Source organism: Xiphias gladius, chromosome 21 (genome assembly GCF_016859285.1).
Source record: "Xiphias gladius isolate SHS-SW01 ecotype Sanya breed wild chromosome 21, ASM1685928v1, whole genome shotgun sequence".
NCBI lineage: Eukaryota > Metazoa > Chordata > Actinopteri > Istiophoriformes > Xiphiidae > Xiphias > Xiphias gladius.
In genome coordinates, this window is record NC_053420.1 from 2,983,312 (window position 1) to 3,125,601 (window position 142,290).

General features: G+C 44.5%; 8 protein-coding genes and 2 long non-coding RNA genes across 20 annotated transcripts in view; 7 read left to right on the forward strand and 3 right to left on the reverse strand.

Moving 5' to 3' along the window:
• The first annotated feature begins 4,157 nt into the window (after positions 1-4,157).
• tmem74b (transmembrane protein 74B) lies at positions 4,158-8,000 on the forward strand. The gene is made up of 2 exons (XM_040158912.1): positions 4,158-4,385; positions 7,362-8,000. Exons 1-2 carry the CDS (start codon positions 4,158-4,160, stop codon positions 7,998-8,000), a joined length of 867 nt encoding a protein of 288 aa, XP_040014846.1.
• A 15,840-nt stretch (positions 8,001-23,840) lies between these two features.
• Positions 23,841-34,444, reverse strand: psmf1 (proteasome inhibitor subunit 1). The gene is made up of 7 exons (XM_040115984.1): positions 34,292-34,444; positions 33,352-33,504; positions 30,914-30,996; positions 29,206-29,415; positions 26,870-26,926; positions 25,922-26,083; positions 23,841-24,825 (listed from the first exon to the last, which is right to left on the reverse strand). The coding sequence occupies exons 1-7, from the start codon at positions 34,418-34,420 to the stop codon at positions 24,774-24,776; spliced, it is 846 nt and encodes a 281-aa protein (XP_039971918.1). The 5' UTR covers positions 34,421-34,444; the 3' UTR covers positions 23,841-24,773.
• On the forward strand, positions 33,397-35,149 carry LOC120783188. Its single transcript, XR_005706308.1, has 3 exons — positions 33,397-33,510; positions 34,341-34,588; positions 34,678-35,149. It is a non-coding gene; the product is annotated as an uncharacterized LOC120783188 (long non-coding RNA).
• Positions 35,150-35,824: 675 nt separating this feature from the next.
• pigu (phosphatidylinositol glycan anchor biosynthesis, class U) lies at positions 35,825-48,487 on the forward strand. The gene is made up of 12 exons (XM_040116520.1): positions 35,825-35,970; positions 37,855-37,919; positions 39,920-39,979; positions 40,106-40,168; positions 40,559-40,668; positions 41,413-41,513; positions 41,787-41,884; positions 42,087-42,241; positions 43,005-43,148; positions 43,254-43,378; positions 44,136-44,278; positions 46,245-48,487. The coding sequence occupies exons 1-12, from the start codon at positions 35,841-35,843 to the stop codon at positions 46,356-46,358; spliced, it is 1,308 nt and encodes a 435-aa protein (XP_039972454.1). The 5' UTR covers positions 35,825-35,840; the 3' UTR covers positions 46,359-48,487.
• Positions 48,488-51,378: 2,891 nt separating this feature from the next.
• On the reverse strand, positions 51,379-55,377 carry LOC120783220 (tumor necrosis factor ligand superfamily member 6-like). Of its 2 annotated transcripts, none has more exons than XM_040116037.1 (5): positions 55,215-55,377; positions 53,378-53,692; positions 52,716-52,749; positions 52,570-52,623; positions 51,379-52,391 (listed from the first exon to the last, which is right to left on the reverse strand). In XM_040116037.1, the coding sequence occupies exons 2-5, from the start codon at positions 53,537-53,539 to the stop codon at positions 52,021-52,023; spliced, it is 621 nt and encodes a 206-aa protein (XP_039971971.1). In that variant the 5' UTR covers positions 53,540-53,692; positions 55,215-55,377; the 3' UTR covers positions 51,379-52,020. The 2 variants fall into 2 exon arrangements, with proteins under 2 accessions (XP_039971971.1, XP_039971972.1); XM_040116038.1 differs by lacking the exon at positions 55,215-55,377 and adding an exon at positions 55,070-55,128.
• mcm2 (minichromosome maintenance complex component 2) lies at positions 54,452-68,389 on the forward strand. Of its 2 annotated transcripts, none has more exons than XM_040116034.1 (20): positions 54,452-54,554; positions 56,223-56,416; positions 56,507-56,679; positions 57,060-57,187; positions 57,298-57,436; positions 57,572-57,669; positions 58,082-58,203; positions 59,363-59,570; positions 59,839-59,973; positions 60,279-60,470; positions 61,383-61,476; positions 61,566-61,644; positions 62,599-62,770; positions 62,889-63,015; positions 64,525-64,637; positions 65,408-65,572; positions 66,031-66,105; positions 66,388-66,570; positions 67,181-67,336; positions 68,227-68,389. In XM_040116034.1, exons 1-20 carry the CDS (start codon positions 54,549-54,551, stop codon positions 68,335-68,337), a joined length of 2,670 nt encoding a protein of 889 aa, XP_039971968.1. In that variant the 5' UTR covers positions 54,452-54,548; the 3' UTR covers positions 68,338-68,389. The 2 variants fall into 2 exon arrangements, with proteins under 2 accessions (XP_039971968.1, XP_039971969.1); XM_040116035.1 differs by lacking the exon at positions 54,452-54,554 and adding an exon at positions 54,636-55,137.
• A 1,819-nt stretch (positions 68,390-70,208) lies between these two features.
• On the forward strand, positions 70,209-91,946 carry podxl2 (podocalyxin-like 2). The gene is given in 12 exon segments (XM_040159785.1): positions 70,209-70,358; positions 77,514-77,860; positions 80,161-80,506; positions 81,522-81,631; positions 82,435-82,675; positions 83,814-83,996; positions 84,755-85,011; positions 85,119-85,193; positions 85,504-85,676; positions 89,748-89,964; positions 90,328-90,489; positions 91,099-91,946. Coding segments are annotated over 12 exon segments (2,202 nt in total). The 5' UTR covers positions 70,209-70,327; the 3' UTR covers positions 91,159-91,946.
• Positions 91,947-96,151: 4,205 nt separating this feature from the next.
• LOC120807576 (bladder cancer associated protein) lies at positions 96,152-100,910 on the forward strand. 3 transcript variants are annotated; one of them, XM_040159784.1, is made up of 2 exons: positions 96,152-96,241; positions 98,807-100,910. In XM_040159784.1, the coding sequence occupies exon 2, from the start codon at positions 99,009-99,011 to the stop codon at positions 99,270-99,272; it is 264 nt and encodes an 87-aa protein (XP_040015718.1). In that variant the 5' UTR covers positions 96,152-96,241; positions 98,807-99,008; the 3' UTR covers positions 99,273-100,910. The 3 variants fall into 3 exon arrangements, with proteins under 3 accessions (XP_040015718.1, XP_040015716.1, XP_040015717.1); XM_040159782.1 differs by having other exon boundaries at positions 96,225-96,337; XM_040159783.1 differs by lacking the exon at positions 96,152-96,241 and adding an exon at positions 96,369-96,572.
• A 2,793-nt stretch (positions 100,911-103,703) lies between these two features.
• Positions 103,704-107,320, forward strand: LOC120807244. Its single transcript, XR_005709797.1, has 3 exons — positions 103,704-104,391; positions 104,570-104,643; positions 106,924-107,320. It is a non-coding gene; the product is annotated as an uncharacterized LOC120807244 (long non-coding RNA).
• Positions 107,321-107,449: 129 nt separating this feature from the next.
• ripor3 (RIPOR family member 3) overlaps positions 107,450-142,290 on the reverse strand; it is a 60,622-nt gene continuing 25,781 nt past the window's right edge. For 2 of the 7 annotated variants that reach the window (XM_040159011.1, XM_040159013.1), the window contains exons 2-25: positions 133,213-133,308; positions 130,515-130,667; positions 129,424-129,502; positions 129,253-129,276; positions 129,016-129,069; positions 128,530-128,679; positions 125,032-125,095; positions 124,889-124,932; positions 123,653-123,778; positions 122,906-123,051; positions 120,914-121,040; positions 119,930-120,087; positions 119,300-119,536; positions 118,592-118,688; positions 117,578-117,841; positions 117,328-117,473; positions 117,064-117,229; positions 115,292-115,421; positions 114,991-115,155; positions 114,698-114,862; positions 112,469-112,671; positions 110,501-110,584; positions 110,295-110,385; positions 107,450-110,201 (exon numbers count right to left, since the gene is read on the reverse strand). In XM_040159011.1, the coding sequence (XP_040014945.1) occupies positions 110,101-110,201; positions 110,295-110,385; positions 110,501-110,584; positions 112,469-112,671; positions 114,698-114,862; positions 114,991-115,155; positions 115,292-115,421; positions 117,064-117,229; positions 117,328-117,473; positions 117,578-117,841; positions 118,592-118,688; positions 119,300-119,536; positions 119,930-120,087; positions 120,914-121,040; positions 122,906-123,051; positions 123,653-123,778; positions 124,889-124,932; positions 125,032-125,095; positions 128,530-128,679; positions 129,016-129,069; positions 129,253-129,276; positions 129,424-129,502; positions 130,515-130,667; positions 133,213-133,307 (3,069 nt within the window). In that variant the 5' untranslated portion in view covers position 133,308 and the 3' untranslated portion in view covers positions 107,450-110,100. Of the gene's footprint in view, positions 110,202-110,294; positions 110,386-110,500; positions 110,700-112,468; positions 112,672-114,697; positions 114,863-114,990; positions 115,156-115,291; positions 115,422-117,063; positions 117,230-117,327; positions 117,474-117,577; positions 117,842-118,591; positions 118,689-119,299; positions 119,537-119,929; positions 120,088-120,913; positions 121,041-122,905; positions 123,052-123,652; positions 123,779-124,888; positions 124,933-125,031; positions 125,096-128,529; positions 128,680-129,015; positions 129,070-129,252; positions 129,277-129,423; positions 129,774-130,514; positions 130,668-133,212; positions 133,309-137,605; positions 137,751-142,290 lie in introns of those variants that run through there. The other 5 variants (XM_040159012.1, XM_040159014.1, XM_040159016.1 and 2 more) reach the window with 5 other exon arrangements.

Below are 142,290 nucleotides of genomic sequence, written 5' to 3' on the forward strand. Positions count from 1 at the left end.
TGTGTGATGTTCGTCGTGCCCAATTAAACCCAAAAACCGGACGGTCGGACTTTCCTTCTAGCGCCACCACGAAGGGTCAGGCAGCAGGTTGAGACGACGATTATCCTAAACTAACGGCAGTTAGACTGGAGATAATGCACGTAAAATCTGCTAAGTAACAGGTTCTGAAGACAAGACGTTTTGTTTTGTGCTGGGAGTCGTTTGTCGACGTTAGCGGACTCCATTTCTGAGCTAACATTAGCTGGTGTGGCACCCTGTTGGCGCCGTAGGGAAGAGGAGAGGCACTGAGGCAAGGCACTCGGGTACGAGCATAAACATCACATTCCTTGGATTTTCCCGTAAAATTCGTCCTTTACATAGAAATCAGTCCACAGGCTGTTTTAGTGCAACTGAGAGAGACGAGGAAGGTCTAACAATCCGTTCACACATTGACAATAAAAAAGCAATTAATACATGAAAAATACTTCACATTCTTTCGTACTGTATAGTACATTTAAAGATTACTCATGTTTGATCCACCTACATCTATATCTTATATTTTACATGACTTTATTATGAAATAGTTTTCCCACCTCAGATGACAGAGGTACATACATTAACAGTTATTAATAAGTGGAACTACAATGTGCATTTTACAGTAGGACAAAGCACAGACATCAAGGGAAACGCACTACAAACCGAGAAATGTAACAAAGTACAGGTCCAGAAAGGCAACGCTGTCGTTAAACTGTCCAATAAAACATGTACTCATTATGTATACAGCTTCAGCTTCGCACAGAAAAACTGGCAGCAACAAATATGATATTTCAACTCTGAGATCAAACTTTAGCTTCCAAAAGGTTTTCTATATACCAAACACCCTGCGGACAACAGAGCCAGTGGTAAATTACCAAAGGGTCCTTGCATCTCCCAAAACGCCTGAAGAAATATCAGAATTTAATAAAGGCTTTGGTCTGGCTAGGTACAGATGTCAGTGTGTCTGTGTCACGTTGCTGTTTATCAAATCCAGCCCTTAATGTTTTTGCTGTTTCACTCTTGTAGGTGTTTTGTCCTTATAGGGCCCATCACGTTTTCCTCTTTAATTACACAGTAGGTAGCAAAATTCCTAGAATTGGCATTTCTGGGATTTGGGGGCCCTGTGACAAAATCAGGAAGTGTACCTTAAAGTCACGAAGTTGTCATTTTATTATTCCATTTGCACTTTCCACTGTACCAGACAGGTGTAGCCAAATTTGAGTGAAACTTCTGACATATTCATTTCATTATAACTGATTGGTGGTGTGCAGACTTGCACTGTTTCTGGGTTTATTGGTTTTTATGTGTGTATGTACGTATTTATCTACCAGCTCCGCCGTCAGCGGAGAAAACCTCGAGCTGCTTTTGCGCATGGTCAGTTTCAGCGCCTCTCGCATCCTCCAGCGGCATCCACCTCTCCGGATGCGATGTCCACAGTCGTCTGATTCCCGCCCGGTCTCGGCAGCGGCACCAGGTAAGACTCCGCTGTCGTTCCGATCGCTGTTCACCGATCGACCCTCTGCGTCCTCTCGTCGATTTCCCCGCAGAGGATCGATGTTTATTCGGGGACGGCGCGGGGTGGATGCCGCCTCCCCGTCCGCCCGGATACCGAATCCATCCCCGGTGTTTCCCCCCCCCGGAGAAATCTGCACTTAATGTCGCTGGGCTGTAAAATTTGACTCTGAACACGGTCGTCCGTTGACTCCGGCTCTCCCTCCGCTTCCAATCCGTGTTATCGGCCCTCAGATCGGGATGATGAATAACGTGACGGTCGCTGTGGCGCTTATCTGCCGCGGCTCATCCTGATATCGTCTCTCCGGCACACACACACGGACGGACGGAGTGTGGTGGTCCAGGTTTTGGCAGTTTGGCGCATCACAAGGTCACGGTGATGGTGACGGTCGGCGCCGTGAGGTGACACCTTGGCAGCGGGCAGCCAGGCTCCCCGCGGCCCCCGGGGCTTGGTGCGACGATAGGCGGTAACTGTGTCAGTGGGCTACTTTCGCCCGGAGCTCCCCGGAGGTTAACCGGCTGCAGGGGCTGTGAAACGCGACGCTCTTGGAGCGGAGAAAAATGCAAACATTACAGAAGACAGACATTTTTTTATGGGCGAAATTACGCCTCAGGCTTGATGAACCGACCATAAGAAAGGCGAAATGTGTCCGGGGGATAGATCACAGCCTCGGGATGTTAAATAATGTGTTAAAAAAATAACGAAACCAGCTGATGGAGGCCACCTTTGTTTTTTATGCCTCTTGCCCTTTTCACATCCTCATGTAAGGTGCAGTGTGTGTGTGTGTGCGTGCGTGTGCGTGCGCGTGCGCGAGTGTGTGTGCGCATATGTGTGCGCCTGTCATGGATAGGGGTGGGGTTCAGGGCTGGATTAACCTCCTATTGGGGGCCCCGAAGCCAAAAATCTGTTGTTGGGCCCCCACCGACCCCCGCTACACATGGCAGTTTCATTATTTCATTATTTTCCTTAGACACAAGAGAACCACCTAGAGCTGAAATGATTAGTCGATTAATCAATCAGTTGGTCGACAGTAAATTAAATGACAATTTTGATTACTGATCAATCATTTAAGACTTTTTTTTTGTTTAAAGCAAAAGCTCCGGCTTCTCAAATGTGACTATTACAGAATGACAGTAAACAGAGTTTCTTTGGGTTTCGGGCTGTTGGTTGGGGAATTCAAGACTTCTGAAGCTGTCAAATGTTATTCCCTAAATGATGAATCAATTATTAATAAATTGTCAGACTAATAAATAGATAAAGCTCCTGTGCTGGAATATTAAAACTTGGCTCCAGGTTTTCTGTGTGTCAGTTGCTTTAAATAAAACATTTTATTTAAAGATACAGACAAATGAGCAAAATAATAATAATTAATATGACACGCTGCACTTCTATGAGACCAGACCCACAGGGTTCAGTAGAGTCTTAGCTGATATTGCAATTCATAAAACAGTACAACCAGCTGAGACATTGTGAAGCTGGGGGCTTTCGGGGCTCTGCGGGGGTCTCGGGCCCCAGGATCGGTGGTCCAGCTTTGGCGGTGTCACAGACAAGACAGGGATCTGTTTAGGATTCAAGATCTGATTTGAATTCTTCTTTGGCCTCAACAGAAGGAAGTGGCAGCGATAATGGTGACGAGAGGAGAGAAAAATGGAAACAAATAACTACCAAGGTGAGATGTCTGGGGTTCAGGTGATTTGTCAGTGTGTGTGTGTGTGTGTGTGTGTGTGTGTGTGTGTGTGTGTGTGTGTGTGTGTGTGTGTGTGTGATTCAAAGCCTGCTGCTTCTGTCGAGGAAACAGGCTTGTGGGATAAACCCTCTCTGGTGCAGAAAAACTGCTTGATTTTTGGGTTTTATCAATGTTTTTTTGTACTTAACTAAAGTACTGATACCACACTGAAAAAAAACTTTCCATTATTAAAATTATAATCATTTTGTAAAGTATTACAATGCACCTGTATATGCATTGCACATTATGCAAATTGGCCCCTTTCAGACTGGTATATTTATCATATATATCTTTGGAATATTATTACTGATTAACTAACAAGTAAGCAGCATTTTAATGTCAAGAGAGCGCTAATTTTAACATCTGTGTACTACTGTCGGGTAGTTTACTAAAAAAATCTTATTTTATAGGCTGATTATGTGTTTAGAGAACAGAGTCTTTATCTGAAAAGTAACTATAGCAGTGAAATACATGTAGGGGGAGTTTAAAAGTACAATATTTACCAAAAACATTAGATTTAAAACAGGACAAACCGGTGCAGGAAACCCAGCAGAACAGGAACTGCTCAGCTTGAGAGTACAATAAAAACAGCCCTTACCACCAACAGCTCACCACTCTCTCTTTTCTCTACATTTGAACTATTTCTAATTTGTTTTTTAAAACATTTTAGCAGCAAGTAAAACACATATTTATTTATTTTTTGCAAGTCAAACGCTATGTATAAGTTAAGACATTACTATTGATCACTACCCACAGTACTGCATGTGCCCAAAGGGATATTACTTTTTTAAACCGGTACATGTGTCTCTTCCCTTCACTCATTGTTTTTTTTTTCCCTTTATTAAGTGAGTATATTGCAGATCGGGAGGATGCTGAAGACATGAGCACATTGAACAGGTGTCGATGGAGTCCTCTTTCAACGCCGTAGAGCTCCGGGAGCTGCGGGGCGGGGGGTGCCGGCGGTCCGTGTCCCCGACGCCGGTCTCAGCGCCCTGGACATCGTCCACGGCGGGCTGCGCCGCCCGGGGCTTCGAGAACGCCTCCTACCAGCAGGACGAGGAGCAAAACCACCGGCAGCAGGGGGCGGCTGTGTCGACGGGCTGTCGGCCCTCGACTTCGGGCAACAGCAAGGTCGGTTCGGTTTGGGTAGGTGGTTCCTACTTTTGTTTTATCCCCGACATTTGTTTCACTGAGGTCGCCTGAATCGACAAACAGCGTCCCGAGCCCTCCGCCTGTTAATCCGGGCTCCATCACGCAGTTTACCCTACGCAGACCTTAGGGCAAAAATCGAAACATTTTGTTTGTTTGTTTTTACCTGTTATGCAGCAGTCGGTTGTATCTTCAAAGGTATTTTTGTGATCCAACAGATGTCTTCTGACCGTCCGCCACAACCGAATTTTCTCCCCCGGGCGAAGCCGTCGATTAAACCTACACAAACTTAGCCCACGTTTCGACAAGGACGCGCAGACCGGGGTCGGAGGGGCTAGCGAAGCCGTTAGTGGCTAAATCAGACAACCTCACCGGAAGCGAGTCTGAATAAAATTTGGTGGTTAAGTCGTTATTAATCCAACACGGGTGCATTTTGAAAAGATGTTTTTAGTGAATCACATCTGGGATTTCAAACACTGAGGCATTTTCGTATTTTCGTCAGGATTAAAAGTTGTTTTAGCCTAGCTAGCAGCTAGTTCCGGGGAACATTTCAACCGCCTTCTGTATATATATCAGTGCGCGGTTTTAAACTGCCGGTAACCACAGCAACAGCAGTCCTTCTACGCTAGCTACTAGTTAGCTCTCACTGCTGAACCAAAACATGAATGTGGGTTAAACTGTTGACAAGAAACGAATTATGATTTAATTTGATAGGATGCAGTTTATCCTTTATTTCCCCCGTGATTAAATGGCTGTGGTTGCTCTGGGGACTGTTGCCAGCTTTCACTGTAAAAAGGAGCCCAGTCAGAGCCCGTAGAGTGTATGGAGTCCACATATTATTCGTTTACATTTTTGAAAATTAAGTGTGACGAATTCGATATTAACAGTTCCCGTTTGCTATGTACTTTCGGCTGTACTGGCAGCTATCAATGGTTTACTTTGATACTGAAGAAAACTTAAGATCATGATGATTCTCGGGCAAGTTCTGGAGGATCTTTTCTTCCATGATTTCTGAGTGGATTTACGGTGGTTTGTTTGCATGGGACATCTGAGATAATGATATCGGAAAGTAATAACACTGGATCTATAAATATGCGTATCATTTCCGCGTGTTCAGATTTGACTGCGTTGTGACTCCCAAGTTTCGACACGAAAATTGCCGCCGCACCCGTCGTACGCCTGCATGCGCCGGGCCCTTTCACCTCACACAGTGCCTTTGCCTCACTCTCCCTCTGTGTCTGTCATAGAGTTTAAACTTACGGAATATAACCCAACTTTTTGAAGGTCCAAACCGCCCCGATCATACAAAAAGTAGTGCGAATTGTAACAACCCACCCAAATCTATTTTTACCCACCCAGTTAAAGATAAAAAAGCCCAACTGTGCAGAAACCGCCCAGTCTTGCAAAACTGGTTGTGGGCCCCAAGCGAGCCCCCACATACCGCCCTCTGACTATGTACCTTGCTGCCCCCAAGTTCCCATTAAGTCCAGTGCAACCAGAATTCATGTGCTTGGACATGACACTTAATTTGTGGTCATTCGATTTAGGAGTATGCTCCACGTGAGGACAACAAAAACGAGACAAAGCTAGATTTTTACACAGGGCCCAAAGGACCACAAGACAGGGCCTGACAGTTAACTGATAATGCAGGCTCCCCCCGAGCCGATATTGTACTTCAGTGGTGCAAATAACTGAAACACATTTGTAACCCAATGAAATGACCAAAACCAGCGGAGATTGATGAACTTGGGGCTTTCGGAGCCCCCTTGGGCCTTGGGCCCCCGAACAGTTGCCCACTTTGCCCTGTTGGTAATTCAGCCTTCGGTAGTTATATGCATTCGCAGATGTCCGGATACAGAAAATAGGAAACCCGTTAGACTGCAAAGCCACGACGCTGTTTACCTCCACTGCCCCACACACTGTTCTCCCATATCAGAGTGCTTTATGATGAATTATCATAAACAGTATTATTATTTTGAGCTATAATATCAAATGTTTATGGTTGAGCTATGCAGTAACTTATGCGTGGCCACATCACTCTACAGAACCTTTGGTTTACCTCTATATGCATTAAAATATCCCAAAGCATTTCTGGCAACAGTTACAATAAATCGTTTTTTCTACCCTGCCACATTTTGCACACTAAGAACACTTGGCTGCAAACACAAAACAGGGCTCCTCATGACTTTGCACTGCAAGCATTCCAAAATCCTAAATATCAGCCAGTCCCGAATACCAAGTAAAACAAAGCATGATAGACAGGATAAACAGGACAGAGCCAGATCGTGGAGCTTACATGTGACTGAAAAGCTGTGCCCAAAGCTCTAAAGTCTTTACTCCAACGTAGGGGAGACTTAACACCATAGAGGACCACATAAAAAAAGTCACACAGGATCAGAAATGTACTGTTTAGTGGGAAAAGAGTCCGTTTACACGATCAGAGATTAAGTTCTGGAAAAAAGCAGTGACAAAATTATTCAAAGCCAAATCATTAACAGAAAACATTATATGCTTTGAAAAACATGAAACACATTTAGCCCTTGTCTGAATCTTCAACTCCCGTTATGATTTATTTTTCCTCTAATGGTTATGTGGCACTACACTGATGTTGTCCTTTGTTATAAATGATCAAAATAAGCGCCACTTACACAGAAATGGACCAGACTGTTGGTCTGATGCCACTTCAATCAGATGTTTTCTAACTTGAATTATTTAAAATGTGACTCAGTGTTGACGCTAAAAGATTTAGGCTTTCACATCTCTTCCTCATGTTTTTATTCTTGTTTTTCTTTAACTTTGTCTTCAATTTCTTCACCAATATAGTGTTTATCCTTGGTCATATGCTGCTCTCGTTTATTCTTTGTGTTCTTTCTTTCTTGCTTTCTGACTTATATCATGCTCTGTCTTTCGCTTCTCCTTATGTTGTTCTGTCTTTCTTTCTTTCTTTCCTTCTTTCAGGGGGAGCAGCAGCAGCATCAGGAGCTCTCCCCACGGTCGTATGATGAGGAGGAAGGAGGTGGAGGGCAGGAGGACGGACAGGACTTCACCGAGTTGAACCCCGTCGACGACCACTCTGCGGACTACGGCTTCATCTTCGCCCTGGTGTTCCTGGTGAGCGGGATCGTCCTGGTGGTCATCGCCTACACAATCCCTCGAGAGGCCAAAGTCGACCCGGACTCGGTTTCGGCCCGCCAGATGGAGAAGCTGGAGATGTACTACGCCCAGCTGGGCTCCCATCTGGACAAGTGCATCATCGCGGGCCTGGGTCTGCTGACTCTGGGAGGGATGTTCCTGTCCGTGCTGCTCATGGTGTCCATCTGCCGGGGCGAAATGTACCGACGCAGGGTGGCGTTTGTTCGACCCAAGAGGACTTACGGCTCCATCAACCTGAGGATGAAGCAGCTGGCGACTGGAGAGGCGGGAGGAGGCGAGGGCGGGGACGGCGGCGAGGAGTTTTTGGTGGAACATGCAGAGACACGGAATAGCACACAACCAGGGCCGGGCCGGGACTCCAAATCAGAACCAGGAACAAGCAGGCGTCCTCCTGTTGCTGCTTCTTCTTCTTCCTCTTCAGCTGCTGCACATGGAGTCAACTAGCTGGGCTTTAAGGTTTTGTCTTCCTCTGAGTGAGCGCTCAGTTGCAAAACGGGGATGCAAAACGGTGCAGGTTCCCCCTTTTTGTGCTGACCGGAGAAGCACATCTTGAGCACAAGGCTTTCGGCTGGAGCCATCCAGTCTTAACCCAGCATTTTGGGATGAACAAAAACCGAGTATGTGGGATATTTATTCTAACCAATCATGAGGGATGTATGACTAAACGAAAGAGGGCTCGATCCGTTGGAAGGTGAGAGGTAAGCCTGTGGCAGTACGGAGAACTCCACTGTAAATCCCAGTATGTTAATCAGAAACGGAGTTTTACAGTAAAAAGCACATTGTGTTCGACAGACCCGGAGGTTGGTCGCCAACGCAGAGAGCAAGATTAATACTTTATCACACGAACAGCAGATGTTCAACATTTAACTCTAGACATATTTTAAATCCTAATCACAAGATCAACCTTAACACAGACACTAAATATTGGACTTGTCACGCTGCTGTGAATATCACGGGAAATCTGGTAGACATTACCGTCATTGCACAGGAAATGGAGTTTGACTACCGGACCGTATAAATAAAGTGTGATGGAAAGTGTGATGCTAGCTCTCGCGCAAATAAACTGAGGCAACACTTTCAAAAGTAATATTTCACTCTGGTGCGACATTCACACTCGCCACCAGCATCCGCGATAAATGGACAATGGCTGGACAACAGCATAGAAGATTAAAGCATCAGATAGTCTTTAAACGAACCCAACAGTATCACCACACACCAGCCACCCTCAGAAACCTGCGGGAAACAAAATAAAGAGCAGAATAAGAAGATATTCAGTTTAAACCTGCATTAAGCATTATCCAGTAATCGTCGTTATCCGCTGATTCAAATAACTGAGAGCCACTGAGTATCAACGTGAAACTCCGCTGCTCTATGCAGCTTTCAGCTCATTGTCTTGGTTCTCCTCTACGGCTGAGCCTCACAGCTGGAATCAGCCACATGGTTTCATTTGGTGGGGTTGATGGGAGCTGGAGAAGTTCCCATGTGGTACTCAATGCAACGTTTCTTCTCAAATTATTAGGACTTTAATCTAGATATTTTTCCCCATAATAGTATGAATTTAATCTCAAAATATTAGGACGTTATTCTCAAAATATTACAGCGTTTTCTCATAATATCACAACTTTATTCTCAAAATATTAAGAGTTTTATCTCAAAACAGTAGGACTTGTAAAGTTATGACTTTATTCTTGGAATATCACAAGTTATTTTCATAAGATTAGTTTGATCTCAAAATATTTATCACTTTATTCTCAAAATAGTAAAACTTCTTGTGACATTACGACTTTTTCTGGTAATATTATGACTTAAATCTTGACATCTCAATTCCCCCCAGCGTTGCCCGTCATATTCATACGTTGTACCGAAACCCAGATACCTGAACATGAACGTATGAACAAATGAGTGACTGGTGACCGTAACACTTAAAGAACCATAAGTTGACCCAGACTGATAAATTGTCAGGAGTAAAATGGTTTTGTTATGTGCTTATGTTAAAAAAAAAAAGGAACACATGGACAGATAATTCATGTTTCTGTCTTCTGCTTCCTTAAACTGTTAAACCAGAAAGTCTCAACCACATTTAGCAATATTCCTCTGCACATTAACTGAGCAATACTGGTGACTCTCCAATAAGTCGCTAGATTTGTTGCTACTCGTCAAAAGAGTCTTAAATTTAGCGAGAAAGTTTCTAAATTGTCACCGTGAGTGGGCCAACGAGGCACTGTAAGGTTATGTTTTTAGAGTTTGTGCCTCTTTGTGGTCAAAAACTACTTGATGCAACTTTAACATTTGACATTTTAAAGTATTTGGCTGATTGTTGTTTTTTTTTTTCGTGCACCAGCAGAATCTGCTTTAATTCACCAACAAGGACAATTTTTTTTAGTCGAGGAAGTGTAGATGCAGAGACAGGTAGGAGGGAATGGTTAGCAAGTGTTAGACTGAGAGCTGCAGAAGTGAAATGACTCACTGTTGAGAGGGTGACACGCAGTACCCAGAAAGTGTTGGCGACATTGGCATCAGCAGCCCAAGAGCTCTTCGACGCGCTCGCCTTATTTGATGTGGTTAGTCAGCAACCATTTTCATCCTCTTCTTCATTTTGTTCTTTGAGCCCTTTGCGTGTATTTTTTCCCCCTCACCAACACGTGGGGTGAAAAAGTCGCCGGTTTCAAATCGATTCGGTTTCATCACATTGAAAAGTAGATGAAGGGGAAAAAATGGACTGCGTTTTCATGCCGGGAATGCCTTCATCAAGATAAACCGATTTTGGAGAAATCTAGTTCGGCTCACGCATGTTTTTGAAGGTGATTCTGAGACAGCTAGAGGAGACGTGTCATTTCTTCAAGTGACAAAAACTAAGAAAGGAAATCTGTGAAGCGAAGGCGTGAAAGTCAGCTCCTCACCAGTCTCTCACTTATTTAACATTTTCACTGCCGGTGGCTGAAGTCCGATACATGAACAATTTTCAAAACATGAAGTGTTGCTCTCAGTGAACCCAACACTGCAGCGAAGTAACAACCACCGAACCCTCCAGAGTATTGAGTCACATATCCAGTGTCTCCTGCTGCATCACCCGAAGCTGTTGCCTCATGTTTACTAATCAACAGTTTCTGCTAGCATCACTTTCCACAGTATCAGAGAGTGGATCTTTGTATCATGCTGCGAGTATATATCCACTAAATGCGGCTCCTTCTCCCAAACTTGAAAATACGAATCGATGGTCATATTTATCTGACACTCAAAGGTCCCCAGTGGAACGTAAAACTAGCCCGTTCTAGGCGCCAGTCGCTGCTGTGGTAGGAAAACTTCACAATTTCGGCGGCGCTGCCTTTCTGGTTTCAATTAATTGAGCGGTTAAGTGAATCTGAAACCAGAAACGCCATAAAATCCACAAAGAAAGTAATGAATAACTGGGCTGTTAACAGAAAGATAGTGATTTCTTCATTTAAAGAAAAGAAAGATCAAGGTGTCCTCTGAGTCCTTTTTCTATCTGACTGCAGCTCTTAATCTGGAGAAGAAGCTGGTTTTCACTGGAAGGAACCTTTAATGACACTGCGCCTACTTATTTGTATTATATGTAAAAAGATGTTATTTATGTCATGTAAGGATACAATATGCCTTAATGAGTTAACACAGACACTGTAAATTGTGTACAAGCAAATACTATTATGCTAATGTGTTAAGGTCTGTATAGTGAGCCAATTAGCCAAGGGTAATGTAGCTATACACACACACACACACACACACACGCACACACACACACACGTCCTCAAAAGTCAGTTTGTGGCTCAGCACTCATGTGGACATCTCGAGTCTAACTTAATACACACACACACACACACACGGACGTGCTGATCTCAAGCTGTTTATTGAAATTATGAAAATAACATTTTAATTTCCCAGTAGAAATATACTGTAAATACTACATGTAGACGTGTCGGATGTAGAGGACCAGCAAAAGCTAACGCTCAGAAACCAAATACGCAACGCAGGCATGCAAAATTTGAAAACCTCGTCACAGCCGGACCAGTTTCTTTCGGTTAGCAGCTTATTAACCTCAGCAGGAACGAAAGCAAACGAAACCCAACTCTGTCAGGGGAAGTTGAACAGTTGAATACCCGTTGAACAATATTCGACATTCAGATTCATTTCATGACAAACAACAGAATTTAATGGTCTATAGATATTAGAGCTGCGCTTCCAATTATTTCCGCAGTCGATTGACCCCGGGCTGCAACTAGTGATTTTTCTCATTGTAGATTCATTCTTTGGGCCATAAAGTGTTAAAAAAAATGTTTTTTAAATCCCAAAGCCCAAGTTGACATACTTATAATAATTTGTTTTGATCATTAGTATTTTTTAGTTTAATAATATGGCAAACAAAGAAAACCAGCAAATAGACCCATTTTGGCAACTGGAACCAGTTCATTTTTCCAGTTTGTTTTTTTTTTTTTTGCTTAAAAATGATAATTCTGAAAGTAGTTGCCGATTCATTTCCTGTAAACCAACTAATTGATTGCCATTGTTATTTGATCATTTAATCGTTTTTTTGTCAGAAAATACCGACAAATACCTGTTATCATTTTTTCAAATTGTTTGTTTTATTTCTTTTAGCAATCAAAACCCAAAAGACATTTAGTTCACTATCCAGTATAACAAAGATAAGCATCACACTTACCCAGATGTTTGGTGTTTTGCTTTAAAGATGACCAAAACAGTAAATTGATTATCAAATTGGTTGTGAAATCAATTTTTTGTCGATCACCTAATCGTTGCAGCTCTAGTACATATACAGCAGATAGAATGCAACCAGTACATTATACGATGATTGATTATTAAAAAGGAAAAGTGGCACAACAAGCGTTCACCAAATTATCCTGCAGTAAATGAAATAATTGGATTTCACCATGAATTCAGTTGTTGGTGATAGTGTTTAAAAACAACTGACAACTTGACAAACTGTCTGTTAAAGATTTAAAAAATATATAATGAGGAACTTAAATGTATTTTATTGGTCAGCATTGTTCTCTAATCTCTGGTGCAGCAGGTTAACGTTGTGATGTTAGTGGACAGTCACAGGCTCGATCCCTGCCACAGTCCGTCTCTGCTGCTGTGTCCTTGAGTAAGGAAAGAGCCGTCTCGGGCATTTGTCCGGACTGGACCATTGGTAAAAAGATCCAGCTGTCGCAGGAAGTTGGAGAAAGTGGTGGGATTTTTTTTATTTTTTTTGACCAACAAGTTGATCCTGTTACACACGAGTGAAGCGGCGAGGCTGAGGCAACTCTTAAAGCTCTGTCAGAGTCGGGCCAGTTGTTGCCCTGGTTAAGAAGTCGCGCCGGGTGCGTCCATCCACCGGAACTGACGTACTCTGCTCTTCATTAGCGGAGTAACAAATCCCAGATTCCATTCACCTCTGTGGCAGTCGGGTGATAATCGACGTGTCGCTGGTGAACCTCTCGAAACCTCTGCACAGAAAACCAACACCTGATGGGTAGATGGATATGTGTCACTGGGGGTGAGCGGAAGAACAATGTGTTTTTGTAATCTGAGTTTGGGGACCTTTCAAAGATGAAACTGTCGTTAGTTGCGCCGACGCTTTTTCAAAAACTACTCACCGATGACCGTATATAAAGATGGACGACGCGCCTCTGCTTCCTCCCAACTGTACAAAAATGAAGCCAAAATGTCCGGATACGGGCGCCGCCATCTTGCGCTGGTGCCAGAGTGTGCGCAGTAGTGATGGGTGGTCGGTCGAACCACGGTACCGAGACTCTCTCGCACTCACACTCACACACACTCACACACACACACACACACACACACACACACAGCTGTCAATCATGACGAAACACCCCCTTTTTATAGCCTCAAATAACTAATTAGAACCAAACTTGTCAGAAAAATGAACACCTGAACGTACATCAGCGTGAGAAGAAATACCTAAAATGACAGAAACCATCGTAGGAAAATTTTACTCGACAATTTCATTTTTTAGTTTGGCCCATGTCCCGTCCGCTAACATGGAGGGGGTGGGGCTTATGACCTATCCTGCAGCCCGGGATAGATAACGTGATGCACTTGCGGTGGCTTCAGGTTAGTCCTCGGATTCGTCGAAAGTCGACCAGCGGCCTCATCTTTGATTGTAATTTTTTTCACCATCTACCGTGTAGAACCAAAAATATTTCCGCATACTGCTCCTCAGATGCTTCTGTCTTCAATCAGCGTGGCTTCGCTCACGTCTTCCTGTCAGAGTGTTTTATTGGTTGGCAAACGACAGAATGGCGCATTACTGCCACCAGTCGGCGCGGGCTGTGGGTCGGTCCCCTAAACTATAAGCTGCTGACACTAATAATAAATAAAATAAAGTAAAAATAACCAAGAGCACAAAAAAAATCCTCGTCTCAGTCAGATGTGATTTGATCTCTCGGCTTCATATCTTTTAATATGAATGGTTACACGTTCTAAAGTCTGTTCTTGTCGGCTTTGCTCACTACGTCATATTGGGTCAAGCTGATGCTGAATTTGAAGCTAAACGAGGGCTGCGTTCGGTGCAACATCATGCGACTTACAGATGTTTCTGGCTCCGGCACCCAGCTGTGGTTGCTCGCTTGCTCCACCTCAGCTCCACCGAAGTTTAATTCACTTTACGCAAATTTGGATTTTCTGACCCAACATATCCAAACTGACCCAATCAAGCTTCAGACTGTCCCTTTAAAAACCTGCGAGCACTACGTCCATGCTTGATGGTTTGAGCACAAAGATCCTGCTGATACATTCAGCAGTTATACACACAGAAAACGTCTGCAACGGAGTGCGTTGCTACGTCTCGTCATTCATATACAGTACATCAAGCTTTAAGCAGCTTAGCACCAAAAGGAACAGCTGCAAAAGTCAAACTGCTCCTGGGGTTTCCAGCATGACTGTGTGGGAGAGATGTGTTGGGAAAAAGAAACAGATTTAGAGGTTAACAGAGGCAGAGGAGGTCTTTGTGAGAAAGGGAAGCAGAGTGAGTGAAGGAGGAAAAAAGACGTGGGAGAGGCGAGAGGACGCAGCGGAGTTGCCGGATGACGTGAGGCGATTCTTGAAGAGCTGGATTTTCAGCTCGCGGGGGAAGACGAGGAGTGACTCTGCATGGAGCGAAATACTTTGAACGACGCACCGAGGTTTCGCCACTCGCCTGCAGGTGGCCGGAATGAAAAGGCCCGAATAAACAGACAGACACGACTCAGCTCAAGGTCTCGACGAGCATGAAAAAAGGCCCCCCAACGCTGGCACCGTCGTCCAGGGGGGAGTCGGTCGGCTCCAACCTGCAGGTCCTCATTAGTGTGGCAAGCGACGCGGCAGCAGAGACACAACGTGATAGAGGGAACGATTGTTGACGCTGGTTCGCCTCACACAGGTCGGACGCACAGAGCTGGAAGAGAAGAGGCTTGAAAGGGTTTTTGGAGTCAGAATAGTTTCATGGATGGATGGAATCAGGTCGAGAGGAAACAGAAAGATTGTAGATTGCTTTTGTGTAAAAACCGCGCTCTTAAAGGGGAACTCTGCCGATTTTACACATCAGAGTGCAGGAGAGTGCCCCTGCACATGTGGAAGAGCAGTATGAAGCCCTTTGTGGCTCCAGATTGGGCTGTGTGAAGTCAGATAAATGTCTTCCACAGATGTCACGTCAGTTGGGGCTGAAGCCCACCGGTTTGAAAAGAAGGAAACTCCGGGGTTGTGGAAGAAGTGACCCTGTCAGACCTCTGTAGCCTGCTCCTCATCTCCGCTGCGGGCGAGAGGCTCCGGGCTGCATTAGCCGCTCCTAGCACAACGCTGCGTTCACGTCGTATCGTTGGAACTGTAAATACGAGCATTTCGGGCGTGAAATGCAGCGTTCCACGCCCAAACTGCCGATGGTTGAGTTGCGTTGTGGGTAATGTAGGCACCAGGTTTTGATAAGGAAGAAGAACCTGTGCAATAAAAAAGACGATATCTCTGGTTGGTCCTTTTTGTCTGTCGTGATGAGTACGATGTCATTTCCGGGTTTAAGCATCACAGAAAATTCTCCGCTAACATTATTTGGTCATGTAGACTCGCTCTTTAATTTCTCACATTCTCATTTTGTTTTGCTACATCATCATCATAGGCCTGGAAAATGTCATCTTAAAAAAACGCCGCTTCAAGGCAAGTCAAGTTTATTCGTACATTATTTAGCTACCTGCTGGAAAAACACCTGCATCTGTTCACCTGCAAAATATGATGTTTTACAAGGCTTTAAAATGTTCCATAGAAATAAAAAGGGCAAAAAAGAAGAGTTTAGAAGGTCGGATTAAAGGGTTGGTTCACACAGAACACATCGACGTTTTTTGACGGGTCCTGTTTAATGATATTCCATTCCCTTTCATTTTATTGTGTAAGAGTCAGAGATCTTGAATATCGCAAAAACCTGGTCAAGTAAAACAAAACTGTCTCTGCACCACTAGTTGTTAGTAAGAAAATACTCTTCTGAAATTCTACGTTTTGTCGATGAAAACTGAACAACCTGATTTTTTCGCCATACCACGGCCTTGTCTGCTACTGATCCCGTCGTGTCATGCGCTTGCATTTATTTCCATCACCAGACAGAAGGTGAACTGTTCGGCTCGTGAATATGTCACCGGAATCAGTAAAGACAGAGAGGGGGTGGGTGAGAGGGAGAGGAGGTAACAAAGAGCAAGTGTTCAGGTCCAAACTTCCACTCCTTAACTCCCACACAAGGTCAGCATGGACGAATAGACAATTAAATACATGGATGGATGTTTGCTAGAAATCCGAACAGAAGAAGCCAGAGGAGGGACATGCGAGTCTGAGGCAAAACCACGTTTCTGTTCCTCTGTGACGCCTTTGAATGTCAAGACCGAACACGGGCACCTTGGCCAGAGACACGGAGAAAATCAATCTTTATTCTGTCGGCGGCGTGACGGCTCAGTTACCATAGAAATAGTCTATTTATACCGAGGGTTGTCGGTAGAGCGGTTCTCGGATGTCATGGAAAGTCCTTGTGAGGACGGGACAGAGGACACAGTCCTTGTGGGAATGAACGAGAGGTTTTGAGTACAACTCGTCTCCAGGTGGAAGTCCTCCAAGAACCAACGCTCTCATCTGCACCAGGCCAAAGGCAAAATTTAGCTGAGTAGTCAGAACGAGGATGAAGCAGCCCAATAGCCCCTCTACGCTCATGCATAAAACCTCAGTTTATGATTTATATTCTCTTATCATTTGGTTGCCACAGTAGGAGACATAGTAGTCAGTTCCCAAAGTTATCTTAGCTACACATCTGATGATGAGCTTTTAAATAACTTAACTTGAGTGGATATGTGTCTGCCACTTTTACCTTAAAATGATTGTCTATAAAATACAGGAGAAGCATCACCTGCATGCGATTCTGGTAAACGCCTCTACGAACCACCGACATTCCTAAAAGTCCCCAAATTAAAAAGCAAAGGCTGCCGCACGATGCTCATTGTTCACACACTTGCCCGCGTGCGCTGTGACGTAGATCCGCTAGCGCTGTGGTTACCAGCCCCTTTATTTCTTGGCTTGTTTTCCTTTAGGGTAAAGGAAAACACGTTTATGAGTTGCAGGTGGTTCAGCTAAACAAGGGGGATTTCTCTTCTCAGATTGAGGCCGAGAGAGTTAAAACTACCCAGTTTTTTTCACAATAAAAAAGCAACAATTTGAGAAAAGTTAGAAAAAAAAAAAACGAATTAGTGTAAAAGGAATTTTTTGTTTTTTCTCATTTTGTATGTTATTAATTATTAATTGCAGCCCCTTGCTTTTGTGCAGAACTTTTTGATTTTGCACGGTGAATGGAAACACAATATGGACCAATGTTAATTTTTTACCGCGATAAAGCCAAACTGCGTCTTGCGGATGTTGAGGGTTAATTTCCGAGGACGCCGACCGCTGTCCAAAAAGGAATGTGCGGGGCCGCACGCGAATGTGTAGTTAAAAACCTACATCAGCGCTCTAACGCGCTCCGCAGGGCAATCTGCGCTCCTGTCTTGCTCATGTAACGAGCGTCCCCCTTCACGGGCGAAAAAACCCTCCTCCTCCTCCCTCCCCACTTCTCCACACCGAGGGGTCGGAGGTCAGAGGTCCGCCGCGGCACAGTGCTCCCGCAGCCGCTCGGGATTCAGCGCTCGACTCAAGGACACTTCGGCAGAGTGCAGGGTGCTGACCCCGAGCGTAAACTCATTAATCACTACACCTCCTGCTGCTTCAGGTTGCCAGAGCAGTGACAACAAGCTCCTGGTGAAAACAAAGCATTAAACAAGCCACAGCAGACAGAAAATGGAGGAAAATAACCAGAAGAACCACTTGACAAATCCTCCTGTTTTGCTCAACTCACACAAAGAGCGGACTAAACACGGCCCGACTGACGGTCTTTCCTCCTCACGGGCTGGAGCCGGACGCTTCCCTTTATTTACAGATACAGTATAATATGCACAAGTGTAACACACAGCAGTAGCATTTTACTCAGAGACTCAATGAATGTACAAATTAATGCCGCGATGCAGGAGGTGGCGCCATCGCAGCGGCGTCACGCAATATCACGACACCTGTCGTTCACATGTGAAACAGTTTGGTGTAAACAGCCACGTGTTTTCGGTGGAAACACTGTTGTATTAACACTCCCGTTCTTTTTTTTTTTTACTCTGTCTTGAACGTACAGAGTTGATAGATGTATATTTAACGAGATAAAGCGATATTTCACACGGGGGGGAGTGGGTTCTTTCAGGGGGGCTAAAGCAGGCATGTTACTAGCAGGCAGCAGGCTTCTTACAGTCCTGAACTTGTTTTAATCTGAAACCTTAATTGACCAAACGTAACAGCACATACAGAACTTTTCCCTCCTCAAGTCTCTGACACAGTTTTCCAGCCACACATCGTGGAACGAAAGCCCCCCCAACTGAAACAGGATCAGGGTTGAAGGATTTCGTGTGATTACCATTTCACCTTTTCCCCGTAATTTCCGGGGATAATTTCCAGGTTATTCTTGCATATTCATTAGATTATGCGGTAATGACGCAATGCCCACCGGTAAATTGAAAAATTTGCACAACAACGGGTGAATGGAAACACACACACAATGAGGTTTGGGAGAAGCCGTGTTTGTTTCAGGTCTACAAACAAACAGAGACACAAGCACACATGCGAAAAATCCTGGGTTCCCACAGGTATTTTTTTCCAGGGGAACAGGATCAGATTTTGGCAAGAATTCCTGGGAAATGCCAGAATCTCAATTCCCGGCGTTCAACCCTAAAACGGATAGCCCACCATTCAGGGCATGCCACCAGTGCTTCTTTTCCTCATCAGTTAACCGAGCAACTATTGTCCGAATCAGTCGCTCGGTCTATAAGATGTTTAAAAATTGTGGAAAAAAAATGCCATCCCCGATTTCTGAGCTCACGGGGGGGTTTCTCCAATTTGCTTGTTTTGTCGGAACAGCCTGAAACCTAAAGACGTTCAGCTTAGTCTCATGCATGACGAAGAAAACCAGCAAACTGTAGCCAGAGAGTAGCTGGTATTTCGGCTTCCTACCATGATTTTTGCCTCTGTCACTTTAGTTCAGTGTCTTTCGACCTCATTCTGAAACATCTGTTGCAAAATTTGAAGAGTTACCTTTCAAAGGAGACCAGGGTTATGACGGTAATCAAAAGCCTTGAGGAACTGCAACAGCGCAGAAATCGGGGGGTTTTCTGGTAACAGGTGAACCAACCAATTGCTGCAGCGCTACTGCGATCTGAGTTGTTTGGGGACACCTTCAGTAATCATCTCAAGCCCGGCACGTCTGATTTAGGCCGGTCGCCACTGTTCAACTCAACCTGTATTATGGTTAGGTTGCTGTATGAAATATTATAAACTGACTTATCGCCCCTTTAATTTGTTAAAAATACCTATTACCATCATTAGCGCCTGCTCCTGTGTCGCGGTGCATAAGTAAACCTACTGTCCCTCCTTTAACGATAAAGACGCGACCCGTTTGAGGTCACGCTGCTCCGTGTCCTTCGTGTGTTCGCAGTAACGTTGCATTTCAGCCTTCAAAATAAAAGCAAGGAAGGGACAGTGACAGAAGCCGCGGGTTAGCCTCCGCTAACAGCTGACTCGTCACGAATTCAAATGTAAAGTGTAAAAAAAACGTGCAGCTATTCTGTCCAGGTGAAATATCGCTGTAAGAAACCAGAATGAAACGGTTCTTATTAAAGTCTGTGAAATGTATGAAAAGAATGAAAAAAAAAATATATATATATATTATGTGGCCTGAGAAAGACGTGTGTCTGTTTGTGAATCAAAGATGTGAATCTTTTTCAATCAATGTATGACAATGAAAGTAACACTTAGCACAGAACAAATGGCATGATGAACATTAAAGGGATATATCACATGATTTTAAAGTGGTTTTCTACATTCGTTATTCTCTTAGCTGGTGGAAATGTTTAATCGACCGCAGAGTTGTTGTAAGGAAATCAGTGTATCTGTAGATATTTGACCTAAACTACAACGACCATCGTAATATTAATGTAGAAAAGTTACACATCCCTTTAACCTGAGTGAAAACCAGGGTCTCTAGACTGTTACAAAGCAGACGGGGGTTTTAATATAATTTGACAAGCAAATGAGCAGCTCTTTTTTTTTTTTTTTGCATTTTTCTCTTGACGGTCTCCCCTGAAATTCAGATGTTTGAGACATGAAATCCGGGCAAAAATCCTTGTAGTACGAGTCTTTTTGCTGAAAGCTTGTAAACAACGAGTCTTTTATTTTCTGTACTCACCCTGTGACCAGATCCGCTGCCAAACTGGACGAGGGAACCTTTTTCGCAGTTGATCTGGTTGATCCGGTTCGGGCGTGTTCGCATTACAGTGGGAAAAAACACGGGTCTCGTGCAGCCCCAGGCCTCCTGGCGATTTGACCTCCCTCTGTTGTTTGGGGGAGCCCTCGGCAGAATCGGAGCAGCGACGCGGATTCTGCTGGGAGGTGCGCACAAAAGCCGTTTTCCTGCCATAATGCGAATACGACTTTTACTCCAGAACAAAAATGTTGAACCCTTTCCCTACAGAATTGGTGCAGAAGATCAAATGGGAATGATCTTTTGTCCAAGCCATGTTTTAAGGATGACTTTACTTGATTTGTACTTTTGGATCTTCTCAAGAGTTTAAATATCTGTCATCATTACAAGGTCAAAGAGTGAAGAGCAACTTCCGTTTTAGTTTTTTTGCATTTCAGCCAATGATGAATATTCTGTTCAAAATGTATTGAACTTGAACTGTTTTTCCTCCTGATTAAAAAAAAACCCCAAAAAAACCCCCCAAAACAATCAAAGTCTAATTGAAACGGCTGCACAGACTCCTGGTTTGCCAGACGGTGAGAAGAGCACAGTTAGTTGTTAAAACGACACCACGTCATCATCTCATCTGTGTCTTCTCTGTTGACAGTTATCCGTTACCTTTTCACGGATCCCTAAGATCTCGCTCAAGAGCCGAGATAAACTTTCCTCTTAAAAACCCCCTCGTCGGAAAAATCAGATGATGACGAAGGCAGGGAGTCTTAAATGTGCAGTAAATGAACGGAAGACACGCTTTCCCACCGTCGATGGCGATCAGACCAATATGAATACGTCCGTGTCAACATTTGTGGAGATGTGGGCCCGTCCCTTGTCTTCGGTCGCCACTCGTCGTTCAAGAAAACGCTGCCTCGTGGAGGAGGCCAGCGAATCTGCATGTTGTTAGTGTGTGTGACGCTGTCAAGGTCTGATGCCTTGTTCCTGTGCGATCTGAGGAGATGTATACTGTATGTAAAATGACTCTGATTTTTACGTATGTTTTTTTGGTTTTTTTTGTCAACGTGACCAATAAAAATTTCTGATCTGCTGTTGTTTTTAATCCAGTGTGCTCTCCGCTCGTTTCCCTCTTAGATTCAGGTGAACCCTAGTCTGCGTTTAAACTGGTTCAGGGGGGAGAAAAACCTCTGTATCCGCAGCTGGTGGTGAGGGTTGGTCTAATCATCCGGTCCGGAGGAGGCTTCAGGGTCAGGTCCTACATCGGTGACGTTTCTGGGGGGGGGCAAGACCTGTACCTGCCCACCGCTTGTAGATCACCCCGATGTTTGGAGAGGAGGCCCATTTAGGAACAAACGACGGTGTCACACTTTGCTGGGTTCATCCAAATAAAAAAAACTCAGAATCCAAAACTGAATTGATTTAAGCTGCAGATTGTAAAATCCGTTTTTCTCATCAACACAGTCTTTAGCCTCCACCCTCAGTTAGCGACGCATGTAAGAGAATTTTAAGCGCTGTGATTGGATGTTTCTTGCCTGAAATGCAGTTGTAGTTGACTTATACTGCGTCTTACCAATGACCTACCAGACGCCTGTGGATCTGAGTAGCTTCTCCCTCAGGTAGGTAAAGCGCATGCGTAAGATCAACTTCACACGTCTGTGATTGTCCCTGCTGTGTTTATTATTTTGATATTTTTAGATCCTGGCTTTTCCCCCCTATTCTTCTTCAGCGTTATAGCCCACAACTTTTTTTTTTTTTTAGTATTTCTGTGTCTCTCCCCTCTGTCTTTCTCTCATTATTATCGTCGTCAGTCCTTTGGCCGATTTGGATTTGAACCAATCGCCTGCATGCTGTCCTTTGTTTTTCCTCCTCCTCCCTCCGGGTTTAATCAACTTCCCTCGTTTTACCTCCCTGTTGCTCATCCTCTCGTTCATTATGTCCCCTCTCTACTGTTTTTCTTTAATAAGCGTGGTTGGCCTTGCGTCAGAGAAATCCAGTCAGGATGACTCATGGGCTGCTGCAGAATATGGTTTCCCGCAAGGCAAAATGGCTCCTCTCTCAACCCAGAGAGGAAAAATTAGTTGCAAGCACTTGCTGAAAGTAAGTAAAGTAACAGACAAGTTTTTTTTTTTTTTCTCCCAGCTCCTACACACACACACACACACACACACGAGGTTAGCATAACTCTGTCAGAACTGCTAATGAAGTGCTGTGTTTGATTTTCAGACCGTCATGTACATCCCCGTCGCTCCCACTCGACTCTTCATCTCACCATCTTCTGCCTCTCAGTTACCTCCCAGAGGAGTGAAACAGATTGTCTGTGGTCATATAGGTGATATATTATAATTTATTACACCATCGGGTCGTAATTACTCGTGTACTAATGCATATCATTTTGCTGTTACTGTTGATTGAGGTAGAGCTAACTGATATTATATTCAATTTTTTTTTTTTTGAAGATTTATTGTATGTGATTTTGATACATGACCTGGTTTTTGCCATATTATTCGTCATTGTCTCCACAAAAGCAAAATAGAAAAAAAAAAGCAGCCCTAACCTCGTCACAAGATACAAGAAAAGGGAGAACAAAGACATAAAATTACCATCAGGAGTCGTCATATTCAACCCGCGAACTCCTATAAAAAGCTTGAGGAGAATTGGAGATGGCTGTTTGTCACCTGCCCGCGGGGAAATGACAGGTTGTGTAATGGTTAAGGGAGAAAGTAACAGAGTCCTTCATGGCTTTTTGTGTGAGTCTGAAGAAGAAAGCAAAAGAAAGGCAAAAAAGAAAAATGAAAGGAATTAGGGTCAACGTCGGGGAGAGAGAAAGAAAGAGTTAAAGAAACTGAAAAATGGAGAGATCAGAAGATGATCAGAAGAACAGGAGGAAGGAGAGAAAAAACAAAAAGTGGCCTGAATTTAGAGGGGAAAAAAAGAAAAAGAGGAGTGAAGACAGAAAGACAACAGGAGGACGAATAACATGAGAAAGAAAAATCAGAGAATAGAAGAGTGAGAAGAGAGATGGAGAAGGTTGGAAGACAAAGACAAAAAAGTGAAAGGGTGTGAAAAGGAGAGAAAAGAGGGAGATGAAAAGAAGGAGCTGGGGTGGAGGAGAAGAGAAAGATGAATAGACAGATGAATGGAAAAGAATTTAATCAAGGTTTGGTGAAAATATGAAATCTAAAGGTTACAACAAAAAGCTTTTTATTCTGTGACTTCAGATAAACCGTTAAACATCCATTTTTCTGAGGTTTCTGGAACTTTTATGTCCTAATTAATTAAGATGCCAACAGCCACAGTGAGTGAACGTCAAAGTCTCGTGTGTGTGTGTCGCTGATTTACCGATACAGAACAAAACCTTTCGGGACCGAGGATCACTGGCGTCAGCTCGTCCGTCCGCAGCCAGTTTGACCCCTGACGGAGTGTTAACGTCCCATTTTCTGCACCGACCGTGTTCCCCGGAAACAGCAACAACGCAGACCAGAATGTAAAGTCTGGGATTTTTATTTGAGCATTTTAGCAGGAGATAATTCATCAGCCGCGCTGTTAAATCAACTACAATCCAAACAAAACGAACAAAAAAAAAAAAAAAAAAACAACCCACAACTGTTAAGAACTACATTTCAAGCTTCTCGAATACGTCCACAAAACACAAGGAGTTAAAGAAAATTCTTTTATGAATAAATTACAAGAAGATGCAGTTTTCTGGGATGATGGGAATCTAAACAGACTACTGATCTCTCTTCTATCGTTCAGGACGCAGAGGAAGGAGGGTTTTACTCTGAAGGTTAAAGGACTTTCCACAGACCCGATGCTGAATCGCTGGTTCGTTTTTAGAGTATACGAGAGTGTGAGCGGCTGCACACACACGTCAGCGGCTTTCCAGTTACATTACCACCCGCGAACAAGGTTGTCCACACGTTACCTCCCTGCATTGACAATGTGTCTTTAAATAGAAAAAAAAAAAAACTCAAGTGATCAGATGTTGGTATGAAACACAAAATTTGAGATTATGACCAGTTTGTATTTTCCAGTGTATGGTTGTCTAAACCTGCCTGACAGTTTTTTGTGTTCAGTTTTCGTCCAATGTCAGTTCAACGTCAAAAACATCTTTCATTTGGAGCTGTGTCCGTCCATCAGTGTGACTTACATTTATTCTTTCCTGATGGATATTTAACACCGATTTGACGTCAAGAGCAGGATTCTTGAACACAGGTTATATACATGACTTTTACATTAGTTACGTGAAATGCACAATTAGAAAAACGAACCCTCCTTCTCAAAAAACTGGAGAAAATAAGGCAAAAAAAAAAAAAAAAGTTATTTTTGGGCCTCTAAACTGGATCAAGCCAGACCCTCGAGGAGGTGAAGATGAGAACTTTCCCCGCTGTTGCCTAGAGAACAGGAGGCTCCGCTGGGTACTACATGAACATGTCGTCATAGCCGGGCGGGGGCATGTGGTCTGGGTCCGGCCTGAAAAAAAAAAAAACACAGAAAAAACCAGACACACCGTGCTGTCAATCCTGTCATAATTTCATTTGCTAACTTTGAAGTATTTCACTGGCTTATTTCTCTCAGTGTTTCCAATGGGAAAGAAGAACCCGTGTGTGAGGCCAAAAACTGCAGTACCGAACCGGGAGTTTCTGAACTGCTTCTAACTTGGTGTCGGGCCGAAAATCAAACGTGTCTGGTTTGTGAGCTCCCTGCAGCCGGTGTCCGAACTCTGCCAAAGACTGTCTACGAAAGTGGGCTGAGAGTTTTGTAGTTCCAACACAGCGACACCTCTTATCTCCAGCTGATCTCGTCGGCGCGGGGTCGGGAATCACGTTCGCCCGGTTCAACTTCCTGTCAGTTTAATATTTCTTATTCCCAAGCCAACGGTATTTGGATGAAGTAGCTTGTGCCGGTGGGCCAAATGTGGTAGCTGCAGCTCTTATTTCAGTACGTCCAATACATGATGAGTCAATATTGGATTTCTTCTGTAAATATACACCGACGAGCCAAAACAGTGAGATCACTCAAGGGTGAAGCGAATAACACTGATTTTCTTGTAGCAATGGCGCATGTCAAGGTCTGTGCTGTAGCAGATGGTACGTGAACAACTGGTTGTAGTAGTCAGCGTGTTGGACGAGGGACAAACGGACGGGTGCGAAGACCTGGGGGACTCCGACATGGGCCAAATCGTTACGGCCAGACGACTGGGATGGAGCATCTCGGGAACGGCAAGGCTTGTGGGGAGCTCCCGGTCATCAGGAGTGAGGACCTACCGACAGTGGTCAGAGGAGGGAACCCCCCCCCTACACAAATCGGCGCGTCATCGATGCGCGCGGGCAACTGAGATCGTCCCAACTGGGCCGAACCGACGGAAAGGCCACCGTGGCACTGGTCACAGAAAGTTTTAACGCTGGTCATAACGTTTTGGCTCCTCAGACTCGACATCAGCAGATACCCAGTGCTAATACACCGGCGTCTGAAGGGATCGCTCTGCGGTCAGCATGGACAGGAGGAACGACGACGAGAGACAGAGGAAGGGCGTGTGTGTGGGTGTGTGTGTGTGTGTGTATCTCACCCTGGTCTGTGGCGTCCGATGGGTCCAAACGGGTCAAAGCGAGCTCCTGGGGGAACGGCTCCGGGGGGCAAAATGTCTGGTATGCCGCTGGATGGGTCAAAACCAGAGCGAGGATACCCCGACCTCAACGGGTCGACTATCATCCCGCCGCTGCCACGAGACCTGGGGGGGGCAGATTGAAAGACGTGTATTTTATCTTTTCTCTGACTCTCTATTTCCTCTTCATTTCAGAACAGGCGGTTTTATTTTAAGTTCTCCTTTCCAGCCGTTTCTGAGGATGTGTAATTACTGATATTTTTTTTTTATTTTGACATAAAAATACATAAACAATACCAGACAAGTTGTTTGTTTGTCGATGTTAATGCACGACGCCGGGGCTAAGCAGCTGCTGTGAAGTGGTGGTTGGGTGGGTATTACCCTACGTACACCATGGCCACTTTCCAAAGACATGCCATACGTAATCAAATTAAAAACATTTGTTTATGAACTCAAATTACAAAGCTACGGTGCTGTTCCTTTCAAATGTAGTTACTGTGAAGAAGTGAAGAAACAGCAGTCTTCACTAAATTGTTAAGTTTTGCAGTTTAAATGAACCTTGACCTTCACGGGTTTAAAAATGTGTGTCGCGCCGGACACTTCAGCGGGGAAGCCCACGTAAGCGGCTCAAGATGAAAATGACTGTGGAGACTAAACACAGATTCCGGCAGCTCGACTGCTTTGGTTTGGCATTTTGGATTTGTGCTTGCAGCTCCACATTTATCTGGCAGCGGGAGCCTTGACAAACGGCAGTAATCCTCTTCTGTCTTTTTGTTACCGTGTGGACTGACTGTTCATCCCCAAATCCCGGATTAGAACAAAACCGGACTGGAGCTTAAATATATATGTGAAAATGATTAAAAAAAGAAAAGGGTCCGCGGGGTTTACTATGAAGGAGCGAGACAGGCTCACCCAAAGGGATCCAGATCTGCTCCTCCAGCTGCGAACGGAGGAAACATGGGGTCGGGCCTGAAAACAAACAAAAACACACACACACACACCTGTAAACTTTAAAATTAAACGTCACTACAGTATACAAACCCACTTCTGTCTATAGCTCAGACAACATTAAAAGCAGTGGATGCTGATGATTGACAGAAACTAACAGACAAGAATTTTGATAGTCAGTCAGTCGTTTAATTTAATCATCAGGCAGCATCAGTGATAAACGTCCTCTACTGAGTTCCATTCTACTGTATTCAAGTTATTGACCTAATTAATGTGCACTTGTTTCATTCCAGCTCAGCGTGAGAGTCGCTACCGTGTTTTGCTGTTATTTGCGGTTGCTTTTCTCTCTCCTGCTTTCTGTTTCACTGTGTGTGTGTGTTTGTCTTAGCTGCACGCACACACAAACACACACACACACACACACACACACACACACACACACACACACACACACACACACACACACACACACACACACACACACACACACACACACACACACACACACACACACACACACACAGGACAAAAGGAGACAGGGGGTAAAATAAAGCTTGACAGCAAGTGACACACACACACACACACACACACACACACACACACACACACACACACACACACACACACACACACAGACAGAGGAGAGAAGAGGAAGGTTGACACAAGTGCAATAAAGTGCAATAAAAAGCTTTCCAGTGGGCCCCAAATGTCTGAAAGTCAGGACAAAATACCAGCGTTTCTTTTTTTTAAAGGCGCACAATCTGGCGAGGACGTGAGCAGCTCTGCTCTGAGGAGGAATAACGATAATTATTAACAAACTGTCCAATTTTCATCTGTACGGAGCAAAAAAATGAAAAAAACAAAAGCGAAAGATGCAAACTGTAGGCAGATGCAAACTGACTGCAGAGATTTGCATCTGAACCGACCCTGACTGATCTGTCCAAACCTCATATGTTCTGGATCGTTCCTGTCCTCTGTCTCTCCGTCCTCCCATCCTCCTCTTCCGTCTCGTCTGCCTGTTTCCCCCTCTCTGCTTCCCTTTGTCCGTGTCTTTCTCTCGCTTCCTCTCAGATTTTGGGTTTACTTTCTCTCCATCTGTCACGGTTTTGATCTCGTCCTTATCCCCCGCTCTCTCTGCGTCTCTCTGGAGCAGGCTGACAGGTGATGGCATGATCCGGGTCTGATAAAGCGCTGACATCACCTCACATCTCATCTGATCGGCCACCTGCTGTAAATATTGAATAGAGGATACTGCAGCGGCACCTCCCACCATCAACACACACAGGCTCACGCCCACACACTTTTGGATGTGCTGAGTTTGTGCCCTGTAGAAGGTCCAGACAGAGGAGCTGTTGGTCAAATACAACAGCAGAGCTTGGGTGTGTGTGTGTGTGTGTGTGTGTGTACACACGTCGTTCTGTTGTTGGGACATTTTGGCTGGTTTCAGTTTTTGATTTTAAATAAATTTGCGAAGATTTCTAAAAACATCTTTTCACTTTGTCATTGTGGGTAATCGAGCTCAGATTAATTGGCAAAAATAGCAACTTTATAAATTTACAATTAAACCTACAGCACATTAACCTGTGCTGAACCTGAGGGGGCCAGACTGTAAGAGAAGAGACTGTAAGTCCTTCATAGGTTTCTAGCGTTTTTGTCCTCTGCGTCACAGGTCGTCACACTGTGTCGCATGACATTTAAAGGGAGAATCCACCTGAAAAACCTAATTTGGCCTCATTGAAACGGTCATAATTTGTTCGATCGAGAACCCCGGACAGCCTCGGAAGAGAGAGAGACAGACAGATAGCGGGAGACGTCATTAAGCTATCGCCGCCTCAATACCAAAAATGAAAAATAAAAGTAAAACTAGGCCCGTTTCTAGTTTCATAACCGAGCTGTTTTAACGCTAGTTCTTCATCGCGTGGAAACAAACACTGGCACCGCTGAACTCGGACGTCTCCCCAGTCTGACACGACTGATGTGCCGCCATCACCTGAGCACGCGAGACGTTTACTTTCGTCACTTAAAGCCACCGATTACTTGCACTTTCTGCACCAACCACACACGTCATTCAGCCCCACCCATACACCGTCAGCTGTCACGCCGCACCTTACACTGCAGTTTTGCTGCTGTGTGAATCTTAAATACAAATGCACCCTTGACGTAACTGCAATCTCACTGTGCTTGCATAATGACAATAAAGTAAATAAAATCTTGTATGTTTTAAGTTTCTGTCGTGCACACAGAGGCAGACAGACTGTTCATTTGAACAGTTTGTGCCCCAGCTTCCTGTCATAACGTACCAGTGGGGGTGTGTTCCCTGGCGGGGATGTCTGCTGGGGATGCGGAGGGGGTCGCTGTCCTCTCTTCTTCTGCTTTGCTCCTCCGCCTCCTCCTCCTCCCTCCGACTCTTCTTCTCTGCCTTTTCTGCTCTCTGTCCCGTCGGTCTGTCCGGGGAGGGCAGCAGCTGAGTCTTCACCTTCTCTGACAAACTGTCTGCATCTTTGAACACACTGTAAGAAAAAAGAAAAAAGAAAACAAGGATCTCACCTCTTAGCTCAGTTTATCAAAATAAACTGACTGAGCATGTTTTTCTGTCTTGAATTGTAAAGTTGAATCTATAATGAAAGGGTCAGAAAGCATCGAGAAACTCTTTCCCTCAACTGTTTCACATCTATATTGAATATTCATAAAATCACGTCTACAATCAAAATGCCAAAAGACAAAGTAACAGAGCGTAACGAGGTCAGAAAGACTGCAGCACGTCTTCTGACCTCGCCTGATAACCACGTCTGGTCTGACGGCGTTTCTACACAGGAGGCGCAGTGAACGCAGCACGTTAGCAGAGCAGCAGCAGCAGCTTCGGTCCTCTGCCTGTCCCCACGTAGGATGCGTTCAGGCACCATATTGAGTGTAGGTCATTAGTGTTTTGGCAACACTCTGAGCCCATTGCACAATCGTAGTGTTAAAAAAAATAAAACTTTGCTTGAAAAAACTAACTACGCTGAAAATGTTTCTGCATTTATAGCACAAGTATAGTGTGAGCTGTCATGGCGCTCGGGAAGTGTTCAATTAAAAAAAGGTGTATCTTTGCATAAAGTCAAAACAACTGAAACACCCAACAAACACCACCCCTGTTAGACAACACTGAGATAAAAATAAAAAAAAAAAAAAGACCTCTGTTGTAAAAAAAAAAAAAAAAAAAACAAACAAACAACAATTCTTTCATAGGAACACAGGGGTAACCTGCAACATGGCTGAAGAAAGAGTCCAAGAGAGTCCAAGAAGAGTGCATTCCCACAAGTTAAAATCTTGAATCTTGAAAAGTTGGCAAACACCACTGAATGTTTTGTAGGGTCTTGCTTTAGCCAGCTTGCCACCACCTTAAGTACAAAGTGACAATAACTCTGCCTTTGGACTGAAGCTTTCTCTGCCGATTTGATTGTGATTTTTGTTTTTTTGTTTGTTTTTTTAAACCTTGTGAAGTCAACGGTTCAGGAAAGAAAAGGTGGGTTGTCACAGGGGAACCATGCATGTCTGAACCAAATGTCAAGGCAATCCATAACACAGTTGTCGAGACACTTCACGAAAAAATATCAATGTCAAACTCACTGTGTTGCTACGTTAAAAAATCAGGGGATCACCGACGTCAGTAGGATCCATCCTCTGGGGAACATGAATGTCTGTATAGAATTTCATGGCAATTTATTAAAACCTGTGTTTTGATATTTCAGTCTGGATTCAAAACAGTGGACAGAGTGAGGGACCAACAATAAAGCCACAACGCAAACTGCTAGCATGGTTAAAGAAAAACCATCAGAATAATTTCATGCAGCCTAGACGGTCTTTGGCAAGGCTTTTTTCCCTAAGAGAGCACAGGCAGCGCAGACCGATCTAATCCCCGGTGATCATCAGGACCTTTCATGGATGATTTCTTCTTTAGTGTTTTTACTGTGGCCGTTGAAACGAGTCCCTGAACCCTCGTGCGAAAACACAGAATCACACACCCACCTGTCAAACGTCTGCAGCTGGTCAGCGTCCACGTGATCGCCGATGTTGACCGTCAAGTCCGACACCTGCTGCGTGCTGGAGTTCTTCAGACACACGCAGTCGGTCGGTTAAGAAGACAGAAACAGACACAGCAAAAGATCAATACGGGTTACACGTGTGTTTATCAAAGTTTAAACATGGAAAACAAAGCCCACTGTACCAGAAATAACTCCTGGAATCCAGCATACCAAACCAATAACAAGCTGAGCAGATGATAACGTTCAAGAGCAGCTCTAGACCTGAACACCTTGTTTTCGCCGACCTCCAGTGGTCACTGCAAGTTCTCAACTTGCTGCAGTGATGCAGAGGTGTGCTCGACCAGAAAAGGTCAAACGTACAGCAAATACAGGATCATACGGGTATAGAGGGAATTCATTTTAATTGCTTTCAGAGTATGTACGGACACACAAACACCTAAGACGTACAGCTCTTCCGAGAGTACCATCTCTGGGGGGGGGGCCCCTCGGTGCAAAGCAGGAGATCTGGACTACATCTGCACTAAATACTTCTCGTGCAGGGGAAGAAAAAAAATAGGCAGCCGGGCGCTAAGCTACTTCTCTGCAGAGTCTCGGGAGTTTTTCCATTGAGCTTCTTTGCTCTTCAAACTAACGCCAGGAGGGCTGAATCAGGAGTATGAAATCAAACATTTTGTTTAGAAAATTCCAATTTAAATGTATCTTGTTGTCACCTCCTCATATCCTCGACCATCACTCAGACGTGTCCGTGTATGTTAAAAGTAAAACAGAGAAAAAAAATTAAAAGGTGACAAATTAAAGGAAAAACCTGAAAAGTCAGCGGAGAAACAGGACGACGTTAATACGTCTGTAGATCCGCCTCTGAAATGACTATATGGGTTTATATCTCCATTTTAAGCTTCTCCTTTTTCTAGATTGGAATCATATTTGAGGCACTGTTTATATTTTGTACTTTCACGCTTTGAGACGATGTGGTTAACCACACCTGTCTTCAGACGGCCTGGGGGTGGTATCCATTTTCAAAGCCCTCGGACCTGACGTAGATCAGACTGGGACCGAAACGTTGCCCTTCTTTGACTAAATTTCGCGGCTTTGAGTCGACGAGCAGGTGTTATTGTTTTCCACTGATGCAACTTTTTCCTGTTTCCGGTTCTTTTCTGCGAGGACACAACAACGTTTCACCCGTAAACGGTCTCCCTCTGGTATTTTTTTAAAATCGTGGTTTTGTGCAGGGAATTCTTACTGAAGGAGAATCTAAGGAACTGACTCTTTATAACGTTTATATTTTCTGGTCTGACATGTTGTGCGATGAGGCATCTACTGAATACTGTCGCCACATCTGTCCACACACTCCGCTTCTCTGCTTGTGGGTCAGTTCAGGGCTCAGTGCAAAAAGAACAGACAAGCTGTAAATCAGCAGAGTCAGCGTAAAGTAAAGAAATCCCCCAAAACAAGCCAACCTCCGCACCAGCACAGGCTCGATAAACACTATCAGAAGCAAATTCATTTTTCACTTTACATAACACAGCAGCTTCTATCACTCACTCTTATCAGCAGCACTTGTCAAACTACAGACGCTCTAAACGGATCACCGTGTTCTTATTCAAACTACTCTAGGGCCAGAATCCTAAACGCACTAAAACCAGATAATAAAACACACAGTTGCTGATGGAAATGTTTTGGCAGCTTCTTAAAACTCCGTTAACTGTCTCTTCAGACCGCAGAGACTGAGGCTGTGTTCACACTGAATCCAGATTGATTTTACACAAATCGGATCGAAAACCACATTTGCCGGTGGCTTTCCAAACCGGATCTCTGCGGCTGCGTCTCAGTCCGGACTCTCCGACCGCTCACATCGGATTTCAAAGGTGTCTTTTGAAATACAAAGACGACTTTGAATCCAGAGTGACGTTTGTTGTTACCGCAGAAACCCGCGCGCGGGGCACGTTGGCGACGCCTGGACGCAAAAAAAATCCGATCCGATCACTTGCAAACCACAGTGCGGACAGTCTGGAGAAACGAAGCGGATTCGCCTGCAGTCTGAACAAAGCCTAAAAGCCCAGCTCCCCTGCCCCGCAACCGTCTCGCGGAGCCAGACAGGCGATTATTGAGACTGAGAGGAATCCAGGAGCCTTCTCCACAGCTGCCCAACACGTGGATATGATTTATGGATGTGCGTGTGCCTCCTGGTAACTGATTATTGGCGTCTCCACTGGTTGCTGCTGTGACTGTACTACTTTCCTGCCGTTTCTGTCACAAAATTCAGCAAATTCGAGGCGGCTCTCTGTCTGCGGCGTGCACGGCGTCAGGCGAACCGGCATCGACCCCCTTCAAGAGCTCGTCCAGACGCTGGCGGAGGTCGCGCTGATTGGCTGACCTTTGACCTAAGAGACCCCCCCCCAACGGTGCGTCGGCTGTGGTTACCATCAGGTTGAAGATCAAGGTGGAGTCGACAGCGATGGCCTTGAGCAACAACTGGGTGCCGCTGTCGCCGGCTTTATACCGCAGACTGTACAGCTCCTTGTTGCCGCTCCAGTCAGCAGGCAGCAGCTCGGACTTCTTGTCGCTGGCGCGGGGCTGCAGGTTTGAACGACAGAGGGGGAGGGAGACAGAAAAAGACAGCGAAACGATTAGATAAACGGGGTGAAGAGAGGGAAGACGGGGGGGGGGCAGCGAGGGCGCATAATGTATGCGACAAAACAAAAAACAAACCCGTGTGGTGTTTTTCTATGACTAGGCTAGCTAGCTAAAGATGACATGACAGTTTTTACAACTCGTCGCAGCATCTCCATTTTAAAACTGCTGCCGGTTGACTCTGCCCCGAACACGGCGGCTCGTTAAAACAAAGCTACAGCGCGTTTGTCAAACTACAAACAGTTCGGTGCGTGGCTCGCACAGGAAGCTAACGATAACCTAACCTAACCTGAGCGGGCGGCAAGTGAGCGTGTACAGAATTCCATTCAAAAAACGGGCGATTTAATTTCTCTCTTAACGGCACAGGTCAATAATCTCTTTCAAAAGGACCAAAATTCTTTGCATGAATGTTTAAAAGCCATTCTTCAATTCGGTTTATAACTATGTCACAAAGCAGCAGGTATTTCGATGAAAATGTAGTTCAGCTTCTCTTAATCCTATCGCCCTCTTCGTATGAAGCCTATCGTACGGCTAGCGGTTGAAACCGAAGTTGTACGAATTGAATCTTGAATCATTTAGTATACAAATTTCATCCAGAAGAAATACAAGCATGTGTTGCTCAATGATCGACGCAGCGTTAAACCGCTGGATTTTTGAACGGAGTTTGGTGTGACGTTGTTACCACAACACATCCCATCAGATGAAGCTAACAGCGTTAGAGTGTTCTCACCACGTCTCCGGACCCGACACACCTGAATCCACTCTTTATCATTTCCCAGTGAACGAAACACACCACGGCGTCCTGCGGGCAGCTGATGCTGCCAGCGACACAGGTGTACAACACCTCTAAGCCCGCCATGTCTCTTATTATCTACCCACTACGGCAACATCAGTTCGGTTTCTAGCGGAGGAGTGAAATCGAAAGTGTCGACAGGTCAACGGCGACAAGCAACAGCAACCACTTCCCGTCTGCGCCTTTCAGTGTAAAAGCCCAGCAAAAAAAAAAAAGCTACCAACTTTCACGAATGTAAGAAATATATGTTTAAAACATGACATGCAGACCTGATGAATCGTTGTAGATTGTACCCTTTACTAATGATTTATTAACATTTACAGGTTGCAGACAAACTTTTGCCGATGGCTTATTAAAAACTGAGAAACCCAAGAGCCCCTATTATCCAACGTGTGTAGCTGCAGACTTGATGGCGTGGAGAGGTCTCGCTGAAGGATTTAAGTGCCATCACACTGCCAGAGTGGAGGAGGATTTTTCCACAAACTGTAATTAATGGCTTATAACAGATCTGCTAAGCATTAATAATAACCAATAGTAAAGCATTTAATTAATGAAAGAAAGTGGTACAAATAAATGTTAAGAATATTGAAGTTAATAAGTGGACCTTGACCCTTAAATTAACATTTAATTTTTTTTCCCCCCATTATTTCAATTTATTTATTTATTTTTTGGTCATACAATAATAGTGTTATTTTATCAAGCCCAGGTCTTGTAGGTTTATGATGACACTGATACGATTTAATTTTTGTAACGGCATATTAAGTTTTAATGAAGTCTGATTTAATCAAAAAAAGTGATTTTCTTTTCATTGTTATTGGGTTTTTTTTAATTATTGTTCTTTATATGGTCATCATCAATTTTTGCAAACCAAATTTTGACGTGAATTTCACAACAAATTTCAGAAAAATATTCTAATAATAAAGTGAAATCAAATCTGATCAAATACTATACTTCTCTAAGCTTCATAAAATATGCCAGTAGTTGAAAATAAGACAAAAACTTATTGTAATAAGAGTGAATGTGGTTTTAATGAAAGAAAATTATCCTTAGCGGAAAAACAGTGTTTACCGTGTCTAACTTTACAGGACCTCGTCTTTTCTGTTTTGATCCAGCACATGAAGAGTCCCGGGGTGAAGACATGCTCAGGTTTTATCCTTCCGCGTCTCCAAAAAGAAAAGTAATAGAAAAAAAGTGATACATTCATTAATTTTTTTTTGTCTACGAGTCATCTGAAACCATTCACTAATAAATACTTATTTTACAGTCTAGATTATTTTAAATACTACTACTACTAGTGCCACTACAACTACTACTAATAACAATAACAATAATAATAATGAAATGACACCTATCCCTAATCATAACTCTATTCATTTGTTTGTATATTTGTTTGTTTTCATGTGATTCCGTTCGGCTTCACTTGTGCAATAAAAGACTACATTTCCCGTCGTCCCTCTGGCAGGGCGGAGAGGGCTTCCCTGTCAAGATGGCGGCTCCTTTAACTTTACTCCTGCTCGTAGCCGTTACGGTCCGTGCCGCTCTTTTCAGATCCAGTTTACCGGACTTAATTGCGGAGAGGGTGGAGGTGGTGTCCCCGTTAACCGCCTGGAAGAGAGGTAAGCGGAGGTTCCGTTGCTTCTTGGCCATTTTTGTCGCTGCAACGCCGGTCCGGGTGCCTCCTCACATCGGCGCCGTTCCCCGGTGGTTGAGTGAAGTCGGTAACGTCAAACCGGTTTAGCTACAAAAATCAGAATCTGTGGTTATAAAACCACACTGAATATTTTTCGAGATTTAAATAAGTATTCCCCCTTGTTATTTCTAATGGATGTTCTTCAATCTGTTGGGATTCTCTGGTTACACGATGCTGGTGCATCAACCGGCGACACCGCAGTCTCTGCCGGGCGGAGATGAGAGGCATGCCCGGTGTTGTGCCCGGTTCCCCCCTTAACCTCAACCTGACCCAAACCTACAGCCAGCCAGTTAACCGCCCAGGAGCCAGCCCCAGGTTTACTCCACATTATCTGGGTCACAACCAGGGGCTCTGCGCACCACTCTGGGCCCCGAACACGGGCGGTCTCAGTGGGCCCCCTTGTCTGCTTAATAACCACTTGCCACACCTGTATAACGACAGGTGCCCAAGCATTTGTAGTGGCTGTCATGGTAATCAGTAATAAAGCGTTAAATGAGGATAAGTTAGTGTGTACGATATAAAACCTCAGCATGCTTCAGCCATTATTTCCATGATAGTGTTTGAGGTCTTCACTAAACCCTGAGCATAAAGCAAAGACAGGTCATCTAACTCTGGCCCCTACGCTCAGAGAGGATTTTAATTTAAAAAATGAATTAATCAAACAATGGTTTCCCAGAAGTGCGGCCCAGTCTGTTGCAACGTAGACGTAGCATCATAAAACCTTAGAAACCCTAAAGACGCAATCCACAGATATATGAAATACGGAGCCTAAAACTGATTATTCTCATCAGCACAACTCATCAAAACACTACAATGAAATATTCATGTTTTCAAAGGTTATGACGTTATGTAATACAATCATCTTAAAATGATATTGATTTAAATAATACAGGACAATACTTATAACGCACAATAAAACAGGCTACTTTACGATAGTGTTGCGAGTCTCCTCCCAGTACAAACTGCTGAAAATGACTCTTAAAATTACTTTTACTCTGCAGCTTATGACCTCTGATCTGGTTTTAGATCCAAGAAATAGTCTGTCGAACTCCTCATCCACCCAACAGTTTACGTATCGTGCTGATAATGTCAACTTTCTGAAATTACAGATAAAAATAATGCTTTTGTGCCAGGCTTTCTGAAGCCCCCCATGCTGGGGCCCTTTTAACTGCGTTCCACTATCCCCCAATGCCCCTGGTCACAACATACAGTATATACAAATGTGCATAAAATAGCTGGTACGGCAGCCTTAGTGTGATATGTGTCGTACTGCAGTTATATTCAGATGATCAAACATAATGCGAATAAAATAGAAAAATGGAGTAAGTAAGAAGGATTAAGATGAATTATTGTACTTTAAATTGTTGAGTTAAACTAGAAACATAAGAAAAATACTTGAACCTCTCAGACCTCCGTCACAAAATTATAAAACACAAACTGGTTCCCGATACAGTTACAGATTCACATCTTCAGGGAAATATTGTTTCATTTCTATACGTAATAACACAATATGAAGATTTTTTTTTTAGCCTGCTCGGCTGAGCTTGCCTCGCTTTAAAGCGGAGTTGTGGCTGTTGGGAACACTGAGGTTTTTGTATAAAGGCATCGACTGTCTCCCACATGAGCTACTTAGAGTGTGAAGACCACAGCCCTTCATGAATTGTTCAATAGGCAGCTGCAGCAGGAAGTTGCATCATTAAAACAGAGGCTGCAGCTGCTTGTGTGAAGAGAAGGGATATGTCATGACGACCAGAGCTGGGCAGTGAAACTGTCTTTCGGTGACACGTTGTTTTGTTTGTTTTGTTTGCAGTGGTTGAGGGTTTGGCTCTGCTTGATTTGGGGGTCTCGCCTTACTCTGGAGATGTTTTCCATGAGGTGAGAGGTCAACGCACGCACACACGCACAAACACGACATGTCCAGTATGATTACGGGGGTCATTTCCACTGTGGCTGGGGGAGGAGGTATGTTTCCCTGACAGGCTACATACAGGCCGCCCTACCTTATTGATGGAGGTTGGTTGAATCCAAATGTCTCAACTACGTTGCACCCATGCGGACTTCCAGCAGGTCTGCATGGGGTGCAGAATACCCACAATCCGTAGCCATATGGATGTGACGATTTAAAGAAAAGAATTAAAATAAATAAGTAATGATAATAATAATATGGACCATATTTATTTTTGAAGACATTTGCTTTTTTCAGTTTTGTTTAAGGTTATTGATGTGGTAAGGCTTAGCACTGCACATATAGAAAATTAATAGGCTGAATAATTTTTTAAAAATTTGTTGTTATCTGCAAAACTAAACTCCATTTACAGTGTGAGGATCTGCAGTTTACGGTGTAATGTTAACATAACAATGGCAGCTCACGTAAAGGGAAAATCTTACTGCACATTCTGACCATATCTTACATGGTTTTACTGTGTAATGCAGCAGACCCGCACATCCTGCATAAGTTGCTGATATCAGTACCGTTAAGAACGGTTCAGAAAATTACTCTGAAATTAATCACGTGGTCAGAAATTTCAGTTGATCTCCACGGAAACACACGAGCTCTTTAAGTCCCGTCTCGTAGCGCATTTCATCCCCTCGAGGACCAGCAGACTCGCAGAATTGGACACAGTCAGATTCAGCCATTGTTGGCACTAGATGGAGCCTGAAGTCAATACCTGCCAGACACTATTCAGGGCAGATGAAGCACCGCAACCTCCTCTGCATGTTTTTTTGGATTAAAAAAAAAAAGAATATATCTTTCTTTTTGTAAAAATCCTGTTTATTGGAGTTTTTTGCACATTATTTAGTATGAAATGCTTAAATACAGTTGCATAAATGAGAACTTAAATATACTTTACGTTGACAGACAGTAAAACAAAACAAAAAAAGGGGTGGATGCCATAGGATGTGTTTGCTGTCTCATCAGATCATGAGGTTACCTGTTTGAAATAGTCTATAAAAGGTTCCCATATCAAAAAAACCTGTTTATGTTCCCTCTCAGTGCGAGGTGGAGGCGTTGCATCACATCTTTTAACGGGGCTAAGTGGGTTGTTGGGCTCTTCTGCTTCCACTTTAATGGAATCAGGGTACGTGCTGACAATGTTATGAAAGAAACCAAATTATGGTTAGGGGCTGGTGTTAGACCACATCGGTCGCAAGTCGGGATTAGTGAGGGGGACATCTTGGAGCGTGTCTGTTTCCACAGATGCAGCCTGTGTAGTATTTTGAGCTCCAGTAACTCACGTCTGACGCACACAGAAGGAGATCGACCGTGTTCTTGTGCCTTTTCCCACTGGTTTTCTGTGATCTTCACTCCCCGGTTTTCCTGCCATGCAAAAGTATATATCATTACATCTGTATTTAGAGTTGCAGTTGAAAGTCCTCCAGAAAGATGCTCAACTCAAAAGTTAGAAGTTGATCAAATAAAGCAGTAAAGCACAGAACTCCTTCTCCTGCCCCTGCGAATACAACATTATTTATAATCTCTATCAATGAAATTAAACGTGATATAAAGACTAGTTAGTGCATTAACAATACAGCAGAGGTTTACATTGCATTATTATTATTTTTGTTATGCCACCATTATGCACAGACAGACACATTTTTGATACATAAACCTACAGCTCAGTGGAAGATCCGTCTGAAAACACTTCAGGTCGTCGTCAAAGCTGCTAGCAGTGATGCTAATTGCTGTTTTGTTGCTCAAGTCAAATGTAGAGGAAGTGACAGTATAAATTGCTTTAGCTACAACACCTGAAAATAGGAATTTGACCTGAGCATGCATTTGTACACAGATACAACACAAACACACCGATGTCTATGTAAACGTGTTTTATTGTCCCAGCTGCTCTGATGCTAAATATCTTTTCCTTTCTCTTCAGACTCCTCTCATCATTTACCTCTTTCACTTTGTGGTGGACTACGCAGAGGTAACATTTATGGTGAGTGTGAAGACTGAAAACACCTGTTTCATGTCTTTATAAGCCAGTAAAGAAGTGACTTTTTTTTAAATTGGAGTTACATTTCGGAGACTCGGTTGCTTAGTTTTTGTCATCGTGTCTTTTCAGTTAGCGGATGTGATCACTGCTGTGGCGCTCTACACGGCAGTGAAGGACTACAACAAACAAGTGGTAAGGAAATAGGAAAATGTGCAGATAAAACAATCAGAACTCAGTGTTATCATGTATTATCTTAGTTGAATCAAGTCCTGATTAAATAATAATTGTTGTGTATGGACAAATATCAATTTTCAACTACATTTCCCAGCACCGCTACTCAGAAATTTTATTACAAATACATTACTTTTTTCACAAATTTGTGACCAATATATGATGGATGAATTATATAATCTGTGGAAATAAAGCACGGGTTTATAATCGGCATTTGGAACCAACTGAGACTCTTCCATTCTGTGTGTTATGTCGTGTTTTGTATTGTAGCTTCGGGTGCGTTGTGTTTCTCTGTCCTTGTAGTAGTAACAGTGTTGCGACACATTTGACCTGCTGTTGATGCTGTTTCAGTTCAGGAAGCAGAAATATGCCTTGGAGGCAGACCGCTACCCGCTCGACTGCCTGGAGCTCATCAGAAGCCCCAAAGAAATGTACTACATCCCTCTGAAAGTAGCCATGTTGTAAGTACCGGGCGCCTCCCCGAGGGTGTTCAGACCCCGCGTGTTTCAGAGCAGCGAGCACCCAGAGACGACACAACATCATGGCCCGTAGAGACAGTCGCTATGTCAGAGCCGCTTATTGTATAGTATTGAACTGTAGTGTGTATTCGGGCTACTGTATGTATGTTGGAGGTAAAGCAGGAAAGAAGCAGCGTTTTTTTTTTTTCTTTTTTTTCCCCTTCATCTTCTCATGTCACTGAGGACGTTTGAAAAAGGGAGCTATCAAGCAACTATTCGCTGCAGTTTACGCTCCAAGGAACAGAGCCTTGTAGCGCGGTAAAACACCTCTCCAGTGAAGCCTTGTTCAGTCGACTGCCAGAAAAGAAAAGACAAGATGCCTTTTTTCTACTCGTCTCATGCCTATGGGGCATTATGAAGCCTAAACAACCACGAAGGAAATATTGTTCAAATAATCTCTCGAAATAAACCACATAGTGAACAGTTTTTAACTAATATTTGCATAAATGTGGTATAAAAAAGTTAATAACTGATCACACTAATATCCAGTACAGATTCTTGAGGGATTGCAGTGAAATGTCCTACATTCATGGTCCCTGGACTGCTCTTGTTTTCATAAGCCCTTGTGTGTTTGTTCTTTTGCTGTGTAAATATGAAACAAAAATTGATTAGTGGAGGCTGATCGTGTTCTCTATAAGCTCGAGGTTTTGTTGTCTTCATCTTTCATTCTCCTCTGCTTCTTCACAGCTATCTGTTGAACCCATTCACCATCCTGTCCTGTGTCGCCAAGTCAACCTGCGGTCTGAACAACGCCGTCCTCGCGCTCTTCTTCCTCTCTACGATAAAGGGTACGAGCCGACTTAACAATAATGCCAGATTTCTGGATCCACGACTCCCCTTTCTACCTGAATGTCACCTTCAGCTGTTTGTGCTTTTCACTTATCACAGTGTTGCCTTCTAGTAACGCCGTTGCTAACTGAGTTGATCTCACTGTCTCAAATGTTAAATTTAGATTTCAGGCATCTTTCCCATTCTCCTCCAGTGCATCTTAAAATATAAAGAAAAGATAGAGGGATTATTTGATTTGATTTGATTTGAGTCATTTTGTGTTTGTGTTGCAGGAAATGTCTTGCTCAGTGCCATATTTCTGTCCTTGGCCACGTACCAGTCCATCTACCCTCTCACTCTCTGCGCTCCAGCACTGCTGTATTTGATGCAGGTACGTCGTGTAAGAACGGAGACGTGCATGTTAAATGAGTGTAAACGAGCAGAGTACTTGTTTTCCCCTTCGTCACCAATTTCTTTTCTTCTCCTCCCTCCCCACTAAAAACCGTTGCTACGCCGTTCCTTTGTCCTTTTTAAAAAATGTGAGGTCATTTGTGTAAAATGTGAGCCACTCTTCCATGTCTCCGTTCCTCCAGCGCCAGTACGTCCCTGTGAACTTTCGGCGGGCCGGCTTCTGGTGGTTCATCGTGCAGTATGCCTTCATGTACCTGGGCAGCCTGTTCGTCATCGTCTGTCTCTCCTTCTTCCTGCTCGGCTCCTGGGACTACCTGCCCTCTGTCTACGGCTTCATGTGAGTGGGGAAAAGAGAGGTCAAAGCTTAAAGGCACCCTGTGGAGTTTTAGACCTCCAACAACGCAGTTAATGGAGCAGGTTTTTTTTTTAGTGAGTGGTTCCCCGTTTTGTTCGCCCTGTGCACGAGGACGCACACGCAGCGATGTTCCAACGAAGGCAAGAAAGAGATAGTTTGCAGGTTTTAAAAAAAGCGGCCTCGTCCTCGTTTTATGATGAAGGAAATGCCCTTAGGACATTTCTTAGATCTCAAGCGCTGTGTATGTGTCTGTGTTGTCCTATATATGTCTGACCAGATGCTCTGAGAAGAATACAAAGCCAGTCTGTCCACTCTGAAATCACCATTTCCACCTGCTCCCTCTGAGATTGTGATGGCTGAAATAAAAAAGCTCTCTACTGAAAAAATCCCCTTCCCCATCCGGCAGAGAAAATAAAGCCCTGCTGCAATTTGGGGATATTTTAATCCAAGAAAAAAGAAATACCATAAGGTCATGTTCAGACTAACGATAGCTCTGAATGAGAAGCACAAATTTACAACCCTGAAAAATGATCACACCAGCAATAAGACCATTATGCTGCATAGAATTAAGTGACAACAAACGCCTGCTCCCGCCTTTGTGTTTGACTTTGAAGCACTTAGTGACACCTGCTAAATAAAGGTGCTATAAATATAAACTTTTCCGACTCTTCTCGCAGCTCCGGTGCTTGACTCCGCTCTGTTTGTCGTCCTTGTGTGACAGTGTCTGTTTTCCGTCTCCCCCCAGTCTCTCGGTACCGGACCTGACCCCGAACATCGGCCTCTTCTGGTATTTCTTCGCCGAGATGTTCGAGCACTTCCGCCTCTTCTTCCTCTGCGTCTTCCAGATCAACGTTTTCTTCTACACCATCCCTCTGTCAATCAAACTCAAGTACGTCCTCGGTCTTACTGTTACACAATCTTTTTTTCTTTTTCTTTTTACTCTTAAACCTAAATCTGCTGCCCTAATGTTTGTGTATGTGCGTCTGTGTTACAGGGAGCATCCGGTGTTTCTGATCTTCATGCAGTTAGCTGTGATCTCCATCTTTAAGTCCTACCCTACGGTGGGAGACATCGCTCTCTACCTGGCCTTCCTTCCTGTCTGGAGTCACCTGCACAGATGTGAGTTTATTAAACACAGAAGATGTTAGCATGTTAGCATGTTGACATTTAGCATGTGCGGTAACTAGAGATGTCCTGATGAAGTTCCGTGGTCCCGATCGAGTCCCTTAATATTGCGTCCGACCCGATACTTCTGTTTGGCTAAATGGCAACTCAAGCAAGAATCTGAAAATAGGATCATATAGAATTTAATTCGTCCAGAAATATATTTTTGTGCCACAGATGCTCATAGTAAAAATAAGTATATATTTATACTGTATGATCGGCTCAGGACATCTGCACATGTAACATGTCAAAGTAAAGCGGAAGTTGACAGAAATTCAGTCATTAGTTTTAAGTGTCAGAAAAAGTTGAAGTTCTAACCTGCTGGTGGTCATGGATGAAACACCAGGGGACCCTTGGAGTCGGGGTTAAATTTGTGCTCAGGGGGCCATGAACGTGTGTACCCGACTTCAGGGAAAATCCATCCAACAGTTGCGAAGATGTTTCACTCAGGCCCAAAGTGTTTGTCTAACAGACCGCGGTGTCGTCCCTAAAAGCTGAAGTTTCAGTTACACGTGGTTCATTATTACCCGAAGCGCAGTGAAAAAGAAAAAAACAAAAGACCAAATAAAACATGAAAGTAAAACATAAAAACGAATCATACAACAACTAGCGATAAAACAAATCTTCGACGAAATACTGAAACAGACCGTGTGACCCACATGATACGTTGTTATGATAAAACCTCGCTCTCCTGGTTTCTCTGCCTGCTCAGTCTTGAGGAACATCTTCCTGGTGTCCTGCGTCCTGTTGGCCTGTTCGGCTCTGTTCCCGGTTCTCTGGCACCTCTGGATCTACGCCGGCAGCGCCAACTCCAACTTCTACTACGCCATAACGCTGCTGTTCAATGTTGCACAGGTAGGACGATCTGGACGGGTGCCGGGGGGGGATTTGTCTTTTTTCCACCGGGGGTCACACTGGGTAAATCACAGGTGTAAATAAGACTGAACTTCATGTAGCCGCCTCAGTTTCAGGGTCCTGGTTTTGTTCATGTTGGCTCACTGTCAGCTGTTGTGTCTAACTGGGCCACTTAAATAGAGCAGAGCCATTAATGTTACTAACACCTGGGATTTTCCTGCTGTGACAAATGAAAAAGGGGTTAAAAGGAAACACGTCCCGCTGTGGAAAAGGACTTTAAGGATTTGGAGACAACTCAGCAGTTTCACCTGAAACTTAGTGGAAAAGTTGGACATTTTTAGGAAATACATGTATTCACTTTCTGCTGGAGGATGACGGTATCCAACAGTAATCAAATCTGCTCACCAGCACCTCTGAAGCTCCCTAATTAACATGTTATATCTCATGTGTTTTAATCTTCACAAAAACTGAAGGTAAAAACAACGAAGTCACCAAGAAATAGTCCGGCACGTTAACCCGCTGTAAAACGGCGAATTGTCATTTTTACACTAAAGTCTTAGTGCAGATTAAATAAAAGAGATATAAGGTGTTAATTAGAGGTGGTGGTAGGTGGATTTTGTAGACGGAGCCAGGCCAACTGCTTCCCCCTGTTTCCAGCCTTTATGCTAAGCTAAGCTAAGAAGCTGCTGGCTGTTACTATTAATGGCCAGTGGCATCAAACGTCACATCGAACTCTCTGCCAGAAATCAAATGAGAGTATTTCCCAAAAAGCTTTTCCTTGATCTTGGAAAGGCGGCCCTCCTTTCAAAACGAAATCTTCCTTTTAGAATCAACAGAATGTAAATTATACTACTCTTTTTTTTTTTTTTTCTTTTCTTTTTTCTTTTTTTTGTTTTCTAAAGGTCAAATGTGTCACAACATACTATTATAAAATGAGCATTGTGTTAAAGGTCAAATGTGTCACAACATAATATTATAAATGAAGCATTGTGGTGTTACAGAGAGATGCCCCACAAAGTCTCAACTACTCTAGATGTAGGAAAGTTTTTTTTTGCTTTTTTTTCCCTGTGATAATCAAATAAAAAAAATTCCCACTAATATTGTCATAATCATATTGCAATCGCAATATGTTTTTCTTCGCATGTGGTTCAGCCCAAACACAGAGTTAACATCAACTGACAGCGCGGGTTAAAAGCTCAGACGCCTCGTCACCCAATTAACATTAAAAACCCAGCGTTGTTATGCTGTTGGTCGTACGTGCTCATTCCGGTTATCATATTTGTAACGTTAGCTCGTATGAAAATCCTGCTCTTCCCTCATAATAAACCAGACACTGGATACAAGCCAGATGTGCTAGATGACGTCAGTGTGAACATGCAGAGCTTCACTCCCGACAAACCGTGTCAATACAGGATTCGATCAGTGTTCTCGATCGGCCGGACATGATCATGAAAAGAGCCTCCGTGCGCCTGTTGAAATATTTTTTCTTCTCTGGAAAATCGACAGCATAACGCGGTGACACATTTTCCATCCAGAGCCATCAGTCTGCTCCTCTGTCAGTTTATTCCCCCAGTTTCCGTGTGCAACCAGCCATCGCCGGAGGAACAGCCAATTGTAGACGCTGAGCTTGAGATAATGAACATTTTCCGCTCATCACTTTTGCGTTTCGTGCAGTTTTAGGCACAAAAACAACTTTTCATGTAGATTTCGTCGTGATTTCTCAGATATTTTGGGTAATTTCTGCCCCGTCTGTATGTGCATCTCACTACTGAATATAAAGCCGTCTATGAGTCATATTAAAAAAAACTACGATTTGGGTTTTTTTTTTGTCTTTCTTTACAGTTTCGTCTTTCTCATATCATTATTCAAATTTTATTATTTATGAGAGTAATTACTCAAACTCCTGTTATTAATCACTCAGTGAGTGAATTCATCTGTGTTCTAATTACATTTATTTTCCCCTCAGATCCTGCTGGTGTCGGATTATTTCTACGCCTTCTTGAGGAGAGAGCACCACCTCACCTATGGACTGTACCTGAAGAGGAAAGATGGCTCCGAGGCTACGCTAGTTCTTAAATAAAACACAGGCGCGCACTCGTAAAAACCTCTACCGGGGAAGGGAGAAACTGCTCGGGGCCTCACCTCTCCTCAAAGCGAACAAACACAAACTGAGGAGGATAAAAGACTTTCAAAGCCAAACTGGTTCTCAGAGGAACAATAGCACACGTGCAGAACGTGTGTCTGGTACAACTTCATATGCAAACAACAGAACTACGTCATACTACAAGACAGACACATGCAGACGTTGCCATGTGAGGCAGCAACTAAAGATCACTCTCCTCTTTTCACATTCTCTTCTGGAGCGCTCTTATTTTGAAACCTCACTCCACCTGGAGCCTACGCCCATGTGGGTTGCTTTTATTTTGAAGCCTCCTCTTTCCTTGCAGCCACTCTAGAAGAGTTTTATTTTGACGCTCCGTTCATCCTGCAGCTCCGTCCTGGACAGCCTTTACTTTGAAGCACCAGCTCTCATGCAGTGTCCCTCCGGACGGCTTTTATTTTAAAGTCAACAAAAATTCCCAGTGTTGTGATCATTCCTGACGACATCCAGCTCTCCCACACACATTTCCTTCGTGTGGTTTCATGCTTACCTGATCACATCTGTGTTAACGCCTGCTCTCGCAGTGGCGGGAAGAGGAAGAGGAAGAGGAAGAGGAAATGGTTTTTGAAGGATTTTTCTGGAAGCCTACAGTTGTCCAACCATCTCTTTGTCTTTTCTCACTGTTTGCCTTCCACCTTTTTTTTTTTTTTTTTTTTTCCACAGTTTGCTCATTAATTAACAAACTCGGCGTGGCATCTCATCTCATGTGGAAACCAGTCAAACCAGTACTAACCTCATTATGGTATATAAAACCTAACACTGCCTGGGGCGGTGACGGCTTCAGCTGCCTACCAACGGAGATGTTTGGCTGAAAAGAAGTTGGGATCCTGATCCCTCAAACCCAGACGGTTTCTGTTTCTGTTTACCAGAGAGCACGTCGGACAAAGACAACGGTGAATGTGTTTTTACAACAACTGAAGTGCTCAAGTTCAGGACCCGTGGAGAGCAGAAACAGAATTTTCCCTTTTTTTTTTTTTTCAGGACCAAGTTAAACAAACTGGTCCTGCAGTGGCCTTGTGTTTACCACCCGTCAAAATCCCAGCTTCGTAATATTTAATCCCCGTAGAAGTTTTCAGAAAGACCAAGGTTCCAGCCAGTAAGTGAAGTTTGGGCTCGTAATGTGAAAACAAACTAATCATTAATGAACAAGGTTTCATCCCTTTTGTATTAGGGACAGGCTTGCATAGGCCTTTATTTAGCATTTTTCCCTGTTTCCCATTTGATATAAACTCAAAACTCTCTCCATGTTCTCCTGTCTTACTAAACGCAGTATAACGTCCTTTTCCACAATACTAATTCCATCAGGACCACAGGAATCCCAGCAGATCACACACACACACACACACATACACACACAGATTTAGATTTAACATTTTAAACGGAATCATTCCCCATACATGTGTTTCCTTGTCAGTGATGTCGGAGTTGAGGCCAATCAGCAGCCTCGAGGTCCTGAGGCCCTAGTTTGACATTTGGGGAAATCCATTCACAGGAACCTGCTGCTGGCTGTAGCCTCGTATTTACATCTAAACAGTATGTAACGCATACTAATCGTCATAGTGTATTGTTTTAGCAGTTATTACACAAAAAAAATCAACATATTTTACTGTTTTATACCAACAGAAACTAGTACAACACTATAACGTCTCACTGCCAGTTAAACTTTAAACCTATTATCTCTGTTTTTGGTCTCTACCAACCCCTGAGGGAAAATATCCGCCGTCGTTTTGTTGCCCGAGGTCTTTCGGGAGCGGCCCCATCACGATCTGCTGTTTTGTTTTCGTTTCTTTTCCCCAACTGGCCCCCAGCAGCTCTGCCATTTCCCTCTGGGAGAATTGTGTCCGTCGACGCGGCGCCCAAAGATCGACCGTACCGCACGCTGAGCTGGTTTTGTCACTTCTCCAGTGTCAACACTACATACTCAAGCCCTGCTTGGAATTAGTGTCTAGTATGGACTTGGGACACGACATCACTCGTGTTTTTTCCCGTCTTTCCGGTTGATCCATGAAAAAAAAAAAAAAGAATTCCATGCCAAAAAAACTCTGCCTGTCTGTTTGAACTGCTGACACAGTACGTCTACTTTAAAATCAACTTTTAAAAAAAGCCTTAAGCAGCCTCAGAAGTGTTGAGATAGCAATGTAAAGATTGATTTTATATATCTATATCTATATAGACATATGTATGTAGATGTATATGTGTATATATATGTATATCATACATACATACATATACATATATATCTATATCGATATAGATATGCATATATGTATATGTATATGTATATAATATAAAATATGTGTGTGTATGTATACGTATATATATGAAATGAATAAAAATGTTAGGTTATCAGTGCCCACTTTAATAGGTAAACCCGGATGATCTTATTCATTCCAATACAACTGTTAAGCTCAGAGGTGTTGTACTGGACTGCTTTATATTGAGAGGTGTCATAGAGGTGAAAAGGCTAATTTTATAATCAACCTCTTTCATCTCTATGACCGTGTCAAAAAAAAAAGAGGAAATTAAGGCCTCATAAAAGTCGACTTTATGGCAGATCAGTTGCATTAGAGTGTACAGGTGTACCTAATAAAGTGGACGCTGAGCGTATACGATGACATGAAGTCCACAGACGAATGTTTTCATTGGGTAATCGGTTTCTTCTGGCCTCCGTGTGACAATGATTTGAGCAACGACAGATTTCACAGAACACTAAATTTACGGTCGTAGGTATCAGCAGATCTGAAAGCATTTCGACATCGGCAGCAAAAAAAAAAAAAAAAGGTTATTGTAGATCGGCTTCCGTGAGAAATCGGTGACTAAGCAGAGAGAAATGGAGTCCTCGTACTGTCCGGTCAAACTCAAGCGTAGATGAGTCTGTTCAGTTGCTTTCTGTGATGCGATCCATGGTTCTTCTCTAAACCGCTCGTCTGGTCCAGCTGAAGGTCGATGTGCCCGTTTTGATACCAATGACTGACATTTATTTATTTGCTGCACTGAAAACTGTGCAAAGAGATTTCCTTTCTTTTTTCCTTTTTATGTCTTTGTTTTTAATTATCTCGGAATAAAAGAGGAGCTCTTCTGTTTTTGATACTGTATTATACTATATTCATGTGTTTTGTTTTGTTACAGACGTTGAAGTGCAGGGTCTGAAAGGGACGAAGCTATATTTGATGAATGAGTGAACATGTCATAAATGATGATTATTAAACCCGAGGTGTTGGTTTAGTCCTGCGATGATTTATTTTCAGTACCACATTGGATTTCAGTCGCGTCCATGCAGCATTTTAAATTTAACTCTGGTAGAAGACCAGCGAGGCTGCACGCGAAAAATAAGATTTCCACATTTTGGATTTTGGAAAAAAACGGGACAATTTAAAACTGAATTACTGATTTCTGAAAAACCACATTTTGGACTTTTAAACCAAAACAATGACAAACAAAATTCCGGTCATTTGATTCATTGTTAATGTAAAAATATTGAATTGTGTCGCTTTAAATGTATCTACATGGAGACAATATTTGCAGCCACATTTACAGAAGTCCTTGACAGTCACATCACAATAGACAAACTGTACTGGGCACACGGACAGTTTGACATCTTACAGCACAGAGATCGTAAGAGAGTCGGGTTGTGCTCAAAGAGAATCAGTTCCTACACCCACATCTGGGACCAGATGTGGGTGTAGTTGTTCCAGACGGCCAAGATGGAAGACGCAGTAGCAGCATCTGGTGGGGGTCAGGGAGGTTGGGCCGAAGGTTGGAGCCCCGTCATAGAGCGGTGACAAGTCAAACATGTCTGCTGTGAATGAGGTGAACAGGCCCCGGTCCAAATATGCAAAACTGCCAACAAACGACCGTGAAAGCATCGCTGTCATTAGAGCAGCCGGAGCACAGAGCGTTTACAGGAATCACGTTTGACTTCGAGAAAGCGTCGCTGCGGTTCCGAGAAAAACACCTGATGTGCGACGTACAGTAACCGTGTGAACCGCAGCCTCACCTGCAGCTGCTGCAGCTGCTGCAGCTGCTGCTGGGCCTCAGTGAAAACTCACGCCCTCAACCGGTCGTACTCACTTTAGTAACGTTGTTTCGGTCCTCAGATGTTAATCAGGTAATTTTTTATGAGTCTGTGTTTTTTCATCCGCTCAGCACCTGTCAACAAGACTTCTTGATGTATTCGAAAACCGTGTGCACAGTAGCAATAGACAGTCGGTAAGTTTCATTATTAGACAAGGAAATGCTTAAAGCTACGGTTCAGCAGTACACTTAGTCTCCTCGCGTTGAAGAGTTAGATGTTCAGACCAGTTCTGCTCTCATCTTAAATATGAAGCAGCTTCTCAGCTTAGCTTAGCACATTCCATCTTTTTCTTGCATGATTCACTGTGTAAAAAAAAAAAAAAAAAATTTGAATAGTTACATCAAAACAGTTTCATGAAAAACCTGCCTTGTGTGTGTGTGTGTGTGTGTGTGTGTGTGTGTGTGTGCGTGCATGTGTGTGCATGGCCTGGCTGCATTGTGCCATGACAACGATCATGTCTCTTTATCGAGGCTCAGACTTCTAGTAGTTAGCAGGATCAGTGTTTCGGTTTCTCAGATGCATGTGGATCTTTATAGTCGGGGGGGCGAGATCCGTATCTCTCTGAAAAGCATTTCTCTAGTGAGAGCCGGCTTCCCCTCTGCACCGTAACAGACCTACGGTGAGGTTGCGTGTGCCGCGTAGACCGGAGGTTTTTTCAAAGTATGAAGGGGGGCGGGCGCGTGCAGGTGCTCTACAGCAACTGGAAGTTAGTCATCGTGGTTTGGCCGCTTATCAGCGTGGTCATCGGTTTGGAGTCGGCTGCGACGCTCAGCTCACGGAGCAGAATAAAGTCAAAACAATGAAGATTTATGTTTCATCACTATTCTTTATGATCTGAACGCACTGACACGAAAAACACACATTTTTAGATTCAGTGGGACTCACACTTTCCGATGCCCATCACAAAAATAAATCTCCATAAACCTGCTTAGAAATCATAGATATAAAAGGTTCTTTACAACTTCGGAACCTGCCTGAGAATCATCAGGTTTTTTAAGTTTCCTTCAGCATCACGTCGATCCGGTGACGGTCGCCCCGGGCATCCACGGGTACGCTCCGAACAGGAACCGATCAGAGCCAATTCGGCGTACTTTGAAAGGTGCCATTTTTTAGCTTGTGAACAAATGTAGGCTACAAAAAAAAAAACACGGGGCGGTAGCCCCACGGCTAACTGAAGCCAAAGCAGCCGACATTATACTCCACATCCCCCAAGCTCAAAAACCTGAGAGCGCGATAATCCCCAAACAGAAGCAAGACAAAGGATAATAAAAGGAGCAAATGCTTAGTAAACAGAGTGAGCCATTTGTTATGTTTGCCATGTTTTTGCTAATTCCAGGTTCCACTTCTAATGTGCAGTTCGGGCTCTTTTAAAATCATGGTTCCATTTTTTCTAAGTCAACGGGAGGGTCCAAGCCAAATGTTACATCCCCCCCCACTACCCCCACCTCAATAATTTCCACTCAGTCCCCAGCTGGTCTCCACCCGGGGGTTCCACCCCTCCAGTCTTTAGACCATGAACGCACCGAAGAAGTTATGGGTACGGCCCTGCAAAATTTCCGAGGTGTTGCTCACTTTCACAAAAATGGCACAGCCTTGGCAGAAGTGGAACACTCCACCCAGGTGACTGTTCGACGGATCCCCTCCGCTTGAACCCGATGACTGCATGAGGGTGATGTCAGCTACGTAATAAGGAGCGGTGAGCACGACACGGTGGTGAAACGCCCCGCTGCTTGCGAAGGAAACTTTGGAATAAACGTAGTAATTTCCCTCGTTCCGGACCTCGAGCCTCCCGTGTCTATAGTCCATGTCACGAAGAAGGGTGTCGTTATTCACGCTCCAGTGCATTATCTGGTTTTCATGAACTGCGTCCGATCCATCTGTGGGGGAAGAAAAAAAAAAAAAAAGTCAAGAGAATAATGACAGTGTAAAGTTTTGATCTGTTAAATATATTTCTGTTATAAATGAACAACAAAATCATGGTTTATTGCGCCTTTAAGAGACTCGTGCTTCACCTTAAATTCTCTGTAACGTTAAAACCACTGAGAGTTGTCTCACCTGTCAGATGTGCCAGGGATCTTGAAGGCGGGACGGGCCTGGGTCCATCGTGTCCTTCGTTGGAAATGAAAATGTTATCTAATCAATTAATGAAAATGATGAAACCGATAACCTGAGCAAAAGGTAATGCGACCTGAGATCTGTACCTGGTGTGTTGTTAGAAGTCGACGCTGAAACCGCCTGAGAGGGAAGTTAAAGAAACACAGCTTCATTCACGCAGTTGCACTAATATCATATCGTATTGTATCGTATCGTATCGTATCGTATCGTATCGTATCGTATCGTATCATATCATATCATATATAAGCATGGAAAAAAAATAAAAAGTCAAAATTATCCAGGAGTGAGAATCAGAGCTGCAACCAACAATTATTTTCATCATAAATTCATCCGCCGACTTCTGCTGCTCTACACATTTCAGAGGGAGATACTTTACATTTCAGCCACTGTGCAGACACAGATTGATTAAATGTGTCGTATCATTGCAGACTGAGACAAGATCAGTAATTATATTCTGAAATGGGACATCCCGCATAATGAGTACTTTCACTGTGGGTACTTTAAGTATATTCTGATGCTAAGACTTACTTCTAACAGAGTATTTCTACACTGCGGCATTGTTACTTTTACTGCAGATCGACAGATGCTGTGGGAAAGTGAAACTCAGGGAGGGTTCGGGGCTAAAATCTATCCAGTTCGATAAAGGGATCAATGTGTTAGAGGGGTCACATGGACCGAGAGTGACGCACAAAGGCTCAAGGTCAAAGTGAAAAGTGCAAAATCTCAAAGATCAAAAAACGCTACTCACTGCCACTCGACGGTAGAGGCGGCCGATGAAATAGGCCTGTACGGCCATGCTGCACAGGACCGAGCCCGCCAGCATGAACAGCAGCTTCTGCGACACTCTGGGACTCGGCCGGACCTGGTCTGGACCCTGGGGGATTTGGGAGTAGGCCACGTGGCTGTCCATCCCCGCAGCGGAAAGATCCAGCGGGAGCCGCCAAAAAGGGGATGCCGAGAAAGGGGTCAGAGCGACGAACAAAGTGACGGAGAAGTGTCGAGGTTGGATGGTTGGTTGTCGCCCAAAAGTCAGAGGAACCCCGAGAGGCTACATCAGAAACACCTGCAGCAAATATCAAAACAACACCTTTTTTTTTTTCAGACAGTCAAACACTTCCTCGCTGTATGAAAAAAAGTCGTGCCTATTCATCGGTGTGAACCAAAACACCCTGTCGCAACAAAACCACATCCTCTTTCAAAACCTTTGATACTGTACAACCTTCAGAAACAGAAGTTGGAAATAAAAAAATATTATAATGCAGAGATGTTTGGGAATAAAAACGCCGACCAAGAAGGCAAACAGGAGGAAATGGGGAAAATTTTGTGCCAGTCCATCCAGCTGATGTCCACTGAGGTGTTTCACAGCTGCTGCCGGTGGCCTTGCCTTGTGAACTTTATACTGACGCGGTGCCTGTGCGTTGTTCTCGAAAAGTTTCTTGGTCAATGTAGTTTTTAAAAAAAAGCGAAGAAAACGCAGGAGGAATCAAACACTTTGAGACGGGCCCAGCCGTGTTCACTCTCAGTAAAGTGAGGATATGAGGGGATTTTGAACGCGGCCCAAGTATTCCCGGGGAAAAAAAATTACGTCACAAACCCTGCCCTCACGCTCAAGAGGAAGGGTGCGTTCGTTTTACCATCGCGGCCCCGCACCGTCCTCATTCACAGGCGTCGCCGTGACATCGGCCGAACGAGCCTCACTGGGGCCGCGCGTGAAAAACCGAACACCCCTTCCTCGAAGTGCCCGCCCCCTTCAAACGGATCCACCAATCGGGAGGCAGAACGCCGCGGCCCTGATTTGAATATTCATGTTTTTTCGCGGGCTTTGGGTATCACGTGGTCGTTTCGCGCGAAAAGCGACCCGCGGCAGGAAGAAGAAGAAGTTTCTTTACGAGAGGCAGAGACAGACAAGACGAGCAGCGATGGCGGTGAGTTAAAACGATAAAAACGATAAAAACCATTAAAAAACACGGAAAAAAAGAGCTCGTTCTCGGTTCGACGTGTCTACCGGAGGAGACAGGAGCTAAATAAAGCTAATTTTTTGTTGGTAGCTCGAGTTCCTGTGGTGAATGAAGTTTGACGTCTGCGGTTTCGTTGCGACAAAACAATGAACGACGGGGTTAGAGTTGGACATTTTCCGGCACAAAACTGAATCAAAATGCTTTAAAAAGCTCAAAATCTGCGCTGAGTCGTAAAACTAGCCTGTCATCAGTCACTGTTGCGCCGAACATTAGCCTGTTGCATCTGTTTTTGGTTTTTGTTTTAAAAAAAAAAAAGAAGGGAGAAGCGGAGTTGCCATGTGGCCCTCGAGCTTTTCCTTTGTCCGTTAAGTCTTCAGATAAAACGTAAGGTGTCGGTTGAGATCGAAGATTTGGCTCCGGAGCAGAAAGAAAAAATATAAGTGAGAGAGAACAACAGACATCGGAGAATAACAGGCTCGAACCAGCAGCAACATGTGTTGAATGTGGAGAAGATCCTCCACCTGCACCGACCATCACTGCTACTCAGCTGGTGACTGATTATAATTCTCCATCCTGTGTTATTTTTTAATCTCTTTTTATCCTGAGATTGTTTTTTTTTCTTCTCACCACATGGCCACCAGCACCAGCTGCCAGTTCCGTCACACCGTCGCTGGCTCTTGCGTCTCCGTCGGTTATCCTGACACGGAGAGGACATATGCGATCCCCGTTACCATGTTAACGAGCGTGAGACAACTCTAAAGACACACGGGAGAGAAAAATCTGTCCCAGAACCGGTGCTGTCGAGAAAATTAACTGTAAACTTAGTCCTCAGCTTTAAATCTGTGTGGGGGGGGGCATCCTCGCTTTGAGTAAAAGTAATAGGTCCGTCTTTTATTGTCCTTTATTACAATAACAATAGATACTGTGTAATAATAAAATAGTAAAAAGGAATTACAGAGTGCAAAATCAGCAAATCAGTTGAAGACAACAGCGCAGTAAGACTGGGACTGACATTTTGGGGACTAGAGAGGGAGCAAGTGAAGTGTTTTTTAATTGCAAGCACTGAAAGTTGATGTTTGGACGTGTAATAGAACCAAACCTACTCTGACAGACAGGACCTAAGAGAATATATTTAGTTAGTTTCCACTACTGATGGCAATGGATTCGTGATCTGAATGAATCGCCTGCATTTAAAAAAAAAAATAATAATAATAATACAGACGTGGTGAATTTTAGTTACTGACACACAAAATAAAAACAGATCGATGATCGTTTTGATCTTTCCAGCACCAAACGAAACCACAATAAACTAAACCACAAATTGAAATGTTCTCTTAATTTCACGTGTAGATACTTTAATAATCCCAAGGGCAATAAAAAGGGGGTTGGTTTTTAAAAACAAACAAAATACAACCAGAAAAACAAAGTGTAAATTGATACAAAATCTGACATTAAAGGCCCCACAAAGCAACTAGAACTGTACGTTTTAACTTTAAAAAACAAATTGAAAACACACAGCACGACGACGGTACACTGTGTATCAGTACCACAGGTGAAGTAGATAATGTCATGTTGTGGTTTCGAACTGAAAATTAAAAAAATAAAAACAAAACGAAACTGTTTTAATTTCGACAGGATTCCTCCGAGTCGTTCCACATGGCCACCAGCCCCAGCCGAGCCTCCAGGAGAGGAGACCTGACGTCCAGCCCCGGACGAGACCTGCCGCCCTTCGAGGATGAGTCAGAGGGGCTGCTGGGCGAGGGACCCCTGCCCGGAGAGGAGGAGGAGGACGGAGACGGGGAGGACCTGATCGGGGACGGGATGGAGGGGTGAGGACGGGGATGGATCTGTTCTGAATTTCAAATGCCAGGTTACGTTTTTGTTGGGCCAGACGACAACGGCTCCCCTCTTCTGTTCAGGGATTACCGTGCCATCCCGGCGCTGGATGAGTACGAGGCAGAGGGCTTGGACCTGGATGGCGAGGATCTGTCGGAGCTGTCGCCCGGAGCCCGGGCCGCCGCCGAAGAGGCCATGAGGAGGCGGGACAGGCAGGAGGGGGTCAGCGGGCGGCTGAGAAGAGGACTGCTCTACGGTGAGGAGTGAATGGGTGGATGTTTGTCCAGGGGGGAACCGACGTCCGTAAATCCACTTGGAAGTTATAGAAAAAAGACGCTACTTATATCTGCAGAACCTGCCTGGGAACCATCACATTTTGGAGTTTTCGTCAGTATCGCAGTGATTCATTGATAGTTGTCTCTACATGCAGGGGTACTTCTGACAGCTAATTCTGCGTAATTTTAATGGCTTTAATTTGCCAAAATGTAAACAAATGTAGGCTAAAAAAAACCCACCGAGTTGTAGCCTGCCGCTAGCTCGCGGCAGACAGATGTTAGGGAGAGGTGTGTGTGTATTCGGGTGAAGGTGGCAAAATGGACGGAGTGAATAACTTTACTTATTTTGCCCCTTGTCCAGACAGCGAAGATGAGGATGACGAGCGCCCGGCGGCTCGGCGAAGGCGACTGGCTGAGCGGGCAGCGGAGGGCGTCGATGGAGAGGAGGAGGAAATGATAGAGAGCATCGAGAACCTGGAGGACATGAAGGTTTGTGATGCTTCCGCCGCAGTAGAGCGACAATGATCCGGCTCCTCGTTTTCAGACTTGTTCTCTCCGGCTGTGGTAGAGAGTCCCAACAATCTTTTCCCGCTCTGCAGGGCCACACTGTGAGGGAGTGGGTGTCCATGGCGGCTCCCAGGCTGGAAATCTACAACCGCTTCAAGAACTTCCTGCGGACCCACGTGGACGAAAACGGCCACAACGTCTTCAAGGAGAAGATCAGCGACATGTGCAAAGGTTAGCTCGGCCTTTCAACGTTTGGAACATTTTGAAACACAAGGATACGTGCATGCTGATAAATGTCTTTGTCATGGACACTTGACTGATTTCCGGTTTTAAATGAGTGAACCTGCGTCCGAACTGTTGTTCCAGAGAATAAAGAGAGTCTGGTTGTAAACTATGAAGACCTGGCAGCCAGAGAGCACGTGTTGGCCTATTTCCTGCCAGAGGCTCCGACCGAGATGTTGAAGGTGAGTTTAGTTTCTGTCGTTTCTCGTCTCGGCGAACTGTACCTGTATTTATTTACTCATATAAGCACGCTGCCCCAGTGGAGAGAGACCTCCTGGCTACAAATCACTGAAGGTGCTTTTAACACCACGTCTGTCCGGTGCATTTCAAACAAAACTCTGGTGCATTTGTCTTTTTGGCCGGGCCACGTAACTAAAGACTCAAGAACACACTAAAGAACCGGACCGAGACCGCCTGGAAGAGCGGGTCTCAGCCCACTTCCACAGCTCCCACCGATCCAGGAGGACAGTCACCAAAACTTTGCAGTCATAAAATCATCCGTTACTCCTGTAAAAAAAGTCTGTGTGAGCGTGAACTGAGTGACCTAAATCCATGGGTTCCAACAAACCCGCATGGGTCTCTGCTTTTCGTCAGGTTTTTGATGAAGCCGCTAAAGAAGTGGTGCTGGCCATGTACCCGAAATACGACCGCATCGCCCACGAGATCCACGTCCGCATCTGCAACCTGCCGCTGGTCGAGGAGATCCGCTCCCTCAGGTAATATTTGACTTCGGCCACCTCTGTCTGCTCCACAGGTACGGCGGCTGGTCCCGTCTGATGCTGCGCTCGCGCCAGGCGGGACGGACGCCGGACATCGGCAAGACGCCCGTGTCAACGACTTGCGAGCGTTCACGTCAAGATGGTTGCGTGATAGTAGAACTGATCCTGTGGGGATTAAAACCTGATGCGCTGACAACATAACGCCATAAAATCCATTAAATTTGAGTTTGATTACGTTGAACGACAACATCTGTATTTCTTTGGGCTTCAGGCACATCTGCATTATTAAATAACTGGCTTGGATGTTGACACCAACGCTATTTCGGTCGGACTGAAGTTGATGTGTTAGTCAGAAACTCATAATTATGTCATATCTCTGATATGAGGTGAATGTGGCATGAGGCGTTTCTTCCTCCTGAGTTTTTCCTTTTCTGATCAGAGGATCTAAGGACAGAGGGTGTCCTGTGTTCCGCAGATTGCGAAGCACTCTGAGGCAAATTTTGGCCCATCGAGATAGAATCGACTTGACCTGACTTATAAACGAACCCCTGTAAAATGTTTTTTCTGCTGGGAGCAGCGCAGGCACCCGGATCAATATGAGCAGATAAAACCCTGGTAAATAATGCATCACTTACACGAATTACGGGAGGCTCAAGCAACGTTGTTCAGAAAGCAGCAAGAGCACGGACGATTGCGTTGAGGGCTTAACCCAGGTTTATCTGCGGGTCTTAAAGTCTGAATTCATTTCCCTCAATAAAGGTATTAAAGTGTCTTTAATTTACACAGGTCTTTCCTTCCGTTGCCAGTCGTACTCACTATAACTGTTTTTGAAAGTAGTTTCAGGCTGTCGGGTTAAAAATAAAGTTATTTATTGTTATTGACTGGTTGATCAGTTTTCTACTGCTTATCTGGGCGCAGGTCATGTTAATGGATTCATTATATTGCAAGGAATTATTGTTAAATACAGCTGGAAGTTCTGACATAAATGGCAGCAAATTCATGTATTTGATAAATGTTTCCGTTTCTCTTAAATATAATTTGAACACTGCAGAAACCTTGTTGAACTCAAATCACCGCAGCGTTGTCACATTCAGAAGCTCCACTGAAGCTGCTCTGCTCTTCACGAACGGCCTCTCTTCTCCTCCTTCTCCTCCAGGCAGCTCCACCTGAACCAGCTGATCCGGACCAGCGGCGTGGTGAGCAGCTGCACCGGCGTCCTCCCTCAGCTCGGCATGGTCAAGTACAACTGTAACAAGTGTAACTTCGTGCTGGGGCCCTTCTTCCAGTCCCAGAACCAGGAGGTGAAGCCGGGCTCCTGTCCCGAGTGTCAGTCCCAGGGGCCCTTCGAGATCAACATGGAGGAGGTGAGAGGGGACCGGGTGGTGGAAAATGTCGGATTGCGGTGAAAGTTGAACCTTTTGCATTTTGTTGACGTGATGACTCTCAGGAGGAGTCCCTCCTGAGGATCCGCAGACACAAAGAAAACGGAGCCTTAACCCCCACGCGAACCTTCACGTGCGGTGTCCATTCGGCCTTTGTTGATAGGCCGGTTGGTTCATTCCCTCCTCCGTGGATCCACCGGCCGCCCGACGTTTTGTCCCAGTGAATTAACCAGTTGTCTTCCTCCTGCAGACGGTCTACCAGAACTACCAGAGAATCACCATCCAGGAAAGCCCTGGCAAGGTGGCCGCCGGCCGCCTCCCGCGCTCTAAGGACGCCATCCTGCTGGCCGACCTGGTGGACAGCTGCAAGCCCGGAGACGAGATCGTGAGTCCGATTTTAAAAAAACACAAATGAAACACCTTTGTCCTCGAACACACGAGTGAAACGTCTGAGACGTCTTACAAAGAGATCAAGGATCCGTTTTGTTAAAATGAAGATCGCCAACACACTTTTAATTGTATTTATCTGTTTGCACATTAAAAAAAAAACAGTTGTTACAGGAATATATTCACAAAGACACACACATACTGAATACTCACACACTTTACCCACATATACTCAGATATACAGATATACATACTTTTGGTTACCAGCTACACTTAGACATGATGATCCCCCTCCCCCCCCAGGAGCTGACAGGCATCTACCACAACAACTACGACGGCTCTCTGAACATGGCTAACGGCTTCCCGGTCTTCGCCACGGTGATCCTGGCCAACCACATCACCCGCCGGGACGAGGGCGTCGCCGTGGCCGAGCTGACGGACGAAGACATCAAGGCCATCGTCGCCCTGTCCAAGGACGAATGCATCGGAGAGAGGGTGAGGGGTCGGACGCAAACGCGTGTAAACGGTAGTTGTTTTAAGGTGGAAATTTCATCTGCGGAGGTTTTTTGCTGTAGATTTGCAGGTCAGCTTCATCAAATATGTTCGTACGCTTTAGTCAGGACAGACGACACACGCTCCGCCGTCAAAGGTCGTTTTATTCCCAAAAACTTAGAAATCAGAAAAGATTTTATAGTCCATAACAAGACAGTCGAAGTTTTATCTTTGCTGTGGCTCACAAGTAAAAAACAGAGTAAAAACATTTTTTTTTAAAGTGACTAATTTTTTAGTTTTACAAGATAAATTGCAATTAAAAAAAAAAAACCCTGTTTCTTGACTCAAATTTGGTCTAAAAGAGAAAATGGAATTTTACAGGTAACTGAATATCTAAATGTGAAACTGAGGCACTACTGAATACTAAACTTAAATAGTTCAGTAGTAGTAGTAATAGTAATTTATAGATAATCTAATATAATTAATATATTTTAATTATTACTATTATAAATTAATAGAGGGTTTTTCTATAAAGTAGGGGGGGTTGATTGTGAGAGTCACATTATTGTGGCTGTTGTGATTATTTGCTGATTTTCCTCTTGAAATTATAGCCAAGTTGCATTTTTTTCCCCCCTCTTTCAGAAATCAAGAAAAATACCGAAACTATGTAGAATCATCCTTTATGACTTTTTTAGATTTATGAGGGACAGACAGATCAACGCGGCTCATTTAACTTCTCTCTTCATCAGCTGTGGCTGATTTTAAACAGATTTACCAGCCAACCTGATTTTTATTAAAATAAATTAAAACAGGATCCTGACAGCTGGATTGTGCTGCCTCCCACCACAATCCTGGTCAGCTACATAAACACTGCTGTGCAGATGTTTTCTGACCCTTTCCCCGTCGTGTCTGCAGATCTTTGCCAGCATGGCTCCGTCCATCTACGGTCACGAGGACATCAAGCGAGCCCTGGCCCTGGCCCTGTTTGGAGGAGAGGCCAAAAATCCAGGTAAAAACGCTCGACCATGAGTCGGAAGGAAAGTAAGGGAACTCCCTGATGTGTCTAACTTGACTGACTACTCTGTCTCTCTCTCCCAGGTGGTAAACATAAGGTGCGTGGAGACATCAATGTGCTTCTGTGTGGAGACCCGGGAACAGCCAAGTCCCAGTTCCTCAAGTACGTATCGTTGATTTAAAAAAAACAAAAAAAACTAAAGCTAGACGCACGGTAAAGATAAAGAGATGTTGGTGTACACACACACACACACACACAGTTTATTAGGTTTAATCAGTCCATCAAGTTGGAGGGGTAGTGTATGTAGTTTTCGGTACAATACCATACAGTATATGAACTGTTTCTGTTATTTAGCCAACCCCCATTGATATGAATGGGATGGACAAACTAATACAGTTGAAGACCAACTGTAGATGCAACTAGGCGGAACAGTAGATGCATTTATAAATAAACTTGTAGATGAAAACCAACAGTGACCAATGAGCAGGTTGTTAACAGATACAGAATTAGTGGAAGTACTGCTGGAATACATGTTGAATGTAATAAGTTACTTGACATACCTACAGTAGGCGGTTATGTGCAGTGATAGTGATAAGATACGTGGTTGTCATAGTGCAGTGTGTATTTAAACTGAAATATTTATCATTTGTAGGTAGAGTGGATGTTTTGGCGCTGCAGGGTTACTGCGTAGGGACCGGTGGTGTTAGCTGGCGTAGCGAATAAACGGGCCGCCGAGCGCGAACGCTTTAAAGTCCTGTGAAGATGTTTCACTACTTCAGAATCTTGTTTTGTACTAGTGACGAGCGACCTAGACCCTAAAGAGTAAGAGGAGAAACACAATTGTTTAATTTTGAAAGGAAGAAGAAAAAAAGATCAAATTTAAAAATGAGTGAAATTTATTTCTGAATTTATCAAGTTGTTAAAAAATCCAAAGGTGATTTTTATTAAAAATGATCACTAGAACTGTTTGTTATTGTCCTTCATCATTTGTCTTTAAAAAAACAGTCCTGCCTGTCATTTTTAAGGCCTGCCACGGTCGGACTGAAGTTGATGTATAATGATAGTAAAAACCCTCCGAGTCCGAAGTCCTGATTAGTTTTTTGTTTTCCTCGGCAGATACGTGGAGAAGGTGGCGAGTCGCGCGGTGTTCACCACAGGTCAGGGGGCCTCTGCCGTCGGTTTGACCGCCTACGTCCAGCGACACCCGGTCAGCCGCGAGTGGACGCTGGAGGCCGGCGCGCTGGTGCTGGCCGACCGCGGGGTCTGTCTGATCGATGAGTTCGATAAGGTGAACGCGACGTGACTGGACTGGAACTAAAACTGCATATAACATTGCTAATACGCTCTTCTGCCGTCGTACTTTTAAATCGCTCTTCGTCTAACCAGACTCCCTCTGTGTGCTCCAGATGAACGATGCAGACAGGACGAGTATCCACGAGGCCATGGAGCAGCAGAGCATCTCCATCTCCAAGGCCGGCATCGTCACCTCGCTGCAGGCCAGGTGCACCGTCATCGCTGCCTCTAACCCCATCGGTACGTAGCGCCAGTACGAAGAGTCTGTAAAGAGCGAAGTCGACGCCGCGTCGCTCGCGTTATTCGTTCGCGCCGGACTGGCGGAAGCTGCAGCTGAAAATGGCCGAAGATGACGAACTTTTAAAGGAGCACGTCAGTCTCTTTATTCGATCTGCCCTCCCCACGTTACCGCCGGTTACTTTCCAGACCATTGCCTGAATTAGCTGGTTTTTGTGGCGGCCAGTGGCCGTCTGTTCCAGGATGCTTTAAAAAAAAAAAGAACTTGCAGAGCTTGAACTGAAAGTTTGGCCAGTGTGGTGCGTTCAGGTGCTGGTTGGAAACTGATGTTGACACAGAGAGAGAGTTGCTGAAATGAGGAGTCGATTAGTGAGCTGAAAGTTATTTAAGTCATTTTAAACAAAATGCCGAGCAGTACCTAGTTTCAGCTTCTCAAATGTGAGGATTTGTGATGCTTTTCTGTTTTATTAATATTAAATTAATATTTTTGGGTTGAAGAGGTTTGGGGTTTTTTGGGTTCAGTGATTTTTTTTTTAAATTAAAAAAATTTTGCATGCTTTGCATCACTTTAGGAAATTATGATGGACATATTAGAATAATTTAGGACATTGCGAATAACAATAAAAAATTATAATATTTATTTCTATAGCAGTTATCAGAATCAGCAATTTCCAGGTAGATAAAAAAAAAAAAAGGGCAGTAAAAACACATGTACATTGCCACAGATGTATCATTTAAAAGCAAATATAAATGAATACAGAGGGACCATAAGAAAACCTTGCAATAAAAGTGTCTCTTCAGAAGCGACTGAAAAGAAAAGATACTGAGTTTGCGAGTCTCTGGTTCTCAGGCAGGTCCTTCGTTATAATTGGCGCCCTGACAGGTAAAAGCTCTGCCCCCTTCACTTCTCAGCCTTTTCATTGGGAGCAGCCAGGAGGTTCCTGCCCCAGGAGCTCGGACTGCAGCAGGTTGATAAGGGGAGAGTAATTCAGAGCTGTAGTCAGGGCCATGCAACGCTTTGAATGAGTAGGATCTTTATCAGTTCTGACACAAACAGGCAGCTGGTGCGAGGACCATGAAATGGACCACATCCCCCTCGGATGTGGTCCATTTCTTTTCTTGCTCTGTGTTTGACGTCTGGCTGCTGCATTTTCTACCGTTTTGAGTCTGCGAATTGTTTTTCTGACTGATCGCAGCGAAGAGGCCGTTGCAGTTGTCTAATGGTGAGGGACATCAAAGCGCCTGAGGTGGATTCAGTTTCTTTTCAAGATGGCAGAACCAGGACCGGGTCGCTTTGGTGACCTGTGTCTCGAAGTTGAGGAGAACATCACACCGAGGTTTCTAACGGAAGGAACATTTATAGACCGGCCGATTAGTCGAGAAAATAATCGGCTGATTAACTGACAACTGTAACGTAATTTTGAACGATGATGTGAATAACGGGCCTGCCGAGCCGGCGTCGGTCTCTGTGATCCTGTTCTTCTGAATAACAGCCGGCGCCGTTTCTTACAGGCGGCAGGTACGACCCCTCCCTGACCTTCGCCGAGAACGTGGACCTGACGGAGCCCATCGTGTCGCGTTTTGACGTGTTGTGCGTCGTCCGAGACACTGTCGACCCCGTGCAGGTACACACCTACACACCTTCGAAGCTTCCTTTTTTTAAAGTTCTTATTTATATTTCCCAGTTCATACGCTGAACATCGACAAACCCAGCAACAAAATATTGCAAGAAAAATACAACAAACAAAACAAGGCAAAACATCCAAGATTTACTGCTCAACTTAAATTAGGTACATGAATTATAAATAAACACATCACACACCAGATGTCTTCAAATACAATTTGCCTCTATTGAGTTCACCTGTTTTTTGTTTGTTTTTTTTCCCCGCCTTATTCTTGTCTTTTATTCTCTGAAAACCAAAGATGAAAAAAAAGGAAAAATCTGCCCCCTCAGATATCTCAACGTAGCCTGTAATATATCGTGGAAAAAACCAAATTGATGGTTCAAAATCAAATTTCAGACCCATTATATCTCATAAACACTGTTCTTTTTGAATTTTGCCGCAGCCGATAAAAGCCAGCATCAGTGAATCTGTAAATCCACGTTCAATACAATGCCCGGATACATTTCTAACTCTGTCTGTTGAACTGTAGATTCTGCGCATTAATTTAAAATCGGATTAAATGCAAATTTTCGTTGACTGTAATATCCACTGTTAACTAGTATCAGTTCCCCCGAAATCTGAAACTAAAAATTAAAGCATCTACAGAATGTGATTTCTGCAGATTTCTATAAACTTTACCTGACAGTTTATTATCTGTTTTCTGAAGCTGAATTTCCTCAAGACTGAATTCAAATATAGAAGTTTGAGCCTTTTTTTCTTTTTCGGGCTAGGATGAGATGTTGGCGCGCTTCGTGGTCGGCTCCCACATCAAGCATCACCCCAGCCACAAGGAAGGGGGCGTGGCCTTGGAGGAGGTGGTCCTTCCCAACTCGTCCGACGTGCCGCCGATTCCCCAGGAGCTCCTGAGGAAGTACGTCATCTACTCCAAGGAGCGGGTACGGACACGCTCTCGACGCCCTCGCGTAGCCTCAGACCGTCACCCACTGTATGATTAAGAGTTTTCATGTTTGTCATTTGTGCTGCTGTGCACACATGATCACAGCAGGACTTAAAAAATCGGAAACCTGCTATTTGAGACCATAAATATGACACTTTCTTGTATTGAAAATGAGCCGATGCGTATTTTAACTGACCAACATTAATACTTTTTAAACAAGGAATTAAAGTCCAGACTACATCTGTTTTGATATTAGAACAAAATAAGTTTATTTATTTATTTTTTGAGCCTCTTAAAGCTGATTTTTGTCGGCCTCCTAAAGTTTAGAGGTAACGGTTAAATTTACAGAAATCGAATGTAAAGTTTTGTGTGGCGAAAGATGAGGCCAAAGCAAAGTTTTACTACTGTTTTGCCATAAATATATATATATTTTTTGATCTCTTCTCGCGTCTGCAGGTTCATCCCAAACTGAACCAGATGGACCAGGACAAGGTGGCTCGCATCTACAGTGACCTCCGCAAAGAGTCAATGGTGAGTCCTCTGAACTTTTCCGCCTTTCAGTGACGCTCAAACGTGTTTAGAAATCTCCAGAAAACGTCACTGGCAAATAATTCTACAACGAAAAACCTCTACAAAAATCAAATGTGAGTGAAGAGCGTATGTAACGGAACTTCTGGTCATGAAATATTAAAACAACTGTAGTTACTATGTTTGACCCCGCAAAACGTAGTTCGCTGCTGCTGCTGCTGCTCTTGAATGGCAGTTTGGCTTTAATAACAACTCATTAATGCTGGTTTGGTCTCACTGACGCAGGCCACAGGAAGCATCCCCATCACAGTTCGTCACATCGAGTCCATGATCCGCATGGCCGAGGCCCACGCCAAGATGCACCTGAGGGACTACGTGCTGGAGGACGACGTCAACATGGCCATCAGGGTCATGCTGGAGAGCTTCATCGACACGCAGAAGTTCAGCGTCATGAGGAGCATGCGGAAGGTTCGTGGCTTCCTCTGCGTGTTTCTCTGCCGTCACAAAATCAAACTCATAACTCTGTCAAGTCTGAACGCACAGACGTGAGACACATTTTTAGATTTTGCCATTGCCTCTGATTTCCACTGTGAATAAACGTCCAAAAATCACAGACGAAAGACGTTCCTTATGCCTCCAGAGTTTGCCTGAGAATCGTCATGTTTTTAAGTTTTCTTCAGCGTCTCAGTCATTCACTCATGGGGGTCTGCACACCCATGGCTAGACTGTGAACAGGAGATGCTAAGAGCTAATTCGGCGTACATTTACTGGTGCCTGTTTGCCGAAATGGAGACAGGCATAGGCTAAAAATTACACAGATATTTACCGTGTCATGACATACAGACAGAAAAAAGGTATATAGTGCGACTCGTGTAAATTGATGGTATTTCTAAGTAGCCCAACCTCTTATTAAATAAGAATAAACGGCATGGCAGTCTAAAACATGTAGTGACTCTGCTAAGAGCCTCTAAATAATGAGAGGAAAGAACAAGAAAAACAGATGAAATTCCCTGATCGTCCCTGGTTCTTCCTCATTTTATGTCCATTAAGTCAGTGTCGTCTCTGTGTTTCTGTCCAGACGTTCGCCCGTTACCTCGCCTTCCGCAGAGACAACAACGAGCTGCTGCTCTTCATCCTCAAACAGCTGGTGGCCGAGCAGGTCACCTACCAGAGGAACCGATACGGAGTCCAGAACGACACCATCGAGATACCGGAGAAAGACCTGCAGGATAAGGTACCGGGAGAGGGAGGACGAAGAGATGCTGTGAAATCAGCATCTCTTCGTCACATAGGGCTGGACAGCTACTTTCCTCAGTGTGCTTAAGTGCGTTCTCATACCTGAAACGTGTACACCACGTAGATGGATGTGAAAATGACACTAACGCAACCGTACACCCGTCAGTGGTGACACACAGTGATGATTTCCAGGGGGGACTAACCCCAACGTCCTCATGCTAACGTGTCAAACGTTGCAGGCTGAACACCGACATGTTGACATCTAATGGCTGTTACAAAATACATGCTAACTCGCCCACGTGCTGTTGGCATGTTCGCAGCGCAGGGTTGAATCAAGCAACCCGATTGGTTGATCCATCTCCTGTCCGGCGGGTTTGAAGTGGGGAAACACAAAAACTTCGATGGGGGGTGCGCTGCAGGGGGCGCTGTTGCGCGGCTCTGACTCTGTGCGGGTGGTTGTTACTGTCAATGTTTGCTCAGCCTTTTAAAGCGGGTGAAAGGAGGCGAAGTGCCTGAAAATGTTCACCTGCTGCATGTTTTTGTTCGGGTCACAGCCTCCGATGACCCGCGTCAGAAAACCGAATCGTCAGTCGTCACAAAATACAGAGTAGCCGCCACGACACTATGATAGTAATCATCAATCGGCGGCGTCTTCAAAACGACGGGCAGGATGAAGTGTAAACGCTGTACGTGTGTTGCCTGGACGCGTTTTACATCCGCACACGCTCATCTGTTAATTATTGTTATTGCTGAGTCGAGGGGAAAAATGCCTCCGAATATAGAAAGAGGATGTTTCTGGGTGAAGGTCTTTACTGGCCGCACTAAGAGATGATTACCAGATCTGATCACCTCCTTCTGCCCTCTCCTCCTCCCCCTCCCTCCCCCCAGGCGAGACAGATCAACATCCACAGCCTGACGGCCTTCTACGACAGCGACGCTTTCCGCTCCAACAAGTTCAGCCACGACGGCAAGAAGAAGCTGATCCTGCAGCAGTTCTAAGGGGCCTCCCCAGGCCTCACCACCCATTATTCTTCCTCCTCCTCCTCCTCCTCCTCCCCCCCTGCTTCATGAACTCTATTACTGGGCCCAAAATGAGTCATTGGGGAAAAAGGTGCTTGGGTTTTCATCATGTTGGACTCTGGGGTGAGATGTGATTGGAAATGTCTGAAGAGGAAAGAGGCTTTTTTTTTTTTTCCCTTCTTCCCCCCAACATGTGTGAAATTGTTCCGCTGGAGGAAGGAGGCAATTTTCACCCCACGGAAGATGGTCAGAGTGCAGGCACCAGACAGCGTCGGCGTCCACACAAACATCCATTTTTGTTGGAGCCTTAAAAGCTGAGCTGATCTAACATGAAAGAACTGAATCGTAAAGTAGCAGCAGAGGAAGGATGCGGCTGTGCCCTCGCTAAATGGTGAGCCGGTCGGCGACGGTTTCCGGCGGTTTATTTCTGTGTCTGTCATGACCGGAAATAAAAGGCTTTACAGGGTGGACGTACGTTCAGAAAGTCAAATCACCAATTCACGTTTATACCGGATGTTAGGCCGTGTCAATCCAGCTCCTCAGACCGCTTGGAAACAATCAGCTGATCTTCCTCCTGTTGTTTTCCGTCTGTGTCTGCCCTCAGGTGGGGCTGATTGTAAATAAATGTACATGTTTATGTCCGTGTTGTCGAAGAAACGGCGGCTTTATTGTTTCACTCCCTCCATCAGTAGCCGGGCGTCAAGGACGGAGGACGTTTTACGGACTCGCCGACTCTGGAGTTTTGTATTTCGAACCTTTCTTCGTCGCTGTGGTTTTGCGTCTGTGTGTTGACACGTGAGCTCACACGTGACAAAAGTGCAGATTTGAACATGTTAGATAGTTTGGAAAAAAAAGAAAACAAAACATGTAAAGTACTTAAAAGAGGTTATAAACCAACCCACGGTTGATGTTTCTACTGTTGAGTTCACTTGGCTTTGGATTGTTGCTCTGTTTTAATATTAAACTTGTGTTTGTTACACATCTGTCGGTTGTCTACTTGTTCTCCACAGGGGGTTTCTAGATCTCAGGCGGGCTCATTAATGAACACTGATTTAATTGTACTCTCTGCAGTGTCGCAGCTCTTTTAACTAAACTGCTGCTTCTCTCTGCCGTAAACTTACAGACTGTTCTTGTCTCCCTCCTCTTGCGTTGACCGTAAACGGAAAACGCTGATGCAGGACTTTGCCCAAATTCACGACCTGGAAGCAGGAAATGCCAGGAAATATATATTTTTTTAGATAAATTGTTAAAAAAACATTATGAAATTTAACTTCTGTTAATGTCGAACGTCCAACAAGGCGACTCATTTCTTATAAGTTCAAATTTATATCAAAAGATCAAAGAGAAAAATTAAAATAAAGAGTAAACCGATGTCAAAGTATCTTTTCCATTAATTGTTCGCCTTTAATAATTAAATTTATTAAAATTTGACAACTTTTAAATAAATTCTTGTTAATCCCATGTTAAATCCTTTTTGCCAACAGAACACGGCCGTGTGTTGTGCCTGGTTTCTTTGCTTTAGTCACTTTGTTGTTGTTGTGTGAGTAGCTTTTGTGGGTTTTTTTTATTTTATTTTATTTTTTTAACGAGGGGCACCTGAACGCACCCGCGGGTCAGTCGGCGGCTGCGACATCTAGCGGCCTGAACAGCGAACAACAACAAGCGGCCGGGAGACGGGTTATTTCCAGCGCCGGTGGATCAGCAGCAGCAGCAGCGGAGCGGAGCGGAGCAGATCCTGGTCTGACCGCGGCTGTGTCTCCCTGTGTCTGTCTGTCTCTGCACGGAACGCCCCCCCCGCACACACACACACACTCAGAGGACAGGAGAGGACGGGCGGCCACGAGCACGGCGTTTTCCCGAAGACCTCCACTCTCACCCAGAGACCGTCCGCAGCCGACATCTGTGAGACCTGGTTCCGTGCAGAGCCGAGGAGGAGGTGGTGCCGGTGGAGGACGACACTGCAGCAGACATGCCGGGCCTGCTCCACATCACACTGATCGGTGAGTCTGTTTAAACCCCCCGGCTTTATTTCTTCCACTCAACCATTCAACCCGAGCACAGCTGCTGCGAGCCGGCGTCTTTTCCTGCGGTAGGAAACTCACCTTCCGCGACGAAGGCAAACCCCTGGAAAATAGCGATGCAGGGAACCGGGGGAGACTTTGGGAGACTCGGCGTAAAGTCACCGCAGACGTGTTTCACGTCCCTATAGGAGGCTTTCTGCGCTCTCTCTCTCTCTCTCTCTCTCTCTCTCTCTCTGCTGCAGTGTTGCGGCATTAAAAACGGCGTTTGTGAGCGGCGGCGGCGGCGGCGTCGTGAGTCGGGGTGTTACCGGGCAGCCTGCGGGGACGCGGCTCGTTTTAACGAGGCGTTCGCCTTAAATTTCGGCGGAGTGGGTGCGAGGGCCGGCGACGTGCGGGAGGCGCGCAGCGCCCCCAGATCAGCAGACGCACACCGCAGTGTCTGAGGCGCGCGCACGGACGCCAGGGCACGCTGCCGGGCATCAGACGACGGCACGAGGATTAATAATAATCATCTTCATCACCAGCGCACGAGTTAGATTTTAATCGCGGCGATCGATTGTTCATCGGCAGTTTTGCACCGTCACGGATGTGAATGAATGAAAGATTTATTATTTATTATTAAAACTAATGCAGCTAATGTGTATTTTCATTGGTGATTCATTTGTTGACTGTTTTTGTCAATAATCAATGAATGATTTAGAAAAAATCTGTGGAAACGGCACAAGTTGAAGTGAATCAAATTCCTTGTTTTTCTCAGTCCAAAATTGCAAAGAGATTCGATGTGCGGTGATTTAAAACAGAGAAAAACACCAAATCCTCACATTAGAGAAGCTGCAACCATTGATTTTACAGGAACAATGACTTAAATAATTAGACCGTTATCAACATTGGGGCTTCAGCTGATGACTATTTTCAATATCTGGGAATTTCCACATTGTTTTCTCAGTTAATTGATTAATTGTTTTGTCCATAAAATGTCAGAAAATAATAATAATAATAATAATGATGATGAAAAAATTCCTGTTAAAATTACGTAAATCTCGAGGTGATGTTTTCCATTTTAGCTTGTTTTCTCTGTCCGGTCCGTTTACCATCATATGTGACAAAGAAAAGCATGAAATCCTCACATTGGAAAAGCTGGAACCTGCGAATGTTTGGGATTTCTTTGCTTGGAAAAAATGAACAAAACCATTGATCAATCATCAAAGTAGCTTCATTTTTCTGTCGATTGACTAATGGATGTATTGATTCAGCCCTCTTAATGATAATTACAGATGATCGTCATCCTCATCCTCATCACAATCCTCAGTTTTAATAATGGTTTTTATTGGAATGTATTTCATGCAGCAGCACATTCGACGTTCTAGTGGCGTCTTTTTTTGTTTTTGTTTTTGTGAGTCCTTTTTTTTTTTTTCTGAGCTACAACGCGGATTCCAGCTCTTCCTGTTGAGATAATGAGGAATCGGATCTGTGTCCGCGAGGCCACACCGGTGCGCAACCTGCAGTTTTCATGCCACAGTTTGGTTTTTAGGTGTAAACTCAACATTATTGCTGATGAAAGTAGAAAAACAACAAAACAAAACAACAACAGTTATCCTCTTTTTCATCCTCTTGATAAAACGGTTTAGGAGGAATCTTCCCGCTTCAGGCTGCTTCTCCAATATGGAGGTCTGATTAGGAAAGATGGGAGACCACAGGGGTGAGGATCAGTCAGGGGGAAGGGGGTGTGGGGGAAGGGTCCCAGTAAGCTGATCTGAGGGGTGTTAAAGCGCGGAGAGAGGGGCTTTAGGGCGATTTATTTTTTTTAATTAGCTATATCCACATCCACAGACCCAGCCCCCGATACGAGGCTCATGTTCTCTTCATAAGGCAGCACAACGAACGATGTCTTCAGATGGAAGTTTTAGGCGAAGTTCGGCTTTGTTTTGTCCCAAGGCAACAGCCTTGTCCGAATATTCGCCACAAAACAATGACAAACGAAAAACAAGCACAAAGACACAGATTCAACCCAGCATCAAACGTGGACGTGCAGACACACAAAAAGACCAAAGGAAACCAAATAAAGCAAAACCACAAACTGCAAAAAAACAAAAACAAATGTAGGAGGCCTACAAGTGGTTCAAGTCGTACGAAGACAGTCGCGGTTACGAAGACAGGAGGGACGCGTGCGATTAGTCGACTAAACGATTAAACGTTGCTTCCCTACGCTAGTCGGCACCAGAAATTGTAGTTGGTTAAACTATTTATTAACATTTTATTAACGTTCAACACCGGTTAACTGCTGTGACTCAAGATGTCACGCGGCCGCCTGCCACTAGGTGGGGCTGCAAGCGCTGGCAGGCGGCAGCCGCCCCCTCTCCCCCCACACTATCGCCCTGGACGTTGCAAACCGGCGCGGTTTCGCCAGTATTTTGATGTGGACGATGAAAATAAGGTTGTGCGTGGGCTGGGCTCAGAATAAACTGGCATATAACCACTCGACTGGAGCAGCGCGTAAACACGTTCGGCGCAGGAATGTGGACGTTAACCTCCGAGTGAAGGCCCGGTGCAATCGCAGAGGAACAGAATGTTGTTGCGTTCCACTAAAGTTAAACCCCACAGATGTCCTCTTTACTTGATATGGACTTATCCCATCCTGCATGAAAGCAGCCTATGTCAAGGTCAACCATGATTTTTAGGGGAAAAAATAAGAAGCATAGCTGTTTTTTTTTTTTTTAAAACTCTGAACAAATCAATCACCCGGCAAAGTAGAGGTCAGTAAGAAGGGCTCAGACTAATGCTGCCAGGGTTCGAGGTTTGCGTCCCTGTTGGTTCAGCGGGCCGAGCGTTTCACCACCACCGCATTAGTTTTACTGCACGATCTTCCAAAAAACATTCCTCTTGGGTAACTGGCACAATGCGGCTGCGTCCGGAAACGTGCTTTGAAGAGCGAGACTAAGGTGAAAACTGCATCAGCGCACACGGGGCAAATTTTGGACACTGCAAGTCCTAACGTTGTCTTCTCCCTGCTTTTCAGCCAAACAGTCAAAGATCACATACCGTATGACTGCAAACACATCCGGACGTGAAACAAGAGCTCTCACCACTCCCCTCTCTCTCCTTGGAGCTGCCCACTGGGCCAGTCGTCCACGGAGAGCAGGACATTTTATAGGCTGCTGGTTTTTCCAACCAAGCGCCTTCTAACGGTGAACTGAAAGTCCTACTTATTTTTTACGCAGATATCCAATGTTGGGATTTAATCCAGCAGCCCATTTCGTAACCTGATATTTTGGATAAGGCCGCCGACGTTCTGTATTTTTCTTCGTGTCAACAAATCCCACGAAAAGACCAAAAACCAACAGTGAATCGATCCTGTTGACTAGTACTGTCTGTGCAGTCCGTGCCTTACGTAGCTTATTTCTCTGTACCATAGAGCTCCACTATTTAAAAACTATTAACAAGCAGCGTTGGCAGCCCTGTTAATGGTAATTGGTAAATGGACGGCACTTACATAGCGCTTTTCTAGTCTTATTGACCACTCAAAGCACTTTACACCACCATCACACACACATTGATACAGGGCTTTCTCTCTACATACACACTCTCGCGCACCGACGATACGTTGGGGGCAATTTCGGGATCCAGTATCTTGCCCGGGGACACTCCTTGTTGCAGCTCCAGTTAGCACGCTGGGGTCTGCTAAGTAGCGCTAAACACAAAGTGCAGATGGGGCTGATGGGAGTGACATTAGTTTTTCGGTTACTGGATCAGGAACCAAACATATTGAAATTTTGAACCGCTGGTGGCGCTGGTTGAAAAGTCAGAGGATCAGCGAGGTCAATAGGATTTATTATCTGGGCAATGCACGTACGGCATTTCATGACCAGCGATCCCATAGTGTCCGAGACATTTCAGTCCGGGGGGGCTGGCTGGCTGGCTGGCTACTGGACTTGTGATAGACTATTCTTCTTCTTCTATTCTACATCGTGCCCCTGTTTCTTCTGCGACCCAGAGTCTGCTCACCACTCTAAACAGCGATGACAGAACCGATGGAAAGCATGTTTGAATCGAGGCGGTCCTCCATGGCAGCAGTGGTTATTTCACATACGGAGGCTCTCAAGAGAAACATGAAGCAGACAGTTTTTATGGTCCCGTATCATTAGGGTGCGGTTCATTTTTTTGTTTTGTTTTGTTTTTTGGGAGAGGTGTGTGAAATCTGTGGAAGCCACTGCGGGGCTGCAGAGGGATGTGTGGTGTTGCTACACTAGTGACACAGTGACGTTCTCGTCTTGTTCCAAAAAATCAGGAAGGAACGGCTGCCCAGCTCCACGGAAGCTGAGGTGGCGGACACGGTGAGCGTTGAAAGCCCGCCAAACGTCAGCATTTTGTCATTACGGCCAAACGCTCTGCCCGGGTACGGCCTCACGGAGCTGCTAGCACGGCTGCAGGCTCTCGCCCCTTAAGTAATACCTGTAAAAATCTTTGGAGGTTTTTTTGACTCGAGTGTTTTAAGCTGCACCTCAGATATGAAGAAAAACCCTCCCTCCCGCTCTTTTGGAAATCCTTCAGTCAGCAGGAGGGAAGCGGCTGATCTGCGGCACCCCAGACTGTGGGGGCTGGCAGGGGGGGGGGTTGTGTGATGACGGGCCCGGAGAGCTTAACATGCCGCAGACGTGTTTGAGACATGTTGGCTACGATATCGTAATCTGCTCAGTCGGCCCCTGAGGTCACACAGCCATCTGTGGTCCCAGACAGAGAGCACCGCGGGAGGAAACCCAGCAACCTCTGCGCCCGTCCAGTCCTCTCCTGCTGTTACAGACACGTCTGAGCCGGACGCGACCCTTGGGCTCGCTCCTGGACTCGCCTCTCGCGTCGAGCAGGGACGTTTAGCCGCCTGCAGACACGTAGGGGCTTGTGGGAAATGGTGTCCGTTAAAGGCCACAAAAAAAACCAAAACATACATTTTGAATAAACAACAACGTCAGATCGTTTTTCAAAAACAGCCGTTCTGATCTAAACAAAGGAAATGAGACACACAACATACTGTTGAGAGAGACCTTTAGTTATTAAGCCTAGTTACCAATGTCAGTGGGATTTTTGAATGAGATTTTCTTCATTCTGGAGCAGAAATCAAAAGTACTAATGATTTCTTAACACTAATAACTGACTTTTGCTAATGGCTCTTTAGAAATCGAGAAACCCGGGCCCCTGTATCGACGTCACACTAAGGCTTACGGGTACAGACCCGATGACTGAAACCCTGAGGACTCACTAATGGTTTAACAACATTCATAACGGCATCGTCACCGAATAGACACACGCAGCCACGTTATTACCGAAACATTAGATTTAAACAGGGCCCACTGATGCAAGACAGTCTCTGTTCAAACGACACAATGGGGACGTAATTACCTATAACTGATGTTTAAGGCAGCGAATGATTCATTAACCATAAGTTTATAAACCCTTTATAAATGGCGCCGTATTCCAGTAAATGAAAGCACTGACCAATACCCTAATGAGCAGCAGGAACAAATGTGGATAAAGCCACAGATAAATCGGTGAACGCATGATTGAGTAAATTAATGAGTAAACGAGTAAACGAATGAACGAACGAACGAACGAATGAATGAACGAACGAATGATGAATGAATGAATGAATGAACGAACGAATGATGAATGAATGAATGAATGAATGAACGAACGAATGAATGAATGAATGAATGGCACGTAGATGGGATGGTGGGAGAAATCTAAGTAAATAAAAGCAGAGGAGCCGCAGTGACGTTCGTAGCGCAGCCGTGGAGACGAGAGCACGTTGATCTCAGGGTTTGAACCGTAAATTAAATCACTGTAATGTACCAGGCAGACGACAGAGCGCTTTCCCTGGGCTGCTGTTCCTTCTTCAAAGCGTGTTGAGTGACAGAACAAAAACCAAATGAAGTCAGTACGGGGAATTAGTTCAAATGATTTGATCTGCCGACTCACTCTGGTCTGTTTGACCTCTCGCTCTGTTTTTGCTTTTCATTTGATTTAGATTTTTTTACGAGCCGCTCCGGGGTTATGTTTTTTTCTCGTCGTGCGCTGACGGAGCCCGAATTGAGTTTCTTCCGTTTTTCAGCCTCCATCGTGTAGGTTGTTTTAAAGTGACCAAAAGGTAAAACTAAATCTTCCATCAGCCTCCTTTGATCCCGCTCCATTTTAGCTTTTATGAGCACCATATTATCAATTAATAAATGGTTTATAACTGAATATAATGTACCTGGAAGCAGGTATAAGGACATTTTAAGTGTTTATCATTGTACAGTGATTTTCAGTCATTTTAATTTCTCCCGTGAAGACGTTTTATATTATTACAACTGTATTTTAACATATTCTGATTCATTAACTTGTTCTACAGCATCCTCCATTTCTGGTTGCCCACAGGAGGAGTTATAGTACAAATAAATCAATAAGCGCTTAGATCTGTTTATAACTGCATTTTATACCTTTTGATAAATGTGTACATTCTTATAAATGATGAATCGGGGGGTTAAAGTGCACTGTTACCCAACGCTTTCATGTTTGCTGCCGTCATTCACGTTGTCTTCTGAGATTTTCTCTTAATGATTGCAATCAGAGAAAACAAGCCTGGTAACAAACTGACTATAGAGCGCTGAATAAGAAAAAATGTGTTTTGCGAAACGACTGGAGGAATTAATAAGATAAAGCTTGAACCCAAATCTGTTGGTTTGAAATCAAATTTACAGCTTTTTGTCTTTTTTTTAACTAAAGAGAGAAATCAAGGGTCAAACATTGTCTCTGATCTCTAATATATCCCGCTCACCAGTTTACCCACAAGTTAAAATTGTCGGTAGCATCTTTCATCTTATTGTTTCTTTTTCTTTATTTTCACACACTTTTCATTCCCAGCACACAGTGTATTTCCTATTTTAGATCATATTTGATTCGCGCTTTCTGCGTCTACTCTGCTTTCTTCACTCGGCCGAATCTTAAAACCTCTGCTGATATGTGACAATCTAATTTCCGTGGGAGGATCAATAAAATGTCATGTCGTCAAACTAAAGAATTACATGACGGATTTGTTTTTAAATGTAATAACACGCAGTGGTGCACAGAAAAATCATCTCTGAAGCGTTTATCCTCTCTGTCCAGCAGCTCTTCTGGCCAGCTGTGATGCCTTCAGACTGGGTTCGTCCCAGCGCGTCACACCCCTCAGTCCCCCGGTGGCCCGTCTGCCCCAGGATGAGAGCCAAGCCCCGCCCCTCTTCATCCAGGAATTGGCCAGAACCAAGCGCCACTCGGCCCGTGAGTTAGTGCGAGCCCAGCCTCATTTGGTTCACGACATGGGCTGGCCAGAGATCCATGAAATCTCCCGGTCCCAGGCCCAGACGGACCCGGCGAACTCCTCTCAGTTAAGCCCACCATCCTCCGCCAGCCCGGGTGTAGCCAGGACCCCGGCCGCTGTGGACGAAAACCTGGATGTGGAAGACGAGATGGAGGTGAGGATGAGTCTCAGGCGATGTGTAATAAACTGTACAGTAGTAGTGGGGAAATAGTGGCCCGTGGGCCAAATCCGGCCCCTCCGACGAAAGTATTTGGCCCCTGATGAAAGCTGAAGTTTTTCCGTTCCCAGTTTGCATCAAAACTTTTGTATAATTCGTCACAAATATAATCAGTGATGTGAATCTCAGACACAAATGGTGTAGGACGCAGTCTAGCGGATATGGAAGGCTGATGTTTTCCATTACGTACATTCAACCATAAATGGAACAGATTGGTTTTTACTGAGTGTGGACAACCCATCAATTACATTCTGAGTCTCCCGGTGCAACACAAAGCACACACTTGTGTTTGTGTGTGTGTGTGTGTGTGTGTGTGAGAGTCATTTATAGTAATAGAAACTAGTGAAACTCTCTCAGCTCTCACTGACTAATGGGAAAAATACCTCAACACATTATAAATCTGTTTATTCTTAAAAGAGATGTAGCACTCAAAAATAAGATACTAAGAAAAAAAAAAGATTAACAACATGTAGGGCTGCACTAGTATCCTGGCTTTGGTCGGGTTTTTGGAGGATCCCGGGCAAGTTTGGCGCATGTAAACAACCTATCCCGGTTTTGAGAAACCAACTGGATATACCACCTGGAGGAGTCCGACAGAAACCAGGACGCCGTGTCATGTAAACACCCTGTTCGGGGTTCTGCTCCCTCGCTGTTGGTAAAGAAACGAGTGGATGAGATGTCGAGGGATCAAGACGCAGAATACAGGGATATGAAAAACCCGGTTTCTCATGGTCCGTGTAAAGGTCGTGTCCCGACTCGGGGCAGGAGTAACCACATAGGGGGCCCCGGGGCAAACGTTTGCTGCTGGGCCCCTACTCACCCCCGCCGTGCGTGGCAGTTTCCTCATTTCACCGAGCACCCAGAGACTAAGCAGTACTCTAGAGCGATTAGTTGATTGTCAGAAGATTAATCAGAAACAACTTTGATAAGTGATGAATTATTTTTCTGTTTTTTAAAGAAGAAAAATTCCAAAAATTCACTTGTTCAAGCCGCTCAAATGTGAATATTTGCTAGTTTTCTATGACAGTAAACTCAACATCTTTGGGTTTCTTGACTGTTGGTCAAAACAAAGTAAGTAGACCTCGTTAACCTGGTCTTCAGGGAATAACGAGAGCATTTTTCACTATCGTGAAATGGATATTTTAAACAACTGTTGGCTGCGGTTCTCCTATGGTGTAATAACACTTCCATGCCCGAGGTTTTTCTGCGTTTATTACTTGACACACAGAAAAAATGGAGGCTACTTGACAAAACACCCAAAACAAAGAATCCCGATATAAACTAAAACAATTTAGGTTGTAGAGCCACAATATCACACCTGGTCCCTCTGCAAGACCGAGGGTTGATATTGTGCTTTAGTGGTACAAGTTTCATTTGTGATTAATCACGTTACGTGGACCCAAATGACGCGGAGTAAACCTGAGGCTTTTGGGGCCAAAGAGATCAAAACCAGGATGCGACTCGAAACCAGGATACCAGTGTGCGTGTGAACGCCCTCATTGTGGCATGCGTGGTGTTGCACCAACGTCCTGTAATCAAGAACTCTGTCTGTCTGCCGGCGGGACAGCCTGAGTGAGTTGAACTTAATTTGAGAGACACGAGGGTTTCAACAGAACAAACTCCAGAGAATTTGCGTTTAGATGTTTGTAAAACCTGACTGATGAATTGAAAAAAAAACAGAGGGAAGCTGCCTTTTCACACCAAGGCACCTTTATCATCTCCTTGTCCTCCACACTGGACATTTTGCCGATTTTGTGTTTCATCCCTAGAATATTTCCTCCCCTCTTATTTCCTCGATGCAATTTTTGCAGCCATTAAGTAACGTATGTTAGGTGATGCAAAATGAATTCCAAAAGGCAAAACTCTCTCAGACGTAGACACTGCTCCTGTTCTCCTGAATTGCAGTGGACTGCGCGAACGCCACGGTCCCATTCCCTCGGTAAACCAGCCCATTGGAGCAGAGGTAGAATACAAAACAACACGAAATAATGATGAGTCATTTGTTCGAACTGCGTCAGAGCAAAGCCGTTCTCTTTTCTGAATGCCAATCACACTCGTGCATTTTATCCCTGAGCATCTTTGGAACAGAGTGCAGGAGAGTTTTAGTAGATATATGGTTAGAAAAGATTTGAAAGACACAGTCTTTCTCTTTCTTTTATTTAATATTTAGTTTTGAATCAGGTTGCAGCTGGTTTGTCTCAGTTTGTCTCTCTGTCCAAATATCTCTCTGCCTTCAGCGCATGGTTCATCTGGCGGTTCCCCAGGATGCCGGAAGTTACGGGGAACAGCCGGACACCACTGACCCGGAGACGGGGCTCTCCAGTGGGCCCGGAGCTGGCGACGCCTCCCAGGAGGCCTCGGGATTTTACGGAACGGACGCGGAGGACAGAGACAGAGGAGACGAGGGAGGAGAGGACCGGGAGAGAAGAGGAGGAGAGGACGAGTGGGAGAGAGACAGAGGGGAGGACAGAGAGGGGAGAGGGGGAGATCCCAGAGGAGAGGATGAAGAGATGGAGGGAGGGACCGATGATCAGGACGCTTTAGAGGCCAACCGCACAACGCCGGATCTGGATGCTCTGATTGGTTAGTAGCAATCCTTTTCCCTACAGAGCTAAATCAGTAGAGGCTGTTGAGATCAGACAACACACTTTAGCTGTAGTGACCTCAGCACTCCGTACGTCGCTCCAGGATTCAGTCACAAACTTTAAGGGAAACGAGGCTGCATCTGCAAAGGCCTCTTTGCGGTCCCGCAGGTGTCTCCCCTCAGCCCCGAGTGATAAACTGTTTACCCGGGTAAAAAAAACCAGCGCGTAAATGCGCTATTCCTGCAGACTGTGCTGCTCTGCTCTTTATCCTTGCCGGACAGACAGTAAGTCTGCTGCGCTGCCCATGGCCGACCGTGACAGTGCAGGCACGGTCTGGCGATAAAGGGATGAAGCGCTGATTTCGCCCGATGTAAACGTTCAGTCAGGGCAGACAGACATACTGTATGTGAGGTCGATGTGAGGTCGAAAACGATGTTCTGCAAGGAAAAAATTCTACCCAGAAAAAACAAGCAGGAAACAGCGTCTTCATGTTTTAGCCGCGCTAGCAGCACGGCTCCGTGGCGATGACGGTATCGGTCGTTCGTTTCACCACTTTGGTCCAGCCTGAACTGTCTGAACGGGTCGGATGGATTGCGGTGAAATTTTGCACAGACTTTCATGGTTCCCAGTGGATGAAGCTTAGTGACTGCGGTGACACGCTGACTTTTCCTCTGGCGCCATTCACATTGGTGAAAAACCACCAATGCGCCAGGTTCACAGTGGTGGTTCTTCAATGAAACGTCTTAGCGGCTACTGGATGGACTGCCACGAAATCTGGTTCAGATATCCATGGTGCCGAAAGTAGGAACTGAAATGACTCTGGTCATCCCTTAACTCTTCATATAGTTTTCAAAGTTAAATGTTAATACTATACATCAGATACTTTGGTGATAAAATACACACACACGCACACACACACACACACACACACACACACACACACACACACACACACACACACACACACACACACAGACAAACGTGTTCCTGACATGTGTCTTTGTGTCTCACAGGCTACAGTCCATCTTTCCACCCCTCTAGCTCCAAGCAGCCCCGCATCTCCTCCCCAGCCGAGTCGCATGATTCTAGGCCACAGGAGCATCGTGCGTCCCGGGTCCTGGAGGTGAGGACAGAGAAAAAGATGCCTTGACACGGATACTGATGCACTACTGTAAATTATCTTCTGTTTTATTTGGTAGGGTTGGATATTTCTGCGGTGGCTGTGTAGTTAAACAAGATTAAAGCAACTTTAATAAAATGTGGGAAAGATAGAAGAAATTAAACTTCGAGCATAAGTAGCACATTTCAACATGAGACAAAAAATGGACCCAACGAAGCCCCAGTCATGAAATCGTTTTATATTTTGCAGTGATGGTTTGAGTTAAAGATTTAAGCCACTGTTTTTCTCAGTGACAAATACGACACAAACTCACAGACCTCTCAGTTTTTAACACATCAGGCAAGGGACTAAGGCGTCGGTCTGCGTCTAACAAAGAGCCTTTAATCCAACAACATCTGAAACCGCGTCCCTCCGCAACTTTCCACGAACATGCAAATCTGATCAAATCAAATTAAACAAACAAAGCATGTAAACACTTCAAGACTAATCTATACTGTAGTTTTAGTCACTAAATAATAAATAATTTTTGCCACTGGAACATGGCGCTTTGCTGCCTCAGCTTCATGTTCAATTGCGGTGCAGTGTCACAGAAAATTGCTGGTTGTCATGTGCAAAATCTAAACTTTTTCTCCAATCGATATACAGACTACGGTAGGTAGCTTACTGAGTCCTCTCAGGCTGCATACTCGCTCAACGAGCTCCACCAAGGCTCACAAAGCGTAACTTCTCTGAGGATTCCACGGTGATATATGAGACATGTCCCTGTATCTTGACTGTCTTCCCATAACTCGATTCCTGCCGTGCAGGTGGGTCCTTTAGAAAGAGAGCTGTGGGAGGCCGAGGCGGAGGAAGACGTTCAGTCCAGTGGCTACGGAGTCCTTCACTCCTCCTTCGCTACGACTAGTGCTCCATCTACTGCTACTGCTGCGTTTACTTCTACTTCTACGTCTGCCTCTCCTGCTGCTGCTGGTGGAGACGCTGTAGGTACTGCCACCCCTGAGACTGACACCGGCACAGACTTCGGGCTCCTGGGAGGTTATACCAAAGGTATAACAAATGAAAAAATCAAGTTATGTAGCGAGTTTGAGCTTGTTTCCTGTTCCTGTGTGACACATTTTTCCGTTTCTGTCACGTGTTTTATTTACACACCTTGATGTCTTGAAGTTACTGCTTAGAAAAGATTAAATATGTGTGCTACAAGTACAGGGAGATGAGTCCTACTAGCAGCCTATAGTGTTTAACAGAGATTAAAGGAACAGTTCCACATTTTGGGAACTATGCTTATTCACTTTTTAGCAGATAGATAGATGAGAGGATTGATACCACTCTTGTGTGTGTGCGATCAATGTGAAGCTACAGCGAGCAACTGGTTAGCTTAGCTTAGCACAAAGACTGGACACGGGGGGGTAACAGCTAGCCTGGCTCTGTCTGAAGGCAACAAAACGGTGGGTTTTGCTGCCTTCGGACAGATCACGCTTGCAGAGGAGCCGACGTGCACAACTCCCAAATCTCAACACGTCGTACTACATCCAGGTACGAGCGACGCGCTGATGTGAATAATTCAGGATTTTTAAATCGGCTTTGCAAATGTTTTATGAGGAAGGAAAGGAATTCATCACGGTCGTAAGAGCTCGAGAACACACACACACTGCATTTGGGTAAGTAACAGTGAATGTAAACTCCACATGGCGCCTTTAACACGTTGTATCTAGTTTGTTGAACCCAGACAAAAAACAAATGTGTGCACATCCTTGAGTCCTAGCTGCCCCCCTCCCCCCCATCTTTGTGCTAAGCTAAGCTAATCAGCTACTGGCAGTAGCCACATATCTAGCGTACAGACATGATGGTGGTATCAATTCTCTCATCTCAATCTCTGCAAGAGGGCGAATTAGTGTATTTCCCAAAATTCTTTTGAAAGGAGCCTGTTGAGGTGATACAGGAATCTAGGTCCAACTTCTTTTGGTGTGTGAAATACTGGGGGTCTCATATCCCCTAAAACCCCTTTGGAGAGTCCTTTATGGGGGTGGGGGGTCTCGACAATAAGCTAATTATTATCAAATAACAGGCAGTGGCACTGAGCTTGAATGAGGGCATTTGTTTGTGGTTGTTGTTTTAACGACATCAGTGAACCTTACGTGAGAAGAACGATGAAATGTTATGTTCTACCTCCGGTTCGTCGCTGCAGATGAGACGGTGGATGAGGAGACCGAGAGTGAGGAGGAAGAGGAAGAAGCAGGTCTGACACACACAGGTGGGTTTAGCCAGAATCCCACTGTACCAGAGGTCGGCCTGGCTCCCAGCAGGGAGCCTCTGCAGCCCAGCATGGAGGAACACGAGGAGCTGGAACAGGGAGAACACGAGTTCAAAGGTGAGAAGGCTCTTTAACACTACATTATTACAATATAGCATAAAATAAACAATCAATATTAGTGGAGGGTAGATCAGTCTCCAAAGTCTACAAAGCTGTTTTGAGTACCGATGCTAGTACCACAAGCAGTAACACTCTTCTTACTGCTGCTGTTGTGAACATGAGCACAGTGGCTTCTTTAGTTTTCGGAGAATTCACATGATGAAGAGTCGTTCCCTGCATTTAAAGAGTCTACAGATTGGTGACTTTTTGTTAGTTTTTACAAAAAAAGTGAAAAACACAAGAGCAAAACTGTAAGGAATGAATAAAACTCTGGTTGTCATCACACTGTCGCGATTCACAGTACATCAGTGCGTCAACTTTCCACCTCAGCCACGTGTACAAAACAGTTTTTTGCTCATAAAATCAGGTTGATGGAAACCCACCTAATGTTGCCTGAGATAGCTCTACATTATGGCTGTTAGAAACACTGGCTATGTTGTAATGAAAGTAAAATAGTAGGACTACCTAGCGCCGTACTGCAATATAAGAACAGTGCTCTCTACATGGATCATCGGCTGTTGACGACGCTGGTTTTTTGCCTGGGACCTTTTAGCTCAAGCCTTTAGCCTGATATCGTGTCTGTAGCCATAAAGGGCACATTTAAAACCCCCTCACGCAGGAATTCTTGTTTTAGGAGAGTCTGCCGGACACATTAAAAAAGTCACAGTCAGTCAAACAAACTCGTTATAAACGGATTCTTTTTGAATTTGCTCAAGGAGTTAAACAGAAAGACAGAGGTGCAGAGTTGGAGGAGCAGAAATGGAAAACGATTGGGAGAGGCGGAACAAGAATCAGACACATCGTCCCGCTCACCACGGGTCCCTCCTCGACCATCGGCTTCGCCGACCCGTCCTGGGATTGGCTGGAAAGGACCACGCCCCTGCAGGCCCAGAGGTCAGAGAGCAGGGGCGGCGGGGTCACGGAGGTCCTCTTACCGTACAGCCATTTTGATGAGCTGGAGGAGGCACAGCAGGTACATTTACACACTAGAGGATGTTACCGGAGGCAGGAGCATCTTCGGTATAACCGTGCATTTGTTACGGTTCACATCACCGTTGTTGTTGACTCTGGATCTTTCAGGTAGTGTGCGTAGACTGGATTGAGCTGGCTGGACGTGGGTATGTCATCCTCAACATGACGCAAAACATGAACTGTGTAAGTACAAGGACTTCGTGTTCAGATCGAAAGGGCTGCGGTCAGTATTTTAATTCATTTCACTCATTGATTTGGCCTCAACATAAATCATTACATGACAGTGCTGATGATACGTCGGCTCATTTTTAACATAGACACGTAACATGAACAAACAAACCTCCGCACCTCAGTTCCCTTAGTCGCATCCGCGTTTCCCTCGCTTGCGGGGGAAAATGTTTGTATCTGGAAAACGTTTTTGATCGCTGCAGGGAAATCAAGTGCTAACCTGTAGAAAAATGTTTGTGTGTGTGTGTGTGTGTGTGTGAGACAGGAGGAGTTCCGTGTAGACCAGGGCGTACGGTTGTTGAAGATCATGGAGCGAGTGTTTGCTCGCAGGATGAACAGCCCCGAGGGATCATGGGTACTCTACCTCAGCAAGCCTACACACCAGCAACACCAGCTGCTGATGAATGTGGCATCTGAACACGGTACACACGCACAAACGCACCGACACACACACACACACACACACACTCACACACACACACACACACACACACACACACACACACACACACACACACACACACACACACACACACACACACACACACACACACACACACACACACACACACACACACACACACACACACACACACACACACACACACACACACACACACACACACACACACACACACACACACACACACACACACACACACACACACACACACACACACACACACACACACACACACACACACACACACACACACACACACACACACACACACACACACACACACACACACACACACACACACACACACACACACACACACACACACACACACACACACACACACACACACACACACACACACACACACACACACACACACACACACACACACACACACACACACACACACACACACACACACACACACACACACACACACACACACACACACACACACACACACACACACACACACACACACACACACACACACACACACACACACACACACACACACACACACACACACACACACACACACACACACACACACACACACACACACACACACACACACACACACACACACACACACACACACACACACACACACACACACACACACACACACACACACACACACACACACACACACACACACACACACACACACACACACACACACACACACACACACACACACACACACACACACACACACACACACACACACACACACACACACACACACACACACACACACACACACACACACACACACACACACACACACACACACACACACACACACACACACACACACACACACACACACACACACACACACACACACACACACACACACACACACACACACACACACACACACACACACACACACACACACACACACACACACACACACACACACACACACACACACACACACACACACACACACACACACACACACACACACACACACACACACACACACACACACACACACACACACACACACACACACACACACACACACACACACACACACACACACACACACACACACACACACACACACACACACACACACACACACACACACACACACACACACACACACACACACACACACACACACACACACACACACACACACACACACACACACACACACACACACACACACACACACACACACACACACACACACACACACACACACACACACACACACACACACACACACACACACACACACACACACACACACACACACACACACACACACACACACACACACACACACACACACACACACACACACACACACACACACACACACACACACACACACACACACACACACACACACACACACACACACACACACACACACACACACACACACACACACACACACACACACACACACACACACACACACACACACACACACACACACACACACACACACACACACACACACACACACACACACACACACACACACACACACACACACACACACACACACACACACACACACACACACACACACACACACACACACACACACACACACACACACACACACACACACACACACACACACACACACACACACACACACACACACACACACACACACACACACACACACACACACACACACACACACACACACACACACACACACACACACACACACACACACACACACACACACACACACACACACACACACACACACACACACACACACACACACACACACACACACACACACACACACACACACACACACACACACACACACACACACACACACACACACACACACACACACACACACACACACACACACACACACACACACACACACACACACACACACACACACACACACACACACACACACACACACACACACACACACACACACACACACATGCTGCTAGGTTATTGCTTTGAAGACCCTGATAATAACTGGCCAATTCAGCATATCACCATTTTTTTTAATCTCATCTAGATTATGATGGCAGGACAGTAACAGAACGATATTCAGAGAGGCCTCGGCAGAACCCTGGAACATCTGACTATTGTCACGAAAGCGGCTAATGTCAAAGCAGTTTCCTCATTTCTTTGGCCAGATGGATAAAAATAGAGGGTTTGACGTCACCTGCAGTTATTTTTCAGCCGCCACCATGGAGCGTGATGTCAGAAAACCTTCAGCAATCTGAAACACCTGCAGCAAATGTCATGTTTTAGCGTAAGGCTGGAAAAAAAAAAAAAAAAAAAAAAAATGTAAAAAAGGTTTCCCTTCCTGAGTATTTTTAGGGAGCTGAGCTGAAAGTGATAGAGATTGAACAATATTCCATCTTTGAAGGAAAGATCAGCAGGGTTTAAACTGGTTTAGTAGTTGTGAAGTATTTACAGGAAACATGTCCAGGCTTCTTCTCAGTGTCTCTCATTAGTGCCCTGGTGGCCTTAGACATCCATTGGTAAGTTTTGAATAAGTACATTTCCTGTTGTACTTTACTCCACAACTCCCCTAAAAGTCGGGGAAAATAGGGTTTGTTTTACGCCCCCACGCTCGTCAGAAGTGGTTTGGCAGTTCCACCAAAGAGATAATTTCCCTCTAAACTTCTCAAATAACCATTTGAGGCTGAAAAGGGGCAGAATTACCTGAAAAAAGCAAATATTAGAATAAAGTCGAAACAAAATGACTGTAATTCTGTGTGGCAGAACTTTGGTTTTCCTTCTTTCCTCCGTGAATCTTCTCACGACCCTCTCATTTTTCTCTTGTGACCCTTCGGAAGGGCCCGACCCCTACGTTGGGAACCACTGGACTAAACTAGCTACCTTGTATATAAAGTAGCTCCAACCTTGAGCAGCCGCAACAGCAAAATGCCGCATGCTTAATTGATCCATGCATCAGTGTAAATAATCTAATATATCATTTGAAATAATATGTCAGTGACAGGGGACGTTTTTCTGCAGAATGAGTACTTTTAACTTTTGATACTTTAAGTACATTTCACTGAGAATACCTCGGCACTATTTTTACATCCGAGTACTTGGTTTGAAATGCTAACGTAGCAGCACTGTCCTAAATCCATTCTTAAGACTGTCGGTCATTCTCGTTTAGAACTATAGCTGGTTTGACTATTGAACAGACTGAGTGTGTAAACACTCAGCTGTCGACTGGTCGTCGGTTGAGATCATCTCGAGTTGTATATTTGAATCAGCGTTAATAATTAACTCTCGATGGATTTATTACTCGGCGTAATATATCAGATTATCAGTTGAGTTGCTATGGGCTGTGTGTGAGCACTATGTGTAAGTGTGATTCAGTGCCTGCTACACAGTGCTTCTAATGACCTTACATGTTGTAATATTTTTTTGGGAATGCAAAAAAAACTTTTATTTTATGGAAGATATCAGGTAACAGCCTGAAGTTTTAAACATGTCTTCAAACTAATGTGCAACAGGAGAATGTTGTTTTTCATGCGACCCTTACGTAATGTTCACAAATAAATAGGGTGTTTTCATTAAACGGGGACATACCTATGCGCATAGATGAACAGAATAACGGTACCGCCGGCTGAAAACAACAAAAATAAAGAGAATTTTAAATACATGTAACAACAAATCGATCTCCCGGCAATAACTTTAATTAGCGTGAGGTAAGGGTAGAAATCCCACGAGGCTAGACAACCAAAAACCAAAATCAACATTTAGATCTTTTCTTTTTTTTTTTTCCTCTGTAGACTCGCCCTTCTATCTCAAATAAGACCTATTATCTGTAAGTAAATGTACATAATCATTACATACATAGATTAAATTCATGTAATGTCGTGGTAATAATTTGATGAAATACTTTGCAAGTACACATGTAAAGGAACTTTGCCAAGCCCATCAACCACACATGCATTCAAACAATGTTTGTGCGTTTGCGCTCACGTGTGAAAAGGTCTGCCTACTTGTACAGGCCAATGTTACGTCTGTAATAAAAAATATTACGTGTTTGTGTTCGTATGCAGTTAAAAGTACTGTATGTACGGGTGTTTGCTTCCTCAGGTGGGCATCCAGAACTACAGCGCAGCCAGTAGCTGTCACTCTCGGCCCAGTCAGACACGCAGCGACTACGGCAAGCTGTTTGTGGTTCTGGTGATCATCGGCTCCGTCTGCATGGTCATCATCACATCTGGATTTATATACATCTGCTGGCAAAGACGACTGCCTGCAACCAAGACCACGGTCAGTAAGCACGGACATCCGCAAATGTCTGCTGTACTGCTCCTGTTCACGCTCACCGCTCATGTAGTGCCGTTTTCGGACATTTTCGGCTGTTTTCAGAGAAACGGCTGTAAAAAGCCACTGTCTGCAAACAACAGATAGACCCAGTCAGAGACCAGCTGGTGAACATGGTGGAGCATTTAGCAGCTAAAGGCCCAGATAGTTCCCTCAGGAGCTGGTGGAGACCAAAAACGGAGCTAAAAAAAGAGGGAACACTGGACTTACATTCATCAGCTGACACAAACACAACTCCATAACTGCTGGCTGTGCATCAGATTAAAAATGTAATGATGTGTAATTCTTCAGTGCTCTCTGACCTTGCAGTTTCATGCTGAGGAGCTTCACTTTGTGGAGAATGGTTGCCATGACAACCCCATGCTGGACGTGACCAATGACAGCCAGCCTGAGATGCAGGAGAAGAAGCCGAGTACCAATGGACTCGCAGGGGGAAGAGAAGGAGGCAGGGAGGACAGCAGTCGCTGGCAGGTGATGGGATGACCCCCAGCTCTGAGCTTAGCTCCACCCACACCATAATTTGAAAAATGGGAGCAGGGAGCAGAGGGGCGTGGATGTGTGAGGCAGGAGTTGTTCGGTGACGGCAGGGGCACCTATGCTAGAGGGCTCTTTGGGGGTGGAGGTCTGTTTCCCCTCCAGAATCCCCCGAAGCGGGCGTCAGATGGGTGGAGGACCGTGTTGGTCCCGAGCCGTATCGATTCAAGCTGTTGGCTCCAGCCCCAGTAATACCTGAAGCCGGCGCTCTCGCAGCTGCATTTGTTTCTTATCAGTATATATTTGAAAATGAGCGAAGTTTCACAGACTCGCAGTCGAGGACAGGGGCTGGGGGTGGTGGGCCGCCCACCTCCGATTAGAGCGAGTCAACATTGTTTTTTACATATAGAAATTTAATGATGCAGACGAGTCCCAAACAGTAGATGGCTTGTTGAGTCATTTTCAACCCGTGAAAAAAACATGATTAAGTGTGCAGTACCTCTTTAAGTGGATGTATCGGGGGGGAGAAAAGATGAACAGATGGATGGATGAGTAAATCCATTATTTCCTGAAGCCTGAAACCTTTCATCTTGTTTTTTTTATCAGGTTTTTGTCAATCAAGCAGCGACTGAGGAGGAGGAAGAGGAGCAGGACACACATCTCTGATGGATGAAGAGGAAGAGGAGACAGGTTATGATGGATGAGCATCTTTGATAGATGATAAGTGGAGCCGAGAGGGAAGAAGAAGAAGAAGATGATGATGATGACAGCAGAAAAAACAGGATGTCTTCGATGGAGAGAAGATAACAAAGAAGGGAGAGGAGGAAGAGAAAGGAATGAGAAAAGAGAAAACGTAGTTGATGGCGAGGTTTAAAGCCCGAGTGATAGATGTGTTGTCCAGTCAGAGTCAAGCTATGATTGAGGAGCATAGCAGGAGGAGTCACTGATATCATCATGGAGATTAGACACTGAGGTACACGTCACATACATGAATTCATTTCTAAGATGTCAACCTTTTGAAATGGTCATCAGAGTTGGACTTAACATGCCGACCTGATGTTAGATAACGTCACTATTACATGAAAAACACCTGTTCAGTGTGCCTTATTCTTTTAGCTTTTAGCAATGTGGCTGCACGAGACAATTTAAACATAAGACTAGAGACAAATCATATCATAAAGCACCTTTTTCCGACGTAAATGCTTGAATGTAAAGGAGCGAAGTCACGTGAAGCCTATTCCTTTGTCAAAATGGTCCTTGACTGGTAGCAGGAACCTAAAATAATTTGAAACATTTCCCCAGGCTGGAGGCAGGTATAATACCCAAGAAGACAGTGTTTACTTTGATTACGCTGATGCTTTCTTTAGATTTTTAAAACACTAAATGACGGTGGTGGACAGTAACTGAGTCCATTTTTCAAGGACTGCACTTAAGTACAATTTTGAGGTACTTGAGTTTATCCATTTTCTGTTACTTTATGCTTTTACTTCACTACATTTCACTATAATTAAAAAATTGAAAAAAAAATTGTACACAGTCATATTTTAAGTAGAAAACCTATGATGAGCTTAACAAAAACAACACATTATTATAGATGAAAATACCAAAATTAATTCCACCACCCACCACCCACTGGTATGCACAATTAATAATATAATAATTCAATAATATGATATATAATAATGAACTACTTTCAGCAGATTTTTTTTGCATAGCGAGTACTTTATCTTTTGATACTTTAAGTACTTTTTTCTACCAGTACTACAATCACTTAAGTAATATTTTGAATGTAGGGCTGTGAGTGTTTTTACAAGGTGGAATTGTTACTTTTACTTAAGTAAAGTAACAGATAGATCCGACTGCTTCCTCCGCTGTCTGCTGAAGATAACACTTGTTGGCGAAAGCCACAGCCAAGTATTGACATCCTGATGAGTCTTACAGCCGTGGAGATGGTCAGTGGTTTTACCCCAGTGTCTAACTTCGGTGACAGCAGCGACTCCTCTTAGCTTCTCCTCCAAATCACCGAGCGGGAATGTCAGCCCGTGGCAAATTTGAAAGTAAGGTTTATCGCACTTTTATTCATTCCTCTTGGAAATTGTGACTATCATCGTTGAAATGCTGCATCATGTTAAATGTATTACATAAAGTGATTGACATATCTCTATTTTGCTTATAAGAATGGTTGTAACTGCTTAGGGTGTTTACTGTACCCTCTACAACCAGTCACGTGATTGATATACTTGTGTGCTGTTAGCCTAATATGCTTTTTTTCAGTATGTGTTGGAATGGCTGCTGTACGCTGCTGGCTAAATCTTGAGGCTATGACACATGGGCAACGTTTTCGAGGTCAAAAGCATGAAAATCGAACCGAACCCCGAGTCCAAGTCGAACCCCAAGTCCTCGACGTTTTAGTTTTAGTTAAATGTCAGTCAGAGTCACCAATGACACGACCGAGTCACCAAGGACATATCTGACTCACCGCTGTCATGTCCGAGTCCCTATGATCACGTCCGTGTCACTATGGTCTTCTGTGGTCACTTTCGTGATATCAGTCATGTTCAAGTTACGTACTATTGTCATGTCCGAGTTGCCAAAGTTATGTTTGAGTTATTAAGATCACTGCAGTCATGTGTGAATGACTTTGGACAAGTCATTACATGCCATGTTCGGCCCCACCATATCACATGCAAGTCACTGGAATCATGACTGAATCATTACAGTCATGCTCGAGTCACTAAAATCATCTCCTAAGTAACTGAGTTACTAAGTTCGAGGCACAGCGATCATGTTCGAGTCAACAAAGTCCCTTAGAGCCACAAAGGATATGACTGAGTCACTATGGTCATGTCCAAAGATGCGGTCATTCCCAAGTCCTTACGATCTTCTCTGAGTCACTATGGTCATGTTCATATCTCTCTGGTAATGTCTGAATTCCTACAGTCATGTCCGAGTCACCACAATGATGTTCTAATCACTACAGTCATGTCTGAATCACTACAGTGATGTCTGAGTCATCACGATGATGTTCGAGTCACCACAATGGTGTTTGAGTCACTACAGTCATGTCGGAATGACTAGAGTCATGTCTGGATCGCTATGGTCATGTCCGAGTCATCACAATCATGTTCGAGTCACTACAGTCATGTCTGAATGACTAGAGTCATGTCTGAATCACTACAGTAATGTCTGAGTCATCACGATGACGTTCGAGTCACCACAATCCAATGATGTTCGAGTCACTACAGTCATGTCTGAATGACTAGAGTCATTTCTTGATCGCTATGGTCATGTCCGAGTCATCACAATCACGTTCGAGTCACTACAGTCATGTCTGAATGACTAGAGTCATGTCTGAATCACTACAGTAATGTCTGAATCACTACAGTAATGTCTGAGTCATCGTCACTAGGATCCTGTTCGAATCACTGTGATTGTGTCCGAGTCAGTATGGTCATGTTCGAGTGACTGCGACCATGTCTGGGCCACTGTAGTCATGTTGGTTAGTGAGGATAGGTCCCGGTTGCTACGATCATGTTGGAGTCACCACTATCATGTCTGAGGTGCTGCGGTCCCGTCCATGTCACCACAGCCAATGTCTGACTGACTGACTGACTATCCGACATTTGAGTCCAAACTGAGTTGCAAGTAATCGAAAGTGGGACTTGCACTGGGCGCGACAAGTCCAGGGCGCCATTTATGAAACACTGACTAGTGACCAAATTGCCATAGCCCATGGAGTAACATCACACATCAGATGGACGGGAATAATTTGATAGATTTTTGTGTGATTCTCAGTAAGACGCGCTGGCTGACTCAAGTCACTGCTCAGCTGACTGGAACGGAGGTAGACAATTGCCAGCAGCTATGTTCAACATAGTTTTGTTTTGTCTGTATTTTTTGTATTTGTCTACCTTTATTCAGTTTTTGACAATGATTTTGTTGCTGCAGCTGTCAGTCTCCATTCCTGTTGCAGATAGTATTGCCCATCTGCATTTCATCAAGATGTCGCCTGTGTTTTCAGCTCTTTTACTCTGACTCTTCTCGATGTAACAATACTGTATATGGCTTCACTATAAACTACGCTGATTGATATGCACCTTATCAGCCAAGGATTTATGGAGCGTTCAGGACAGAGTGGGGACAGAGAACCGTCCACCCCTAAAACAGTCCCCCACAGTCCCCTTGTCCCCCACTGGAAGACAGAACAGATGAGCATGTAGCTTTCAGCACTGCAGCAGGCGTCAATATAACAAAACATACAGCCTCTGTTTCTTTTATTTGCTGAAAGCCTGAAAGAAGACAGCTTGAGAGACAAATTTTGTTGCTAGACATCAATTGAACGCTGAACAGATTCTAATCATTGGAATTCGTTTTCACAGATGTTTTCAGAATCTGACGGCAGCCTCGTGTATGTTTGCATTTGTTAGCGGTGCTAGTGCAAGTCAATGGGCATTCAGTTGTAGCAAAAAAACAAAAATAAATGACCCTTTGTTTATATAAAGAAAACAAGGTTAGTTTCCTGGTGAGATTTGTAACCAGGTTTTCGTCCATCATTTGGGTAATTTCTTTTAATTTATTTTACAGGTCTTTTTTTGTATGTCTATTTATATGCATTTTGATTACACATTGTCTCACTCTTTTGGTTGTCAGTGTAATAAGTTAAATGTGAGGAATAAAGTTTGGAGAAAACGTGATTTCTTGTCATTTCCTTCCCCTGCAACCTGGATAATTGGCTCAAGAAAATAAACAAACAGACATATGTTTTCATATGATTCATATGATTCTGCAGGCAAATTGATAACATATCTCAATTCATAGCAATGACGATCTAAAAAAAACAACAGATCTGCTGTGTCCACTGTATTAAATGGGAAGTGAGTATACACACAATACACACAGAACACAGCTGGTGAGGGGTCAGGAGGGGCCCCAAAAGCAAATTTTAGCCCTGTGGCCCTGTAACAGACTAATCCAGCGACGTATTTTCTGCACCTTTCATGCCATTGTAACTAAATATGTCACACTTAATCCAGACTTAACTATGAAATCGGTCTTTGTTGATCAGATTTTTAAGGACTATGCCTTTCTTGCTCTTGTATGTATACTTGACAGCTCTCTCTAACTGCTGAGGACCAAGTGGACAACTAAAGACTGGTTCACTAGCTGGGAAAAGTTGGATATGCTTTACAGAGGCTTCAGGTTCATTGGTGGATAAACCCTGCTGGGCTGATGTTAAATGTATTCAGGCTCCCAAACCTCTTCAACAAAACAGGGGTGCAAATAATGATTATTTTTTATTATGGATTAACCTAAGGATTATTTTCTCGATTATTTGATGAATGGTTTGGTCCATAAAATGTCAAAACATTAAAAAAGAAAAAAAAATTTTGCTTAAAAGCTTTTAAAACAGTTTAAAAACAATTAATTTTCTGCTGATTAAGTAATTGATTAATGGACTAATTATATAAGCTTTAGAACGACACATGCTTTGCTGTGTTTGTTGTGAACTGAACTATGTGCCTTAGCTAGTTCAAAAATATGTCTTTATCCACATACAGTATTACTTTATGCAGAGTAAACGCAGTTTTTAATAGCAGTAATACACTCACAATAAGGTTGGGAAAAAGCGGATTCTAGCAGCAGGACTCAAACACTTACTGTTGGATGAACCCTGCAGAGGTGAAGCTAAATTACATTCAGGCAGACCGCAGTCCCGAACGTCTTTACGTCTTTAAAGGGGTCCTTTAAGGTAACGTTAATGCCTGTTAGCTCGTTGCTAGTTAGCAGTTACGTACGCAGTCAGTTGCGGGGACAGAGGTGGTAGAATGAGCCCTAAAGACGCCAGGTTAGTTCACTTTTTTTTTTTTTAGTTTAAAAAAAAGAGAGAAAAAGATTCATTCCAACACAAACTGTGACTGTTAAGCTGCGTCACCCTGATAGCTAACTAGCTGCATGTTTACGCCGGTGGTTCAATACATTCGTGAAATCTTTTGTTGTGTGTCAAGCCAAGCCAAGCCAAGCCAAGCTGGCTAGCTAGTTAGCCTCCGGTACGTGCAGTTCTTCACTCTACGGGTGAAAAGGTAATGCGAAACTCCGTCCCGGTCCGGCGGATTTTTTCGGTGGCCTTGTTCAGAGGTTTACAAAACGCGATGTGTAGTTACTTCTTGAAATGTTGGCATGTTTTTGCTCACAACCCCGAGAGCTGGACCACTGAGCACAAGGATTCAGTTCTAAAATGTTGGACTGTCTGACTAGCTCACACTGCTAGCAAACGTTACCGCCCACTGCGTTGGATCTGCAATTAGACAGCATTAACGTTTAAGAATACTTAATTAAAAGTGCTGTCTTTTATACTTGCGGTGTACGAAATAGCGAGGGGCTCTGTTTGGTTCTGAAATTGATTTGTGTGATGTGTTACGACGCATTTGCTCAAAATTCCAAACCTGGAAATATTAAATCGGTAGATTTTTGAATGGTGTTTGGTTTGGAGAACGGGCTAGCGTTAGATTACTTGGACGTTCCCTGTCAACTAGCATTAAGATCGTTCGGTAACCTCAACGTCAAGTTAGTAAAGAACCACATCGACTATTTAACTAATTTAATTAGTTAGCTGTTAGCTCCCAGCTAGCTGTAACTCAACGTTTGTGTTAACTAGCTGCCTGGGACAGAGCTGCCGGTGAACAAAAAGCTTGCAGACTAGTTAACTCTAGCTAGTTATAGCAACTCGATTACTAAAGTGAGGTAGTGATATGGTAGCCGGGGAAAGCTTGCAGCTGTTATTGTCAGTAACAATGCTTTTGTCCTTCAGCCAGCCGCAGCCGGTTTTCTTGTTGAAAGGTGACTGCTTTAAAGTTAATCTTAGTACGAATTTCGACACCGGCTGATGTCAGTGGTTGTGCTAGTTTTATCCAGTCGAAATCAGTCCAGTTAGTCCGGTTAAATGGTTTATTTTAGCACGTATTGTCATGGGTCTGTTGTAACAGCACGGGGCTGCTCAGTGCGCAGCTAGTTAACGTTAGCTGTGCGGCTAAGATACCACTATCAGACCCTTACAAGGAAGTTACCCAATCAAATAGTTGGTTCAGTGTTTACTTTTGGGAGTCATTAACACGGGGTAGGGCGCCGATTAGTCACAACTGGGTTATGATGTATTGCTATAAAAGGAGTGACTGTTAAGTATAGTCTCGATGCAAGTTTACCATGAAAAGCAGCTGATGCATTGCAGCATAAGATGGATTTTGAGGTATCCTTTTATTTTGTCAGTTTTTGTGTAGAAAGGATCTCGAAATTCCATTTTACTCTGTTTTTATTCATGTAAATATAGAGCTGAATGAAATGTTGGTCGTGTCTTGCCAAGCTGGCATGGTCAGCACAATCTAGACAAATGTCCCTGAGCATCCATAAAAAGTGTGAATGAAATGAGGGTGTAATTGACGATATTTTTTTTGATTATTGCTTAAAATGGGGATTATTTCCTTTCTTCCTTTTATTATGTGATTTATTGTGTAGTCCATAAAATGTCATAAAAAAGTGTCTTTTAAATAAATAAAGGCCCATTACAATTTCCCAAAGCCCAAGTTGACACATTCAAATTGCTTGTTTTGTCCAGCCGACAGTCTAGAAAGCAAAGATTTTATATCATGGAGTCTAAGGAAAAAAGCAAATGTTCACATTTGCAAAGCTGAAAACAGAGAATGTTTGGCAGTTTTGCTTAAACAATAACTAAGGATTATCAAAGCATTTAATTATTTAATACTCTAAATTATCATCTAATTGACTAATTGTTTCATCTTTAGATTGAAACCCCATTTTATCAGACTTTGCTCATTCATGTAAAGATGTCTATGGATTAGCCAGACATAAAATGTAGCTTCATCCACATACTGTATAGAACTAGAAAAAAAACATATTTAGATATAGTAAGTATATGATCTAATAGTCATTTTCTTATAGCAGTAATACAGTAACGGTAATGGTCTTTGATCTCCAGCTGAAACGCTTAGTCAATTAGACAAGCAACAGAAAAATAATCAGTAGCTATTTTGATAATCACGTAAGTCATTTCAGTCAATATTCTCTATTTCCATCGTCTCAGTTACGAGGATTTGCTGCTATTCTTTGTCATATGTGAATTTAATGACATCACCCTGGGCTCTAGGAAATTGTGACGTCATTTTTTAGTATTTTCTGGCACTTAATAGGCAAACGATGAATCATTGAAAATAATCATTATTTACAGCCCTGGTTTTACCAGACTTTGTTCAGAATTTGAAATCTTCAGATGTTTTACTTCTCTGTCCTCTTCTGTCTCCAGGGATGACCTGATGACATCAACATTGGACTTCTTTGACCTGTTCCAGCATCATCCCAGCTCTGTCGGTTAGGACGAATCTCCCACATCTTACCATCTGCCAAGCCCTGTTGTCCCCCCACCACCCTGAGCCTGCCACATCCTCATCCTTCAGAGTCCAGCCCCACAGAGAACCTCTGCAAGCGTCTTTCCACAAAAAGAGACAATGTATTGCCTACAGTGGCTCCTCCCCGTGCTGCTCATCCCCAAACCGCTGAACCCAGCGCTGTGGTTCAATCATTCCATGTTCATGGGCTTCTACCTGCTCAGCTTCCTGCTGGAGAGGAAGCCCTGCACCATCTGTGCCTTGGTCTTCCTGGCTGCCCTTTTCCTCATCTGCTATAGTTGTTGGGGCAACTGCTTCCTGTACCACTGCCAGGACGCTGCACTGCCGGACGCTGCCCACGACCCAGCGATTGTTGGGACCTAGGAGAGAAACGGGGGAGAGATAGCGGAGAGGGGAAAGGGAGGAGGTGTGTAGGGTGATTTAGGCATTGCTGGGGAATTACTGTAGGATGATACCGCCATGCTGTGAGAGGGGACGGACTATACTTTCGGGGTGGGTGAGCAGTGGAGAGGCGGCGCCGAAAGACTGCTGTAGCGTTATACCGCCGAGAATACACAAGCGGTACTGAGGAGGAGAAGAGCCAGTTTTGGGGGGGTTATGGGGGCTGGTTTGCCATGCTGTAAAGAAAAGCAGACTTAAATTTGAGGTGGTAGGAGGAGAGGAGGGGGAATTGATATCCGAGGAGACATTATGTGAACTTTTATGTAAGAAGCAGTTAAGGGGGGGCATCAAAACTTGAAACGCTAAGGGAAGGACACGTGTGAACTTGGGGATAGAAAAATTTCACTTTCAGCAAACTTCATTCCAGCATTTGAATGAAAACTAAGCAGTATACACACCACATGCTAAGGCAACCTAAGGTCACCACTGTCTTTCAGTATTCTGGTTCCTTTCTAGCCCACTGACCTGTTTACTTCAACAAGAGAGATTCACGTTCTCCAAAAACCCGTTGGGTCAACTTTTTGGAATAAAAACGTTCTCGATCTCAAACTGCCAAAAATCACATAACCCCACTGAAATCTGCAGACAGAGCCTGGACGTTTCAAGTTTCACTGGCAGCCGTGCTCGCTCATCAGTCCTCACACTTGTTGACAAACTTGATACACCAGGTAGAGTTAAACCTGCCTTTCGCAGTCCAACCTAACCAAACTCTGTGGCCACTTTGGCTCGGCAGACGTAATGCTACCCTCCACAAGGAGAGCACACTAACACTGGACAATCAATAACTATGCTGTGAATAATTCCCCCATTGCCGCATCGCCACAAGCACACACACACACACACACCTTATAAGGTGAAATAATGCGGAGAAACTGTCCCATGGCTATTACCCACTGGGCTCTGCAGCTGCCCGTCTCCTTGTCTTCCTCGTCTCCTCTTCCTCCTCTGAACTTCCCCTACCGACACACACAAAAGATCATATATATATATTTTTTTTTTCTTGTGCATGGTTTGCCATTTTTTTTTTATTTTTTTTTTTTTCCTTGCATTAAGTTCACACACACATTTTAGTGAATTTAAACAAAATGCTGAAAGTTTCCAAAGGGTAGAAAAATCTTGGTGTGTGTGTAGGGTGGATGAAAGATTTGTGTTACGTGCGATAGGTGTGTATTTTTTTGTGTTCATGACATGCTGATAAGCGTAAAAACGTGGTGATGCACAAGGAAACAAACAGTAGATGGTCAGTATTTCCAGACACAGTAAGCAATACAGAGTGCTGGTGGAGGAAATTGGTATCCAGTTCTCATTGACGAGACCTTTCCTGGTAATCCAAAGGGCAAAACATTCCTTGTGTATCACTGCTGTAAGTGTTATGTTTAGCTGTCATACACAGGCTAAGGTGTTAATACTGTGTACCTATTGGCGCGTGTGTGTGTGCGTGTGTGTGCGCGTGCGTGTGTGTGTGTGTGTGTAGCCTTCTGTCGCAGTGCAGAACATGCCCACTGCTTCATGATTGCTTTGGTTTTAATTTAAATAAAGTTTTTCCTCTCAACGTGTTAATCCGTGTTGAATTCAGTGTTATATCAGGCATGTTATTTCTTTAAATGGTACTTTCGATGAGTTTGGTCTCACGTTTCTAAATTATTTTTTGGGTTTTGTTCGATAGTATCCAAATTAAATCCTTGTTTTTTGTTTTTTGTTTTTTTTTGTGCTAAATTCTTCTGCAGAAAATAATTATGACACTGACAAGCACATCATGAATATGTTATTCAGAGGTTGGTTTAGTAAATAAGTGTTTAACAAAGTATGCTGTGTTCATCATCAAAAATGTATTCACCTTCTGTGTTCATATCTCATAGCACTTGTTTAATTCAGTGGTGGAGGATGTATTTGGATTCTTAAGTCAAAGTACTAATACAATACTGTAAAAATACTCCAGTACATGTAAAAGTCCTGCGTTACTGAAGTAAAAGTATATAAGTATAATCGGGAAAATGTCCTTCAAGTATTAAAAGTACAAGCGCTCAATGCAGAACAATGCCCCAGTGACTGTTACACGATCAGTTAATTATCCATGTGTTAATGTGTTAAGCTGCGTTCTGCTCTTGTAGCTGGTTGAGGTGCGGCTCATTTTTAGCTATTTTATACAGGGCTGCAACTAATGACATTTTAAATTATGGATTAATCTGATGAGTATTTTCTCGATGAATCTGTTGTTTGATTTGTAAAATTTCTCAAAAAGTAAGAAATACCGTCACGGTTGCTGAGAATCAGAGTGACACTTTCAAATCGCATGTTCTGTCTGACCGACAGTCCAAACCTCGAGTCATTCGTTTTATATGAATAAACTTTCAGGAGAAGCTGGAACCATGAAATGTTTGGCACTTTTTCTCAATTTGATTAATGGGTAATTTGAAATCGTTTTAATCTTCCGTCAATCAACTAATCGATTAATCAACTGATCGTTTAATTTCTAATGTTATAGACCATTGGGTAGTTTAATCAGTAACAGTGCATTGTAGTTTGTAAGCTCTGCGTGTGCTTTGTACGCAACATTTTAATTGGTAAAGTAACTGGTAACCAAAACTGTCAATAAATGGAGTAAAAGTAAAACATTTCCCTCTGATATGGGGGCGTAGAAGTGTAAAGTGGCATAAAAGGGGAAATACTCAAGTAAAGTACGAGTACGGGGTTAATTGAAACCACACTCGGCTCCTGAATATGTTCCAGTAGATGACAGTTGATCTGCCGTCTACAAAATCTTCAGCATCCTCAGTCAGTATTACAAGTAAGGACTTTTTCAGGCTGTTTGCAGATCTTCAAAAATATCTTAAGTGAAATTTACAGAAGTCTATATATTTTCTCTCGCCTGCTGTAGGCACTAATAGCAGTTATAAAATACTTCTGTGTCTGTTTTAAAGCTGCTGGTGGATGTTATGCACCTCTGAACTAGAAGTGGGCTTGTTGAGACGGTTGGTTGTGCTGCAGGAGGCTGCTCAATTCTTGTTTTTCTTTTTTTTTTTTTTTAGGGTAGTTTGAGTCGTCAAGTGTCAATTTAAACAAAAACTTGAAAGAACGACCTTTTATTGGTTCATCCATCCATCTATCCATTTTGTGCTGCTTTATCTGGGTCCAGGTTGCATCATAAGTTATTGTCTCAGAAGTACTAAAAAAAAAAAACGAGATGCAGTGATGGATCATTCCTGAGCCATATATCCGTGTCAGTGTGGCTGTTGAGCAGGTATTAAATTTAATTCTGTGAGGAATTAAAGAGGTTTTAATTAGTCTTAAATTTGACCTGGTGAACTCCGCACTGCTTGAATGAACCCTCATTTTCAGTTGCTTCATCCATCATTTTTTTGTCACTTACTCAGGTTCACGCGGTGAAACTTTGATCAGCTTCATCATTCGGAATTATTGTTATTTACAGGGAAGTACTGTAAAAATGTGATATAATAATAAATGATTCAAGGCCATATGGTCCCCGCAGGACTTCCATTTTACTATTTAATACATCAGCCAGTTTGATAGTGAGACATGTATTAAATTACCTTCTATTTGATATAAAAAGGTCTTAGAAAGTCTTCAATTTGACTTGGTTGAACCCCACAAGTATAAATATGGAAAGCAAGGTCTCCAGACAGCAGTAGCAGGTTAAAATGATGGTGGATGAATCAAACAATGGAAAACAGTAAACCGGAGCTGGATGTGTGTTTTGGATGATGATGCAACAGAAGTGCAAGCCAAGCAAACAATCTGATCCTATTTCCCCGCGGACCTTTGTCATTCACCTCCTCCTAAATTGATATTTTCAGCCGCCTGGAACAGCTGAGAAAGTCTCCAAATCCAAAACCGATCTATATATAACTAGATATGTATCATTCTGGTTTTAGTTTTAATGCACCTTTAGTTTTAGTATTTTGAGTACATTTTGTTGCTAATACTTTTGTACTTCTACTCAGAAAAGTACAGAGTATTTCTACACCTTGGTATTGTTACTTTTACTTAGTCTCTTCAGACAGGATTCAGACGCCTTCAACTTTGTGTTGTAGATTTCATTTGAAATGGAAAAACTTGCCATCTTTTCCCATCACTCCACACTCAATAACCCATAATGTCAAAGTGAAAACATGTTTTTAGAATTTTCTTCTAAAATGTATCAAAATTCAAAAGCTGAAATCTAACATTTTACGAAAGTACTGAGACCCTTTGCTGTGACACTCCACATTGTGCTCAGGTGCCTCCTCTTTGGCTTAATTGTCCTTGAGACGAGTCTAGAACTTGATTAGAGTTGGTTGTGGCAAACTGAATTGATTGGACATAGTTTAGAAAGGCACACACCTGTGTATATAAAAAGGTCCCAGAGTTCCCACCGCATGTCAGGACAAAAACCAGGCCATGAAGTCCAAGGAACTCTCTGCGGACCCCTGCAATAAAACTGTGGCAAGACATAGATCGGGGGAATGTTATAAAACCCTTTATAAAGCCTTGAGTGTTCCCAGGAGCACAGTGACCTCAGTAATTATGAAATGAAAGATGTTTGGAACCACCAGGACTCTTCTTAGAGGTGGCAGAGATGGGAAAACCATCTCAGCAGCACTCCATCAATCAGGCCTTCATTGCGGACTGGCTCTCAGGAAGCCACTTTGAGTTAAGGACATATGACAGCCTGCGTGGAGTTTGTCAAACTGCATTTAAAGGACTCAGAGCATGAGGAAGAAGACTCTGGTTTGATGAGACAAAAACTGAACCCTGTGGGCAGAGCTCCAAACACTACGTCTCTCCAAACACATGGAACTGCACATCACCTGGCTAATACCATCCCCACAGTAAAGCGTGGTGGTCGCCAGCATCGTGCTATGGGGGTCGGGGGCTCCTCGGGGGCAAAGACAGGGAGACTGCGCAGAACCGAGGGTTGGATGAGTGCAGCAGAGTCCTTGAAGAAAACCTGCTCCAGAGTGCGTGAAACCTGAGACTGGGGATCTGAAGATGGCGGTTTAGATGCTCCACGGGACGCATGGGATAAACTGCCCAAATCCAGGTGTGTAAACCTTGTAGAGACCTAAACATGAAGAACACAAGCTGTATTTACTACCAATGGGGCTTCTACAAAGTACTGAATTAAGGGGTCTGAATATTTTTGTAAACGAGAAATTTTGGTCTTTCGTTGTTAATAAACTTGCAAACACTTCTTAAAAACATGTTTTCACTTGGTTCAGAGTTCCTTGGACTTCATGGCCTGGTATTTGTCCTGACATGCGCTGGGAACTCTGGGACCTTTTTATATACACAGGTGTGTGCCTTTCTTAACTCTGTCCAATCAATTCAGTTTGCCACAGTGAACTCTAGTCAAGTTCTAGACTCGTCTCAAGGACAATTAAGCCAAAGAGGAGGCACCTGAGCACAATGTGGAGTGTCACAGCAAAGGGTCTCAGTACTTTTTGTAAAAGGTTAAATTTCAGTTTTTGAATTGATACATTTTAGAAGCAAATTCTAAAAACATGTTTTCACTTTGACATTATGGGCTATTGAGTGTGGAGTGATGGGAAAAGATGGCAAGTTTTTCCATTTCAAATGAAATCTACATCACAAAGTGAGGGCATCTGAATCCTCTCTGAAGAGACTAAGTAAAAGTGACAATACCAAGGTGTAGAAATACTCTGTACTTTTCTGAGTAGAAGTACAAAAGTATTAGCAACAAAATGTACGTTGACTACCAAAAGTAAAAATACTCATTATACAGAATTAGTTGTGCATTAAAAAACGTAAAATACTTAATGTTGTTGTAACAGGTAAAAGTGGAGCTCATTTTAATTATTAAACTGCTGTGCAGTTTTTACATCAGAATTTATTTGACTATTTTGTATTAAAAACGTCAGTCTGCAAAGTAACAAAGTAAAAAGGAGTACAAGACTTGCAAAAAACAACCTCTAAACAAAACAGGAGCGCTCCCCTTTCCTCGTCGTTCACGTTACGGACTGTCATTGCTACAGGCTTTGCTTCGTCTGCCTGAAGGACCCTGACCACAATCAGATTTGACGCCTTAGTCTAAACATGATAGTTGGTCTTTGCTCTGCTACTGTTTGACGCTGTTATTGTGAAATGTTGCTGATTGAAGAACGTAACAAACTGAAACGTCGCATCTCAAATCAGCAACACTTATGCCATTTATGTTAGCGACCAGTTTTTTTTGTGTTTGTTTTTTTTTAAGTCACCTCAGTTCTTGGCAGATGATAAAACCTGTTCAACCTGCGCATGAAACCAAAGGACTCATTAGGCTGTTAGCCACGCTAGCAGCACAGCTCTTTGGTGGCCAGTGCCAGTCTGTCGTTTGTTCGGTCCACCACCTTGGTCAAGACCAAACTCTCCCAACAACTAATGGGCGGATTGCCGTGAAAATGCGTACGGGCATCCATGTTCCCCACAGGACGAATCCTACGTGACTTCGGTGATCCCCTGACTTCCCGTCTCGCCACCTTGAGGTTCACGTTTGTGCTTCTCAGTGAAATATCTTGAGGAATACTTGACATTTACCATTAAATCCGGTACTGACATTCATGGTTGCTTTTCAACAACTTTTTCGTCCAGCGCCATCATCAGATCAGAATTGTACGTCCAATAATCCAGTTTATGGCCAAACACCTGTCGACTGTGTTTAGTGCTAATTAGCCAGCATTAGCACACGAACATGCTAAACTAGGATGGTGAACATCAGCATTTTAACAGTTAGCTCAAAGTGCCTAAGTACAGCCTCACAGAACTGGGAGTAATGGCTGTAGTCTCTTAATCTTGAACTTCTGTCTTTGAAATGTATTCCTTCCGTCCTTACTTTCTTTACCCTCCTCTTGTCTGTCTTTTCTTTCCCTCCGCGTCTCCCTCAGCTCTACATTCCTCTGTTACTGCCTTTTTTGTCCTTTGCCTCGTCTTTTTCCTTCCGTGCAGGTTTCCATCAATGCTGCGTGAACGCTGTGTTTTTAGACATGTTTTTTTGTTTGTCCCCCCCCCCCCAACGGCAGCTAGAAAACAAACACAACTAGTGCAGTCTTAGTGTCTCTCAACGGGTCATTTTTATTGATATTGCTGAATAAACACATTATTAATGGTGTTCAGTCATCGTAGGAAGTTTCACGAAGTCGAATCTATTCCAGGAAAAGGGACAAATAACACGTTAAAAAGGTGTAGAAACGGAACCATCTGGTCCTGCAGAAGGGGGCTAAAGCAAACCAGGCAGAGGATTTTCAAACAGTTAAGACTCAGCTCTGGTTCTTGTTTATATCCTGAACCTTTTTAAAGGTTTTGTTGTAGATGCTAATCTGACTCTGATTTACTGGAAAAAAAAAAAGACAAACTCTTTTCCCATCCTGTTCTGCATTACAACGTCCCTTGTGAGAATTTGATGATGTGGCAGAGCTGATTTTCGATTAGTTTCCAACATAAGAGCTTTGGTATGCTGGACATTTTTGACCCCTGCTTTTGTTTCCAAGAAGTAAATCAAGAGATTTGAGCATACTGTAATTTTTGTAATTCAGTTCTAGGGCATTAAAACCAAGAACTTCTCTAAACATGATTTCAGAGTTGACCGGCACTGAGTCATCACGGACGCACTGAGCCTGAAGAAAAGCCTCCTTTGACTCCACAACACAGATAAAAAACCCCAACTAATGTCGTCTTCCCATGCCATTTTCATTGACCTCCAAAACAGTCCTGAGATATCCCAGTAAGAGGGGTCCCAGGTCAGCGTGACCACAGCCCGATCGGCTCTGTGGCAAGCAAAAAGCCTCCCCAGGTCAGGGCCGTTCCCAAATGTCGGCTCAGCTGAACAGACAGCAGAGGGCAGCACCCGCCTCTGTCTCAGGGATGACACCAGGCTGAGCCCGGACGGCAGCGAGAGAAACTTGGAATAAGGGGAAAGACGGATATAAGGGAATTCAGTAGCACTAGATAATAAACTGACACATCATGCAGAAATAGATTGGAATCAGCTAATCTTTTATCATTAACTTCATGAAAAAGTGTGTGTGTGTGTGTGTGTGTGTGTGTGTGTGAGAAATTAACTTAAAATTTCAAGTTTTCATTTTCAGACCCATTTCAGAACTCACACGTTCTTTTGACTTGAAAGGATGCGTTGAGTGAATGAACCGCTCAGTCTTCACTAATCTCATCAAATGTGGTTTTTATTTATTTACTTTTTTAAAGAAGCGCGATCAGCGCACACATCCCAACTCTCCAGAGATCCTTCTTGTTTATAGTTTTAAGAAAACATCCATGATGGAAACTTGCTGTTTGCGCCGCGCTCTCCTCTTCTGACAGTAATGAAAACATCCGTATCACGCCGGTAACCCCGTACAATCATTTTAATACCAGTTGGAGAATCAGGAGACTCTGAGCTTTCAAACAGTGTTTAACACGTCAAGGTTGTCTCAGGTTTGAGCTACCAAGGCCCAAGTGCCCCACAGGTGGGTCAGTGTGTTTTTTAAAAGGTTAAAATAGGGGACTGAACTTATTCTTAACTTCACTGGACTTCTGTCAACTTCAGTGAACTCAACAATAACTTGTGAGAAAACAATTGAAGTTTTTAGTTAGGTTCCGGTCCATTAACTCGCATGTATCAGATGCAGGATGTATCATGAATTCCTGCTGCTCATCACCGCGAAACGATCACGTCACCATGAGTTTGTGATTCGTTAACGCTGTGTGACGGTGGTGCGTCACACATGGGTTTCTGTGCAACCAAAATCAGGGCAGAAAATCAAAGCAGAATCTGTTTTTAACAAACATCTCCCCGTCGCTGCTGAATAAAGACCAAATGCTCTTTTTTTTTTTTTTTTCTTTTTTTAAAAAGTCCTAATGAAAGAAATGGATTGAGGCACAGAAGAGGAAGGTGCACTAAAGCTAAAAGCATGTAGCAGGTGCCAAATGAGGTGAGGAATGGACAGAAGCGCCGTGGGCCCACTCAAAGTGTTATGGTGTATTATTACTTTATTATTTCTCACAAGTTCAGCATTGCTTGTGAGTTACCTGGTTGACGAGTGAAGTCATTTCTTCACGCCAACGTGATACAATCGTTTAATGTGCCGTCACTAAAAGGGAAGCATGAATAGATGCCGCCGGTCTGAAATGTCCTGGTCTATGTGACTGGGTCCCGGAACCTTTGGCGACGTATGAGCAGTATCTAAACAGTTTAGTAAATGGTTCATAACCCACTATACTGTAGCTGCAAGCGGATCTAAGTGTTCGTTAATGTACCTGTAAGTGGAGGCTGCTGTATAAACAGATAATGACAACATTGTAAAATACAGTTGGAATAATATGAGATGTCTTCATAGGTTGAAAAAGTTAAAATACTGTACATTAAGTCACTGAAAATGTTTTTTTTTTTTTTCCACTTCTTACAATTTTATATAGAGCTTATAAAGTAAAGTGTGTGTGAAGTAACTGTGAGTTAAGTCTTTAATTGATCCATTAAGAATCACATAAACACACAGTGACCTGATCTTTTCTTAGTGGTGGGGAAACAGGAATTCACGACACTTCCTGCATCAAAACATCAAGGCCAAGACCCGGTTAAACGTGTTTTTGCCACGTTATCGCAAAGTGCTACCAGAAATTCCTCATCAAGCAGTAGTGAGACTGGTTTTACATTCTGGACGAACACTGGTCTGCGTTTCCTTCAGAGGTGCCGCCTCCTTCAGGCTAAATCAACGCAAACCAGTGCGTCTGCGCATCTCAAAGGACGACGCGCGAAACCCACAAGTTCATCAGCCCAAAACCTCCGGCAGCTGCACCCAGATCATCTGCAAACCGGGAACCTCGGTGACAAATGTCATAATTTTGCCCCAGTAGAGGAGTAAAACGTACAAACGCTGATTGGCTGCCTGCCCGTCGGGTGTTTGCTCTATAATCCCTAAATGTCTCAGCTCCTGTTTGTGGAAACATTTCAGCAGCCATTTTTCTGTTCCTTCTACTGATGAGAAGAAAGGAAGGAAATTCAACTCCGAGGAAAAAAGTGACCTGCCAAAGGCAGATTTGCTACGATTGCTGCTGCTGCTTTTGAGGATTTATGTCAGGGTTTAATGTTCACATGATAGTTTGGATTTTTTTTTTTTGCACATTACTTCTCTTATCCACGCACTTTTGACATCATTTGAAATAACACATTTATCCTTCATTTTCCAATAAAACAACCCTACAGAATTGGTTGTTGAAGGTAAGTTCCAACACTGGAAAAGCAGGAATAATTTTAAAGCTTCACATGGCATCTCACCTGGTTAAATAACTAAATGGGGCCGTAATAGAGAACAGAACTCCTCCTTTTTTATTAAAAAACAAAAAAACAAACCAAAACTCTACATATTTGACCAAAATAAATTCATGTTCGCAGTAAAGTCTCTCCTCTGGTCACAGGATCAAGAAAATTGAAGCTTTGAAGCAAAAGCCTAATCAGTGAGTGAACGATCCATCCAGAGAGAGCTGGAAGTCGCCATCATCGGATCTTCCTCTGCACTCGTCCCCTTGGTATCTGTGGTTATGGAGGCGCAACAGATTTTTCCAAAAGAAAATCGCTGTTCGCCCGGAAAGTGAGATGCCTCGTCCCGGCATTAGCCTCCACTGCAGGCTGGTAAACTTTATCCGGCTCACACGCAAACCTGGCTGAAACGGAGTCTCTGACACTCGGGATCACTGGAGCTCCTTGTGTTGGGTCCCGTCGTTTTTAAAAAGCCAAAAAAAAAAAAAAAACCCCCCGTGTCTCCTAGAGAATGGTGATCTCAGTCTCTTGGTTCCGGTAAGCCTCGTCCTGCATCTCAGTGTACAGCTGGTCCATCCTCTGGAAGGCCAGGTAGCCCTTTTTACCTGCCGATGGACGAGAGGAAAGCATAATAAATACAACGGGGTAAAGCACCAACGAATGAGCTACTGAACGGAGAGAGTAATTCACGCTTGTACCAAAGGAGAGGACGGTCTCTCTGGTAGCGCAGCGAAGATCTTCATCCGCTGATCTCCACAAATCTGCGATGTGGTCCACACTCTCTGTCGCCTGGCAAACACACACACACACTAGACGATTAACAACGAACCAGACGGTGATAAAAACTACATTTCCGCGTCTGCTGCTGTGTCTGCGGACAGTTTGTGTGATGGGTGTCGCTCACCCTCAGGCATTTAAGAGCCAGGCAGGAGCCTTGTTGGACTTGAACATCAGCGCTTTTTAAACTCTCTGTGTAGTAAACCACCGCCTGGAGAAAAAAGGTCAACACAGGGAGAAGTAAGAGACGGGGGACTAGTTTTGTCCGGAGTGGCTCCGCTGTCACAATTCAGTTCAGGAGCGGAAGCGAAACCCGGAGAGGGGGGCTGAAGGAAGTAGAAGTAGAAACGTTTAGGTTTTAGGTGAAATGCTTGGATGGAATATGGGAAAAAAATGATGCACAGTGAGGTTTCCTGATGCAGGAAAATAGACAAGGAAACTTTATTCTGTTAGGAGACCTCAGAGTGCATTAGGGCTCCTGGTCTCTTGCTACAGGCAACAACAGGAGCTGCGATCGAATGATCTTGTAGTCAGGCTAATAACTGTGGCTCAAAGCAAAAGAGCTGCTCCTATGGTTACCCGCAGTTCATTATGCGTTGCCACTGGTCTGGTGCAAAGCAGCTGACTGGAGCTGTGTTTTAGGTGTTTATAGGTTAGAAGGATCCGTGACCGTGGTAGAAATCCACTGAATCCACTTGTAATTACGTGAAAACAAATCCGTTCACGCAACGAAGCTTCACACCGAAACCGTGACGGACTGCAACACTGTCATGAATTATCGGACTGACTTGTAAGCCCAGCACTCGGACATGATGGCGCTGGCCTGGAGCACGCCGGGGGGCCGAGCAACGAAAAAAGCGGAACCTTCTGCCCATGTCGTAGATTCACCTGAAATGAGCGTATAATCAGGTCCGCTGGGGGAAAGTAAAGGACCTGCTCACGAGCACTGACTCTTCACCCCCCCGTATAACACACACTCCGCAGTTTGCTCAGTGGTGAGCGGTAGACTGCGATTTCGGTCACGCGCTTATCATCATCATCATCATCATCATCATCATCATCATCATCATCATCATCTTCACGTCGTCGCTTTCAGCTGTTCAGCGGCACAACAGTCACTTTCTCATCTACACGCTTTCTGAGCACTCTGAGGACTTTTCCTGCAGGTCGGTTTAAAAGCCGAGTCCCAGCGTTCATCCTTGATCTTGGAAACAGGTCAGAGTTTGGGATTTGAGCGATACCTACCCCGTATCTACTTGTGTGAGCTTTGAAATTTAGCAATATCGCTTTCTTACACACTCAAACATATTTGAACAGGGTTGTTTTTAGTTTTTATTTAAGAGGAGATGAGCTGAAAGTAACCGGCTGAGGCAGATGCTGTCACGTTTTTTTTTCTGCCACCACCAGTTACACAGCCATTGAACATCCTGCAAAGACGTCTACGTTAGACATCTTTTATCTTCTCTCCAACAGCTTTTGGGCATTATCTTTTTCTTACAGCGGTTTTGTGACGGTTGACTTGGGACTCGGTATAAGAGCAGCTCTTCTGTGATCAGCTTGCTGCCGACCCAGCTAGCCGTAGGCGTTGAAGCGCAGGTGTTGCCAATGACGTCGACGAGGGCTCCGCTCTGTTCGAGTGTCCCAGTCGGCCACGACAGTGTGACGGCTTTATCATTGACACCTGTTGTCTTCCTGCTGTGACACAGTCAAAATGTTTCCCGTGAGAAAGGAAGGTAAATATATAGTGCGATATGTGGTAAACTGGGAGTGAGTTTTAATTATGAAATCACTGTTGGGCTGACTCTTGTATATTCTACTTTAACTTTTTCGATAGTCAGTCTCTACTTTTGTAAATCCGATTTTCTTGTTACTTCTCTAACTCAATGTTTACAGTAACATTTTGTCTAAGATTTTGTCTTTTTATTGTGTCTAGTATTTTTCCGGATGTCTCCCTTGCTTCCGCTAGAAGCCCAAGGGGCCAGCGCCAACCTTAAACTTTTATCGGAAGTGTTTAGGGCCCCCGTGCGCGGTGAGGGCAGACGACCTTGTTTCGGTGCTAAATCCCGCTGACTGGGGCAGTTTTTTTTTAATGTACCTTGCTCCTGAAGGCCTTGCAGCCTGCGGCTCTGCACAGACAGCTGGCGGCAGCTTTACAGACTTTGTGGTTGGAGTCGATCTGCAGGGCGGCCAGGGTCTGCAGCGTGCACCCCAGTGGGAGGAGCTCCGTGACACTCCGCCCTCTCAGCTTATTTAAAGCTCGCCTCCGTTTGGGGCTCCTCAGGGCTGACAGGATGTGCTCTGAAACACACCGGTGACCACAACGAATGAATAGCACACATAATTTGTTAATTTCTGGGAAAACAGTCTCACCTCAAGGTCCATTTAGTGGCTGTTGTGGAGCTCTCAAACACATCACATGATCTTTATCAGCAGTTGAAGTCACGGTACTGATAGGTTCACGTTTTGTTTTGGGTTTTTTTTCCTGCCATTTTAAGGACTTTTCTTACACTTTGGCTTAAAAACTGAGGCTCAGAGTTCAAGCCTGACTTTGGAAACAGTTTAAGGTTTAGGATTTGGAAAGTTCGGAAAATCCACTTTATAGGCACCAAAGCATATCTGAACAGGACGGGACAGGACAGGCTCTAAGCTTTTATTTAACATGAGATGAGCTGAACGCCCCGCCGGGTTAAATTCAATAAGACCGATAATAAAATTAAACTGTTTAAGCTGTTCTCTTCATGTTAATGCACATTTAGACTCGTACAATCAAGAAGTAATTCTAGCTGTGCAGCCCATTAACAGCTGTGTGATGTTTCTGCGTAATAGGACTTTCAGCGTAATGAGAGCTTTTACATTCCATAAAAGCAAATTAAATTCAATCTTATCTTCCTGGCACTCGCTGTCTTACTTGGGCTGTAAACTCCACCCGCCTGGTGCTCAAAGTGAGTTAAAACAAATGCCGAGATTGATTTCAGACTTGATTTGTCCCTGATTGAATTAAGAGCAGAAACGCGGTGTTGTTGTTTTTCATAAGTGCCGTGCCACGCAAACCAAACGCGGTTTATCAGCCTAACGAGCAGCAGATGCCGGCGTACTGCAGCCACGTGAAGGAGGCGAGGAAGCAAGGGGAGGCGGAAGGAAGGAAGGGTTTGTCTGTCCCTCATGTCTAAGTAAATTTAGGAAATAGGAGGAATCATGCGGCCGTTGAAACACACAGGTTTGTTCCACTATCCCTGCTGGGACTCTTATTGGCATGGTGCATTCCTTAGCCCCTTACCCTAACTTTAACCATCACAAACAAATGCCTCGGCCCGACCCCTACCCCGACCTGACAACCAAGTCTAATCCCTCAAAAAGCAGTCTCTACCTGAGGGGACCTCAGTTTTTGACAGGAGTCCCCATGGGCGAGTGTGCATTCAGGTTCACGTCCCCAGCGGGATGCAAGCGCGCACACGCACACACACACACACACACACACACAGAGTTTGTTTGGCGTGACCGTTTGGCAGCAATGTTGACAGATGGTCCAGATTCCTCTTAATATGCTGGAATTTCTGGAACGTTCTCAGATCATAAAGCTCTCTAGGAGAACTGTAGCGGCATACCATTCCTCAAATACACAACCGATGCCAGCAGGAAAAACTTCTACACACACACACACACACACAGACACACCTATATGCACGCATATAAATACACTACACATGCACATATCTCTGCAAAAACTGTGGACACCTGTCAAATGCGAAATGGATTTAGTTTTCAGAAACTCGTTTCGTGCTCCTTGGTCGTCTGCTGTTGTCACGAAAATAAAAATAGAAGGGAAAACAAAGATTCTGTGCTGCTGCACAGAACAGTATGTCGATTGTATACTGTACCTCTGCAGTGTTGACGTGAGTTGCTACTGACATTTTTAGATTTCAAAATGACACTTCAAAAATCCAGCTTCTTCGATGTGAACACTTTTCAGCGGAAATCCTCTCACACTGAGGACTGTGGAATATCCAGATTAATGGAGACAAATGTTGCTGTTGAATTGTTTTTTGTTTTTTTCAAATGAAATTTTTTTTTAACGCTTGGAGCGCCGCAAACAAAATCCCAATCACCTCCACTCTATTGGCGTAGAAATCCCAAAACCTGGACAGATAAAACCGTAACTGTTTGCATGAGTGGATTCCGATTGAGATCAGCGAAAAATGATTTTTGCCTAATTTGGATGAACCAACGCTTTAATATTTTCTTCTAAAATGTAAGACAAGAAAGGATAAAAGTAAAATGTCTACATATTAACTCGGATGAAAATTGAAGTCCGGCATTTTACTACCTTCTTTGGAGAGGCGGGAGATGTGCTCTCCCAGCTCCTGGATGCTCCAGCGTTTCAGATACACCGACAGCTGGAAGAGGGTGACTCTGTCTGGGCTGCAGACCGGCCGAGGGCTGGGCACCATCCGACAGGCCGTCTGGACCTGCTGCAGGAGCTGAGAAAACACTGCAGAGGAGGGAGAGAGAGGTTTTTCGGCTGCTTGTGGTCGAGTTCGTCGGTGCGGCGTTTGATCGCCGCGCGGGAGCCAACGTCCATTACTGCCCGAAAAAAGTTGGAATGAAGTGCTTATCTACCTTTTTCTGACTGGCCGGGCTGCTTGGCCTTCACTTTGTGCGTGTAACGTTTCTTTAGCGTCCTGGAGAAGCTGCCGGAGTGGCAACAGAAAGGAGAGCTGCTGTCGCTCACGCAGTCCTCCCAGAAGAGCAAAACATCCCTCGTTCTCTGGGCCTTCGGGAGGACTGAAGGAGGGTGAAGAGACGAGGAAGAGGAGAAGAATGACAGTTACGACAGAATGACAGTTATTTCTTCTTAATTATGCATTAACTGTAGACGATGTCTTTCTCTGAAAGACACACAAACAGATTTTCCACTGACTGTCACGGGCGGAGATGTTGTCGCTGTTTTCCAGCAGCAGGCAGCTGACTCTGTCCAGGACCTCCGCTTGAAGAGCCATTTCCTCCAGCAGGTCCCTCCTAGATGGGCCAAAGTCAGTCGTTCTTATCATCTGTGGAGACATTATGTGCATTCGGTAGAATCTGACAGACGAGCTGGAGGTCGGAGACAAACGAGATGCTGCTCAACGAGGAAAAAAGGAGGTTCCTAACAGCCTCCTTATCACTGCCTCGGCTGTTGAAGAGCAACTACACATAGGCCGAAAATGCTGCCCGTGCTGCTATGTGGTGGCTCCTGCGTGCTGTGACAAAACCCTGCCCCCAAACCCCTAAAGTACAGCAACATCCATAGTGCTACGACATGCCAAGTTCAGCGTCCTAGAAGTGACATACGTACGGGACGATTCTGCACCTCGTGATTTGTATCAGCGCTCGGTGCAGTTGGCGGAAGCAGCGTACCGCTTATGTAGCAAAGCACATAGCGAGGGCTCCCTGGAGTTGGGTGTAGAAAACTGAATGTAAACCAGTGTTTTGCAGGATCCATTACCAACATTTTTTGTCCTGCGATAGATCGGGTGCCCGACTGTGGGCAGAGCTCCAAGATGTCTCCTCTTTTATAATGCTCACTTCTTAATTTCTGTCACGTTCACTTTTCACGTTCATCCAAAAAGACCAGGGGAAGAAAAACACAGCAACTGAACTCCTGGATCACAACAACCAGGACAGATATCAGCCAACAGCAACAAGTCCTCCGAATAAAATGACAAAATACGTCGTTTGTAACTGCCCTTTAGAACAACATCATACGAGCGTTTTCTGATCTGATGCCTCGGGACGACGTCATTTGTCAGCGCCTTCAAAAACGATTATAAATCAACTCTGACGAATGAAACTTCTTCATGAGATGAAAGCACCGTGGTTTAGGTTTGGTTAGGTTTAGGCACAAAAACAACTTGGTTTGGGCTCAGGGAAGGATCACAGATCTGGGTTAAAATAAGTGCTTTGTTGCTGTTGTCAGGGTTTCAATAATAACCACCTTGTTAAGGATGATCTTGGTTAAAAGAGACCAAGTTTGACTGTCGGTAGGAATCGGCAAACAAACGGCGGTCTCGCACGTTGAAGTCCGGTGTTTTTGTCGACGCATGCGTCCTCCCTGACCCCACTTCTCTGCAGACGTTGTGGTTCTACAATACCATCAACTGACTTTCTCCTTTTGCTCCTGATGTACAAGAGCTGCAATTACTCTGGCTGCTAGAGGGCTTTGTCACTTGAACAAAAACATTTCTTGTTTTTTTTGGGATTTGCTGAGACGGCTGATTCTATTGTTTTTCTGGGGAGGACAGTCTCACCTCCACTCCAAGTTTAAGCACTAAACCTTTACAGCTGGTACTGAACGCGCATCAGGATATGTGGCTTTTTTTCTTTCTTTCTTTCTTTTTTTTTTTTTTAAAAACAAATACTTGTGCTCGGTAATTCCCTTTCCACTGTGGAGACCAGCGTCTCATCCCACATTCTAAGGCAGCAGCACAACTTTGCATTTGAGGTATTAGAAGACCTACCTCAGAGGCTCTAAAGGGCCACATAAAGGTAACGAAGTGTATTGCAAAAGAGCTGGAGATTTAGGTACAAAAAGGTCTAGTGTGTTTTGTTGTCTTGTTTTGTATTAAGGTTCATTTCAGTATGAAATTTGGGTCAAATTCCAGATAGGAAATCAACACCAATCCATAAAAAACCAAACTTGTGAACATCCGGTACCTGTAGCAGAATAAAGCAAATATCCAGGTGAGTCTCTAGAGCCTGGTCGAGACCCCAGTTCCCAGAAGTCAGAGGGGTGATGACCAATTCTTCCTCAGAGGCTGATTGGCTGTCCTGGGAGAAGAGGCCGAGGCTCCTCAGAGTGCTCTGCTGGAAAGAGCTGATGCTGACGGAGGGAAATATAAAGCAGAGATCAGTTGTTCCACAATAGGTCAATGCTGAGTGTTGACCTGATCATTTTCTCCTGTCTATCTGGAAACTCACCCACTGTCTTTCAGCCTCATGCTGCCCAAACAGGAAGTGTCGTCATCTGTGTTGAAGTCATGTGACAAGAAGTCAAAGCTGCCCAGGACTTCCTCCACAGCCAGAGACTCCTCTGACGATGATCTTCTCAACAAGGAGAGGTCGTTCTGGAGGGGAGCACATGCTCACATTCATGAAGGTAAAAGATATAAAACCACTTACAGTATTGTCGCCGACAGGTTTGTGTATATGCATCAATATACACAGGTACCTTCAGTATGGTCGCCAGGTGCAGTATATGGTGGTCCAGGGCCCTCAGCTCCTTCTCAGACAGACTCTGGTTCTGTAATGTCCTCTCCACCTCGGCCATCAGGACTCCCATCCTGAGGGCCTGGGCCCTGCGCTGGGCCCCGCTCACCCCTGACCTCCCCGGGGCGGGAGCGGCCGTCGTGGCCGAGGATGGGGCTACAGCTGGGGTCTGGGTAGGGAGTGTGGGTGAGGCCGGGGCAGAATACGACTGACAAGCTGGGGAGTCCTGGAGGCAAAGTGCGGAAGACTGAGTTTAAAATGAGGAGAAGAAACAAGAGGAGAGGAGTCTCAACCAGATGAAACCCCGATGAGACGAGAGGCGGTGAGACAAGCTGTGAAAGCGAGAGAGAAGATGACAACAGGGTAAAACCATAAGAGATGTGGCAGCAAGAGAAAAAACCTAGAAGAAAGACATAAGCTGGAACAGAGGAGAAATGAGACTGGATGAAAAAGGGGAAAGACAGAGAGAACACAAGAGAAGCCGAAAAGATCAGAGAGTCCACAAAAAAAAGAAATGAGTTGCTCTAGGTGTGAACAACCTTGTGGATCATGTTTTGATCTACACTTGTGATTCCAGTGATGCATTGTATTGGATACATTTTAAAATGTGCAAAATACAAAATCCAAGATACCAGAAAATAGACACCCAAAAAATGTGGGTAGCTTATTGTCGTTAGCCACTAAAAAGCCAAATCAGTCCAGGACCTGGTCCAGGACAGCAGGAGAAGTCATGGTGCGGTAGTCGCGATGTACCAGCCACCTGGGTGCGGGCTCACATACATATAAAACAATGGGTGCCCCTGTCTTTTCTTGCCCTCTGATCCATGACACTTTATTGGGACACAGCATCGGGGCCTCAGCCCCTGGACCTGCGGTTGAAGGATCACTCCTATTTGCCTCAGAATTTGAACGCAGCTTTGTATAACGTCACCTAGGCGTACGTATGCTATGAGGCGGTGGCTTTAGGGCTTTTTACCTGCACGCTGACGGTGTCCTGCCCCGGGGCGGCACTGTGTGTCTCAGCATCTGGCTCTCCAGCTGTGCTCTTTCTGAGGATGTCAGGGGTGCTGGACCTGTGTTAGGAACAAATATGTCACGCTTACTGACATGGAAAAAGAGCAGAAGTCAAGAGTATTTCAGGATTTTGCGCGGTGGTATGCAGGAGGTGCACGAGATCGTGTGGAACCCTGAAACTTGAACTTAATTTCCAACACTGTGAAACAGGTGGGTCACAGGACAAAATGACATTTACAACATGCTTTATCTATAAAGGAGGTCACGCTATCTTGCATTCATGTGCAAAGCTGCTTGGAGAAAAAAAATTAGGCAACTAAGTGAAGTTTATGGAAAAGAAGTAAATGATCTGTGTTCCATCAGAAGTCGCACCGGCTAAATGAAAACCCATTTATTATGCGAAGGCAACGCTTTTAAAAAATAAAAAAAACGGACCACATATCTCAAACGAACAAACTGGACAAACAGAGGAACAGTGGTCAAAGGTTAATCGGATTAAACAACAGAGACATGATGGACAAACTGTCTGTAACGGCGATTATCCGTAGTTACCACGACTTTAAAGCTTCCTGAAGTGTTTACATTATTTTGGATCCACATTTTGGACTGCATTTGTTTCTAGGCATCAGTTTTAAAATGCAATGCAAGTGGTTTGTGAGTCCATCCCCACCTCTGCAGGGCCAGCAGGGATCCCGTCGTACTCTCTGCTGGTGCAGAGGGAGTCTCCAGCACGCCTCCCCACTCCTCCTCCTCCTCCTCCTCGTTCTCATCCATCCCCTTCCTCCTGTCCCTCTCCTCCGTAGAGACCTCCAGGGACCCCTCCTCGCCGAGGGACAGCTGAGTCTGGCTTCCTCCCAGACTGGTGCCTTGACTGGGGCTGGAGGGGTAGCTGTGAGCCCACGTGCGACTGTGGAGGAATTGATTTTCATATGAAGCGCAGAATCACGGTGACGCATGAATTATACACACAAATCTATACAGACAACTTTCACTTGAAGATTCAGTTCTCCTGTTCCTTTGAATCTTTGTTTCACTATAGCTGGAGCTAGTGTTTGTAGATCAGTGGAGCCCCTGACGCCCACAGAGATGAAACTGATGTTGTTTTCTCTCTCCTAACTGCGGGCGACAAAATTATGTTTGTTTATTTATAGTGTTTACAACTTTGCTGTAATTTGTCTTGTGCCTACTTGATACTTTCACCTCTTCAAGGCCCTAAAAATCCCCCGAATCCACCATCCGAGACTAGAAGATGACGAAAGCTTTATCCCGTAGGGTTCACACAGTGCTCTACGCTACGTACCTCGGGGGGTAGGGGCTTTTAGGGCTGTGGCCTGCGATGGAGGCGTGCGAGGGGTTGGACAGGTAGCTGAGCAGAGACATGCCTCCTCTGTTATGACGGCTGTTGGACACCAGAGACGGGAGGGAGCCATCGCGATCCTGCAGCTCACGCACCATCGACTGCAGAGGGGGGAGGAGAGGAACCCGCATGTGGATGTAAACATCGGACCATAAAGTAACTGAGTCATGTTTGCACAGCTAGGGTGGACATCTGATGAAATATGGCCGACTGTCAGCCTTGAAACGAGGGTGTAACAGTATGAAATGCAAACGCACACTGCTGCTGCACCGCAAGAGGAACCGTTTGGTAGACAGCCATGCTTTCAGTCACGTGAGAGTCACACGTAGATTTTACTGCACAGGGGACGCAGAGTCCCCTGTTATTATCACGACATTGGACCCATATATCCAGAGAATTGAAGACATAAGAAGCTACGGCAGGAAATACGTTGGTTTTTTATATGTTTTTCTAGAGAAGAAAATCATGGTAAAGCGGCTGCTGTGGTTCCAAAGGTTAAGCCCTTTACTCACTGGTATTTTGTTCCTTAATCATTAGACATTTCCATATTTGTGTGTAATAATACTGTATGTTTCTTTTAACAATGTTCTGAATATACGGTGAATTTACACGTCAGCATTTGTACAGTGCTTCGATAACACTGTATCTTATGGTCAGGCCAATAAAGCCCGTTGAATTGAAAAAAGGAAACAGATGCACATGTGCACTGTATTACAGTGTGTTGAGAATTTGTGTGTGTGTATAGGTGTATATATGTATGTGTGTATATGTGTATATATATATATATGTATGTGTATGTAAATGCTGTATATGTATGTAAGGTCTGCATGTTTGTAGACCACAGTGACACAATCTGTCCCCGTGCGTGTGTGCGTGTGTGTGTGTGTGTGTGTGTGTGCGCGTGTGCGTGCGTGCGTGTCCACTCACTATGAAATATTTCTCGGTGAAGGAGGGGGTGCTCGGTGCGGTCCAGCTGTAGACTGAACTCTTTCTGCTGGACACCGACTGCCTGCTGACAGACAGTGGCCTCAACCTCTCGGCGCCGTCAAACGGACTGCAGGTGCAGATACACACAGAGATTTAGACGCTGCACATTTACACCCAGTCTATCTCCCCGCCTGCCTACCTGCCTGTACTAAGTATCGCAGCTGTCCTACAAATTTTCCTGACACTGTCACACATCCGTTTGACAGTCACCCAGCAGCTACCACTGATCTCGAGCATTTGCAGCTCGTCTCTTGGGTGAGTTTCCGGACTTTTCCAAGGTTTCGATTCCTTTCTAGACGGGAGAGTTTGTGTACGGTCTTTTCCTCTACCTTTCCTCACTTCGCAGACCACTGTGGAAATCCCGATCGTGTGGTGTGTGCACGCTGTGTACGTGGAAAAAGCCTGACGTTCCGGCAGCTTTTTAGTCACAGTCCGTTCTCCTCAGGGCGATTTCCATGAATTCACCGAATGCATCCCTTTTATTTACACAGAACAGTTATCAGCACTGATAACTGTTCTGTGTAAATACAACAGAAGTTTGTCAGTTGTTCTTATGGTGTCTTTAAAGTGACATTTTGCTCTTTTGGGAGCTTTGACTAAACTTACGTGGGAGGTTGTCAGAGCTTGCGTAGACCTACTTTTCGACTGCAGCGCTCGATATTCATCGGTTGCAGAAAGTCAGACCTGGGGGGCTTTGCAGTACAGACACTGTCCTCTGTTTGTGTCCTCATTTTCTAACGTCTTCTCCCGTCAGTCTGAACCTTGAACCAACAAGTTCCCACCTCCTCCTGCTGCCCGCAGCTGTATTTTGGGTTTTTTTTTTTCTCAAGCCATTTTCTCACGTTGGTCATAATAGTTTACATATAGCAGCAAAACAGTGGAAAAGACTGAGATGTGACTCATTTAGGGGCTCAGCAGAAATGTGTGTTGTGTGAGTGTGTATGGGAGTCTTTTTGTTTTTTTTGTGATTTCAATTTTCCACCTCTCCGGGGAGAATCCGTGAAACGTCCTCCACCTGGCTTCTCTAAAGCCTGAAATGTGATCTGTCACAGTGCAAGAGCACGGCAGAGTGTGCGTGTCCGTGTGTGTGTGTGTGTGTGTGTGTGTGTGTTTGTGTGAGTGTGTGTCTGTATAGGTGTGTGTGTGTGTGTGTGTGTGTGTGTGTGTGTGTGTACGATGTACGCTCTGTATTCAATCAGCTGCTTAGCGACAGCTGGCTCAGGTTAGAGGTACAAAGGAGACAGAGGCAGGGAATGAAGAAAATAACCAAAACAGAATCTGGCGGATGTCTGAATGCGAACCGAAAATAATCCCACACGTCAGTTGTTGTTGTTTGTTCTCTCTCGCTTTACCGCCGAGAACATTTGGTGAAGTCACAGTCTGACATTTCAGAGGAGAATGAAATTATAGAAAGTGAGTTGGGAACAAGACGAGGAGAGAGAAGGAAAAGAAGATGAGGTTTTTTTTCTCATTCTCAGCCTCGTTTTGTTTTCCAACCATAATCATTCACTCTGTCGCCCCCTTTTTTTTTTTTGTTGTACGAGAGAAGGAATCTGGTGGTTCTGTGGACCAGCTGCACTTGTCATTCACATGATTCAGCGCCTACTATGATTTCTGCTCAGGCAGCAGGGCTACGGGACGGGAGGAGGGGTGACACGTCTGAGGTCAAGAGGTTCTCGTGTTCGACGCTACGCTGAATTCCATTTCCTTACGCAGCTGTCCGCACCTATTCCCCCGTCACATCATTCAATTATTGTCCTTTCCTTTTTGGGGAGATCACTGATTTCACCCTCATCTACTCCCCATCAGATCCTGTCCTCTGTGCTTCACGTCATGAAATTCTTCTCCACCACCTCATCAGTCCCCTCTCCTATCGTAACTTCTATACGGGGAGACTTCCGTGTATCTGTGTTGTGACGCGTGCGTCCGTACTTCCAGGCGACTTCCAGCTGCAGTTTGATGGTTCCCAGCTCCGTGATGTCCACCAGCATCAGCTGCGGCCTCGCAAAGAAGAAGTCTGCGCTCGCACACATTATCGTGCCGACCAGCAGCCAACCCAGGCCCTTCGCCTCCATCACCTGAAAGAAAGGATTCGACAGGTGAGATACCTGCGCGCACATGCGCTGAAACATCCTGTACACAAACACACTAAAATGCACCAATTTGGTGTGAAGGGAAATTAGTCTCTAATGCAGCAGAAATACTCAAAGATATACATGGTAAACAGTGTTCTAATGTTGTAGTTGGCCAAGGCTGAGACAAGTCTTACTCTTTCATATACAGATGTGTAAATAAACTATGAATCATATCATATTTTTTGAGCTGATCTTTTCCTTTTGTGCGTAAAAATCTTAAATAATGAAGTAACTTTTGTAACTATTGCAGTGAAATAACTGTAGTGAGAACAATAGTTCCCCCTGAAATGTAGTGTAGTGGGAGTATAAAGTGAAGCCTGCAACGGAAATGTAATTATATAAATGCTATATAAATAGTGAAAAAGGTCGATAATAAGGGGATTTTATTCAACCAGAAGTTCAAAATATGACAAAGAAAAGCAACAAATCTCTGTCTACATGACTAAAATTGATTATCAGAATAGTTTCAGGTTTATTTTCTGTTCATTGACTTTCTACGTGTGTGTGTGTGTGTGTGTGCGTGTGTGTTGGCATGCCGTCTCACCTTGATCTCGAAGTTGTGGTGTATGTGCGGGAGGAAGACCATCTCCTCCTCGTCCCAGGACTGCGTGTCGTCGGACTCGATCCTCCCCCTGATCCTCCATCGCTGGCGGCCCAACCGCACCACCACCTGGCCATGTGACATTACCGAGACGTGACGTCAGCGACCACCGGCCACAACTCAAGCGGCTGGTAAGTTCCTCGGTCGGCTCAGGGGTCGGCGTGTAAAGAGACCACCCTCCAACCGAGGGCGTAAAGATACCGTTCTATACGCTACGTTGTCAAAAGGAAACGGTTTGTTCTTACTCAGTATCAATAAAGTACAATTATTAGCTGACGGTCAAAAAACGTTACCAAACGGTTAATGTGGGACCAGTTGGCATGGCAACATATTTTCCCGGCCGTGCAAATAGTTTTGTTTTTTTCCTGCTGAGGTTTTTCGCACACGTAGCTCTCACAACCGTTCAATTCGTCATTCGAGATCCGTCTGCACCAGCAACGCGCCCCAGTCAATCGGGACGATCCAAACACCTCGGCGGGACAAAATTTAGCTCGGTGTTTTTCACAGGGAGGTCAGTGGGTCGCCCCGAGTCTCCAGGACGCTGTTTTCGGCAGAGGGACGCAACTGCCGAGTTTTCAGAACGTGTTCTATAAATGTTGTGCAACACCGTGCGTGGGTTTCTCTTCACCTCCCTTTCCTACCGCGCTGGCAGCAGCGGTCTCAGGAGTGAATATCTAAACCTGAAACTGTCAGCAGGGTTATACACCACCGCACGGCCAACGGATCCTTTAGTGCCCGGACAACGAATTTGGTTAAAGAGACTTTTCCTTTAAGGAAACTATGTTTTGTTCAGTGCATCAATGCACCGTACGCATGCTTGAGATGAAAGAAATGTGTTGTTTGCATTTCTCTCCTCACACACCAATTTTTAAACCTTCATTGTTTGCATCCTTGCTAACTTGCTAGAGGCGTCTCCTCCTTCCCCGCCTTTTATTGAAACTGGCGGTCAAGTCCTCCACAGTGGAGCTTTAAGGTTGGAATCGCATCCGTACATTCAATTCAGTTCAGCCTAAGTCACCAAACTGCTTCAAATGTTCAACCGCTAGCTCTGTTTTTAGGCACGTCACATCATCTTTAAGTTGACTAAATGTGTTTCCTTCACTTTTCATGCGCAGAGTGATTTTTGCATATTAGGGGCATAACAAAGTGACAAAGTGTCTCTAGATAGAAAAAGCTGACCTCGTATTGGTCCCCGGGGCAGAGTCGAGCGAAGCCGATCAGACCTGCAGGTGAAAACACGTTGGATATTGGGTAAATAACGCGTCACTGTCGACTTGTAAACTGCTCTGGGACTGTGTGTGTGAGTGTGTGTGTGTGTATACCTTTCATCTTGATGTGTAGCTGTCCTAGGAGGATTTCTAACTCTGCCTCCATAACGGACATGTCCTGCAGAGTGGAGAAACTTGGGTTAAGGTGGAATTTCAGAAAGAACAGATGAATCTTTAGACGGCTGCCTTAACGTTTTCTTGAACCACTTCTGTTGTGATGCTTTTCGCCCGTTTTCTGTCCACGTTAAGGTCAAAGGTCAGGATCGTCTACAGAACATTGACACCGGCGCTTTTACGTTTGTGTTTTTTCAGCAGATATTTGGCAACAAATTCAGCCTTTTGTCCTTCTCCCGACCCCTCCGCTCCGCCGGCTGTTGGTCCTTGTTGCGGTGGTTTGGTAGAGTTGCTCATTAAAACCAGTTCCCGCAACGAGCCACGACTTCCACGGCTTTCCGTCAATTGGGCCGACTTTCGCTGGAGGTCACGGCCGTTCGCCGAAGCACTGCGGGAAAAGCTCGTCAGCGGAGCCGGAACTGAGAACCGAGCGGCCAGTTAATGAGTCCGCGGGAGGCCGTAACGCCTACGAGTCAAGCTACATTCAAACACAGGCATCAAATACACAAAGGACCGTTAAAAATGAAAGAAGCTGCACTGCAGGCAAGTGGCTGTGATTTCTGCTTTGCTTATTTGCACTGTTTGGCTGACGTGACGTTACGTCCCTAACTCACCCTCAACTGCACTGCGTCAAAAAACACAAGCTCCCAATTTATTTCACTGACGCGGGATTTTTTTCAGTGGGGCCGCTGCTGCAGTGCACCCCAGCAGAAAAGTTGCACCAGGCTCAGCTTCTGGTGCAGCGTCATCCGCAGTGCACTGCATCGTCACATCTATTCAAGTGCACATCCGTGCGGTCCAGTCCTAGCGTTGTGCTCATCTCCAGTGTTTCCCCAAAGGTTTCGAGACAGAGGAGGAAATTATTGCTGCTGTTCTAACCTCCAGAGCTGTAAACCCCTGTCTCGTAGTAGTTCCACCCCCTCAGTGTCGTTTTGGCCTCTGATTAACCTTCAGACTTACACACCTGTCTGTCAAACTGACTTTCTTGGGTCATACCTTATCTTCTCACCACGTCCTCTACCAAAACACCTGAACCGGTGCAGCTCCTTGTTTTGTTTTTTCATGTCATTTTTAAAAAAATGCCGAGCTATTTTTAATCTTACAATCCTCACACTGTTAGGTCTTGATTAAAGGGGCACTCCGCTAATTTTTACACACGAAGATCAGTTCACTCAACGTAAGTAGCACCACTCAGCCGGTGACAACAGCTGCATAATGTCCCCTGTGGCTCGGGAGTCTGAGCAAATAACCCAGATGATAGCAGGAAGGTAGTCGTGGATTAGCCTTGGATACAGGTACAAACGGGGGAATTTGGGGTTTTGAAGAGTGTGTGTGTGCGTGGTTGTGGAGACGCGCACGGACGCCAGAGTTACGGATCGCTCCGGATCAACACGCGAAAGAGTGAGTTCTCTGCGAAAGCCTCACAGCTCGCGCACGCCTGCGTTTGTGAGAGAGCGACTAAAAAAAAAAGAAATAAAAATGAAGTGTTGAAAACGCGCACGGACGGGATAATCCTGCGAGTCGGTGATCAAGAGGCAGAGATTTGGGAATCTCTGTGAAAAAAGACGGCAAGTGTCCATATGGAGGGAAGAGCAAGCCAGGAGTTCAGAGGAATAAATAGACGTAGAGACGTGAGCATGTGTTGGAAAGTGTTGGAATGGGTCTGAGAAAGAGAGAACAAATGTTCTGCACCACCGACGGACAGAGACACACAGACGGACGGACAGACAGAGGACATGAATGGGTCTTCAGTTGTCTGTTAATGACCCTTAGCCTGCGGCTGCAAACAGAAAGATCGCTCTGGGACCATCAGTCACACACCAGATTGTTTCATTTGGCCGCGTTATGACCATTAGAGGCGAGTGTGGGGCCCCCTGCCCCCGTGGAGTTGATAGATAAGTGGTACGTTTCAATTACAGCCCTTCTACAGATTTTCTCTGATAATGCAGAATCCGCTCTCAGCTAATTTTCCAGCTTAAGCAAAACGCTTGTCGTCTGTTTGTTTTCCTTGGATGAACAGATTCATTCAGCTTCCGTCTCGCTGCATTTTTACACTACAACTATTTTCTGTGATCATCGGTGACATAAGTATTTGTCTGGATGCTTGTCGGTGGCTGCAGCCCAGTTTACACAGTATTTCCATTCCGCACATATATATATATACATATATCGCTGCTTTTAGTTTTTTACCAGTATTTGAGAGGCTCTTTCCTTTTTTTTTTTTTTTTTTAATGAATAAAATGTGTAAAGTGTTTTTATTAGCAACGACTTTCTGATCAAACTGAAAGCGTCAGTGGTGCAGAAAATAAGTGACCGAGAAATGTATAAAATCACCATAAATGGAGAAGTTAGCACAGTGTTCTTGCTAACACGGGGAATTGTACCAATCCAAAGTGATCCTAAGCTTCGGGGCAGGAACAGAACCAGGATGTTGGGCGCTGACTTTTTTTTGGTCATTCATCGTACGGTTGACGATTTCATGCCCGACTGTGTTTAGTTGCGTTTCAACCATCTGTGACCTTGGTCTGCTGCACACATGGTCAGATCACCACACAGCTGTGATTCGGGATACGCTTTTGAAAAACCCGAGCTGCAGCAGAAACACGTTGCAAACAAAGTAAAATATGTCGTGTGCTTGATTTGTGAGCACGAACAGAAAATACTGTTTATTGGCTTCTTAAAATGTTAGTTCCAGCATTACAATGTGGGCTTACAGTAAGAGAGTTCATTTGACTGGGATCTGGTTCAAATACAGAACAGGTTTATGACTTTTACGTCTGTTCTTCAAAAAAGTTTTAAAGAAGAGCAGAAGTGGACACATGGTAGAGCGGGATGCATCTTCTTGCTAGTTCAAAACTCTCGCATGTCTCGGTGCGTCGGCGTGTTTTCTCTCTTCGACTCGCTAATAAATCGAGTGGATCAGCAGGACGAGGAGACAGCAGAAGTCAGAGGGATGATAATTAGAAAGAAACTGAAATTTGACTTTACTTGGTCCTCATGTCACCGGTCTTGTGTTTTTAAATTTAAATTGGAGCAGATGATTCAGAGAGGACTCGCTAAAGTCGCAACGGTGAGATGACCTTTTCACAGCAGGATGGGGAGATGAGGCCCCGCTGGATGTGGGTTCTGACCGCTTGACTTGAAACCGTTTCACACCCGACTTCAGTCCGACCCCTCAGGAGATGATTACCTGTTGCTCGGGGTAACACGATGGTCAAAGCAGCGGCAGCGCGGTCAGAGTTTCGACCAATCGCGAAGCGTCAGCTAAATCTTTCAAGCGCTGAAATGCTAACACGGGTGAATGATGGACTTGGAATGGGAACGACATGTCAATGGTATCACTTCCAGATTCACTTCAAACATGCATTTTAAGTCTCTCTCACACACACACACACACACACACACACACACACACACAGACAGGGATCTGTGCAGCACCTGCAGGCTGTGCCTGTGGTTGCGGTTGAGCTCCAGCAGACTCTCTCTGGAGGCTCTGGTGGACGGCGATAGCGAGAAGGCCCTCTTCATGTTGACCGCTCCCTGACACAACCTCCACTGGATACAATACGTCTCATACAGCTCGTCCACCTGCAGAGACAAGAGACAGGACCCAGGTCAACCCATCAACAGAAATCCACTGTTTCCTTTCTCTCTGTGAAACCCAGCTCCAGTGGAAACTTTGCACGGACTGCGGTCATTTGGGAACTCAAGTCGAATTTTATTCTCCTCTTCCCCAACTGAACTTTGGTTTCATAGCACATTAAACATAGATGAGAGACGACACATTCAGCTGTTCAAAGTTCTCTGTCTGAAAGATGACGGGAGCCTTTGTCCCTCAACTGCCTGGAGAAAAAGTGGGATCCAGCCCCCGTCAGCGTCACCCAAACCCAAACCTCAGACCTCAAATCTGGAGCGCCATCTTACCTTGCTGATTTGAAATTCTAATCGTCGTATGTATCTCTCCAGAGCTCTGATCTCCTGCGAAAGCAAAAAAAAAAAAACTTTGTCTTTAATTATTTTTTTTAATGTTTATATATTGGTATCCGATGTTATATATTGATCTGTACGAAAAATCAAAATGTGTTTCGGTTTGACAGAAAGAAAATATGTAAAATATGATCTGCAGAGAAAATGTGTCTATGGCCCTGGTGGAAAGATTACCTTTTCCAGATCATAGAGGAAGGCCTGGGAACAGGGAAAAGACTTCATCATCATCATCATCATCATCATCATCATCATCATCATCATCATCATCATCATTACTTAAAATCAAAAAACAAATCGAACCCTCCTCATACAGACAGTACACATATGTTTTGAACTGGGCCTCACCAGTCTGGAGTTTCTCTTGGTCTCTCTCTGCTGGGACGACAGGAAGTCCATCTCTGCCTGGTGACCCTCCAGATACTCCCTGCGGACGGCCACATTGTCAGCGAGGTGATTCCCAGTGAGATCTCATTGCATTTGAAGCAGAACTGCAGCTTTACGGTCAGTGGTCGTCTACGCCGACAACATCGCTGGAGCAAGGCTGCGTTCGCCTCATACAACTTATCAACTTATTATTTTTTTTAAAAAGCATTTGGGAACTCCTGTCATGTTTCAGATGTCTGTGAGCTGTTAACAGCTTCTCCAAAGAGACGCATCTGCCTCTCTAAGCTTCTCCCAGTGTCTCGTTTAAATAGCTGTGAGAGAGCCCGTCAAGGTCGTCAAGGTTCACAAGAAACAGCAGAGGTGAGAGAAAAGTGCAAAATAATGCAAATGAAATCCGAGCAGCTGGACTTTGTTTCTTCCTTCCTACCTCAACAATAAGATTTTTTCCTGTGACCCTTTGGAGGGGGCCGACCCCCAGGTTGTGAACCGCTGGACTCAACTATCTGAGTGTATGTGACGTAGTTAAAACCACCTCCACCTGGAGCAGCTGCGACAGTAAGGTGCTGCTGAAGCATCGATGCTTTATGTCGGGACATTTTCTGCAGGATATGTACTTTTTTTTTTTTTTTTTTACTTTGAGTACATTTTGCTGATGATACTTTTACTTTTAAAGGCAGAACCTTTACTTGGAATAGAGTATTTTTACATTGTGGTATTGGTGCTTTTTATTTAAGTAAGGGATCTTCTTCCACCGCTGCTGCTGAGGGGTAATTACAGCCGGGTACCTCAAATATTTCTGATTTATGCGACTTACATGTGACGGATGCTTCGCTTTATTGCTTAACCTCACACGAAAACATTTTATAACAACATAAAAGAACCAGAAAAGAGCCAAAGAGCGCCCATCCTCAACATTCAGCTGCTGTCTGTTTGAAGATGAGCTTATGAAATAAATTTATGAGAAAAGTTTAATGTTGAGTGTGTGACAGCTGCAGTCGAGCAACCTCTGCAGCCGATGCAGAAATATGCGAATTCCCTGCTGGTATACATACTTGAGTCCTTTGCGTAGCGCCTGGAAGACCCTGTCGACCTGCTCCGGCTGCAGGGACCAGATGCCCCCCCCGTGGCTGGGAGACAGGTTCATCCTCGGCGATTTAGCCCCCGTCATGGTTTTGGAGCGAAGAGAGTTACGTGAAGAGGACGGCCTGGAAGCAGAGAGATGCATAACGACACATAGCGAGACCGATTGACTTTCACGACTGTCCAACTAAAGTCTGACTCCAGATTCAGTTCGATAACCATCGGTAAATCACTGGTGGAAGGACAGGACGCCAGCGCGGCCGGGATTTTTCCCAACGTAAGCACCCGAGGTCACCAAAAGCGAAGAAGTTTTAAGGCTGCTCTCAAAGGTCTGCTACCACATGATGATGGAACTAGAGAGGTAAAAGAAGGCCCTCAGTTGTTGCTGTTTTTCATTGTTTGCACCGGCCATCCAGAGTGACGCGTTTTGCGATCTGGCGCCCCCTGTCAGCGGGACATCATCATTTGTCTGCTACAAATCAGTGTCGGAAAATAAACCGGTTTAATGATCTGACGTTGCCCGCGGTTAACGTTCGCAAGCCGGAAACGAAGAGCAAAGTCGCACAGTCTGAGGCCGGGTGACCTCGTGCGTCACCTGACTTCCTCCTTTGCTTCCCACGAGAGTCGGAATTCCTTCGGCCGCCGGGCGGCTTCGACTTGGGTGGACAGTCTACGTTTCATGCTGGACTGGAATGGTGTGTGAACCAGACTTTCAACCCTGAGCGCCACAAACACACTCTGATAATGATTCTCAGATGCAATGAAAATGGGTTTAAAACGTGTTCGGCCATTTCTGAGCGGGCACTTTGTTTGCAGACCTTCACACACAAGGTGTTTGTGTCCATACACACATCTGTGCAGTGTTTTATCATCCATGTTCCTCACAGAACAACGCTTACTCAGATTTAGAAGACGTCGCCTGTAATTAAGTGTTTTCGTGGTGTGTGGTATTTGTCGTCCCCGTCTGTGTGTGTGTGTGTTTATGTGTATGCGGCCCGTTTATGTCATGCTTATGGCCGGGTCCTGTCATGACTCCCGTCACCATCAGAGCTCCAAAATGAAGGAAAACGGGAGACGCTTGGGAATGAATAGATTGTGTGTGTGTGTGTGTGTGTGTGTGTGTGTGTGTGTGTGTGTGTGTGTGTGTGTGTGTGTGTGTGTGTGTGTGTGTAGAAAAGTGTTTTTCTTTCTCTCTCTCACGCAGGTAGGACATTTATTTTTAACATGATGTCTCTCCCTCTCTCTCTCCCTCTCCCTCTCTCGCTCTCTCTCTCTCTCTCTCTCTCTCTCTGTCTCTGTCTCTGTCTCTCTCTCTCTCTCTCGGGGGACTGACAGTTGACGTCCACGAGTCAGTTCATTCAAAAGAAACATCTCCGCGCCACAGAATGAAAAACGACTTCCGCAGAGTCGCGATCTACGACGATCTGGCGTCCGTTCAAGGACTCACCGAGACGCATGTTCTGCCTCCTGTCATTCGCCCTGACAGTTGTGGGAATGAGTGGAGCTCTCCTCTGGGAAATGATCCCTCAAACACGTTTTCTTCTGTTGGTTTGGACGGGGCTCAGCATCGCGGAGTCCCGCTCACACTGTCAAACCAACAGCGTTGGAGGGCGTCTGAATGTTAGACCACGTGGGAGCGTCTTTCATCACCAGACCAGTTTGTACACGTTTCACATTATATCTTTTTCTGTGCGTGCACGTGTTAGTGTCGGCCTCAGGTGCATTTGACAGTGTGGGAAAGTCCGAAATCTGCAGCAGCTGGCATGGTTAGAGGTCTGGAGGTCCGGTGTTAACGGTCATTAACCTCTGTCACTGTTCGGGGATTCACTACGGCCAAACGGCGTCGTTTCTTATCTGCTGCCTGTCTTATTTCGCCTCGCAGCTATAAAACAAGAATGTAAACAAACTGGCTGGACATGGCAGGGCCCCATGATTTCGTCCGTCAAAGTTCAACCACACTGAGGGGTCGAAAGTGGAAGATGTTCAACTTCATGCTAATGGAAGCAAAATTTGCCTGGTGACTGCACAGTATTTTGTCAAAGAAACAAAACAAAAAACCCAAAACAAACACACAAAACAAACAAACAACAAAAACAAGAACAATGCAGTGGTGGGTGAGGATGTTGAGACGTGTCTGTGGAGGAGAAGATCATTATTGTTCTCTCTGGGATCCGTCTTTTCTTCGTCCTCCAGGATTACAGACGCAAACAAAAATCAAGTGCTGCTTTGGCACAGCGTCACGTAAAGTGTGGGAGAAAGTGCGGGTTATGCTTATTTACACAGTGTTTGTTAGTGAGCAAGCTACTTCATTGACTTTGAGGGTGATAGCGTGCCTTGGCCAAGGGATGCACCTTGTGCTACGTGCTCAGCCTTGTCCACAATTTGTAAAACCATAGTTCCTATCGAAACCACACCTATACTTACCCAAGCCTACTTGCTTTATGATCTTAATCAGCTCAAAGTCACGTGTTTCAAGTGCTAACTGGTGTAAAACTGGCAGCTGTATCAACCGATCAGCAGAGGTTTTGGATGTCCCGCGTGGGGCATGACTTCAAAACAAAGACCTCATTAGTTCCTCTTTGTGATTTCTTTGAGACTGAATGGATCAAAGGTAAACGCGAGGTTCATTATCGTCTGCATTCCCATCGGCTGTAACAGTGCGTCACTCACCGTCGTCTATTCAGAGAGCTGAACCCGGTGAATGAGCGGCTCCTGGTGACCAAACCTCCATCTGAGGGAGAGTCGAATCGCAGCTTCACCGACATCCTGGTGAGAGGCAGAGAGAGAGAGCGAGAAGTAAATCTCAAACGCCAAAGTCCCATCCCTTAAGCATTCCCAGTCTTCCCATATCAGTCCCAATTATCCCACATCAGCTCAGTGACAGAGGATGATGCTACGAGCAGGCAGTCTGTTGACGACACATCTGCGACACCAAACCGCCATGACGGAGAAACTCAATCGCACCAATCTCAAATCAATACATTGACAGTACTCATGACTTGTTTGTACCCAAACCGGCATTTTAAAAACGTAAACCACTTTCCATCAGCTGTCCTGAGATGTTATCCCAGTATTTAACAGGCATCTGCCACCGGGCCCTGCAACCCCGTGTCCCGGAAATTACACTTATATACAACTAATCTGCAACAGCACATGTGTTTTGAGGGAAACGTAACTGTGACTGGATTAGTCTTTGTATAAATGTAATTAGGATACTTTGTGAATGTTCATATTTGGCAAGTTGCAACCACGTTGATAATGAACGTCTCAGTAAAATGTTCACAGACGACACAATTGTTTTCCACCAAAATATCGGATCTTGCCGATGCAAGAGACTCCAGCATTATTAAACTTTTTTGTGGCTCTGTTTAGACTCTCCCAGCTCTTGGTTAGGGTTCGGGAAAGATCCTGGTCTGGTTTGATAGAGAAAAAGTGAAAAAAATCACAGTTTCTGACTAACGTTAACCAAAGCGCTTTTGTTGCCTAAACCACAGACGGGAGTCTGGATGTGGACCCTGGTCTCTGGTGTGATAGTTGTGTGCTTTGGACGTCCACCCATCCAACCCAACCGCCATCTGTTGACGCCGCTGCTGTTAATAAATGTAGCGCTTCATTAAAAAAAGAAAGAAAAAGCAAAATGTTGCTTCTGAACATAATCCAGACAGAGATTACGCTGCCACCACAATTTAATCGGGGACAAAAACCGTAGTGGTTTGGTATGTACGTAATTTTTAGGACATAGGGTTGTTCCTGTTCGGGCAAACTGTTTACTCTTTATTTTGATGATTGGGGTCGATGAAATGTATCTTTTGTTACTGGTGTTAGTGAAAATAGACAAAGTCAGTGACGAAAGCACTATTTCCTATTTTTTTTCTTTTTTTTTTACATTCACTTTATAAAACACACACGTGCGAACACTTGAATCAACAAGACCACCCTTGCTCTCGGACAATCCAAAACAAGCCTCTCTGAAGTTCACCTTGTCAACATCTACCCTTTCTTTCTAAGCCGGTCAGTGTTGTTTACGTCTGAGACGAATCAGGTTCCTCTCTGACCTCAGTCTCTAATTCCTTTGGTAAACTGCCATGAAAAGCTGCAAAATTTCAAAAAAGGTCCAAAGGAGTTTTAGTCGACCACAAGTGTTAGTAAAAAAGGTGTCGTCGTGCCTGAGTGTCTGTAACTTTTCAGTTGTTTTTCATCTGCATCAAATGTGATTCCGACCAAACGGGATTTTTCTATAAGTGACCGCGAAAGCATTTCGTCCACGGCGGTTGAGAGAAAACAAAACAGCAAAGTGTGGCACGAAAGCCCAAAGGTCAAACAGTGATTTAGAAAATCAGATCATGTACAGTTTTCATACACAGGTAAACACACTCTCGTTCTACAGAAAAATACCGTGTGTATGCAAGTGTAGTGTCCTCACGCGCACACACACACACACACACACACACACACACACACACACACACACACACACACACACACACACACACAGACAGTCTGAATGCCATCTGCTCAGAGACTTTCAAGTGGTTCCTGTGAACCTTGAGTTTGGGAGAAGCTAAAACAACATCACTGTTCTTTCTATCTACACGGTCATCAGCTGTTTCCTTTTCAGATGAGTTCATAACTCACTGTTGAAGCCTTGTGCGTCTTATGCGGAACAACAGATTAATCCTGGTCCAAACTTCTCCATTCAGCAGCCTATTGAGGTCGACTGTGTCGGTAAACATGACGGATGCGCAGTTTTCTTGAATATCTTGGCCGGCATCTCCTCCTCTGCTTTTCTTGTCCTTGTTTCATTTTTGTTCGTTTTCTGCAGATCATGAGCTGCTATGGATTTACTGTCTTGCACAAGAGCACTTCAGCAGACGAGCTGAATCGAGGCCATCCGCACTCAATTTGGCGCCGCCGTGACTGGGATTTGAACCAATAGTTTGGCCGAAATATGCTGCCAATATAAGTAGTTCAGAATAACCCAGTTTGGAGTCCTGACCCAGAATGTAAAACATACTCTGGTCCCGGTGCCAAGACCAGCAACGGTCACCAAGCAACCACACATAACACACAGGGATAGAGAAACCAGGTCTGATGATTCTGGACCAATGTTAGCCAAGTAAGCACTTCTACTGTACTACACACACACACACACACACACACACACACACACACACACACACACACACACACACACACACACACACACACACACACACACAAATGGTTTCTTCCTGCAGAGTATGTCAAGTATTTTTTGTTTTACATGGATAAACACTGTGTTTATGTGTTATCGTTTCCTGCCCGTTAATTCTAAATCATTCACATACAATCCCCAAACAAGAACATAGAACCGTTTAAGTTGAAATATGATGTATTTTCTAGAATTTATTTTGGATGAGGAAGCTGCGTCCAGAGACCAGTGGAGGGAAGCTTCCTCATCCCTTTGAATCTCAAACAAATACACTTGTGGTCGTAGGAGCAATTTTTTTTTTTTATGGGGAGGTGGGGAGGGCACGTCAACCCCCACCCGCCATCGTTTGTCTTCCTCAGTTAATTCTATTTAATAGTCGGTAGTGGTGGAAAGCAACAGCATATATTTTCTCCAGTGCTGGGAGTTTGGGAATTTTTTCCCCGTCCGAATCGCGGATGAAGGCCAGAGAGTCGTGTGCTGCACAGAGTGCAAAGTCCTCTGGGGCAAATTTGTGATTTTGGGCCATAAAATTGACTTGACTGGGCTTTTGTGCCAGAGTACAATTTTGGGGTACTTTATCTGACAGATGTAGTACTTTGAAGATTAACATAAAAAACACATAGCGAGCTTATAAAATACGATGCATTATTAAAGATGGAACCAGTGGCGCTGACAGTATCTCAACTGTGTTTCCTTATTATAGCCTGCTTAACAAATGGTGGGTAGAAGCTTTGAGAAATGCCAGACCTGGGGGGGATCGGCTCGGTCTCGTTTAGCTGAGAGCATCAGAATAGCAGAGTTCGGTCCTGGCTGAACGCCACGTTGACCAGCTGTAACAAGTGATGTGAGGAATGCCACAGACATCCACCACCGAACCAACCAGAGCGTCTATTTCTGCCGTCACAGATAACATCCACCTCCCCCCCGTCGGCTCCGCTGCGCTCCCTGGGTGTAGACGCGGCGTTTCTCAACACGCCAGTGCACAGAATCACCTGCAAGACGCTTCGGCTGTTTCAGTCAGTCTCACCGTACGTTTCCTCCTGTTTCACTCCCATCACCTGAGAAAAATGTCGTCATAGTAGCTACATGCTCTGAAACACGTCTGAGAGTTTGAGTCTGATGTTTGAGGGTTAAGCCTGCGTTTTTCTGCAGAAAAAAAAAAAAAAGGGAAAAAAGTGTCACATTTTTTTCTCCTAACTTTGTGTTTGTTTCGGAGGAAATGGGGGATTTCCTCTGAACCACTGAATCACCACCACATGTGGCCATGAAGCAGCGAGACGGACGGACGGACGGAGAGGGAGAGGGAGAGCTGTGGCCGTCTAGCGTGATGGTAAAAGATGAAACAATGAGCACCACGAAACACAAACGAGACGGAAAAAAAAACCCTAGATTGTATGTTGTGGATATGAGAAAAGTAAAATTACAAGACAGAAGAGTAATGACTATAAACAAGAGGATGTACAGTCCGTTACAAAAAGCACCAGATCAGTCCTGAACATCTGTGGAACAAAATCCGAGCAACATGAACAAGAAACGTCCCAGATCCCCTTTAACAATGTTTAAAACCCTGACACACCCTCTACTCCTGTAAATGAGCTGTTTAAAAAGGGGGGCCTGGGTCACACACACACACATGCACAGCTGAGGTCGTTGGATGTTGTCACTCCCACCTTAAGGGATCCGTAGACCTCCACTGTTTACACTAAGACAGAGCCTGTAGGAAAATAAGAGCCAGGGCAGAAACGGAGTGAGAAATAGCATCTGTCTGCAGGGATGGAGAGAAAAGGACTGTGAGAGAAGACGTCTGACAGCTGCAATTATTTCACAGAACATTTTGAACCTTTAAAAACGTTTCTAAAGCGCGGACTTTACCCTCAGAGATTCTTTCTCAAAACGATTTCAATGAAGAAACTCCGGCAGCTTAAATTAGGACTCCTGGTGATCAAAAGGTATATTTTCTTCCAGATTAGCACCAACGTTTGTGACGGAGAGTGATGTCCGGTTACATTTCCACACTGCTAAAAGAAGAAGTGATGAGGGCGACGTGCCTCAGCGTTTTCATGTGACTTCCAGAGGTGTTTTCACATGACTTTGTTTGGGTTAAGTCCAAGGCTCGAGTCACTCGAGATAAGTTCCTGTCCATTCTTTGTAAACAAATTGCAAGATGCGATGCAGGCCACTAAGTGAATGGCATTTCAGCGACTTCCCTCAAAGCTGTTAGCGTTACTGTGGCCAAGTCCCTCTGAAGCCTCTGCGTTGAAGGAGAGATGGGAAAGCTACGCAACATCTGTCTTTGACAGACTGGACGGGTCTGTCGAGTCCACCACTGTGGTCCAGACTGAAATGTCCAAACAACTTTTTGATGGTTTCCCATGAAATTTGTTCAGACATTCATGGCAGAGGATAAATCCTCATTTTTGACTCGGGTGATCCCTCGACGCTTCTTCTAGCGCCACCAGCAGGTCAAAATCTTCACTTACCCAAAATTTCTCCTCATCAAATGACTTAGATAACGATAGATGTTTCACGAACAAATACCTGCAATCCCAAAGACATTCCCATCGGCCCGGCGCCCTCTGCGCTTTGCGTTATTTGGCATTTGTCAGCACGCTAACCCACTACAGTCAGACGGTGAAAACAGCAAACGCCGTCATGTCGACATCGCTAGTGTGAGCATGTTAGCGTGCTCCGCGGCGCCTGAGTACAGCCTCAGAGAGTCCTTAGCATGACTGTAAACAAGTTTCTGGGACTTTATCAGGTCAAAACTGGAGACCAGTGTCTTTCAGGTTAAAGTCTCAGATTGTCACGTCCAGGTCTCGTCGATTTCATACATAAAATTTTAAAGATTTTTGTAGTTTTGGCCGTCGTTTCTGTCGCTTACAGTAGCTTTGCGCTTTGTACTCCAACAGGGCAAGAAAACGTGAGGCAGATTGCAAACAACACAACACAGTTGACCTGAACAACTTTATCCGGCGGTGAAACCAGTTGTGAGTGCGTCCAAAATGTTGGTGGTAATCCGTCATTGCAGGAAAACCGTGTGCACACAACTCTGGTAAATACGGTACAATACGTTGAGCCAGTCGGTATCTATTGAACGAACAGTTTGGGTAATAAGTCGACTGTTCACCTTTCTCTTTCACATAAGTTCGACCAACCTCAAGGTTTGTTTACAGCTTGTATGATTGTCTCGGCTCTCGTTTTTCTTTGGACGTGTTCGTCAGACTTGGACCCAAGGAATTAGGCCGACTGCGGTGAGTGATATGTTATCACAACCAACAGAAACAATGGCCAAGGCCACAAAAATAAGATCCAGTGGCACTGGTGTAATAAACCAGAAAAATCCTTTAACTTTTGGCCAGTAAAACGAACTTGGGCGTTGGGCTTCGGTCCTGATTAAAACAAAGGAAACTTTCAAAAGTAATTCTGTGAAGTCAACTGTTCCTACAACCTTGACTTCCCGTCTTTCCAGTGGTGTTTCAAACTACCTTCTAGTTTTGTCTTTTCCAACCCTTCCAACCCAGTTCATTTTTTTTTTTGTCTTCTGTACTTTTTGTGCTAGAAGATGCTTATTTGCGTTCCTAGACAAATCTGATGTTTATTTTCAGATTTTTTTCATTTTTTTCTTTTTGCTATCCTGCTGTTTTCCTTCACACCGGCACCCCGCCAGCTGATTTCACCGATGATTAATTAGCTGCTGGTTGGCCGGAGGTGTGCAGGTCACCGAGTGCAGCCGCTGGAGCTTTTGGTTGGAACGAAAAACTTGCAGCTTCTTGTTTCACCGTAATTGAAAATGACTGAGAATCTCTCGAGAGAATGCAACTTAGAAACATGTGTAGAAGATATGAAGTAAATAAGAAAGTCAATGCTCTAATTACAGGTTTTACTTATGAGCAGAACAAAAAATAAATAAAATCTGGAATGTGATTCGCATGTGAGAGGAGGGAGGCACATTCCTCGGGTGATGAAGAATTCATGGGGGATGAAAAGTGTGTGTGTGTGTGTGTGTGTGTGTGGAGGGGGGGGGCAGTGGTCTGAAGAAAAGTTTGGGTGAGATCTGGTCTTAAAAAAATTAGCCTTGACCTGCAAGTGATTTCATGGTCCCATGTGTTGACGAGGTGGGAGGTTGGGGCCTGTGAGTGTGAGAGAGTGTGTGTTTATGCGTGTGTGTGTGTGTGTGTGTGTGTGGCTGTGTGTGTGGCTGTGTGTGTCTGGCCACAAAGCTGTTAGCGCGCAGCAGACCCTCACGAGGGGCCCGTACATCATCTGCGATTCACAAGTACACACATTTGTACATAAGCAGACACATGCCTGACACATAAATGTTTACATTCACACACACACACACACACACACACACACACGCTGTTCAAACCTCCATGTAAAACACAAACAGAGGGAATAGATTTTCTTCTCTCCCCTCTTTTTGTGGGTGGGGTGTGACAGTGTGATTTAAGTGTGGTTTCGGCGGCCTCACTGGTAATCGCTCTCCCTCAGCTCGGCGTAATTAGCCTCATTTCTACTTCTGCATTCGCCTCGTTCCGACTCCGTAGTGATCAGTCCCTTCCCTCGGTTGCAGCCGTCAAACAAAGCGGCTTGTAAGTGGTGACAGACTCGAACCCGGGAAGCCCGGGAAATCCCGAAAGGTCAGCGGGCCGCGGGCCTCTGTGCCTCGTCGTACGCGCAGATTCTTTCCTAAGGGGCACGTCCCAGTGAATTGAGAGAACCTCGTTGCATTCGCCAGTTTTTCTTCGCTGGTCAATTACGATGCGTGTGGTAGGTGTGAGCCGTGATTTCTGATGAGGTGCAGCAGGAGGTGAACCAGTGTCGGGAGAAGTATCCGGATCCTTTCTTTGACAAAAGGCAGCAACAGCACAATATAAAAGTCCTGCATTCAAAATTTTACTCAGGTAAATGTACAGTAGTGCAGCACGGCCCCTTTCAGAGTGTTGTGCCGTGTTGTTACAAATGTTATATCATTAGATTATAATTATTGACAGATTAACATCAGCAGAATTTCGCTGTTGCAGCTGGTCAGGGTGCAGCTAATTTTAGCAGCTGTATGTAGAACAATTTGATGATAAGTTTCATTTAAAGGGAATATGGATGAATATTTTAGTTTACGGTGGGTTTAAGATGTCACCTGGGCCTGGGAAACTGATAAACGTGTTTTTATTTTTTTTCACTTATTTATTTTTTTTGACTGTTTTCTGTCATTTTTTAGACCAAACAATCAAAAGTTGAACTGACAATTAATGCAGCCTAGTTTCATCTCTAACAGTCGAGTGTCTTTTATAAGGTTTTTTTTCACTTCTTAATCTGTAACTCCAGCTGTCCAGGTAAATTTAGTGGAGTAGAAGCATAAGGTAGCATGGAATGAAAATTCTAAAATAAAGTACAAGTTTTTCTCAAATGTATACTTAAGCAGAGTACTTGAGTCCTTGGTTATTTTCCACCAGTGTGTAGAACCTCCGGTGTCGTTTTGTCAGCGCCTTCCAAAAAGACCCAGAACGAGTCGCCAACGCCTTCTGTTCTGCCGCCTCCCAAGCTAAAATCTCTTCAGTTCAGGAAACTAAAACTACCGGGTCGAGGTTATAGGAGATTACCGTCATCGGCTGTTGGTGGGAGACGGGACGCTTTGTGAGCCCACCCATCCACACCGATCTGGGCCCCCTAGACTTTTCTCAGTGGTATAACTGCAGCGTGGCGCCTCTTGCCCCTCATTGATCGCAGCAGAGTGTGGTTTGCTTGTGTTTGACCGGGGCAGCGCTGTTGATTTTATGATACGGACGGTCTCATTTTAAGCAAACGATAATAATTATGAGATCAATTCATAATGATAGAGAGAAGTAGGATTCTCACTGATTGTCAGACCAGAGCCAAAACAAATGCAGGCCCAGTAACATGATTCTCTGAGCAAGGGAAGGTTACACAACGCTTCTGGGTAAAATGAAAAATAGCGATAGAGCACGCAAAGCAGATTCTGCTCCTGATTACTGCAAGTCCCCGATCAGAAGTCAAGATAGATGCAACGGTTGCCAAAGACATCGGAGACTTCCACTACCGTGAACGTTCCTTTTTAAGGAGCATCTGAAATGATGGACTTCATCCAATACGCCAACCAGATAATCACGGTCGATGTATTTTATTAGGCAGCGAAGACGCACTCAGATCCTTGCCTTACGCAAAAGTCACGAGTACACAAGTAAAGAAAATACTCCATTACAAGTCCTGCATTCGGTATCCTTCTGAAGTAAAAGTGAAATGTAAGCAAAAGTACTCACGGTTTCCTCTCGTTGATGCATCATTTTTATACGAAATGATTTTAAATACTGATGCATCGATGCTTCAGCAGCATTTTACTGTTGCAGCCGCTCCAGGCGGAGCTGCTTTTAACTACCTCATATACAGTTAGATAGTTTAGTGCAGTGGTTCCCAACCTAGGCCCCCCCCCAAAAACAAATGGGACACCAGATAAATCTGAGGGGTCCTGAGATGATTAATGTGAGAGGAAAGAAGAAAAAAACCAAGTTGCGATACACAAATCTGTTTTCATTTTT

Bases quoted from the DNA above. Each gene is read 5' to 3' on its own strand.
- LOC120783220 (XM_040116037.1), bottom strand. From the start codon at position 53,539: ATGGACAGCCACGTGGCCTACTCCCAAATCCCCCAGGGTCCAGACCAG. The intron at 52,750-53,377 runs GTGAGTAGCGTT...CTTCCCTCTCAG, and splicing joins GCCTCTACCGTCGAGTGGCA to GCGGTTTCAGCGTCGACTTC. The intron at 52,392-52,569 runs GTGAGACAACTC...CTTCCCCCACAG, and splicing joins ATCCCTGGCACATCTGACAG to ATGGATCGGACGCAGTTCAT.
- pigu (XM_040116520.1), top strand. From the start codon at position 35,841: ATGGCGGCTCCTTTAACTTTACTCCTGCTCGTAGCCGTTACGGTCCGT. The intron at 40,669-41,412 runs GTAAGTACCGGG...GCTTCTTCACAG, and splicing joins CCTCTGAAAGTAGCCATGTT to CTATCTGTTGAACCCATTCA. The intron at 41,514-41,786 runs GTACGAGCCGAC...TTTGTGTTGCAG, and splicing joins CTTCCTCTCTACGATAAAGG to GAAATGTCTTGCTCAGTGCC.
- tmem74b (XM_040158912.1), top strand. From the start codon at position 4,158: ATGGAGTCCTCTTTCAACGCCGTAGAGCTCCGGGAGCTGCGGGGCGGG. The intron at 4,386-7,361 runs GTCGGTTCGGTT...TCCTTCTTTCAG, and splicing joins CGACTTCGGGCAACAGCAAG to GGGGAGCAGCAGCAGCATCA.
- LOC120807576 (XM_040159784.1), top strand. From the start codon at position 99,009: ATGTATTGCCTACAGTGGCTCCTCCCCGTGCTGCTCATCCCCAAACCG.
- mcm2 (XM_040116034.1), top strand. The intron at 57,188-57,297 runs GTTTGTGATGCT...CCCGCTCTGCAG, and splicing joins AGAACCTGGAGGACATGAAG to GGCCACACTGTGAGGGAGTG. The intron at 66,106-66,387 runs GTGAGTCCTCTG...TCACTGACGCAG, and splicing joins ACCTCCGCAAAGAGTCAATG to GCCACAGGAAGCATCCCCAT.
- psmf1 (XM_040115984.1), bottom strand. From the start codon at position 34,420: ATGGCGGGCTTAGAGGTGTTGTACACCTGTGTCGCTGGCAGCATCAGC. The intron at 29,416-30,913 runs GTGGGTGTGTGA...TTTTTCTTACAG, and splicing joins CAGCTGCAGACGTTTGACAG to TGTGTTCAAAGATGCAGACA. The intron at 24,826-25,921 runs GTGAGATACACA...TTTTTTTTTCAG, and splicing joins ATCGGACGCCACAGACCAGG to GCCGGACCCAGACCACATGC.